Source organism: Rhinolophus ferrumequinum, chromosome 12 (genome assembly GCF_004115265.2).
Source record: "Rhinolophus ferrumequinum isolate MPI-CBG mRhiFer1 chromosome 12, mRhiFer1_v1.p, whole genome shotgun sequence".
NCBI classification, from domain to species: domain Eukaryota; kingdom Metazoa; phylum Chordata; class Mammalia; order Chiroptera; family Rhinolophidae; genus Rhinolophus; species Rhinolophus ferrumequinum.
In genome coordinates, this window is record NC_046295.1 from 46,137,787 (window position 1) to 46,281,965 (window position 144,179).

A 144,179-nucleotide genomic window follows, 5' to 3' on the forward strand; every position below is an offset into this window, starting at 1 on the left:
TTCACATTTGTCATTTGGAAGCTTCCCTGCTCCCTGGTGGTCAAGATGTCACAAGATTGTGACTTAAGAGCACGTAACTTCTCAGCCTTGAATATCTCCCTGCACATGTTGTACATGCAAAAATGTTCTAAATTCTTCTCCATTGTCATTTGGCCCTGAGTTGTTTCTGCTCTGTCACTCCAACTCACACATTCTCTTCCTTCAGCTTAGGTCCAGCCCCAGCTTGCTTCATGGGCACCTCTGGGTTGCATCTGTTGTCTTGTACAGTTACATTCTGACTCCCTTTGTCTATGGTGCTGTGTCAGGGGCTGTCTGTCTGCCACTCTGAATTTTCTAGACATCCTCTGCAAGCTTATCGTCCATATTAGCATGTGATGGTTTCAGGGCCCCCTGTCTTTCACTGCACACAGATGAAGAAGCCAGAAGAGGACACTCCAGCAAATTCAGGGACTGAATTTGTTGTTCTTGCCTTATTTCCCTGAAGAGCTTTAGAATGCCCCTCAAGAGGCTTGGGAACCTCAGCTTTGGAGTCTACCCCAGAAACATGGATGGCCGAGGAGGGAAAGTCAAATTGGGGAAGAGGCCATGTTTCAGCTTCTCTCAACATATAGAATGTTCTCGCTGAGAATCAGACTGTGATAATGTGCAGAAGAACATGTTCTTGGCTGCAATTGAAAGGTTTAAATGGTCAGTGCCTCTGATTGTTGGGACATAAGTGGACCATACACCAGGACTATCTTGAAATGAATCATCTAGAACAGGCTTCAATGAGATGGAAATTGATTTACATTGAGTCACAGTGAGAGTGCATTCTGGAGGTGGTGAAATAGAGAGCATTGGTGGTGAATCAGTGGGACGCGCTGGCTGTGATAAACCTGGTAAGGAGTTGATATCTTGGGAAAGGGTAGGGTCAAGTGAGAAGATGGTATTCGGAGATGAAGTGGCCTCTTTTTGGACAACAATGTCCGCTCTCTGAGTGTCATGTGGTGGAAGAGGGGAAAGATATGGGTATGGGGTGGGGAATGTCCCACTGGGAATTTGGATTTCAATGTATGAAAAGTTTCTGTTGGCAGAGAGTGACCCACTGGTGAAGGTAAAAGAAATCAGCTAAAGGGGACATTGGATTAGGGGAGGGAATTGGGAGTAGTGGTGGGAAAGGCATAGGCAGACGGCCAGGGATTGAGTCTCTTGAGGGGATTACTGAAAAGGCAGGAGACAGACAGAATGATGGCTCAGTCCTAGGATCTGTGGAGGCCAAAGGGGACACAGAAGGACTAGCATCTTCCAGGGCCTCCTGGAGCAGCAGCTGATTGACTTTGGCAGTTGCACTATTACACATGTCACAGGAGGGGTCTGGACATGACAGCTGATGAAAGCACATGTATCATGATGCTGGCCCAGGGAGCTACAGGAGACAGGAGGTACAAAGCTACAGCCAGGACCAGAGCAACACATAGGAGGACCTTGGAAGGTCTGGCAAAGGTAAAGCCTCACACTGCATACTGTCTTTTCACATCCCCTACTTCCTCAATCTCACAGTGTACACTTTTATCCCTCTCCCACAGACATTCACATTGGGACTGGGGATTTTCCCTCCCATGTCCATCCCAAGCTTCACTAAGGCCCTGGAAATTCATAGACTGGGCTAAAAGAAGGTTATACTTAGAGCAATAAGGGGTAACGTTTAATCACTGTTGCAGAACAGAAAGCCCCTTCCTTTGCTCTGGCACCTACTTTGCTCTGGCAAGCTCTCCACACTGGGAAAGGGCGAGAGTGATGAAGGTAGAAGCAAAGAGATCTTATAGGAGAATGAGAATGTTCCTTAAAGGTGCCCTTCGGAGACTGACTTGGGGAGCCCCAAGAGTTAGTGTACAGTGTCACATGGGCAATACTAGTAATATGCTCAGACATATGTTGCTTTATCACAAAGGGCTTTCATATATACTATTCCACGTGACACACAAAACCACCCCGTGAGCAACATTGGTCAATGGTTATCTCAAGGAGGAGGCTGAGTCCCAGGAAGTCAAAGTACATTTACAAAGTCAGTAGACAAGAATCCTGACTCTTGACATCTCACATAACCACCTATTGGGCAACACCCATTGCCCCCGTCTGTCACTGCTTCATTCCCAGCAACGGCCAAAGCAGGGAACCTGAGAGGTGTTTCAGGGTCTGACTGAGATCACACGAGCCTCTCCTCTGATGGCTCTTGTTTACTGAGAGTGGCTGAATCTAGCACCTAATGTTCTCCGACACCGTGGACCTAAGACCAAATGGAAAGGAGATGAAGGGTCACACTTGGAGAGCTCAGATGGGATAGGCAGGACCTTACTTTTCAGTGTCCCACCTTTCTTTCTCCTTTTGGCTCCACCCAGGCACTGAGAACACAAAGAAAGTAATGAGTGGTTGGTACTCATTTCTTTCACTCCTCTCCCTAGGAAAATCAAACACTTATAATACAAGATTAATGTGACTCTAATTAACAGAACAAAATGTTTGGAGATTAAAGAACACAAAACCAACACATGGGTCAAAGTATAGGCTGAAAGAAAAAAACAATTTTAAACAAAATGAAAATGAAAAAAACTTTACAAAATTTGTGAGACGTAACAAAAGCAGTACTTAAAGGGAAACTGATAACACTAAATGCGTCTATTTGGAAAGAATAAATTACTATCTGAGGGACTCTGGTTTACTTACATGATTATTGATGTCTCTCTGTTTCCAAAATACTGGGAACATGGATTCCTGTTTAGGAGCTCAGTGACAGGAGGAGGCGCCCCATCCCACCCAGGTAGGCAAGAATGGGAATACCTAGAAGGTGAGCTGGAGCTCAGCCACTGTGCAGTGAGGCTCCTCAGACCAAGGAGCTGGTCGGCAGCACCGGAAGTGCATTGCTGCATCAGGCAGACTAGCGTCCCAGGCCCACACCACAGAGCTGTGGCACAGATACCAAAGGTTCTTGAGGGTTGGGAAGGGGACGCCTCAAGGGAGATGAACCCACAACCCTTCTCCCATCCTCCAGCCCAGCAGATCTGTCCAGCCCTCCAGGGCCTTTTAGACCCCTCCAGCCTAACATCCATCTCCAACCATTCACCATTCCACATATTGATTTACATTAGTGAAGTTTTCTATTTATTCAACATGTTAACCAGCTAATACCTGAGACTCTTCTCCTGCCTGGTGATCTCCTTTTGGACCCCACACTCTTTGAAAGGCAGCTGTGTCCGGCCATTTACACCTGCAAGATCTATTCTGTCCTCAACTACACCTTCCCTTATACATGATGTGTTCTTACTTGTGACAGCTCAGAAATATACTTAGCTGCAGCCCCACTCCCATATTTCCCCGAAGAATCCTGTTCACTAAGAAGCGTTGGAGTAGCCTGTATCCATGAACAGAAAGCAGGACAGAAGGGGAGAGGGCATGGCACACCCGTTCGCCAATGTCAAACAAATTTAAAATTTTTCACAATTCTTTTTCTCTCAAGACCCTCTGAGGCTATTCAGACGCTCAGGGTTCTCAAATCTAGCCGCCCGCACTCACACAATGTCGAGCCCTGCTGCTCCCTCTTTCTTCTCTTTGCCAAACTCCTTCTCTCCCTGCAACATTTTTAATTCTTTGTTTTACAGATCAGTTGTGCTGGCCCACAACCCACAGGACCAAACTCATCTTGATTTAGGGACTGGGCTTCTCTGTAGCATAATTTTAATGAGCACAGTTGTAGTTATAAAAAACCCTATACTTTAGGGTTTTTGAGTCACACCTGTGGTTACTTCTGTCATGAAAAGTTATCATTGTTTTCCCCCATCTTCTAACTTTTCACCAAAATTCCTGTTGGCATCTCTATACCATTTGAAATAACAATGTAATTCTGTTGGTGATGTATGTGTATTTGTTTCATCTCCCCATGCCCGCTAGTCATTTAACAGTTACAAGCCCTACAGCTTCATTATTTAGATTCTGAACTGCTGAAGTGAAGTCCTGTGTCCTTTTCTCACTTTCTTTGCCTGCATCCCCGCTCTGAGTCTGATGAATCAGTCTTGGCCCCAGACACCCAATCCTTTCGCTCGGATATGAGGCAGGTTTACCAGTAATGACAGCTCCTTTCTCGGCCTGTCTTCTCCAGCCTCCACAGCTTCTCCATTGTCTCACTCAGTAGGAAGGTGCACTTCACGGCCAGGCCCTCTCCCATGTCCTTCCTTGACTTCCAGAGGTGTCTCTGTTCAGAAAATTCCCTCCACATGTCCTTGTATCTCTGGTATTGTATTTTTATAGCAAGTGTCCCTAAGGTCCTTAGGGACCTTTAAAAATATCTTAAAGTCTGAGCCAGATAAGCTCCACCAAAACTTTTTCCAGAAGAGAAGGACTTACAAATATGGCACTTTGAATATATTTTTCAAAAATGGATTTGTCATAGAAAGGAAAGGTTAAGAACTTGATCCAGATTAAAGAAGACACATGAGCGCCAAATGTAATACCAGGCTGAATCTTATAATGGAGGTTTTAAAAAAAAGCCACAAGGATGTTACTTGATAAATAGACAAAAATAGAACATGAATGGGAGCTTAGTTAAAAGTTTTATGTCAAATGTTATATTTGCTGAAGGAAATAACTACTGTATTTAAGAGAATCTTTTTTGTAAGAAATGTGCAATGGAATATTCAAGTCAAAACTGCATGATGCATAAACTCAAGTATTCAAGAATAATTGTATAGGTTGCATATGTACGTATAGGGAGAAAGGAGGGAGGGAAGGAGACAGAAACAGAGTCACAAAAAGACACAGAGGAGACAAGTGGCAAATGCATCAGGATGTTACTAGGTTAATCTGGATAAAGGGTATATGGTTTTACCACGCATGCAACTTTTCCACAAGTTGCATTACTTTCCAATAAATACAGTTTAAAAATGGATCATTCACTGTTTTCCTGAACTTTACCTGACCTTTGAGATTTCTGCCTTTGATTCTCTCAGCTCCTACCACCACCATATCCAGACTCTAGAAGTGTGCAATGCAACGTTACACAGTTGTCTCGGGTTCTGTCCCAGGCAAGAAACCTGGGATTCTGCACATTTGACGAATTCTAACATTGCCTCAGGATTTTACAAATTACTAGAGAAGATTCCCTCCCACAAAAAAAAAAAAAAATAGAAAATTAAAAAAAAAATTATACACAATATAAAAAAAACACAATAATTCTAAGAGGTTTACAGCGTGGAATCCCTAATTCCTTCTTACCTGGTGCAAACAGGTTGTGCATCTTCTGGGGTTTTGTTGTGTGAAGTGGTTTCCTAGCACTTCCTCTGCTCTGCTAGTCACTTACCACTCCTGTACTGGATTTCCATCTTCCAAAAATGTGTTGACATCTTTTGTCCTAGCCTCACCCTTTTTTATCCTAGCCTCTCCCCTTTTTGTCTTGCTCAAGCAGTTATTATTTTTAAATCCTTTACTTGTTTTGATATCTTTATTGAAATAAATTTCACATACCATACCCCTCACCCAATCAAAGTGTATAATTTTATGATTTTTAGTATAGTCACAGACATGGGCACCATCACAGTTTGTAAACATATTCATGACTTCATAAAGGGACCCTGTAACCTTTAGCTATCGTTTCTCTCCCCACTCTTCCTCTCAGCCCTAAACAACTACTGATCTACTGGCTGTTTCTCTAATTTTTTCTATTTCGGACATTTCATCTGAATGGGATCACATGTGGTCCTTGGTGACTGGATTCATTCACTTAGCATAATGTTTTCAAGGTTCATCCATGTTGTAGCATGTATCAGTATATTTTATTGCAGAACCTATTACATTATGTGGATATTCTATATTTTATTTACCCATTCAGCAGTTGATGGACACTTGGGTTTTTCTACCTTTTGACTCTGTGATAACACTGCTAAGAATATTTGTTTATAGGTTTTGTGTGGACATGTGCTTTCATTTCTCATGAGTATATACTTACAAGTAGAACTGCTGGGTCATATGGGAACTCTATGTTGACAATTTTGAGGAAGCACCAGAGTGTTTCCCAAGCGGCTGCACCATTTTTCATTCCCACCAGCAATGTGTGAGGGTTCCACTTTGCCCACATTCTCAGTGACACTTGTTATCTGACTTTTTGATTCTAGCTGTCCTTGTGTGTATGTGGAGAGCATGTGTGGCTTGATCTACTGGTTAACTCAAAACACAATGGTTCGTTTCAAATGTTTGACAGGAAAAAATTTCATGTAAATATTTGAAAAGACATATAGCGATACCCAGTTCTTATCAATATGTATAGATTTCTACTTCTATACTTTTTACATGTTAGTTTAGTTACTGTGTGATTAAGGGACAGCAGTACTGTGCATTGGGTTTGCTGTGTAAGATTATTTATTGGATGGACTTGAGGGGAAAATTCACTCAAATGACTCCTCGGGATTGAGTAAAAGGCAGAATAGCACTGATTGCCAAAGCCTGTGGAAGCACGGTGCTTTTTCATCACCAATGTTGTTTACATCTGTGGTGTATAAATGTGTTCCAAGGGTGATAAATATCAAAGAAATGTGAGGACTTTGACATGGGCACATAGCATAGGATTGAAAGGTGGATGGCAAGATGTTTCAGTGGGCTTTTTCACTTTATTGTAGTGTAAAAAAATGGGATGCATCACACATGCCAGATGATAACTGTGAAAGTTAGGGTGCATGGGCATGGGAAGATATATTCTTCTATCTGCTCTTGTGTTTAAACATTTCTGTAATAAAAAGCTTTAAAAAATAGAAGATGTCGGGTGCCTCAGGAGAGGGAGGGGCAAAAGGCTACCTGACAAGGGTGCATCAGTCCATCAATATCTGAGTTTAGCTATCTCTCAATAAGCTATCTCTCAATAAGGAGATTTCAAGAAGTGTCATTCCTTTGAGGTTGGAGAGGAAATCTCTTTCCATAAAGCAGTAAGAAAGACGGAATGGAGGAATAGGAAAGTGTTTTGATGAACAGTTCCCGTCTCGTGGCTTCTAGCTCCTCTGTGGACAGTGGTCCAGCACATCTGCTGAGCAAATGAAGACGGCCTCAGTCTGAGGAAAAGGGAAGGACATTTGAAGTCGATTTGAGTAGCATCAGAGACAGCATTGACTAAGGAAACAGTGACCTCAGCTCCATTTGTTTTGTTCACGTTAGTAAGATTGGATAATTATTTGTGGAATGAGTGAATTATTTCCAGGTGGTGCAGGGGATCAATTTGTGTAGGCTCCAGTAGACTCCATTGTAAGATTTGATCCAATAGTGATCAGTTACTTACATGGAGGAATTTCTGGAAAAGGCAGAGAGATGGGCTTTTTCCATACAAAGAGGATGAAAGTGTATTGGAAGGGTCCCATTTATAGTGGAGCTTTTGAAATGTTGGTTAACTGGTAGACCATCTAGTCTGCCTTGGTCTATCCACATGGAGATTAGAGTCCTCCAATGTCTCCCCTCCTCCTCAAGTTCCCTGCGCTGGGCCCCATCTCACCTTATTTCCCTCCCAGGACCTCCACAGAATCTTCAGTCTTTCTGTGACCCTAAGCTTCAGACGTTGTAGGGACAATGGCATAACTCTGAACAAGAAGATACAAGTCTGGTAATGAGAGGACTGTGGTGGACATCTGTTTTTGTTTTTTTTTTTTAACACTGAGCATTCACAAGACTTTCTGGAAAAATGTCAAGTGCTCTCTAGAACATTCATCATATTTTTAACTTGCAGCCTATACAAGCTGAGATGTATTCCCTCCAGACCTCTATTGTAAGGATGGGTATGTGTACAGTTTGGGTCAAAAACATCATTCCATGGAAGTCCTTGGTGAACCCCTAAATATCTGCAATCCTGGTGCATAGACTAGCTCATCTCAGATTCATGAGCTGCAGGTTTCTGGGGGAGATTTTTTAAGGCTCAACCATGGTGAATATCACAGGTGACACCTCCATCCCAATGACTGAAAGACACACATGCTACAGGCAAGATTTTGTATATTTGTATCAAGCATGGATGGAAGGAAGGCATCAAGATCACCTTCCCCAAAGACAGGGAAGCCAGGCTTGATGACATCACTGCAAATACTCTTTTGCTACTCAAACAATAGCCCCGTGCGTTTTGGTATATGGCATCAGTAGGCTGTGTGGTGCTCTGATCAGCCTCAAGCAGGGGAGCTTGAATCAGACTGAGGAAGCTGGGAGCAAGACAGGGTGTCAGTGCGGGGATGATGACACACAGACCTTTGTTCCAGCAGCAAGGTCATTCTTTCCCCTCTCCCTTTGTTCTGAATTTCCCCTTTTCCACTCACTCAAAGGCATTGTTTCGTTACTTTCAGCTTTTTTTTTTACACCAGAAGGTAGGTGGTTGCCTGGTCAACATTCCTACCACTGACAGATGAGTGATGTTTTTGCTTGGTAAAAAAATACACATACATATCGGCTGTCAGATCATCAGTCCGACAGCTGGAAGAAATACCCAAGGATTGGAACCACTTCCCCAAGGTGACTTTCCAGTAGGGAAACCTCAGTGTCAAGTTTAAAGGATGCTTCCCCCACACACTAACATGACCTAAGAGGCAGACTTATAAGCAGCATCTATGCTGTTCCTAGACTCTACCCCAACCAGCCCAGGATCCACTGCAGCAACATCCTCCCCACAAACACACTGATTGAGGGGTCACCCATCTGGGGTCCTCTAATCACTGACTTCTACATAATGATCAAGCCTCTGTTTCTTCTTCTCTGATACTTTCTGAAAATATACCTGTCTTTGACCCTTTTCAGATATAGAGGGCCCATGTTCCCCACCGCCCTAAAGGGTACAAAGCATCCATGAGGGGGAAGGTGTGGGCTGAACTACGTGGTCCTTAGGGCTAAGCTAAGAGACAGGAGACACAGCCCATCCCCCCAAACTTCATCAGGGACAAAATGGGCTTTTGGGGGCACATGATATCTATTTCTCAACTAGAGCTTCAGGGAACTGGTCACCTTTTAGAAGCCAAAGAAAGCAATTGGTAAAAGCTGAACTAACTCCTTCCTTTCCCTCAGCACAAGCCCCAAGTTACCCAAAACCCATGTTCCTAACACTGCACACAGAAAAGTGTCACTATTATTGATGAACCATTTATTAGGGAGAGTCACAAAGAAACTAGTTGGGGATGGGAAAATGTTTTCCCTGGAAATTCTAGGGAACAGTTTTGTGTCTCAATAGCAGAGACCCATCTCTGAAAGCACTGCCTTCAGCAGTGGTGAGAGCAACTTGACGACCCTGGCCAGCTTGTCGCCTGTAGCTATGGCTTGGATGGGGCACAGCCATCCTGTAGGGTCTGGATCAGGGGTGTTGCAGCTGTCTGGGCCTGTCTGTCCTTCTCTCTCATTTGTCTAATACTTGTAGAAATATTCCCCAGGGCTTGAATAGGCCACAGTCTCCCTATAGGGCCTGGATTGGAGGTGCTTCTGGTATAAGAATTGCTCCTTAAATGCGGCAACCTTCTGGCGGGGTTGTCTGTCCTTGTCTCGGATTTGTCTAAGACTTGTAGAGCTCTGGCAGCAAAGTCAGCAGCTTGTTGGCATGACTTTGTCACTTTACAGCAGGGAGCCTTGGAGTTGAAAGGATGCCCCTGGATGGGCCCTGCCTGGGCTGGTACTTGTGCCTTCTGCTGAGCTTGCCCAGACTTCACTTGGGGAGGGAAGGCACTCTTGAGGGCAGGGCATATCTGTTCCATCTGACGCCCCAGTCTCTCCTGTAGAAACTTCCCCATGCCTGTCATGACTTTTGGGCCTTCAGTCGGCCCAGTCAAGGTCCTTGTACTTTTATCTGGGCCTCTGCTCCCTGCTGATGATACGGGGCTGCCCTTTTCCTGGGAATTTTCTTGCTGTTCGCATTTTACCCCAGGATGAAGCCATTGAGAAAAGCACTTCATTTTTATTCTGAAAAGGCTTTTAGGGGGAGACAGTCCCCCCGTGACAGGGTCTGGGATGACTTGCTCCCAAGCACCTCCTCTAATGCTGCATCCTGAGGACGAACACCCTTCCTTCCAGGTTGGGACGTGGCGAACCCTGGATCCCCTCCACAAAGTGCCTCTAATTTGGAGCCTTGACGGCTCCCTCTCCTTTTTGCTTGTGGGAAATTCTTATCTTGGCCGCACCTTAAGACGTGCTCAGGGAGCCCAGGCTCCTGCCACTGCTGTATACTGACTCCTGGGGCCTCCAAATGCATGTGCAGCACCTGGGAAGCTCCCAGGTCCACACTGGAGACACCCTGAGCTGAGTCAGGGAGGTTTGTAAGTCAAGCCGTGTGAGGCAACGGACATGTCACTGCATCAGCCTTGGGCCTGGCTACGCTCCCTGTTCTCTAGTTCAGATTGTAACTCACCAGAGAGTTATTGCTCCTTAGAGTCCGGTGATTTAGGATCTTAGAGAACAGGCGTTTTTGTAGGCGGACTTTCAGGGCTCACAGTAGTTTCTCCTTTATTCTCATTCACAGGAATCCTTTGGGAGATTCCTGGCTGCTTATTGTCAGGATGTCACTAGTACTTGATTGAAGAAGATCGAGCTCCTTAGCCCTGAACAGCACCCTAGTCACGGGCGTGGAAATAGGTTCTGATTGGTTCTCCATCTCTTTGCCCTTTTGCCTTTCTGATCGATCAGTGGTTATTACACTCTGATCCTTACGCTCATGTCTGGCCGCAGCTCGCATTGCCGGCAGCTTTGGGGAGGGTGTGTTGATTAGTAGTGTCTGTTTCGGACTTGCTTTGCCTGTGATGTTTTGTGTGACAGGGAAAAGACTCCTTCTGGCCTCCCTCATTCTCTGCATGTCCTCTGTAAGGCCACGGTGGATATCAGGGTGACTGACTCAGGGCTCCCCATCCTTCCTGGCCCACATGCGAGGTGGCAGGGAAAGGAAGAGCCAGGACAGAGGCTGAGTATGTTGTTGCCACATCATCTCCAGGGAGAGATGTAGTGCTTCCTCTAAGGGGCATGAAGACCCCAGATTTGGAGCTCACCTCAGAACTCAGGTTCATTAAGGAAGTAAGGTTGGAATTCATTGAGGAATGAGATGAGCTATCTTTTGATAAAAAGATCTCTATGGATTCAAAGACCTTGGAGGGAAAGCCATACCACATCCTCACACAAAAACTTTTCATGTGGGTGTCCAGCGACTGTTGCACACAGCAGTCAAGGAAGGAGAGCTACTGGCAGGTGTTCAGGCAGCAGTCCCCACCCACTGATGGTGGCACACTTCTCCGTTTTGTTTCAGTGTGGGCATTCACAGACACAGTCGCTATCTGCTTCATAGCAGGCCGTGCACTGTACACAGGTGCAGGCAGCCGCCCGCATTCATTTCCATGAACTTGGTGCCCGAATGTTATTGCAGGACATTCTCCACTTGTCCCTGGCATAGACTCTGCCCTGACAGCATTGTATGTTCTCCCTACAGACTCATCCTAGATCTTCCTTGGAGTCATACCCTGGATCTTTAGCTGAAGAGCTCTCTGAGCCACTGGATACATGATCTTTCTGGCCATTCTCTGGGTGGACTCCCTCACCCTTCAGCTCATCTTCCTCGAGCTGAAGGATTTCTGAGCTCCTGTCAGAGAAGCTGCTGGGTTGGCTCAATCCTTTATATGCAAGGACCATGAGAGTCCGTAATTGCTCTTTGACTCAGATGTGTCTGCACAATAGCTCAGAGGCCTGAACAAGGAGAGAGACTCATGGATTCTGTGGGGCAGGCCCCAGCGGTGTTGGATGAGCCCCTTTCGCAGGTGATGGTCTAGAATTTTGCAAAGCTCCTTGCTGAGCAGGAAGTCTCCAGGAAGGATGGAGACTGAAACCTGAGCCTCGGAGGGCCGGCAATAAGCCGAGTGGGGAGCTGAAGAACAAAGGTCTCCTGAGATCTTTGGACCACAGAGGGTAAACCCCACAAACGTCCCTGTTGCTTCCTCAACACATGCCACTCCAGATGCTGCGAGTCAGATGAGGTGATAGTGTCTGCTTCACTTTGGGGTCGATGGAAATGCTCTCCAGAATTCCTAATCTGGGGTATAGGACTAGAGGATAGGGCTTGGAGTGGGGACAGAAGGTGGGCCTGAGCAGCGTTTGAGGGAAAGGCTGGACCTCAGGCAAAGATGGAGGCAGAGGATGGAAAAGTATTGCGTATTCTTGGTATTTGGAGGCATTTCATGTTCTATTGAAAATAAAGACTGAGGAGGAGTCACCCAGGACGTGGACAGCAGAGGGCAAGGACTCGCTGTGCAAAGGTGGGAAACCCCAGAAAAGATAGATATGATTGTCCAGCCAAGAATCCTCGCAGGCCTCAGGATATGAGGGCTGCCGATGCACATGCAGTCCCGTTGGTTTGCCTTTGCTGCTCCAGAAGGGAAGGGCGACGACGGAGTCATGCTTATCAACACCTGACTCTAACGTTTTTGTTGAAGAATCGAGGTGGTATTCTGGCTTACATTGTTCACACTGAGTCAGTGAAACTGGAGTCTGGTGATGGAGAGGTAGGCAGCACTGCTGCTACGTGGTGGTGAGCAAATGAACTGGTGGGGATCATTTTCTGACAAATCAGGTAAGGGGTCGATATATTCAGAAAGGGAAGGGTCCAGAAAGATGGTATTCAGGGTCAAGGGGGCCTCTGGTTGGAGAAGAGGATCCATTCTCGGAATGCCACGCGATGGGCTGCCCGGGCGTTGGGATTGGGAATGTTCTGCCGGGAATTTGGATTCCAAGGGATGAAAAGGCTCTGGTGGCAAAGAGTGACCCAGTGGTAAAGCTGAAGGAGAGGCGGGTAAGGGGGTCACTGTATTAGTGGAGAGAATTGGGGGTGACGGTGAGGAAGGCTCAGGCAGAGGGGCTGGTATTGGGTCTCCTGGAGGTAGTGCTGAGAAGGCGGGGGGCAGAGGAAACGATGATTCAGTCACAGAATCTGTAGAAGCCCAAGGGGACACAGAGGGTGTGGCATCTTCCAAGGCTTCTGGGAATAGTAGACTATTGATCTCGGCATTTGCGTGATTACACACCTCACAGAGGGGGTCTGGATATAACATTCGACGAAAGCGCATAATATCATAACGCTGGCCCAGGGGACTGAAAGAGACAGGAGGTAGAAGCTGCAGCCAGGACCAGAACAAAGGATGGAGGACCTCGTGGCCCTGTGGGGGTGGGGCCACCTGATGCCTGCTGCCCTTCCCATTGCTCCACATCCATGACTTCACAATGCACTCAGTAGCACTCACCCCAGGCCTTCATTCCCATCCCCGTTCCTATGGCTACTCCACCTGATGACTACGGAAGGCTGCACTGAATCCCTGGATTGTATAGAACACGCCAAAGAGGGATCAGGAAAGAGGGGGAAAGTCTAGTCACCTTTTCAGGATAGAAATCAGCCTCTTTTTCTCCTCTTCTTCCCTCTGGTAATATCTGCAACCTGGGAAACCAGAGGAATGATTTATATGGGATGAAAATAGAACCATAGGTTTCATACAGGAGTCCCTTTATGGGAAACCATTGTGATGTTAGACTGTGAAAGCCACAAGAATCAGTAGATGAGGTAAAGTGGTCGATGACAATATTAACAAGGTTCCCTCATGTGTCGGTTGCTTTATTTGTAAAGTACTTTCACATACGTTATCTCATTTGATGCTCAAAACCTCTCTGTGAATCAGAGACGTCAGTGGTTACCTCAGAGGGGAATCTGATCATCCAGGAAGTCAAAGCACTTCCACCAGGGCAGAGGACAGAAGTTCTGAGTCTCCCCATCGATTAGGCAGTGTCCATTGCTCAGGTCCATCACTGCTCATGCCCAGGGATGGCAGAGCGGGGGACCTGAGAAGTATACAAGGTCTGACTGCCTTCCCATGAGCCTCTTCTCTGAGGGCTCTGTTTACTGAGAGGGACTCTATCTATTATAGCAACTAATATCCTCAGAGACCATGGACCTGGGACCTCATGGAAAGGACTGAGAGCTGAGAAAGTTCTCTCAGAAAGCTCTCACCCTTGGAGAGCTCAGGTGGAACAGGCACAACTTACCTTTCCGTGTCCCACCCTTCCGTCTCCTCTTGGTTCTGTCATGATGCTGAGAAAAAGAAGAGAATCATTTCTGTCATTTCTCTCCACAGGAAACTCAGACAATCATGATACAAGAATAACATGACTCCATTTTAATTGCCAGATATTGTATTCCTCCCTTTTATCAATTTTGCATAGGTTTAAAATGTCCGATTTTCCTTCTTTGAAAAATGCAAAGAAGGATTTTGCCTACGAGGTCCACACTGGTATTCTCAGTCAGAAGTCCTTTGCTCACGGAGGGCGTAGCATCTGAGGCCAGCAGTCGCATCTCTGCTCCGTCCGATAGGACCCTGTAACCTGGGGCAGAGCTCAGGCTCCAGCCTCTGCTCAGAGGCTCTCAGAGGCTCAGCACTGCTCTCCCGATCAGCCCAACACAGAGGAAGGCTCCCTGGAGCGATGCCTGACGTGGGAATGTGACCCATGATGAAGTGCTGGGAACTCGGTTCTCCTGCAGAGATCCCAAACTCTCTAAACAATGCAATCCGGGGCCAGGAAATCACTGTTTGGGGAGTGATCCTGGAATCCTCCCCCTACACACATCCAGGTGGCCTGTGAGCCTCCAAGGAAACAGTCCCGGCTGAACCCCTAGCCCTGCCCAGCCTATTCTCCTAGAAGGATGTTCTATCCTCTCAGACTCTTTACCTCAGATGTTACTCTGAGCCAATCACGCTCATTTTAAAAGGTGGGACTAGAAATGAAAACAACAATAAGGAAAGTGTACTGGGACTGGCTCAGGGTGGCTTACCTTTGGCCTGTTTTCAGTTTCCCAGACTGTTGGTGAAGATGGTATCCCCACCAGGTAGCACTGGAACAGAAGGAGCAACCACAACACACACACACCAGTGAGGGTGGGGTTAGCATTTAGGGATGTTGAGAGGAAGCACAGACAAGATTCACCAAGGCTATACAGAAACGAGAAAACATTCCACAGTGTGAATTCCATTATCTGAATCGCCAAGCTGCCTGAGGCAACTGAGCTGTGAGAGAGCAGACCCTGACTTTATTGCCAGGCCTGCGTCACCGACGATTGATGAGTCACAAAGGGTTTTGACACAACAAGGCCCCCACCACCAGTCCAGCAGGTCCCTCCAACCCTCTTGGGCCTGTAGGTCCCTCTGCCCCACCCGTCCTCCTATTTTCCAATCCACCTTTCATCATATCTTATATTTTCCTTAATGAAATGTTCTGCTTGTGCCACCTATAACCTAGATATTACCTGGGTCCCCTTTACTGTTTGGAGAGCCTGACTACAGGCTTACCACATCCATTACCTTGAAAGGGTACTGCCTGGATTGTTTGCTTGTACCCAGACATTTACATGCAGGGCCATATATATCTTCAAATCTATCTTTCCTGTAGAATGTTGTACCTTACAGGAACCTGGATACAGAACTTAAAGTTCCTTTACACTTATTTAATGTTATAAATGTTTAACAGCAAATTTTAGTTGTTTCAGTAAGTTATAAATGAATAATAAAAGTTGAAAATGTCATCCCTCCCAAGAATACATCTCACGTACTTTACATATCTCCCTAGGTTTTGTAATAAAGGTTTCCCCAGAGCATTTCAGGCAGCCATCCAGGGATGGCATTTGGTAGAGTGAGGTCTTCTCCTTACAACCCCATGACGTCTTCCCATTTGAGGTCCATCACCACACAGAAGTCTGGTCCCAGATTGCAGACTGCACTTGTTTATATTGTCTCCAAGGAGGAGTGTTTTTCAAAAGCTTTACTAGAATAACATGCTTCTATTTGAGGAGGCTCATGAGAGATAAGTCATCAGGGTACAATTCTCCTAAGTTCTCAGTTTTCTAGGGACAGTCCTTAGTGCTCTGTCACTCCCATCCTGATCACTGTCCCAGGATGAGCCACCTGAGTGCAGCTCTTTTCAGGATACCAAAAGGCCAAAGAACAGATTCTGGAGCAAAATACTTTAAACTGCATTGAAAACAGTAGTTGTAAGATGCCCTTCATCATTCACACAGCAAACATATTGTACTCTCCTGTGTAGTATTTCTAGTAGAAATGTTAACAAAATCAGGCATTACCTCTGCCCTCAGGCAGGTCATGGTGTAGCAAGTGATACCTGCACACAACTGCAATAAAGTGATATGGAGTGTAAAAGAAGTAGGAATAAGAACACACAACACTGGTAAAGAAGCAATAGATTGTTCTGCCAGGAGGGAGAGGAGGAAGGGGTCAGGGAAAACTTCAGAGCTGGTTCCCCTGAGATGGGAGGTTGTCTTTCCCTTTCCCACTTTTTCTCCTCTTCCTCCTTTTCCTCATCTTCTTCCTTCTTTAGACTATTTTTTAGTGCAGTTTTAGGTTCACAGCAGATTTAGCAAAAAGTGCAAAGTTCCCATATTCCCCCTGAGGCCCCCATCCCCAACACACACACACACACACACACACACACAACCGTCCCCATTATCAGCATTCCCCACCAGAGTGGGACACTTGCTACAGTTGATGAACCTACATGGACACATCATCATCACTCAAAGTCCATAGATTACACTAGGGTTCGCTCTTGGTGTCGTACATTCTTTGGGTTTGAATAAAGTATGATCACAAGTATTGACCATTCTAGTGTCATACAGAGAAGTGTCACTGCCCTAAAAATCCTCCGTGCTCTGCCTATTCCATCATCCCCTCCTCCTCCAATGCCTGACAACCACTGATCTTTTAGTGTCTCCAGAATTTTGAATCATACAGCCGTCCCAGATTTGTTTTCAACTAGTAACATTCATTTAAGATTCTTCCATGTCTTTTTTTCATGGCTTAATCACTCATTTCTTTTTAATGCTGAATAATATTCTGGATGTACCACCTTTCATTTATACAATTACCTTAGACATCTTGGTTGCTTCGCAGTTTTGGCAACTGTGAATAAAGAGCCGATAAACTTTTCTTTTTTTAGACCACTTTAGTGAGACATAATTCACGTATCATACACTTCACACATCGAAAGTGTACAATTCAATGGCTTTTAGTGTATTCACAATGTTGTGCACCCATCACTACAATCAATTTTAGAACACGTTCAACACTCAGAAAGAAACTCTGTTCCCTTTAGTGAAACTCTGTTCACGCTTCAATCTTCTTATGTCCTAAGTTACCACTACTCTACTTTCTCTGTAGTTTGGTGAATTCTGAACATTTCATACAATGGAATCATACAATATGTGGTCTTTTGTATCTGGTCTCTTTGACTTTGCATGTTTTCAGGGTTCATCTCTATTCTATGCATATATCGTCACTTCATTATTTTTTATGGCAAATACTATTTCTTCATGTGCTGATACTATGTTTTGTTTATACATTGATCAGTTGAACATTTGGGTGTTTCCACTTTGTAGCTATTATGAATAAACCTGCTCTGAATATGTGTGTACATGTTTTGGTGCAGATGTAAGTTTTTATTTATTGCTCCTTCATTTTTGCAATTATAAAGTCATACTTCATCAAAACCTGTTGCTTCCTGAGATTTTGGTAGTATGACCATAGTAGCTTCTGTATGAAATGAGATCTTTGAGCTCTAAATGCAGTTTTTATTAACTATCAGGGTGCATCTATTTGCCCTCCTGCCAACATTCTCAAAATTAGCCCTTGAATCAGCAGGAATGGTGGTGATGCATAAGGCTTAACATTTAAAAATAATGAACACCTTATGTGCTCAAGGTTCTATTCTTAGAAAGTCAGAAAACGGTGTGGGTAGAGGAAGTGCAATGTAGCCAGAGGGAACAGGAGCAAACACATAGCATACATAAAAGTACATCTCTGGTCAAACTAAAGCATAGAGTATATACCAAGGATGAGAGTTACAAAAAAACTAGGCTAAAATGTAGAAGGGGACTCAATTGTGAAAGATGTTTTAGGACAGTTTAAGAAGCTTGAATGTTCTACTGAGGGCAGTGGGAAGCTAGGTTTTTCATAATCAAAAGAAAGGCACAGTCAGATCTCTGTGTTGGAAACATGACTGGCAAAAGAGAAGATAGTTGAGCGCTCATGGAGAAATATGCAAATTAATCACCATATCACACAGAATGCTCTTGCACATAATAGAAAACCAGATGAATTGTGGCTTAAGCAAAAATTTTAATTTATTGGCTTATATTTCTCTACAATACAGAAGTAGATTCAGCTTCTTACTCAGCATCCCTTGGTTCTGCTTCCTCAGTTTTGACTCATTCTGAAGCCACTTCTCTTGTGCTCCCAGATGGCTTCCTAGAAGGAAAAACAGAATTGCTGTCCCAGTGTTTATTGAGTTGAATGGGACTAGCTCAGGTCATAAGGACACCCCTGGAAGAATTACTGGGAACCAGACAGTACTATCAGCCTGGTCTCTGACAGTGCTACTCAAAACTGTGGTCCGTGGACCGATGCCTGTTTTCACATTTTTGTTACCATCTGCAACAATTTATGGATAGAAACTGAGGATGGTTAGAAATTTTATTGCCATTTAACGAAGTAATTAAATCTAATAATAAAACATTGAGGCTTGTATTTTGTATGTTTTTGTTTTGTGTGTCATTTTTCCAGTGATCATTTTTATTGTGTTTTCTACAATATCAGTCCACAGTGGATGGAGGTTTGGGAAAAGAGGCAAACTGGTCCTTCACCACAGCAAGTTTGAGAAACTGTGGTCTAATGTACGTGCCACACTGTGCAGAGTGAAGCGTGGGGTGAGTGAGCATTCCGGAAGCACACAGAGATGTGGGGAGACCTTTCCTTCTCTCCATTAGACGGGGCATTAAGAAAGTCCTGCTGTGATCCAGGCGCCTAATTGGGAGAGAGGAAGGACACTCCCAGACTTACTTTAGCTCTCCTTTCTTTCTCCTGCTTTCTTCCATGATGGCCTGCTCTCCTTAAAGAGTCCCTGTAAGAATTGACTCTGCTTAAGCTTTGGATATGGCCATTTTAACAGGCTGAACATTACATGGGCATTTGTCTACCCTCCCCATTGCAACTTTTATTACTAGATGCAAAGCATTTGAATGGCTCTCCTAAGCCATTAAGAGAAAAGCAACTTTGAGCTAGACTAGCCCAACGTACTTACTAAACTAATTTGAATTGCTCTGTCATGCTCTTGGCACTGAGGTATGGAAACTCCAGAGCCCTATAAGAGGTCTGAAGGGAAAAAAAGTTTAAGACAAATTACATGGATCTAAATTTCTCATTAAAAATACATTTTAGAAGATCATTGTAGGTTAACTTGCTAGAGAAGTTGTATGGCAAGGAAACATTAGCAGTTTGGCAAGTTTCTGCTTTCGCTTTCAGTTCTCATTTGAAATAAAATGGAATCAATAAACACACAATTAAAAATAAAATTTTTAAAAATGTAATCTAAAAGAGCATTTTGATCTTTTTTCTATTTAAAGCTCTGCAATTAAAATTTTCTTGGAGAGCAAACTGCCCACAAAGGCCTAATACAGGCACAGGGTTTGAATTCTTGCTACACTCAGAGCTGGAAGTGGCCTTGGAGAAACTTCTAGTCTGCCTTTCTCATTTTACTAATTGGAAACTGAGGCCAGGGCAGGATTACGTCTTCTGTCCTTAATCCTTTTTCGTGTGTGTTATGTATGTTTTGTTTCAGAATGTGTGGAAACATGGTGATGGCTATTTTAACATAGTTTAAGCACTCAGTATGGGACTTTTTCATTTCCAGGGCCCTGATTTACATCCCAGTACAAAGGTAAGTACTCAAAAAGCACCAAATGTTATCTATCTGGTACTGCAATTTTTGTCTAATTGAACTTTACAGGTAATTTAGATAGCAATGCTTGTTTCTTTGTGTGAAAATCTAATGTAAATATAGCATATGCCTTCTGTCATAATATAAGCTGGATAATATAAGCTTCAGTGTTCTTTGGTGATCTAAGCTTACTCTAATAAACAACTGTGGTATTCCAAGGGAGCAGGGGTAGATGCTGTGGGACATAGATGCCAAGGCTCATTGACTCCAGCAGTGGCCCCCAAATCTGCGTCATTAAAAAAAAATCCATAATTGTATATTAGGAGTTTACCTCTTTTTCATATAAACACAATGATTGTCTATACGATACAAACACACATACAGTGCAAAACTGACCTATGACAAAACTACCTTTAGTAAGTGTTAATATATTTTAGATCACTTGAATCCCCTCTGAGGGTGAGGGAATCACAGGGAAGAAATGGAGCAGAACTAATGTTTGGTGGGTACTAATATGAGCCCAAGTGTTCAGTCATTTTATTGCTTAACAATCCTGTGAGAAAAGAAAAATTTTGTCATTTTACACATAATAGTACTGAGCTGCAGAAAGATAAAATAGTTTGTCCAAGGCCACAGAGCTAAAAGGCAGCACAGTGAAAATTTGAACTAAGCTTGCTGTGGTCCCAGGCCTGTATTTTCTCTCTACAAAGTGCTGTCCTAGAAAGTACAGTCATTGGGTCTTGGTTCCTGACTCTTCTACTCCATTATCATAGTAGCAGCTCTCTTTTACCGTGTAAAAAAACCAACCCGAAACTTACTCGCTTAAAAGAGTGAAAATTTTATATGCTCACAATTCTGCATCAAGGCTGGACTTCGCTGGGTGGTTCTTCTGTTGATCTTACCAATGTCTGTCATATGTATTCATTCATCTAGCTAGTAGGTCAGCAGGAGCTTAGCTGGGATACTGGATGGCTGGGTCTCTTACCCAAGGCCTCTTCTTCTTATGTGGCTTTTCCTATGGCCTCTCCATGTAGTTCCAGCAGGGTAACAAAATTCTTATAAGACGGATCAGGGTTCCTAAGAGCATAAAAGCAGAACTTGTTAAGGCTTAGACCAAGAACTGATACAGCATCACTCTGCCACCTCCAGTTAATGAAAGTAAGTCAAGGTCCCAGCTCCTGTTCAAAGGGCAAGGGCTACAAGAGGACAAGTACTGGGAGATGGAGATCTTTGGGGTCCAGCAAGAGAACAGTGGTCACCATAATCTTCTTCAACATGTAGAAGTGGGCACCACCCACTCTACAGGTTGCTGTTTCTTCTGTTCCTAACACTTTTTTTCTCTTCTCCTGTTTGTTTCTCCACTTTCTCCTACCATTTCTTAGCTTCTCTGCATTGTAAATGGACTTCCTTAGCCAACTACAAATTGAGGATTCCTTTTCTTCACATCAGGTCAACCCTATTCTTCAGGTTGTCAGTCTTTGCAGCTGAAGTGTTTGATTGACAGAGATTCCTTTGTTTTGGTTGTTGTTGTGTTTTGCTTTTACATCTGTGTTCAAAGCCAGATGTTTAGTTTAAGAGAAAATTAGACATCACTGCATCAGTAAGCAACTTATTTGAATATACTTAAATGCTTTGCTCTTGTAAAAAAAAAAAAATCTAGAATCTGATACCCTTCTTCAGTTTTACCTGCAAGAAGGCAAGATGTCCAGTTCAATGGCCATGTTAACAAATCTAAGTTTGCTATGTTTTACATACTTTAAATTCCTTTAGCAGGACAAAAAGGGTAGAGTCTTGCAGGAGTCAGATAATACCTGGCATTATAATTCTTTTTCATGCCAGGTTGCTTCTTACAGATGGCTAAAAAGAGAAAGATTATTTCCACTGAATCATTCTGATCCCTGCTTTCTGCTGTTAAGAGAGAGTCAAGAGCAACAAGAATTAGCCAGGGACAGAAGAACCAGCTATTCAGATACCACCAGCATGAGAAGGGCAAAGGAAGTGAGGAAGGAAAAAAAACAACAACACACACTTATAAAGATCTTTGCAGAATGAGATTATGGTTTCCTTTTGAAATACTAAGGAGTTAAAATAAAAGTTAAAATAAAAGTTGGGGACTTACTCTTTAAGTGTTTCTAAATCCATTCGCTAACAATGTTTATCACTGTTTCTTTTATTCTGCTCCCTGAAGCCAGTCACTGGATCCTTGATTATTGGGTTACATCTCCACCAGACATTTATCTGCAAAAATAAAAGAGTTAAATTCAATTTGGCAATTTATACTTTTAAATTTCACAAGAAAATGAGGAAACTAAGATAAAAAGTCTATTTTATTATTTTAGACTAATTCATTGATTCTAAACTTATCTGTGCTATGTAATCACAAACATCAAAAATTGATTAAAATGTGCATAAATTCATACATAAATGAATTACACATAAATTCATCACAATCTTCATAAGGAGTTACACAAAATCCAATTAATGTTCTTTGAAAATGTTGGAGAATGACTAGATTCTTATGTTCTCAGGAAGAAAAGAGTTTATCAAAGAAAATTTTGAATTGAGTATGAAAAGGACTAGCCACACTAGATATTTAAATATGCTATCAGGCTATGATAAATATGAGACACTACTAAAAGAAGAGGTAACATACAGACATAGAAAAGACAAGAAGGTCCAGAAATTGATTTTGTTCCATGTAATAAGTTTCTAGAAAATAAAAGTGACATCACCACAGAAGAATTATTCATTAACTTGTGCAGGAATAACTAGGTAGCAATTTAAGGGAGATAAAATTAATTTAGACCCATCCCTCATGGTGTATAACAGAGTAAATCTCAGATACATTGAAAAGTTAAATGTTTTTAAAACATCTTTTTCCAAATGCCAACTCAAACAAGGTACTAGATCTGTAAATTGAAGCCAAGGATGCCTTCCTAAGTTTAAAATCCTTTTCAAAAATCATAAAGCAAAAGACCAACTGCTCAGATTACATAAAATTTAAAATTTCTACTTATGGAAAAAAAGTAGTATAAACAATTTTTTTAAAAAGAATCATGTCATAAAAATGGCAGCGTGAGGTGAGCCTCTTGAAATTCCCCCTGGAATTTACAACAAATTGAACATCTGTAACTCCACAAAGGACTCTCTGCATGGCAGACAGGCAAGACTAAGAGGTGCACTACTGAAATCATCTAAAGGTGGGCAAATTGCGTGAGCAGCAGACGAGAGAAGGGAGAAGTGCAGAGACAGGGTCGCGAGGGTGCAACACCTAGCTCAGTTCTCTGAGCTTGCAGCATCCCGGAACTACTGCAGCTGTGGGAGAGGGAAGAACTCGGACTGCTAGGGCTCTACTTATGGCCCACAGGGCTGAGGGGTCAGTATATAACATGGCTGAACCCAATGCTCACAGCAGAGATCTCGGAGCAAAGTCTGAGGGAAGAAGGCTGAAAACAGTGGTTTAGGCCCTTACTGCCAAGCAGAGAATGGAAGTCTTAGGCACTGAGCCTAGCCACCCCCTCCCTACCCTCCAGAGCTCGCCCTGCCCCCACCTGCCCAGTGCTAGAAGTGGAACAGTAGCAGTGTCAGATCAAAAGAACAGAATATTTGCAGTCCTGAGAACTGTGGTTTGTAGACACGGATTCGCAGCCAAAGTAGTTCTGACAAAGGGGAGGGAGCTGTGGAAGCAGGACTGGCTGTGGTGGTGGTCGTTGCCATTGCTCTGGGCCACCTCTCACAACACACCCCGCTCCTGTCCCCACCTATCTGGGTGGATCCCTGTAGGAGGAAACAGAGCTGCTGAAGCACAAGGGCTCTGAATCTGTGCAGGAAGAGCTTTGGAACTTCATAAGCTCACCATATCCCCCCACGAAGGTGGTGCCCTATGAGCCAGGCGAACTATTCACAGAGGAGAGGCCTGCCTTCCAGGAAATCCCCCCATTGTGTGAGAAGCTAGAATAGTGCAGAGAAAATATAACACTACAGTGTGAGAGAGAATAAAAGGCTGCAGTCAGAGAGAAAATAAAACATTCTACCAACACCTACTGGAAAACAAAAGAAAGACTTCTTTCTAGCAACCTATTTCAGAACACACTCCTGTAGATGTCTAGGAAGAGAAATAATGAATCATTAATTGCCATAAATCATAAATAACAAAGGTAACAAGACAGCTGAGAAAGAAAATGAAGTCTCCAGAAAATGAACTTAAAGACATACAAATATGTGACTTAAATGACAGAGAATTCAAAAGTGTAGTTCTTAAAAAATTCACAAGATGCAAGAAAACACAGACAGGCAGTTAAATGAACTCAGAAACACAATCAAAGAACAAAATGAACATTTTACCAAAGAGATTGAAATTTTAAAAAAGAACCAAATAGAATTTCTATAGGTTAAGAAATCAATAAAAGAAATGAAGAATGAAATAGCCTGCTTAGATAGTAGAGTTGATCAGATGGAGGAAAGAATCAGTGACATTGGAGATAGAAATCTGGAAATGACACGGATGGAAGAAGAAAGAGACTTGAGACTTAAAAGAAATAAAGAACTCTACAAGAACTTTCTGACTCCATCAGAAAGAGCAATATAAGAATAATGGGCATACCAGAAGGAGAAGAAAGAGAGAAGAGAACAGAGAATATATTCAAACAAATTGTTGATGAGAACTTCCCAAACTTGTGGACAGAACTGGATCCTTGAATCCAAGAAGCAAATAGAACACCTAATTACCTCAATCCCAACAGGCCTTCTCCAAAGCACATTGTATTGAAGCTGTCAAAAATTAAAGACAAAGAAAGAATCCTTAAGGCAGCCAGGGAAAAGAAGATGGCAACCTACAAAGAAAAGCACATTAGACCATCATCAGACTTTTTAGCAGAAACTCTACAAGCCAAGAGGAAGTGGAATCAAATATTGAAATTATTGAAAGAGAGAAATTATGAGCCAAGAATAATACATCCAGCAAAAATATCCTTTAGATATGAAGGAGGAATAAATACCTTTCCAGACAGAGAAGGTGAGGGAATTTTCTAACACACCACCTGCACTACAAGAAACTCTGAAGGACTCTATTCAACCAGCATAAATAGGGATCATTTGTGACAACCAAAACATAAAAGGGGGGAGAGTAAAGGCCTGAACCAGAATATGGGAATGGAGAAAGTAAGCATGCTAAAGAAAATGGAATACTCTAAATATGAAACTTTCTTTTACATAAACTTAATAGTAACCACTCAAAAAAAAAAAAAATCCAGAACTGAAATAATGTAATCAAAGAAGAAGCAGAGGGAAAAATCGTAGAATACTACCACACAGAAATAATAGACAACAATGAAAAGGCAAAGAAACAATGGAGACACAGTCTTACCAGAAAACCAAAGATAGAATGATAGGAAATCCTCACATATCAATAAACACCCTAAATGTAAATGGACTGAACTCACCAATAAAAAGGTACAGTGTAGCAGATTGGATCAAAAAATTAAACCCAACCATATGCTGCCTTCACGAGACACATCTCAGCTACAAGAACAAACATAGACTCAAAGTGAAAGGGTGGAAACTGACACTCCAAGCAAATGGTATCCAGAGAAAGTCAGGTGTAGCCATACTGATATCAGATGAAACAGACTTCAGGATAAAAAAGATAAGACAGATATTACAGATATTATCATCAATATTTATGCCCCCAATCAGGGAGCACCGAAATATACCAAGCAACTACTAACAGAACTAAAGAGAGAAACTGACCAAAACGCAATTATAGTAGGGGACCTAAATACATCATTGACAGCTACGGATAGATCATCCAAAGACAAAATAAATAAAGAAATAGCAGCTCTAAATGACACAGTAGATGAAATGGACGTAATTGACATTTATAGAGCACTTCATTTTATAACATGAGACTATACATTTTTTTTCTAGTGTACATGGAACAATATATGGATAGACCATATATTGGGACATAAAACTAGCCTCAGCAAATTTAAGAAGATTGAAATCATACTAAGCATATTCCCTGATCACAAGGCTTTGAATTAGATATCAAAGGCAAAAGCAAGCAGGAAAAACTACAAATATGTGAAGATTAAACAACATACATTTAAAGAACGACCGGGTCAAAGAAGAAATAAGAGGAGAGATCAAAAGATACATGGAAACAAATGACAATGAAAATACATCCTACCAAAATTTTTGGGATGCAGCGAAAGCAGTTTTTAGAAGAAAGTTTATATCATTGCAGGCCTATCTCAAGAAACAAGAAAAATCCCAGATAAATAACCTCACATTACACCTTAAACAACTAGAAAAAGAAGAACAAATGAACCCCAAAGTCAGCAGATAGAAGGAAATAACAAAAACCAGAGCAGAACTAAATGAAATAGAGAAAAGACAATAGAAAAAAATTAATGTGACAAACAGCTGGTTCTTTGAAAGATTAATAAAATTGACAAACCCTTTGCCAGACTCACTAAGATAAAAAGAGAAAAGACACTAATAAACAAAAATTAGAAATTAAAGAGAAGTTATCACGGATGCCACAGAAATATAAAGGATCATCTAAGAATACTATGAAAGTCTATATGCCACCAAATTCAATAACCTAGAAGAAATGGACAAGTTCTTAGAAACATATAGCCTTCCTAGACTGAATCACAGAGTATTGGAAAATCTAAGTAGACTGATCAGCAGCAAGGAAATTGAATCAGTCATCCTAAACCTTCCCAAAACCTAAAGTCCGGGACCAGATGGCTTCACTAGTGAATTCTACCAATCCCTCAAAGAGGATTTTATACCTGTCCTACTCAAACTCCTCCAAAAAATTGAAAAAGAGACAATACTCCCTAACTCATTTTATGAGGCCAACATTACCCTGATACCAAAACCTGGTAAGGATAACACAAAAAAGAATACTACAGACTAGTATCTCTGATGGATACAGATGCAAAAACCCTAAAAAAAATTCTAGCAAATCAAATGCAACAGTGCATTAAAAAGATTATTCATCACGACCAAGTAGGGTTCATCCCAGGGGCACAAGGATGGTTCAACATATGCAAATCCATCAATGTGATACATCATATAAAAAAATAAAGGACAAAAATCATATGATTATATCAATTGATGCAGAAAGAGCGTTTGACAAGATACAACATCCATTTCTGATTAAAACACTTAATAAAATAGGTATAGAAGGAAAATACCTCAACATAATAAAGTCCACATATGACAAACCCTCAGCTAATATCATAATTAACAGTGAAAAACCGAAACCCTTTGCTCTACATTCAGGAACACGTCATGGCTGTCCCCTATCACCTCTGTTTTTCAACATGGTGTTGGAAATGCTCACCAGAGCAATCAGGCAAGAGAAAGAAATGAAAGGCATCCAAATTGGGAATAAAGAAGTTAAACTGTCATTCTTTGCAGATGACTTAATGCTATATATAGAAAACCCTAAAGTCTCCACCAAAAAGCTATTAGAAACAATCAACAAATACAGTAAAGTTGCCGGCTACAAAATCAACGTACTAAAGTCCATTGCATTCCTATATATTAACAATGAAATCTCAGAAAAAAATAAATAAATAATTCCTTTTGCAACTGCAACAAAAAGAATAAAATACCTAGGAATAAACTTAACCAAGGATGTGAAAGACCTATATGCTGAAAAGTATAAGACATTTTTAAAAGAAATTGAAGAAGACATAAAGAAATGTAAAGACATTCCATGCTCATGGATTGGAAGAATCAACATAGTTAAAATGACCATGTTACCCAAAGCAATATACAGATTGCATGCAATCCCCATAAAAATCCCAATGGCATTTTTTAAAGAAATAGAACAAAAAATCATCAGATTTGTATGGAACCACAAAAGACCCTGAATAGCCAAAGCAATCCTAAGAAACAAGAACAATGCTGGAGGTATCACACTCCTTGACTTTAGCTTGTACTACAGGGCAACAATAATCAAAACAGCATGGTACTGGCAGAAAAACAGACACACAGACCAATGGAATAGAATTGAGAACCCAGAAATAAACCCACATAAATATGGACAGATAATTTTTGACAAAGAAGCAAAAAACATACAATGGAGAAAAGACAGCCTCTTCAATAAATGGTGCTGGCAGAATTGGAAAACCATTTGCAAAAGAATGAAAATGGACTGCTATCTGTCACCATGGACCAAAATTAATTCAAAATGGATCAAAGACCTAAACATAAGACGTGAAACAATAAACTGCATAAAAGAAAACATAGGTACTAAACTTATGGACCTTGGGCTCAAAGAGCATTTTATGAATTTGACTCCAAAGGCAAGGGAAGTAAAAGCTAAAATAAATGAATGGGACTGTATCAAATTTAAAGGCTTCTGCACAGCAAAAGAAACCATCGACAAAATAAAGAGGCAACCAACTGGATGGCAGAAGATTTTTGCAAACAGCGCCTCTGATAAGGGGCTAATGTCCAAAATACACAAGGAACTCATACAACTCAACAACAAAAAAGCAAACAACCCAACTGAAAAATGGGCAGAGGACCTGAAGAGACATTTCTCCAAAGAGGACATACAAATGGCAAATAGATATATGAAAAAATGCTCAACATCACTAATTATCAGAGAAATGCAAATAAAAACCACAATGTGATATGACCTCACCCCAGTTAGAATGGCTATCATCAACAAGTCAAATAGTAACAAGTGTTGGAGAGGCTGTGGAGAAAAAGGAAACCTCATACACTGTTGGTGGGAATGCAGATTGGTGCAGCCGCTATGGAAGGCAGTGTGGAGCTTCTTCAAACAATTAAGAATAGAATTATCGTATGACCCAGCAATCCTTCTCCTGGGTATCTACCCAAAAAATCTGAAAACATTTATCCATAAAGACATGTGTGCTCCAATGTTCATTGCAGCTTTATTTACGGTGGCCAAGACATGGAAACAACCCAAATGTCCTTCAATAGATGAATCGATAAAGAAGTAGTGGTATATATACACAATGGAATACTATTCGGCTGTAAAAAAAGATGAAGTAGTACCATTTGTGACAACATGGATGGATCTTGAGATTATAAGGCTAAGCAAAATAAGTCAGACAGAAAAAGCAGAGAATCATATGATTTTACTGATATGTGGTATATAAAACTGAAAACACAAAAGAACAAGACAAACAAATGAAGGAACAAAAACTCATAAACAATAGTTTAGGGTTACCATAGGGTGAGGGGAGGAGCTCTAGAAGAGGGTAAAAGGGGTCTAATATATGGCGATGGAAAGAGAACTGACTCTGGGTGGTGAACACACAATGTAGACATAGATAATGTATTACAGAATTGTACACCCGAAATCTATGTAACTTTACTAACAATTGTCACCCCAATAAACTTTAATTTAAAAAATAAAAAAAATGAAAAGAAATTGTGAAGGCGAGCAATAACCATCTACTACAGTAGGTACTTAGTAATAATAATAATAATAATAATAATAATAACAATAATAATAATAATTAACATGTCCAATAAGAACATAGTTCATTTCTGGAATTTAAATAGTAAATTGGTTGGCATGTTAATGGCAATGGGACACTACTAGTCTCCTACTTTGTGTCAGTGTTTACACAGGATCAACTTGTGCTGGCGTGATCCTACCACAGTTGTGCGGCTGTCCTGAAGTGGCTTCCAGAGGAGAACATGGGATTTTCCTTTATGCTTATTGATAAAAACATCCCGTATGTCTGAAGATAGATAAGACTTCTGCTAACAAATGGAGTGGATGGCCTTAAGGTCCTTCCTGCCCATTCAGGGGCAGGAGTATTACCATCATATTATCAATTAATGTGTGAAATTTTTCATCTTGTTTTCCCATGACAACTTTTTATATTCAGTCATAACATTTTAATTCAAGCTTGTTTTCTTTTATCAAATAGATTATCTAAGGAATCATGCAAACGTGTCTATAAGTTTCTATAAAAGTTTCTATAAAGTTTCTCAAAGTTCTATAAGTCCGTGCATTTAAGAAAACTGTTTAAATAAAAAATACGAATAAACTCCTTTGAAAGTTCATGCTAAAAATAAATAAATAAATAAAAATAAATAAATAAAATAAAACAAAAACAGCAGCCAACTGGGAAAATTACATTTAAAAATATGGCAAAAAAATTCTCCTTAGAAAATGCATTATTTTATTACTATAGCAAGAGACAACGTTTTCACATTTATTATTTGTTTTATGAATTTTTTGTGTCCAAGCCTTTGTCCAGGGCAACAGAATTAATCTTCCTAAAACTGCATTTCTTTATGACATTTCCTTGTCACAGGAGTAGAGCAATTCTCTGTCACTTCCCATTCTCTAATCGTGCTCATTTCAGTACACCTTTCATATACTCACCATACCATACAACATCTGGATCCAATATTCATTTAATAATTTTCTTTAACTCACTTCTGTTTTACATAAGTAAATTTACCTTTTTTTAACCAACAATTTCTGTGAAATCAGTTTTATTTAAGTGAAATTTTAAAATATAACACAAATTCATCTGCCACTGAAAATTACCTATGCTGACTGTGATGGTTAATTTTGATATGTCACCTTGGTTAGGCTATGGTGCCCAGCTATTTGGTCAAATACTAGTCAAAATTGCAGTTATAGTTTTTGTTAGATGTAATTACCAGTACACTTTGAGTAAAGTATATGACCCTTCATAATGTGTGTGGGCCCTGTCCAATCAGTTGAAGGACTTGAGAGAAATGACTGAGGTCCTTCGAAAATAAAGGAGTTCTGCCTCTTGGCTTCCTTCAGATTCAAGATTGCAACATCAGGTTGAGTCTCCAGCCTGCTGGCCTGCACTGCCGATTTTGAGCTTGCCAGTTTTCACAATGGAATGAACCAAACAAACCTTAAAATAAATCCCCCACACATCTCTCTCTCTCTCTCTCTCTCTTTCTCTCTCTCTCTCTCAACACATCCTATCCTATTGGTTGATTCTCTGGAGAACCCTGACTGGAGATCCCAGGCTTTGGGAACGCTGATTTCCTAATCACATTCAAATATCCTGGCTTGGACGCCAATGTCCACCTTTATCTGGCTCCTCTCTCCTATTCCAAGTTCATTTCATGTGACTTTCCAATCACACTCTGCTGTTCTCCATCTGGTTACCTTACACCTTTGTTTGTGCTCTGCGCTCTACTGAGAATGCCTCAGTTGCTGGGCCTCCCCTGTTCCTGACTTTGAGGCCAGGATCAATTACTTCATGAGGAACTAAGGAAAAAATGGAAGGTAGAATAAGATTATCACATTTAGAAATACGTCAAACCAGCTTTGGATAGTGAGGTTTCATCTCACGTGCCAGTTCTGACTAATTGGGGGCAGCCACTTGGGACATTTTAAGAAGGATTCTGAGACTGTCTGAAAGAACACAGTGATCTATTAGTAGAAGGGTGAGAAAGGGTCAGAGTGGTAATAAACTTCATACATATTTGCTACCTCTGGCTTGGTTATTAAGGAAACTGCCAGAATGTTTTCCTGAGTCCTTCCCAATATCTACTCAAAGAAGGTATTAGATCTGTTAACTTTTTAAAAACCTAATTTACATTCCAGTCATTTCCCAGTTTTATATATGTAGGGAAAGTCAACCAAGAGCATTCAAAGAAAGTAGAAAGAGTACAGAGAACAGGCTACATTTGCTTCCCCGAAGCCTCCTTTCTCATGTAATACCAAATGTCAGTGCAGAATTTGCCTGTTGGGATGAGTGAGTGGGGAATACAAACATCCCAGTACGTGCACTTTAGCTACCCCCTGGCTAAGCATCCCAGCACCTGACACTGGCACATCCTTATAAAGACTTCTCGGAAATCTTAGGTAAGAAAATTCCCTGGGGCAGAAAAATCACATTGGTGCTTCCTACACATCCCCGCTTTCCTACCCCTAGATGCTGGAATGAGAACAGTAGCAACCCTTTGCAGCACACCAAGATCAGATTTGTCCTGCTGATACAGATTTTCGTTAAAATCAACCCAAAATTGTCCCGATAAAAATATCACCCTGTACCTGGTTTTCAATGGTTCTTTCCCTTATTCTTTAACATCGGGTGTGGGAGAGCATGATTATTTATACAGACGAATTGGGCTACTTTCATTCATTCTGAATTTGATCACATTTTTCCAACAAGACAGTGTGATAGAAACTGAAGATACAAAGTGAAATCATATTTTGCTGTTCTTTCAAGGAGGTTCTGGCTTAATTGATAGTCAAAGAATAAGTAGAATCCTATCTTACACTAGGGTTGGCAAACTTTTTCTATAAAAGGCCAGATAGTAAATATTTACAGCTCTGTAGGCTTTGTTTTCTGTTGCAACCACTTAACTCTACTGTTGTAGCACAAAAGCAACACAAGACAGTACTTAAATGGATGGGCGTGGCTGTGTTCCAATAAAAATTTATTTCTAGAGAAAAGCTGCTAGCCAGATTTAGCCTGTAGTTTCTTGATCTTTGATTTAGATTCTATTAGACAAATTAGGACCTGAGATGAGCATCTCTCAGAGGAAGATGTAAAACAAAAGGGTGGATCACTCTTTGTTTAGTGTGGTCGCTTGAATAATCAGAACTTTATTTCATGGTGGTAATTTTTAATTTATTAAAACTTCCAACAGGATCTATGGGATCTTGTGTGAAACTGTGAGGAAATAAAGCAGTTACATTGAATAACAGAATGGCTTTATTCATTTAAAAATATTTTTAATAAAAGATTTGTCACAGTCACAATTCATTCAATGAGGAACAATTGCTGATTATGAAAATGATGTGATAGAAATCCATAGAGCAGAGTGGAGAAAGCACTAGGGGGAAATAAGAAAAATCTCATAGAATGTCTGCAGTAGAAATGTGCTCCTGTCAGGCCTACAGGTCTTAATTTTCCAAACCAACATGGAATATTCTGGAAAAAAACACCCTCATCCCAAAACCTCAACAAATGCTCTCTTTCTCATTCATATCCCCTCCAGCAACTAGAAATTTATTAAGAAGAGGGGCAAATAATGAAGTTGGAAACTGATGAAGGATCAGAAAGCACTATTATAATACTAAGTACACAGATGTTCTAATGAAATCCTGATCTGACAAAAATAACTTGTTACTGAAAAGTTGATTTGAGAAGTCCACTGAAACACATGGCTTTGAGTAGACAGTGCCACCAGCTCAGCTAGTATGACCGAGCAACTTACCTCCCAAAGTTCATTGCACTGTCCCTCATGATATCATTAAATTTCAGGGTCCTAGAGGTTATGGAGAAAAATACTCCCTGTCTTATGGTCAAACCAGAGTCCAGACAGATTCGGCTACAGTCAGTACCACAATCATTGCCATCACTCACAAAATGACTTGCATGTCTAGAGACGCCAACAGAAGCAAAACTGAGAAACTGGCCATGTGGCAAACTTCACTTCCATATCACCAGTGCCCCTGCTCTATGCCTAATACGTGCGCATATATTTCCTTTATACGTGAATATCCATCAGAACACCCCAAAGACCTCAATTGATAAATACCAATATTTCTCTTAGTCCCAATTGGGTATTTACATTTTCAAAGAGGACTCTTAAAGACCAAAGGGTTTTAAAGGCCATAGTAATGATTCTGTAACAGTAAGATTTCAAGCATCATGAGTGATAAAATACTTTATTGGACAAGAGATACAGGTTCTTCCGAAACTAACCATGACTGTTAGCTTCCCAAACACTTAAGAAATAGTCTCTGTCAATCAAAATAGTAGTGGATAACTGTCCACTCACCATGATAAAAACGTTTCTCACAATTTTAACACCAACTGTTATGTTGTTATAAGCTATCCAATAGATTTGGTTAACTAAGCTTCTCTCTTACATATGTTTACGTAAAACCTCACTCTCAAGAATCTGAAATCAAACAAGAAGCACAATCTCTTAGTCACCTATTCTATTTATTGTGTACCTGTTGGGAACACTAAGAAATATAAGACGTGGTTCCTATCCTGAAGAAGTTTGCATGGTCAAAACAAAAATAAATAGTAAAGCAAGTCATCATTTGGCCAATAGAAATCCCCACAAAAATGCAATAACTCATTCAACAAAATCACAGTTTTTCACTGGTTTCCCACTCATTTAGAACAAAGATAAAACTTCTTAACGGGGCCTATGAAAACTCATGTGCTGTAGGTGACAGACAGCCATTCCTCTGGCCATAAGTGCACTTGCTCTCTCTGTCCAGATACACTATCCATCTTCAGTCCCTGTGCTTACCATACCTCCTCCTGCACCAGGGCCTTTGAAGAGACTTTTGCCTGAGACTGGAAGGCTCCTCAGTCCCCTTGCTCCCTATATAATTCCTTTTCATGATCAGCACTCAGGTCAGGTGTGACCTAACCCCCCACTATATGCTTTCATTGCCCTCTTGTGCATATCCTCCTTGGGATTTTCCACTGTAGTGAATCTTTTATTCATTAAATAATTATTGTATTCATATATTTCTCTCTACGAAAAGCTCCATGAGGCAAGGATCATGTCTATTTTCTTTGCTCAGCACTGAATTTCTAATGCTTAGCATATAATAGGGGTTCAGCAGATATTTGTCTGAATAAATGGGTAATTGAATGAATGAATGAATGAAGATCTGGACTTATATAAAAATAAATAAAAATCAATGTATTTTTAATTGATGATAATCATTTAATATATAGCTGTTAAAAGTTTAAAGTTCACCCACAAATACTTATGAAATTCCTACTGTGTGCCTGGCACTCTGCTACACACTGGAATATAGAGATGAAGACACTCTCCCTCTCCATGCTGCCTCCTAAGGGAGACAGATGAGTAAACAAACAATACAACATAACCTACATTATACGTAAGAGAATCCAAAGTGCTGTGAGAATACAAAGGCAAGAATTAACTCTGCCCGAGGAAGCTGAAGAAGACTTCTAAGAAAGTGATGTTTGAACTCTTGACGAAGAAATAGAGTACAATGGGCAAAATGGTGAAAGAAAACATTTAATGCAGAAAATCGACTGTGAAAAACGTCAAAAGGTTTGAAGCACTTGGTATAGATATGGAAGAGCAAATAGTTCGGTACCACTGTGGCTGAAAATGTGTGGAAAGGGAATGACTCGAAATGGGATGGAAATTGTAGGCTGAGGTGCACTGATGAGGACGTGATAAATCTGCAATAAGAACAACACACCCAAGTGGGACTGAACGACAGTTAGTGGGAGGCACAGAATAAAGGTTTGGGAAAGTAATAAGAAAGAGAAATGCCTTTACGGGAATGATGGGGGATATTTGGGAATCAGGGACTCACCTTCTCTTTCAATATCATTCTTTGTAGGACAGACAGTGTTCCCCACACGTACCTCACGACATCAGTCACATGGCTGTTAAAATATATGTTGCAGGGACACACCCAACCCTCCTGCATTAGAATCCCCAAAGAAGAAGGCTGGAAATATGAATGTTTTACCAACTCCCTAGGCAACCCTCATTATCAGGGCAGCTTGAGAAACATTTTTAAAGGGAACTCTCTCCCACTCCCCGTTCAGGTAAGGCTCACCATCCTTTTCCCCAGCACTCTCTGAATCCCAGCTCTGCCAGTTATGGGGAAATTAATCTGTCTGCATTTCAGTTTTCTCATCAGTAAGGTGCTGATGATAATAACTTCATAGGTGGGTCATGATGATTAAATGAGATACTGCGTTTACAGTCGTCCCCCGTTATCTGTGGTTTTGATTTCCTCAGTCTCAGTTAATTACAGTCTGAAAATATTAAATGAAAAACTCCAGAAATAAACAATCCGTAAGTTTTAAATTGCACGCTGTTCTGAGTAGCGTGATGAAATCTTGTGCTGTCCTGCTCTGTCCTGCCCATGATGTGAATCACCCAGTGTGTGCCTCCTGTGTATGTTCCCTGCCTGTGAGTCACTTAATGGTCATCTCAGTTATAAGATCGATCGACTGTCACAGTATCTCAGTGCTTGTGTTCAAGTAACTCTTCTTTTACTAAATAATGGCCCCAAAGCACTAGCGTCGTGATGCTGGCAATTTGGACTTGCCGAAGAGAAGCCGTGAAGCGTGTGTATTCATAGAGAAAAAAACAGTATATATAAGGTTCGGTACTATGAGCAGTTCAGACATCTACTGGGGGTCTTGGAACAGTACCCCTGCAGACCCGGGGGGTACTACTTGTACAGTGCTCAGTATCATCCTGCTTCATAGTAAACACGCAGTAGATGTTAAAATTACTCTTCATACCTGGTAAACCTACTAACAAAAATTTTAATTGTAAAACTGTAATTTTGTAGCGTATTACTGTATATAAAGGAAAGTCCCTCCCCTTATAGGTCAGTATACTGGGACAAGATGCGCAGGTGGAAGGCAATGAGACTGGTGCGTCTGAACGTTTGCAGGCCTGGGCTGATGTGTGAGCTTGGGTCTCAGCTTTTCACAAAAAGTTTTCACATGTGGAATAATAAATTAATTAAATTGAAAATAGAAAAAAGCATATACAATAATTGTATACAGAAAGGAAATACTTCTGTACAGCTGTACAAATGTGCTTGCATTTTAAGCTAAGTGTTAGTACAAGAGTTGAAAAGTTAAACAACTTTACAAAGTAAAAACATTATAGTAAGCTAAGGTTAATTTATTATTGAGGAAAGAAAAACATTTTTTACAAATTACTGTCGCCTAAGTGTACAGCATTTATCAAGACTGCAGCAGTGTACAGTGATGGCCAAGACCTTCACGTTCACTCCCCACTCACTCACTGACTCACCCAGAGCAACTTCCGGTCCTGCAAGCTCCAATCATGGTAAGTGTCCTAGATAGGTATACGGTTTTTTATTTTTTATATCACGTTTTTACTGTACCTTTTCTATGGTTAGATATGCTTAGATACACAAATACTTACCATTGTGTTACAATTGCCTACAATATTCAGCACTGTAACATGCGGTACAGGCTTCTAGCCCAGGGGCACTAGACTATCCCGTACAGCTTAGCTGCGGAGTGGACTATATATACTATCTAGGTTTGTGTAAGTGCACTCTACGATGTTCACACAATGACGCGATTGCCTGCAAAACATTTCTCAGAACTCTCCCCATCGTTAAGCAGCCCATGGCTGTATACTAAACTAAAGCTGTGCTCTTGCTGCTTTTTGGATGCCTCAATGAGTTGACAACTAACTCTTCCGTCTCCTTGCTAGGTGTTGGGGAGCCACCCACTAGCATGCAGCTTTGTTCTCTTGCTACTTCTAATCTGCACACACGTTGTCAGATCGGGAAACTGAATTTCACACAAACTCTGGGCTCCATTCTAACACGAAGAAAAGGGCAGCCTCTCCTACATAGTAAATTGCACCAGCTTGGGAAGTTTGGCAGCTCCCTGGGACTTACATACTGTGGGCTGTGTCTTACAGATAGATGTAGTAGATGTGATATGTTATCTTTTTCATTTTCTAGATGTCTATCTCTCTTTTACACTTTTTAAAAATTGTCTGAATATAATTTATTAATCAATCATAGAGTGAACCACTTTTCTGTGTATCTGCTGATGTCTGTGATGCAATGGGTATGATAATATGTATTAATTACTAATTTACTTATTTTCTAAATGATCATTCCCGATTTCTTTAGACTGTGCTAATTTTAAGATGTTTCATTATTTATTTTATTAATGACAATTGTTTTATATTAGTGTATTGTATTTATGTTTTATACAATATAGGATATACTATATATTTTATAAAACATTCACTTATTTGTATACTATATAAAATTATATATAATATAGATAACATTTCTACCATATATAAAATATATAACTAAAGATAATATGTATATATTTATACAAATTCACATAAATATCAATATAGAAAACAAATACATATAAATGTTTGCCTAGGTAGATATCTAGATGAATAGGAAAGTAGGTTTTATATAATATAGGATATACTATATATTTTATAAAACATTCCCTTATTTATATACTATATGAAGTCATTTATATACTATATGTCATTTGGTGACAAATTAACCTCCAAATTTCAATAGCTTAAATTCCAAAGATTTATTTGTTGTTCACACTCGATGTCTCTAACATGATTGGTGACGGATCCTGTTCTACATAATTGCTTGGGGTTCCAAGTTGAGCCATCATGTGATGCTGCCATCTCAACATGTGGCTTTCAGGGTGTCCAGTGAAAGAGAAGACAGTAGGGAGAACTCACACTTTCTCTTAATTGCCTCTGACCAGACACGGCATATGGAATTTCTATTGAGACCATTGCTCAAATCTAGTCACATGGCCTTCTCTTAACTGCAGAAGGGACTGGGAAACACAGGGAAGCCCCTGGACTATTTGGTGAGCATTACTACATCTGCCGCAGTAGTAACTAACAGAGCTGGGTGAGCAGTAGAGTACTTTACACTCCTACCATTGGCATAGCAAGGGTGCATATGTTTCCTATGGCATTGTAGTAAGTAGCTCAGCTTAAGCTTTCTTCCTGTAGTTATCCCAGGAGAGAAGCCCACAGACAAGGTGACACCAGAAGCAGGGAGGCCATGTATTACTGCTGGGGTGGGAGCTTAAAGGAGTAAAAATGGAATTATGCAATGGGGAGGACCTCCTAGAACTAACAGATGTGCCTCCTGAAAGAGCCAGCGTTTCAACACCTAACACATGGAAGGTATTGAGGCCAGGCAGTGTTATCCAGAAACACAGGGACAAATGCCAGAAAAGAATTGCCATCACACACCCAGCTAACTAATAGGCCCTTGTACTTGCTCCCTTATTCTTTCTCTTGGCACCTGATATGAGTCGAGTTAGGCTTTGAAAATGGAGGAGAATAGATGAGTCCAGCATACAAAACATTTTCCTGCCAATCCTAGCTCCAAAATGGGGGTATGAGAGGAGCAAAAGAGAAAATACGTGTTGTGTGCATGTGCACACGCTTTGGTGTCCTAGAGCTAAACTTCACTGGCAATGGGGAAAGAAACACTTTGAATCAGATAGGAGATTGGAGTTTTAAACTGGACTACACAGGATTCATGTCGTGGTCACCTGAAAAGACGGGTGCCCCCCCACACTCAAAATTTAGTTGTGATATTGAGTGATGACACCGAACACACACATACACACACCAAAAAGGAATGAAAAGATTTATTACTTACATAATTGAGGTCTTTGGAGAGAACAGAGAATGTCCTTTAAGCAGGTTCAAAACTGTTTGGGAGAGCCAAAATAGGAGATTGGCCTCAGTTTTTCTTGTGATTTGAGAGTGAGGCTGCGTACATGTGTGCAGGTAGGGGCTTGTGTGATTTGAATCTCCCTTCCCAGTGCCAAAGGAGGAAACACCAGGCTGTCTTATCAGCTAACCTAGATGTGGGGCACAAAGGGACCAGTGAAGGTAAGACTTAAAAGTTGTCAGCATCAAACATCAAAAATAAAATAGAGGCAGAATCCTCACTGCGACTCACTCACTGAAAGTGATGGGATGTTGTGGGATCTCCCTGAAGCATTCATTGCTTGAGGTTCGAGGAAAGGTAACATTTTGCAGTGGAAAGGTGAGAGAGCTCTTGTTAAGTTCCCTCTATGGCAGAATGGCCTCTGAAACAGGTCGAGACACAAAGGGCTGGCTCTCAGTTCTCCTTGCAAATTTAATCCATAGGTCAGTCCATGCCCTTGTTACTCTTGTTACTTAAGTGAGTCCACAAAGTTGAAGAGATTTTAAAAGGGGCTTTGGTTTTATTAAAGGCCTATTCAGTGGTACACCACTCTATTAGCGTCTATTTGACCACACAAAGACAGGAAAGTCCAGTCCATAGGACTTGGGTATAAGGCCTCAGACAAGGCCTCGACGGACCGACTCCAAGACGAGGCCCTCCCTCTAATGCATCAGATGTGATGCCGTACTGGGGCTTTCAGAGAGTTGGCATATTAGGCCAGAGGTGGAGAGGTGACAGGCATCCGGGTGTCTGCAAGTGCACTAGGAACCGATGACACACATCTCGGTACGCATTAGCGTCTTTCTCAAATAATTATTTCATTTAACATTTAACTAGCCATGTAAAATAGTTCAAAGGCTCACAGTGGAGTTACTTTAAAATGGAAATCTAGGTTAGGAGAGAGGAGACACTTTGGACTGGAAACAAACATGAACGTTATGAAATAAAATACGTCTTCTCTTTTCCATAGTGTTTAAAGGTTACTCCTCATAACCTTCATTTAAGGCCTCCAGGTTTTTGGATTAAACTGAAGTTGCATAAAAGTACTGTGTTAAAGCAGGGATTATATCCCCCCCTTCCCTTTTCATGTTATGTGTATTGCTATAAATCCTGACTTCATTTAGGACTATTTCCCCAAATCTGCTAATAATTGGAATTACCTGGAACCTGTGTTAAAAATATGGCTTCCTAAGCCTCACCCTAGATTCACTATACACTTCCTAATACATCAGAATATTCAGCAAGGAATTTTATGGATATGTATTTTTGACAAGTGACCCCCCTTCAGATGATTCTGACAGCAGCCAATATCTGATGCCCCTTCAACATGTAGCATGATATTGACTCTATATCGGACTAATAAATTCTACTATTAGCTGAAGAAAACCTGGGGCAGTGTGGCAGAAAAACAGCAGTTTTGAGAACATACGAATTGCCTTTCCTCTTTGGTCTAATAGCGTCCTGTCTACACCACCATTAAGGCACAGTTCACACACGATTGCCTCTTCAGAAAAATGACTTTTCCCTAAGACTGAGCTTCTTGAACAAGTGTTTTCTAAGTCAGAGCTTTGGCAATTAGGACAAGGATTATTTGTTGAGTTACTGTAAGAATTTATGAATGAATTTATGCATGAATACACAAACACGTGAATGTGACAATTACATTCATTAAAGGAGTTCAAAATAACTATGAAACAGGCAGATAACAGAAAGTCAGTACATAGTTATATTTCAAAGAGAGCTTATTTGACCATTATTCACAAAGAGTTACTTACACACCCAACACCATAAAAATCTGAGCTCTAAGCTTATGTATAATGAAAGGGCAGTAAAACTCTCTCAAGGTCTTTGGTAAAAAGCAGCTGCTAAAAATTCTTAACAGGGAGAACATCTTAAGAAAGAAGAGGTAAAATGTGCCCAGATATATAACCTAAAATCATGTATGTGTCATGCAAGAAGAAAGCTTTATAAGTAGGAACTTGTTAAACATTTTTACTACATACTTTTTACTCATTTATTACCTTAAGTTCTGGCCTGGCATTGCCACGTTTCTCTTTGTTGAAGAATTTTATGCATGCTTGTCTATCTATTTGTATAAACATCTATGTTTATGCAGATTTTTTTTATTCTATCTAGTATCTAACATACTGCACTGCACACATTGGTACTTAATAAAGATTATTTGAGCGTGAAGATTTAATTACTGGAAAATGGCAGTTGAATATTTAATAGAAGATGACATCTTTGCATTTAAATGTGCACTCGTTTTTAAAATGTTAACCAGAAATAGTTGGGGGGAAACCTTAAAGAATGAGCTATCATGTTTCCGGGTTATGTCGGCAATAATTCTCTACTATATTAGTTCTTTCAAAGGTGAATGGTTTTTTATTATGATATAATCTTAACTTGCCATCTGTTATGAAAGTGTATGAAGCTTAAACGTAGGATTTTCAGCTTCACAAACTCTCTGGCAATTATGAACTCTAACTGACTTCATAATTAAGTCTAGACAAGGTTAACAATCACCTGCCTTTCTGTTAATGTTATCGTTCATCTGTGAACCTTGCAAATTCTTATAAGTCACTGTGATATTTTCTTTGAAAAACAAACATTCTTATAACCTTTCAAGTAGTGAAAAATCCTATGACAAATCAGGAAGACCCTTGGGGCTTAAGAGGCACCTTCAAAATTCTCTAATCCAACTCTCTGTCTACTTTCAGGAACAGAATCTCACATTGAAGAACAAAAAGTAAGAACTTTTTCAACATCAACTCTGCCTGGGGTAGAGCTGATGTTAGAACTCGTCTATTTCTAATCCAGAATTCTTGGCAGTGTCCCATACAAGTTCAAGGAGAAGACATTTTTATAAACAAAGATGAAATTTACCATGGTAAAGTATTCAGGAGCTGTGCTTTTATGAGACAATATTCTTGAGATTTTGCTGCTCGATGACTCTTACACAGTCAGATAATTGACAGAAACTTGCTGCTGGGGGCAGCGTCTGCTCTTGCTATACATGACCTGCTGAGTGTTTTTCTCAGTAGACTATGCACTTTGGTTACTGGATATGCAGTCAGCATCTTATGAACTCTATGTTCATACATAGTTCTTAAAAACTATTGCTTACTTTTCACATAGTTCTCAGTAATGACCAGAAATTTAATAATAATCACAGGTGTTTGCCTCTGATATGAACAACATTCCCTAAGGTTATAGGCCTACTACCATTAAGAAGGAAACCTTTCTTAGTTTAGCCCAACTCAGCACAGAGCCACTCCCCCACAACCCCCCTCTCTCTCTCTCTCTCTCTCAGTAGAGGCTCAACAAGTAAGAGGTGGATGAAGAATTCTAACATAGGAATGTTTGACCTCAGACTCTGTACTCTTCGCCATCATTCTGCTCTGCATCCATATGACTACTCCTCCATCCTCAATGGGCCAGCCTGAGCTAATGGCGTGCACCTCCTGCAGCCTGGTGCATGCAATTCAAGGTCCTTGCTCAAATGCACACATCGTAGGCTCTCTGATCCTGTCCCTGTCATTTACCGTGGGAGACACAGAAATCCGCTTGTCATGAATATTCAACATTCTGTGGACCTTTAAGATTATTTTCCCCTTGAATGAAAGCCTTCTGGAATCATTTTCATAGTCACCAGCAACTCTGTTCCTCTATAGTATGTCCTTTCATGCTGAAAAGCACCCTCTACCACTTAGACCTGCCCTTCCCCAAATGCAGCCCAATTAAGCGAGAACGTGTCTAACCAATCACAGGTCATAAATGAGTAAATTTTTACTCAGGTATATTCAACATAATAAAAATTATTCTCAGAGGAGGGTAATCAATTTAAAATAAACAATTTCGGGACATATACCACTGACTCTCCTACTGAGCTGTTCTTTCCAACACAGTCAAATATGTCCTTTCAAAGAGCAGGGCTTCCGATTTCAATGAGAGCATGTGAGGTCAATAATAATAAAAAGAAAGCCACCCAGTTGTGCAGCCTTTCATTCTTTCATTAGGTCATCATGTCCTCCTTTCAGCCTTTTAGAAGAAGAAAAATATTATTCTTCATGGCAACATCTAAAAAACTTACATTGGGACCATTTAGAAAGGAATTCTAGAATGAAAGTAGTATATACATATATATATATATGTAGTGGCAAGATAATTCTGAAGAGGTCTTTCACTGAAAAGATTTAAGGGTAGAAAGATTTTTAGGCCTAAGGTTTGCAAGAGACAAATTGTCATTTATCACTCCTTCCTGCCTAGCCCCTTCTCCTTTCCCTCCTTTCTTTCTATTCTTATTCATTCCTCTTATTCATTGTTTTCTCATTCATTCCTTCCTTTTGCAGATTTTTATTGTGTAACTTCTATATTCTAGTATCTAATGAGATGAGGGGTACACCCCTGCCATCACATGGGACTACAAGTGGATTAAATATGGCATTACAGGATAGAAAGGGAGAGAAGGGGTGGGGGGTGAGGGCTTCAGAGCAAAGATTCTCCACCACAGCTGCTATTAGAATCACCTGGGAACTTAAAAAAAAAAAAAGAAAAGGAAAGAGGAAAACCAATGCTAAGGATGCACCCCAGAACAACTGAATCAGAATTTCTGAAGAATGGTGGCTCAATGTTTCTTTCAGATTCAGAACCACTACTTTTGTTCAGTATTTCTAACTCACCTGTGTTTCCTGCAGGTAGCCTAATATAGCCCCTGGCAGCAAGGGGCAGATCAAGAGAAACTAGCAACACAAATGTCAGTTGGCTTTCCTAAAATAAACATGGCAAAATAGCTTTTGTTCTCCTGCCAGCTTACATTTTAGTAATTACAAATCAATCTACTGACCTTTGGAATCGCAATTTATAGAATCCTGGGGCTGGCTAACTTCTGCTATTGTGGCTATTGTCTAGATGAGGAAGCAAGGCTCACCTGACATCTCTTAACCTGGGCAGCCCACTTGCTTTCCAGAACCCCAACCTTTGCTTCATGAACTTCAAGTTGTAAGGAGTGAGTCTCATAAGGAAAACATGTATTGGAACCTTAACGGAAGAGCAACTTTCCCTTCTATGGGTAACAGTACTTCAGGTTTTCAGATGTTCAAAAAGTACTTGCACAACAAAGAGTATCCAGCCCATTTTATGGAGGAAGAAATTGAAGCAGAGTTTAAATAACTCACAAAACTCCCACTGTTCTGGTCTAAGGCTTCCTAAAACTCAGATCTCCAGGTTTCATGTCCCTGTTTCTGTTCCATGATTTCTAGTTAGGGAACAAACTACGTTTTTAATAAACAAGTATCAATCATGAAAATAGAGAAGACGGTCTCCCCATTAAGAAGAAAAACCATATTTATTTATTCATTTGCACATATATATTGGAGTAGGGAGACTACTAATGATAGTTCCTTGAACGAAAGACAGAGTGTAATCGAAGAGGGCAAAAGGCATGATTTTGGACTCAAGGAAGAAGAATAATTGCTTGGCATGCAAAAAGAGAGAAAGAGAAGGAGAGAGGGAGAAGGAGAGGAAGGGGGGAGGGAGGGAGAAAGGGGGAGAGGGAGGGAGAGGGAGAGGGAGAGAAAGAGAGAGAGAGAAGACAGAAGAAGAAGGAAGAAGAAAGAAAGAAAGAAAGAAGAAAGAAAGAAAGAAGAAAGAGGAGGAAGGAAGGAAGGAAGAAGGAAGGGAAGGAAGGAAGGAAGGAAGGAAGGAAAGAGGAAAGAAGGAAAGGAAGGAAAGAAAGGAAAGAAAGGAAAGAAAGGAAAGAAAGGAAGAAAGGAGAAGAAAGGAAGAAGAGAAAGAAGAGAAAAGAAGAGAAAAGGAGAAAAGAAGAGAAAAGAAAGAAAAGAAGGGAGGGAGGGAGGGAGAGAGAGAGAAAGAAAGGGAAAGAAAAAGGGGGATGGCAATAGTAGGTAGCTTTGTAGACTGTCAACAACCCCAAGGTGCTTTTGTGGATCTACATTGGTTGTGAAAATGACCATGGGTCTCAAATCATAACGTGGGAAGTGCCAGCACAGTAGAGCCATGTTTGCAAATGAAACACAAGTAGAGGCAAGTAGATGCCATTCCTTACAGACACATGAGATGTTAACTGAGAAGGCATGTGCTTCATTCAGTAATAGAAATCATTGGGTATAGTTGAGCTAGCACCAAGACTATGAAATGTCCTTCCTATTTTGGGATGTGAATGTTATGGGAATCAGATGTGAGAGAGGAAGGGCAGGGAGGAGATGTGACAGAGTGGCTGGTGTGCAGAACCATCTCTTGCCTTTTATAAATTTATAGTACTTGTCTTTGTTTTGTTTTGTTTTTAACTTTTTAGTACTTCTTTTTATTTTAATAAATTTTATTGGGGAATACTGGGGGCAACCTTGTTCTTAAAAGCTCTAATCAACTGAGCCATCTGGCCACCGCTCAGGAAGCTCAGCTGCAGCTCTTTGTCTTCAATCTAGTTGTGGAGGGCACAGCTCACTGGCCCATGTGGGTATCGAACCAGCAACCCTGTAGTTCAGAGCTCACACTCTAACCAACTGAGCCATCCGGCCGCCCGACAGTGCTAGTTTTTGAGAAGTTAGTTTTGTTCTTGATTGCGCAGATAATTACAGGAGAAGAGACAGGTAAGCACTGGAGAAAGATGCCACTAATGCGATTTTTATGTCCCAACTGGAGGGCACTCTATTTAAAGGTCTTGGCTCTTTCCAGCCTGAATTGGGTTACTTCTATGGTACGTAAGATAAAATAATCCAGAAGAATTTGGTGTTGAACTATGTCGGTCTATGTAACGTCTTACCGAGGCTATAAAACAAGACTATATTTCAACTGGCACAAATGGAGTTTTACATCATCAGAATGGGTATTCCTACTTTTAATCAACTGGGACTAGACCCCTACTGAGCCAGAAATATAGCCTAGAATAAATTTTTAGTCTTGAGAAAGAAAGATACCTCTCTCCTCCCCAGACTGCCATGGATGGTCTTGGACTTCAAAGCCTAGGTACTCAAAATATTCCTGGTGAAATGGGTGAAATGATCTCCACAGGGTGGGAGAAATATATAGGCTAGAAAGGAAGTGACCCTTTGGATGAACCAGAATATTTCCTTGCCATCATCCTGCTATTTAATTAAATCACTTAAAATCTTACACTTGGGTCTTAAGGACACTGGGGAGAACTAAGGAAAGCACTTGCTTCATGCATGGGACAGAGAAGTCAAATGGAGGTGTGCCATCCTCCTTCTAAATACAGTGTGGTAGTAGCAGAAACAGACGCTCTTAAAGGATGCCTATACCCAATGGAGTGCTGGTCCTATCACAATGGGACAGTGTGAGAGCAGAAATAGAGGCTATGAGCCAAAGGATATGAGGGCTATGATTTTAAATATCAAGGAAGCAGCAATGGGAACTCTCAGAAAGAATTGGTAAGTGTCCTGCAGAGACTCTGGTCCTGCTCCCTGCACAAGAACGCAGGATATGGCAAGGTCAAAACCAACAGAGCCATCGATAGGGCAGTCATACCACTATATTCTCGCTGGCGGCTGGGTTGGAGACACAGGAAGCAGGATCCACACAATCCGCAATCCGCCAACCGCTTCTCTGCCAACCAACCAACCCTCTTGCCAGCGTAGCCACGGCAGTTATATCAGTGGCTAACGGCTAACCGGTAACAGCTGATGGCCAACTAGTCACAGCTGATGGCCATCTACTACCCGAGCCAGCACCTTTCCATGTGAGGTCGAGAGCCTGGAAACTGCTCCCTGGGACTCTGTCCCCACAGTACGCAATATGCAAATGGAGCTCTGAGTAATTATAAATTGGACTATAAATGGAAATATAACTTCAGTTACAGCCAACCAGTGAAGTTTGTACCCTGACTGGCAAATATTCTTATGAGATGATCCAGGAACCAAGCAAGTATTCTAAATATACTGCCAAACATTGTCATATGTTTTTCTTACAAGCCAGGCCTGATAATGAAAATTGCTAACAAACCTGTATTACATGTTTTTTATGTGCCACATACAGTGCTAACACTTTAAAATTCTTAGGATAACATTTTGAGATTCATATCACAAGCCTCTCTTTGTCAATGAGGAACCTGCAGCTTTAAAAGGTTAAATAAATTGCCCAAGATCAACAGCTAGTAAGTGGTGGAGCCGGGACTCAAACAGAGATCACTTGTTCTAAAGCCTGAGCTCTTGACCACCATGCTATGCTGTCCGTTAAGAACCAAAGATAAAGGTATGGGGATGGTGAGGACGGAAGGAGAAAGAAGGATGGAAATAATATAATACAATTCCACAATTTTAGAACATATCTTCAGTATAATCACTTTTTAAGGAAAATAAATAAAATATTTAAAGTACAATTGTAAGATAGCCCCTGCTTTCAGAAATATTACAGTGAGAAAACGAGTATCATAGAATATGGGAAATATGGTATATTAAGTGCTTCCCATACTGATGCTTCAAGATGTAAAGGACTTGCTCAGAGTTAAATAACTGGTCAGTAATAGCACCAGAATTTAAACCCATAACTGCTTAAGTATTAAATCAGTATTTAGGGGGTACAAAGCCTTCATTCCTATTTTTTCTTCTAAGACAGGATCCCATGACTCTACACTTGAAAGAATGTTCTCAGATGTCGTTTCCATAATTGCTACTCCTGAAAGCAAAGCAACTCTCGTAGGTAAGAGTTCTACAATCACATTCAGACTTTTTGGATGCATTAGAGAAAATGATAATGGCTTCTGCAATTTACCTAGAAACCACCACTTTCAGGAGCTTTCCTTTAGAGCCAAGTCACTTATGTGATTTTCAGCCAGTTTACTTTGGAACCTAACACTGAGGTTGTTCGAGGCATCATACGAAGAGTTATTACTATTTCGTACCTAGAAAAGATATAAATAAATTTCACTGTGCTAGCTTCTTTCTATGTATGATAGTCTTCGTGCAAACACATTTGGAAACTATAATAAATGTTTTTGGAAAAATTAATTTAAACTGATATTTATTATCTTTATGGTTAAGAGTTAAATGTAACTTCCTAAAAGTTTCCTGCATGTCATGAAGGCATAGCTTAACTACAGGGAGTATTCGCTCCATTGAGTTACAGAATTCTGGAAAATTTAAATGCCATAGAAGAGAGTTATATAGAAAGTCCAAATGATTGTTGCAAACTGACTATAGCATCATAATATACACAGACAAATGTGTGTGTCTACATGTATGTGGATGTAAACACATATGTACGTGGAGGGATCATTTGAACTCCAAAAGAGATAATAGATACAAAAATATCCCTAGATAAATACATTCACACATTATCACAGGCATAAACACATGTACTCCTATGTATACATATGCACCCATCACAAAGACTAATTCTGAAAAATTGACTGTAAATTATATTTTTATTTAAATTGAATTTAACTTGAGCCATTATTAATTGAACTACTTTTTTCCTTCAAAAAATGTTTTTCTTGCTCTCTTTTGTTCCATTTAAAAAATTGTTTAAATTTAGTTTTTCTTTTAAATTGAGGCATAATTAACAAACCACTTTTTTTAAAGTTAAGCATTCTTAGGCAATTTATATGACTTAGAAAATACCTAGAAGTGTATGTTAAGTCTTCCCAAAGCATCTATATTTTAAATGTGTACATGTATTACATTTGTTTCATCCATGTCAATGACTCCACAAATATTTACTTAGCACCTACTGTGCACCTAGCACTCTGCCAGGTACTGGAGAAGCTGTGTGTGTGTGTGTGTGTGTGTGTGTGTGTGTGTACAGAATTATACACACAGAATTAAGGTATGAATTTATAACTAGAAACTTATTGAAATAATAAAAATTCTTTGGTCTCCCAGTAGTCTGTTGGTCCTTGGGAAACAATTAACTACATATGGAACTGAGCTCTCCTGGGCACTATGAGTAACACAGTCTATCCTTAATCTCAGTCTTTTAGTCTAGACCAGACATTTACACTTGATTCCCAAATGTCAGTTCAAGCCCATAGCCAGATAGTCCAATACGTATCAATTTTCAAGTCCACTCTGCAACTTCAAAGTCAAGAATAGATTGAGAATATTATTCCAAGCAGAAAAAACAAAAACAAATGCATGTTCAGATCTTTAAACCTTTTTCTACTATACGTAGGCTGCAGAAAAAAACTAAGGATAGATGAGTTCAAGATACCTGATGAGCATTTCAATGTAGTTTAGCAATCACTTCTCTGTGAGTCCAGGACTGTATACTTTTGAAAATCCTTCAACAGTTAAGTAATACCAAGAAATTGGCCCCCTCAAGCAATAAATTACTTTGAAATTCACCACAACACAACAACAAACTGGCTGTCAAGTTTGGCAACCATTTAAAAAGAGGTGGGCCTCCTCTCTGAACTCTGAATGGAAACATTATTTTTCCTCCACTAGAAGCCATCATCACTCTTTCACCATAAGGAAGGTCACACCATCTTTCACAAAAGATTTGCCTGCTTGTAATTACTGCCTGCAGCGTACAGACAAACGCAATCTTTTAAAATGCTAACTGTGTTATACTTATACCCAAGGGATCCTGGGTAGAAATGTAAGGCGGCCTCACCAGTTTGTCTTAGTGAGACCTTCCAGTGCTGATTGAAAACAGCTGAACTAAATCAACAGTTACCTTGAGCCAGGGGCCTTTGGAGAGCAATTAGAGTCAAGGCTTGGGTTTTGAACCCAATATGCTCTGTCAGTCTCAATGATTTGTGTTTGTTGTACTCAGTCTCATTTCCTGCATGAAATATGAGGCTGTATAAAGAGGGAAAATTCCCAAGATTAAAAAATATTTGACCTCAGTGCATTTGTGAGCATAGCAGTACACATGTCTAAATGACCATTTGGGTTTGTAGTACAAAGTTCTATTGATGTTGGCAGCCCGAGCTTCCCAGTCTCAAAGCCACATGAATGGTTTCGAGTTTCAGCCAAAAAATGTTTTCCACATGCTTTAGTGTGGGCCAATTTACACAGTAGATTTTGTGGAGACTGTGGCCAAGTGCTTCATAAAGGGCTGCCTTCTCTGGGATCAGGGAAACCACAACAGACACATTGCTAATGCAATCTAATTATCTGCTTGAATATTTTTCCAGATGTATCCAATGTCTAAAAATAATGCAATAAAAAAGGTATTATTTGGCTCCCTCGACTGAAACAGTGGCATAAAGAACCTGTTTGTCTAGAGGGAAAGTTACGACCTTGTACTTCTACGACTGCATTTAAATCAAACAAAACAGTACCTGCAGTGGGGGCCATGCTTTCTTTTTAAATGAGTCTTCCAAACCTGAGTCCTTCATCTAAGAGATCATCCCTTCACATAAAGGGGCGACCCTCTCAGTTATAAGTTAATTCCTCTCATTCGTGGTTTCCTAATTTGATTCAGGTTGGTTAGTGTAATTCATGACAAAGAGAGCCCATGTTTTTTCTACTAAGCTCATTGTATGCCTCACACAACCAACGGGACAGCCGACCGTTTCCTTCCTGTCAGGGGAAAAAAAATCTTTTGACTAGTAAGTTGAGATTTTTACTCTGTCCCCATAGAAAAACTGGCTGTCCTAAAGGCCTTAATGTTTCCTTTTTGTTTTCCTCTGGCAGAATTTATTTTTGTATAGCAAGGCCCATGCTTCAGCCAGCTGAGTTTCCTTTGTGTCATTTGGATCTCAGCTAGTCCAGCAGATACATGATGTTATGCCAGGTTATTGTTCAAGCTGTTGGCAATGATGCTTAATCCTAACACATCCAACTGCCTAGGAGAACACAAGCGCATTCAGTAGGAATTCGTTAACTAAATTGAGAGGTCAGTTTTATCAACCTGTGTCTCTACCAACACTTTTAACAAAGACTTTAGAATGAACTACAAAATTCCAAATAAATCACCAAAGCTACGCAAAGTGGGCACTCGCGCTCATACACACATACACACACACACACACACACACACACACACACACACACATTTTCCAAGAACTTGAAAATCTTATGAAAAATTTTTATTTTTGTCTTTTTTTTTTCAATTTTCCTTCCTAGCAGCAAGGGTGGAGGTGGGGGTGGGGTGGGGATTGCATTCCACTTTACACCTTTCAGGAAGTAAATCAGAGGCAAGATATTACCTTCCCAGTTTTAACTGGTCTCCGTCACAACCACACAACCACTGTGCCAGCTCCTCTAATTCCCATACTGCACCACTGGCGTGAGCAGAGACACCCAACATGGAGAAACCTTTAAATAGTGATGTGCTGAAGTTGTGGCTGAAACAAAGAAAAAGAAAGCGGACTGCCAAGAACTTCTGTGAGTTAATGATGAGCAAGTGAGTCCCCCCAGGCTGATTCATTCCGTTCTCCTTAATTGAGCTATTCTCCTTGCAATGAGAGCTCTTACTGATTGATTTGACTCTATTGTTTCTTGTGAAATCTTGAAACCCTATCCTCATTCACTCCACTATTGTTTTTTTTTTTTCCATAGGCTGGGATACGGTGTCTAAATCTGTTCATCATTCCCTAAAAGATGTCCCTAGAGAATGATGTCACATGGGTTTTCCAATTAGAAAAATTAAGCAGTTTCATTTCTTTGGCAATCCGTTTCCATTATATGACCCCCCCGCCCCCCCCCCCACACACAATAGCAATGCACATTATCCTGTTTCCATGTATCAGCAGCGGCAGACAAGACATGCAGTAAGATGCTAGTCACTTTGGCAAATAGAGAATATTTAATTTAAAAGAGGATTGTGTTTCAACAAATGTCTATTTATAATTTACTTATTTGGAATTCAGTTTATGATTTCTTGTTGAAGAAACGTTATAAAGGGGAAATAGTCTCTCACAAAGACTTTTTAACCCATAACGAAACCCGTAATTTATGTAAACTCTTGTATTAAGATACAAAGTCATGGTGTTCTTAGATGAAAACCCTTCTCTCATTTCTATAAGAGCCTGGGGGCATGAGACCAAAGAGTTAAGGAATTAAGAAGGAAAATAAAGTTTCTTTTTGCATTACTGGTAAGGTTATCCAAGCAAAATTTTCGAAGAGACAAAGCGAGTTTGGCACTCTATTCCAGAAACTTTCATCTGTAATATTTCTTTCACTTTCTCACAATCATCTGTCAGGTCCTATTAGTTTCATGATTCTCTTGACTTTTTTTTTTATTGTGAAGCCCTCCTTTCCTGTTGTCTCAAGTGTAGAAGCAATTATGTACTACCCTTCACTCACCTTAATCAAAATACCTTGGTATCATCAGAAGGAATGCCTACTGATCAAAATAATTTGCACTGAGGTATGAATAACTTCACAAACATCTCAGACTATTTGCATTTTAAGGAAGCATGCAAATTAATCCTAAATAATCTTTAATTTGTTCACTTATCACTTTAGGTAATGTGATAAAATTGAAAAAAATAAAAAACTTGAGGAAAACAAAATTTGGTGTCTGGATCTCACCCATTGGCAGGCCTGCCCAGCTTGCAGCTCTGCTCTGGAAGTGTTCTGACTGATCACATATGTTTCTCTCCCTAAAGCTCTGCACTTTGGAGAAGGGAGCCTTTAGGGAAGCAGTTTCCCTTCACTAACTCCCTTCACTAACGTCCTTTGTCTGACAGTAATATTAAGACAAGGGTGATTATAAGCCCAAGACTGACTGCAGCAGAAAAGAAGATGGAGCTCTGAGATCTAAATTTCAGTGTTAGAAAATGCTATCTATATCCTTCGTAATTGTTTCGGGCAAACAGAGCCATGGTACTTTCTTTGTTTTTTTTTTTTTTTTTAATTTTTCACAGAGCAAACTAAGAAATGAGACACTTAAAACTCAGTTGCTAGGAACTAGATTTTTCATGGGTCCTAAAATTGGCTATTTTGGTTTGGAAAGTTTTAGTTTTGGTTTTTCATGGTTTTGAAGATCACAGTTTGACACAGAACAGTGTTTCTCAATGTGTAGCCCATAAATTGTTTGTGTCCACTGGTGGTTTTTCAGCAAATAGTTTAGAAATTTCGGAGGAAAAAGAGATTAAGAAAATCTTTGTTCACAAATATTTAACAAATTTAAAAAGTAGATTGAATACAATTCTCACAGGGGTTTGCTTAATAGTCATTAGCACCCTAAAGTAGCCCACTTATTGCAAGGACACTGACGATCAGGCTCAGCTTCCAGTCACCTAATTGGATGCAATGCATCGAAGTTAACTTATTTTTTGATTATTAGCGTGTTACTGCTTCCATTCGTTACATTTGCCTTTTTTTTAAAAAAGAAAATGTTACTATTAGTGTTTATTAGATTTTTAATTTTATTAAAAAGCAATCACATACAAGAGTAGTATATGCAAACATAAAGATACTTATAAAACTGGTGACAGAAATATAACATCACAGCAGTCATCTTTAGTGACTATAGAATGTGATTATGTATGAGAAAAGCAGCTAGAAGCAGCCAGGTATAAAAAGTAAAAATAGGAAATCCAAATATAAACAATGGAAAATTGTATATAAGAAGACTTATATACTGATTATTTTGACCCTGGTATGTAGTGAGTCACTTTTTATAAAACTTGGTTAAATCATGGCACGGAGGTATCAAAGCTTTGCGTGTAAGTACTATGCATCTCTCTGGTTTAAAAAAATGATTTTTTTCCTATAGAAATATTTTTCAGTTTTAAATTGCTGGATTTTATTGCTAAAGAAATTGGGGATATCACAACTACAGAGGCATAATTCAGAAGTTACACTTCTTGTAGCAAAAACAGGTAGAGGTACAAGTCATACTTTTCCAAGGTAGCTGGTAAAACTAGCTGCAAAGTTAAGAACAAATAATGAGCTCAACATGAAAGTTTAATATGTATTGGCAAAATGGTCCCATCATACAACAATTGTATATCATGGAACATTAATGGCATACAGTGTGTGAGGTCTAAGAGCTATTTTGCTTTTCAGTTGGCAAAACCACTGATGTATGAATCAGGCCTTGGCTAATATGTGATACGTGCATGGAGGAGAAGTGCTTCATGATTTTTTATTTTTCTGTTAACCATTCAAAATCCATGGTAGAAGAAATTATTAGCCTGTCACCGGTGTTTTTCAGAAGCAAGATGTACTTTGGGAAAAGCGTACTGGTAGTACTGTTATTAACAAGGCATCAGGCATGTGCCCGGCAAGGAAAAGGATTGCTACATCAGAAGACTGTGACAGACAGCCAATCTGCTCTCTTTGCTGTTAACATAGAATGGTTGGCGATCAACAACATGGCTCCCAATCTTGGTTCTGTGTTGAAAGAAATACAGATATTTGTGAATATAATCAGATGGTGGTATATGTCTTTCTAGCATAGTCTGGGAAATGACTTCTTTTCCGCACTGAAGTGTGTTGGCTTCCAACAGGAAGTTTCTGTAACGTTTAAAATGATGAAATGTAACACACATAGAGAAAGGGGCATAGCACCTAAATGTAGATATAATAAGTCATTAAAAAGTAACACCCATTACCACCAAAGTAAAGAAGTAGAATCTTGCCTACAATGAAGAAGCACTCCGCTGCCCCTCGGTAGCCCTCCTCAATCCCATTACCTTTATTCATTTTAGATTAAAAAATACTATATTGATATGTATGATAAGTTCTTCCTTAACATTCTCTGTACTTTTATTGCTTTTGTATATAGCCCTAAATAAAATGGCCAATATTGACTAGTTTTAAACTTTGTAAAATTCATACTTTTTTCATTTCTTTCAAGAAATAATGTTTGTAAGATTCAATTATGTTGTACATAGCTCAAGTTTAATTATAGTACAAGATTCCACAATTCAATTAGAGCTATGTACAACTTTAATTGTGGTACAAACTTCCATTATACTAACCACAATTTATTTAGACATCCTTACTTTCAGATGGATGTTAAGCGTTGTTTTCCACTATTGTAAAAATTACTGCCGTGAGCTTTATTTAACATATATTCTGACATACATGTGAATGTATTTCTCTCGGTATATACCCAGTAATGTAATTGTTTGCTATTCTTTGGTCATAAGATATTGTTTTGTCACAGGTATGTGTGGGTAAGGACAATACTTTTCTAAAGCTGTTGAATGAGTTTTCACTCATGTCAGCTCTCTATGAGAGTTTCTTGCTCCATATCTACCCCAACATTTGGTATTGTCAGGCTTTTAAATTTGACCACGCTCCTAGATGTGTAGAAGGACACTAGTTTTAATTTGCATTTCAGTGTTGGAATTATGTAGATGAATCCTTGAGAGTTTAAATGAAATAAAATATCTTCATAAAATTGATAACAGTAAAGATCTTTTCCATTATTTGAAATGGTTCATTCAAGTAATGTGACTCTATATTCTCTAATAGCTTGAAACTATTATTTCAAAGCTGAGATGTCATCACTTTTAATGTTAATTACTAAAACTAATTTTTGCCACAAAACTGATCTATGTCACACAGGAAATATCTGCAATTTTGATACTTTTCAACACTTGATGTTTTGCTTCCTTTGTTAGAGAAATAAGTAATGCTTAAGTGACTTCATTTGAAATTATACTCAAATAACAAACAGAATATAAACAAATACTTTTCAGATGTTAATTAACTAAAGGATAGTGTAATAATTTATTTACTGTATCTTCTAACTTGAAACTTTGACGCCTCCACCTTTTCTTTACATTCTGCTTACTGACCTCATTGGTGAAAGACAGCTGAATGTATTTTCACACAATTCTCCCCATAATTTTGTGTTCAATGTGCAATAGAAATATCTCCAATTCTCTGATAGAGTCTCCTAGCAAATGGTAACATTTCAATGATGTATAATGTTGCAAAAGGATAATGTATTGTGCTTGACATAAATATTAAAATAAAACACACTGGAATCAGAAGCTATAATTAGAACTAATAGAGTAATTTTTATCTGTGTGGAGGATGCCAAACAAAACCATCTCAATGTTTGACAAGTGATATATTAATGATAATTATACTTTATACCATGCTTTATTTTGTTGTTTAAATTATTATGATAATACTTTAGAAAAATCAATGATCACAGTTACTCCAAAACACCATTAAGTGGTTTATTAATGATCAAAATTTGATAAACACTAGCATGGTCAGAAGTGAGAATGACTAAGAACTGATGACAAGCGTTCTAAGACTGACTTGGCGCTGCAGCTTACTGACAATCTGGGAGAAATGTTAATACTTCCGAGTTTCCATTTCTTCATTTGGAAAATAATTCTCATTACAGCTTCCCTGATTTTCTCTTATTGTTTAGTCTAAATGAATTAATATGAAAAAGTATTTTAAAGACCATTCAGTTATGATGGAATAGCTGGTATCAGACTAACTGTTCCATAAGAAGAACTTTGAAACTTGGAGACAATGAACAACAACAACAAAAGCAAAACCAAAATTGTTTTTGAGGGCACTGGAGAACAACTAAAACAGCCAAGATATGAAGGGTTAAGACTCATTCTAGAGAGAAGGGAACCACAGATGTACATTTGTGGGCAATTTCCCCTTAAGGCATTTTGTGACCACTATTCAGTAGTACAGAGCAAGATGCTGAGAAAATAAGTAGAAACCAACTGTAGGCATACCTGGAGATAATGTGGGTTCAGTTTCAGACTACCACAATAAAGCGAATATTACAATAAAATGAGTCACACAAACCTTTTGAGTTTTCCAGGGCATATAAAAGTTATGTTTGGACTATGTTATAGTCTATTAAGTGTGCAATAACATTATGTCTCAAAAACAATGCACATACCTTAATTAAAAATACTTTATTGCTAACAAGTGCTAACCATCATCTGAGCCTTCAGCAAGTTGTAATCTTTTTTGCCGGTGAAGGGTCTTTCCTCGATGTTGATGAAAACACAGTATCTTCATAGCACAATAAAATGAAGCACAATAAAAAAGAGGTATGCCTGTACTAAGCTAAGCAGAGATTATCACAGCTTCAGGATTTTCTAAAGAGGAAGGGCCCTAATCAATACCGTAGGACTGTAGCAGAGAACCAAGAAAGCCTACTCCCTAGGAGTAACAACAAGCCAGAAACATACAAGTCTTTACCGAATGAAGCTGATATACTTATATTCTATATGCCTGAGAGATGAAACCTAAATCTTCTCTGGAGGAGGTAACATCATCTATTCATACACATCATTTAGCATTTGTTTAAAAATTGCCACCCATGCCAAGAAAATAACCAAATCCATGAAAACCAAGAGAATATAGAAAAAAAAAATCCATCAATGATTCAATCGTTGGAACTAACATACATGAACTTTAAGATAATTGTGACTAATATATTAAAAAATAATGGGATGAGGAAGGAAGATAATTTCACAGCAAATGAAAAAACTATAAAAATAATGAAATAGAAATCTTTCCAAATAATGCATTTAACAGCAGATTAGACAAATATAAAAAGGATTAATAAACTAGAAGATAGGTTAGTAGAAAATATCTAGATTGAAGCAAAGGGAGGAAGAGAAGATGCTTTAAAAACCAAAGGAGATAAACAGTACACAGTGAAAGGACCAAACTTATGTGTAATTGGAGTCAGAAAGAGAAGTGAGACAGAATGGGAGAGAAGCTTTTTTAAAAGACCATGATCTAGAATTATCCAAAAAATTGCTGAAAGGCCCACTGATTCAAGAATATATATAAATCAAAAGCAGGGCAAAATCAAAGAACATCATACCTAGACACATCATACTAATTCTGCAGAAAGCCAAAGACAAAGAGCAAATCTTAAAAGTATCTGTAGAATAAAAAGACACATGACCTTCAAAAGAACATTAAAGTTATTGTTGAATTTTCAGTTGTATGATTTATTTCTTAAACATCTGTACGAATTCACCAAAGGATCTATCAATGTATGATATATTCTTTGTGACAAAGCTTTAAATTTATATTCAATTTATTACAGATACAAGAAAAATTAGATTTTGTTTTTCTTCTTTTGTTTTGATAGTTAATTCTTAAAAAGGAATTTGTCCATTTCTTCTAAATTTTAAAATTATTAGCATGATATTTAAAATCATATTTTTATTGTTTTTTAAAGTGTACTTTGAAGAAATATCCTCTTTTATTTACATGCCATTGATAATTTGTGACTTTTTTGTATGTTTTTCTATCATTCTTTCTTGGGCTTGATCAATTTTTATTAATATTTTTAAAGACTAAACTTGGGGTTTTCTTTATTTTTCTTTACTGTATTTTGTTTTCTATTTCATTAATTATATCTCTGAAATATTTTATTTCTTCTACCTCTTTGACTTTAAATTGCTGTTTATTTTATAGCTTGTTAGGTGCTTGCCTAAGATCTTTGATTTTCAGGCTTTTTTTCTTTTCTAACATTCATTTTTACATATAATTTCTCTCAATAATTGCTTTAACTCATTTTATGAAGTCATCATAACCTTAACACCAGAGGACATTATAAAATTTTCTGTCATAATAGCCAACTTCTCTCATTAAAATAGATGCAAATTTTTTCAAACAAAATATTAGTAAATTCTACCAAGGAATACAAAAAGGAGTAATATATTATGTCCAAATAAGCTTTATTCCAGTACAAAATTGGTTTAACCTGCAGAAAAATAAATCAATATTATTCACCACACTAAAAGTAAAAAGAAAAATGTCCACTATGACCATCAGAACACATTAAGAAGAAGGAAAAATAGAAAGCAAAAACAAAACCATTTGTTAAGCTTTAACAACCTTTCAAAATAAAAATGTTTGGTATTCTTAATCTGACTAAGAATATGTACCAAAAACAAATTTATATATATAATCACATAGCATGTCCTGCTTTTACCCCTTCTATTCTGTATTATACTAGAGGTTTACCAAATGTAACAAGAAAAAGTAACAAAAAGATATCAGAAGCAGAAATGTATAAATAAAATTATCAGTATTTATAGATAACATGATTGTGCTCAAAGAACATTTCCAAAAGAATCTATATATAAAATTCTAAAATTAATAAATAAGTTTTGTAAGGTAATTGGCTATAAGACCAATATACAAAAATCAATTATATTCCTACACATTAAAACTAAAAAAAGAATTTTTGAATGAAATGTTAAAATCTCCTCCTTTACTCTAACAGCAAAACATAAATTATTTAAGAAAAAATATATGAAAAAAGCTGTAGAAGATCTCTAAAAATAAACATCCTAAAAAGTATTGCTATGAGAAATTAAGGAAGCCTTAAAAAAATGAAGGTAATATCATGTTCATAGATTGGAAGACTCAGATTGAAGAATGTTTATTGTATAGACTCAATGAATTACAATTAATATGCAAACAACCACAATGGAAGGATTGATAGAAACTGATATAATGATTTTCATACAATGTTTGCAGAATAAGAAAAAAACGCGAGTACTTATATTCCCAAATATCAAGTCTTATTACAAAGTTAAAGTAATTAAAACAGTGTGGGACAGGTGTCAGAAGAGACAAACAAATAGAACATAGCAGAGGAACCAGAGAGAAAAACCATCCGTTTATAGTCATCTAATTCATCATTCCAATGCAGTGAGGAAAGACTGCTCTTTTTGGTCAACAGTATTGGATCAATTGAGTATCCATAGAGATTTTTTAAAAAGAACCATTACCTCATACTATACACTATACATAAAACCACTTTCCAGTAGGCCAAAAACTTAAATGTGAAACATAAAATAATAAAGATTCAAAAAATAATATAAGAAAATATCTTCATGATCTTAGTATATACAAAAAAAGATTTTTTTAAAGGACACAGAATCACTAACCATAGTAGACAAGGTTGATAAATTTTTCATTAAATGTAAGAACTTCTGTTCATTAACAGATATGATTAAGAAAGTGAAAGTATAAGTCACAGAATAGAATATATTCATAATAATAGAACCAACAATAAGGAAATTAACAAGGAAAAAAACCAGAAAACTGAAAAAACACAAGAGACTTAAACCAACATTTCACAAAATAGTAATAAGCAATTGAAAGGGTGATCAACATCATTAGTCACCAGAATAATGCAAATTAAAACTCCAGGGCATTATCATTACATGCCTGCTAGAATGACTAAAATTTAAGGGAGAAAAAGAAGGTGAAACCAAGTGCAGATGAGAATACAGGCAATAGAAACTCCCATTCACTGCTAATGGGAGTATAAACTTCTCAAATCACTTTGGAAGTCTATTTGACAGTGTGACACGTGACCATATGACCCAGCAATTCTATTCCTCAGTGCAAACAAAAAATAGCATACATATATGCACCAAATTACATGTGCGAGAATCCTCATAACAATATTATCCAACATAATAAAAAAATTAATAATTTAAATGTTCAGTGACAATAAAATGAATAAATTGTATTGTATTTGTACAATGGAATACTAGCAGTAATGAAAAATAAATTGCTGCAACACGCAACATGGATGAATATCACAGGTATGATACTCAATGATAGAGCACAGGCAAAAGAGTATGTATTGTTGGATTCTATTTACATAAAGTTCTAAAACAGGCAAAATTAATCTATGGTGATAGAAGTCAAAACAGTGGTCACATCTGGTGAGAAAGTAATGATTGGGGAGGCGCAGGAGAGAGGCTTCTGGATGTTGGTAAATTTGATCTGGGTAATTGTTAACAAGTTTGTACAGAAGTAAAATTTATTGAGCTGTACAGGTGAAATTTGTGTACTTTATAATATGTGTGCTATACCTAAAGTAAAGAAACCACCAAATAAATGAACTCTTTAAACCTGGTTATAGGAACATTACAATTATATGTCCTATGCTAAGTTTTTTCATGAGGTTCCTAAAATAATAAAACAAGACTCTGTAACCTAGATCAAAGATTATTGTTGGGCCAAGAAGGAGCACTCAATGTGTTGCTAAAGGAGAGAACAGTGGAATGTCTGAGTGGAGCTACTGACAGAGGGAGGATTTTCACACTGTATTGTGTGATACTTAATGGCAGGACAGTAAATTACTCATCTCGGCATGCCCATGTGTGTAGCACAGTGCCTGGAACTTAGTATTAATAATAATTTATAATTTAAGCTTGCTCTGTGCCAGACTCTGTGCTAGGTTTCTTATATGTTTGATCTCAATGAATTCTCACAAAAACCTAGGAAGTAGCTATGATTTTTGTCCTCATTTTAAAGTACATACAACTGAAGTTCACGAAAACTACTTAACATGCCAAGTCACACAGTTTGTGAGTGGTGGAGATTAGGTGCAAGTTCAACAACTTGTGACTCTTGAAACCATGCTCATAGCTACTGACTGTAACATACTGCTAAGAAAGCAGTTGGGTATATGAATGATAAGCCTTCACTCTAGCTTCATTATAGAATTGAAAACAATTTGTGTATTTATTAAGTTTAAACTCTGGAATTCCTCCTCATTAGACTCTGAGATCCTTGAGGTAGGGATAATATTTTATCATCTACTGATCCCTGTTGTCTAGCACAGTGCCTGGCTCATAATAGATGATAAATTTAATAGAGCTTTGTTCCATGAGGTAGCTTTTATTGCCAGGGTTCTAAGGTTACCGTAGAATCCATTCATTCCTGCACACTTGTTTGAAGGTGAAATGGAAATTACCTCTCATAGCAAGCTTCACAAGGTAATAAAAATATCCATCAAAGAGCTTTCATACAAATTGTAGGAATTCAGTGGTCTTTGCTAGATCAGAAATTAACAGCTGGTCCAGAAAAAAAAAAAAAAGTTAGAAGTGTCCTAGTGGTTGTTTAAGAACATAGTTGAAAACACTTTTACACAGAGTCAGAGGAATAAAAGCAAACTTTAGGATTCTGAATAAACTTCCTTCGTTCTGTTAGATTTTCCACTTTCTCATTGGAGTGATGGTTTCTTTTTTTTTTTCCCCAGGGAAATGTTTATTTATTTATTTATTTATTTATTTAAATTTATTGGGGTGACAATTGTTAGTAAAATTACATAGATTTCAGGTGTACAATTCTGTATTACATCATCTATAAATCCCATTGTGTGTTCACCACCCAGAGTCAGTTCTCCTTCCATCACCATATATTTGACCCCCTTACCCTCATCTCCCACCCCCATACCCCTTACCCTCTGGTAACCACTAAACTATTGTCTGTGTCTATGAGTTTTTGTTTCTCATTTGTTTGTCTTATTCTTTTGTTGTTTTTAATTTATATACCACATATCAGTGAAATAGAGTGATGGTTTCTTAATGCATTGTGTTTATGTTTCCTGGACACATTTTTTTGTGATCTGAAGATAAGCTGTCAACACAATCCCAGAGAATCTTTTGGAAAGAGGAAGAATGCTCAGGGATACTACCTCTGCCTAGAGTCCTGCAGGAGACAGATGCCCTAAAATTTTCCCTTTTCCACCAACTGTATGTCCTTGGAGAGGAACCAAATTTCCTTGCCTTTGGAATGCGTAAGATATACAGAGATGCCTGGATGAGGAATTTAGCATATCATCCCAGGAATACCTTGGTCTTTGGTTTGGCAAAACATCATCAATGGAGGTGGTAACAGCTGTGCTACAATTTATGGGAATGGCATGGAGTCTGGCAGCTGCTTTTATTTTTTCCCCTTCTGGAAACTTGTTCCCTTTGAGTCACCTTTTGATTGTGATGGATTTATTTTCTGGTGTATATTCATTTCAAAGATATTGGGCCATCTTTTTTCAAGATTCGGGGAAACAAGGATTCATGGTTCTAATGAAAAAGGGTATTTAACAGCTGTCAGAACTTATGTTCCCGCACATTTTTATGAGACATATTTGGCATTCTAACAAGTTATGTAATATCCATGATGATACACAGAAATCTCTAAATTGTCAGTGCTCAATGGCCAGTCTATTCATAAGTAAAATTTAAATGTACTAGAACATTCAGATTACTCCCTGCCCTAAGGGTATGATTATTTTAAATGATAAGTCACTCCTTTAATATGAGGCTATTGCAAAAAAGGGAAAATATAACTTGACGGGACAATAGTTTGTTTTCTAATATTAACAAAGATGAAGCATGATTTCAGGTGACATTCAAGACCTTTCTCATCTCAGACGGTCAACAGGACTTCAAGATAGGACATGTCCTATCCATTTGTAGCTCTGAGATTATTGTAGCCTAGTCATTTTTTTTTTAAATTATAGTTTCTTCTAAGTACTACTGAATTTTTTTGTTTGTTTTCTGAAACTCTATATATCAAATTCAATCTCTGCTTACGTCATATCTACTAACATCCTATTTTTTACCTCAGCAGATCTATTCATTAATAACAACTTACAAGAATAACAAATTCATGGAATTTCTCTCTCTTTTTCATGACAAATGTAGGTTTAATGTGAGAAAGAAGCTAGTAAAACATAGCTAACAACTTTCCCCTGCCACACACCGCATTGTGAGTTTGGTCAAGTTTGCTTTTGGCACCCTTTCATTCACCCTTTGAGTCCCTCAGTAACAGTTTAGATTTTTTGTTTGCAAGCAATAGAAAAGACCCCAACTTAAATTTTAAAAAAGAACTGATTAGGATATAAACATAAGGGATAACATAAGGAAGTGATAATAAGAAAACTCCATTAGAAGGATATGAAGAACTGGCAAAGCTTGAGGGAAGCTGATGAGCCAGCAAGAAAAGCACAGGTACCAGGGAAGCTCAAATGGTCTATATATTAGGAACCAATGAAGAGTGTTTAGGGAACGGCTGATTGCTGAGGCTGAGGCAGTTCCAACTCTTCATCAGTGGTTTGCGATTCTGGGGAAGAGATCTGATTGGTCTAGATTGGGTCGCCTGCCCCCCATTGACTAGGGGAAGGCAGGACATCTTGACTGACATACTGAATCAGGCAGCTATTGCAATGTAGCACACCACTCCAAAACTCCATGGCTGGAAATCACACTCCTTTATTTCCTCAGGCATTTGCCGACAGGCTGGGGATCAGCTGATCTAAGCTGGGCCCAGATGTTTGGCTCTGCTTAAACATGTGGGTCAGGTGGCAAAGGAATACTCCATCTATGTTCCTTCTAGAGCCCATGGGAGGGGCAGCAGCTACATTGGAGAGGCTCTTCCCACATCAAGGTGTGGGAGTGCAAGCCCCACCATGAGCAGAGTTGAAGTCTCTGCTTACGTCACATCTACTAACATCTTATTGGCCAAAGCAAGTCACGTGGCCAAGCTCAAAATCAAATGGTTAGAAAGTACACTCCACTTTTCGTAGGAGTGGTAGCAGCATCAACTGACAACAGGAATAAATAGAGGGAGGGGTAAAGAAAGGGAGCTAATAATCAAATTGGGGTAATTATGCAAGAATCAGAGATAATTACCTTTAAAGAAATCAGTGTTTTTACCCACCACCACCACCACCCACCCACCCCACCCCCCCCCCCAAAAAAAGAAAAGAAAATATTCTTGGTAGGAAAAGGAAATAAACCCAACAAATGCCTAATTTCTGGAAGGACTTGTTCGCACCTGGCTCTTAGGAACTGCAGCTTCACGTGGTCTTCGCATTGCTCCTTTGTACATCAGTAGGACTCCAAGGACCAACAAAGGAATCTTTACAGCAGGACTGTGACCAGTCACTTAAGATACAAGTGGAAGTGGTTAGATCACAGCTAAATAATGTGCCTGCCGACTTTTAGGAACAACTTTGCAAGTGGCTTTGATTTCAATATATCAAGACAGAAAAATCGTATAGGAGAAGAAATTGTTGCTCTGTTGCTGAACTGTTCTAGAACCTGTGGCCATCCAAGCAGCTGATAAACTAGTCCAAAGCGACAAGTACAGCTCTTCTGGCTCTCTCTGATGCCCAGCTCAGCACTACCGCTTTCTGAAGCATCTTCTGGTAGAGAGCGGTGGGTGTTATTATTCTATGCTTCACCTTGCCAGGGAAGTGCTGATAGAATATGAACATGAGATTAGTGAATCAAAGGGTCCCCTAATGCCAGTACTCAAATCTAGGCTGGGCGGCTACATTAAAGCATATATTCAGGTTCTCGGGCTCTACTCCTGAGGGTTCTAATTACGTATGCCTGTGTCAAAGAAGCCCTAACATCTATTTTTCTTCTGACACTCCAACACTTTCCAAGTGATTCCAAGGTTTATCCAGGTTTACAATCTATTTAGTCTAGTGCTTTAAAAACGAAAAAGCTGATCCCCAGAGTGGTGACAGTATGACTTTCCTTCCAGTGTCCCACAGCCGGTTTGTCTTATGTCAGAACTTGGACTATTACCTGATCTACTCCCCTGCTTCCTAGTCCAGTGCTCATTTCTCTATACCCTGCCATCTCCCTCACGTGCACACCCAGAAGATATCATGCTGATCTGAATTTCTGGAGAGTGAACACCATCCCCTCTGCTTTCCCAAGCACATTAATTCCTTTCACCCTGAAGCACATATAGATTGACATATGTTTGCATATTTATGTAGACTTAATTGCTCGTGGGCTGACCTATTCAATTAGTCTTTGGTTGATAGAAAAGTGAGCTAAAACCATTTTTAAATAAACCTCTGAATCCTTTGCCCCATAGGCACAAAGTATAAGCCAAGGGTCACCGCGATGAGGGAGACAGCAGCAGGTCCATGGAAAAAACCTCCAGAGCAAAATCATTACCCCTCGGTGGAATGTGAATCGAAAGCCAAGAACTATTAATAAATAGAAAAAAAGATAAAAGTAGAGGAAAGAAGGACAGAGGGGAGTAAGCATGAGGTGAGAATGCAGAGGGCTTGAATTAGGCTCTGGGAAGCCTGTCTCTCAGCAGGTCAGCACACAGAGGTTGGCATGCAAGATAAGATAGGGGTGAGAGACCGTCACCCAAAAGGAAGAAAGATGGTCTTGGGAAGGGAAGATATGCTTAAAATTAAACACAGGGGAGGAAAAGGGTGTTTACAGTTTTCTGAGATGAGAGTCAAGGCTGAAGTCATAGTTTGGCAGCCAAACCAAAGAAATTTGGCTTCCCTCTGAAAGATTTATATCTTCTAGTGTTGAGAAATATGTCTGCCTGCCAATATTTCATAAAGCAACAGAGAAAGAAATACTACCTACTTTAGTGTTTGGCTTGGGACTTTTCACCTTTGTTTGGCAAGATATTTTTCATTTTGAAAAACAGAGAACAATTCATGTCAGCTTTCTATGAAGATCTGAAAGCACTTTGCCTAAATTATCCAGCGGTTCATAATGTTTTACTTACCTATAATACAAATATTTTAAATGGTGAGTTAAACTTGTTCATGTACATTAACAGAATCTGTAAAACTCATAACCTTTCCATTCCAAAATCCTTTGAGGTAACATCACCTTAACAGAGACAGAAATGAAATGTAATCAAACCCTTTGGGAATTTGGTATAGTAGTTGGGAATAACAAAACTCAGGGCTGGTTACCAGAAGGTAAGGGGGGAGGCGGGAGTAGAGGTGGGTAAAGGGAGTCAAATATATGGTGATGGAAAGAGAACTGACTCTGGGTGGTGAGCACACAATGCGATATATAGATGATGTATTATAGAAGTATACACTTGAAAGCTATATAATTTTACTAGCAAATGTCACCCCGATAAATTAAAACAACAACAAAAAAACTCAGGGCCAGCTCTGCCATTGCTATTTGTGTGACCTTGAGAAGTTATTTCACCACACTGTGCCATAGATGCCTTATCTGGGAGGTGGAGATAATAAAAGAATCTCATCATAGGGCTATTGAGAGGATTAACTGATTTAAACCCTTAGAACAATGCTTGGCACTCAAGCAGGATTCATTTTTATTATTACATATTCTGAAATTTCGGAGATATCCCAATTTCCAATATTCTCTCTTACTGCAATCCTGTAGCATAGGAAAATCCTAAAAATGCCAACTTTCTACACTCCTGGAAAATCTTTCCCACTGGAAGTGGCAGAATATTCCTTTATCAGGTTATGCATCGTTATTTTTGAGGTTCAGAAAACATGGTTGTGTTGAGAAAGGAGAGGGGTATTGAAACAATGGTGACAGGAAAATATCCTCCCGTCTTCTCTAGCTCCATCCAAATCATGTTTTTTATTCACAGGGACATGTTCCCCTGGCATATTCATCTGCATGCTTCAGTCACAATTTCCTCCACAGCCTGTCTGCCAGATATCTTTTCTTCTTCTCCTGCCATTCTCTTCTTTCCCTTTCCTGCTCTCTCTTTCTCTTTGCTTGCTTCTTTTTCCCCTGTTTCCTTCTCTCCTTTCCTCACTTCCAAAAATCCTTGGCTCCCTGCTCTCCTCCAGGCACTATGCTATTTTCTTCCCAAGTCCCCCAAGTTAGTGAACATTCAGGTATGATGCAGACAGATGTTAATTGCTCTGCCTTGTTTTCTCTTTAAATCTCCCATCATGCCCACCATGTCCTTGACATCCAACTCTTCTGCTTTGTTCTGTTTCTAGTTCTGTCCCAACAGTCTCCACTATTACACAGGCCACACACAGAAGTAATGTAGTTGACAGAAGGAACTTGAACAAAAGGTAAGCATCCAAGGTTCTCCTCCTGGTTCTTTTACTTGCCATCTGAATGACTTTGGGCAAGACACTTAACCCAGCTGAGCTTCAGTCTCTCGCTGTGAACTCCGTGCTCTGAGTACTCGCAGAGGTGCTACCAGACTCCTGAGAGGCAGTATGTCAAGCCGTACGTTTAAGTGCATGCGCTGATATTTACTTAATGTCACCATTGCCCCATCCTTCCTGGTAGACAGATACCGTACTCGCTTCCAACTTACAGAAGTGGTGTTTTCCACTTTCAACCCTGTTATTATTCCTATTAGTAATCATGGCCCCCCCAACCCTCTTTCCCCTGCCTCAACTTTTCTCTCTCCCCCCACATACTTTTTACATCAGTAATTTAAAATCACTCAAAGAAAAGAATAAATGAATGAACTAATCAGAAACCGTCTCAGAGACATAGAGGAAAAACTGAGGGTTGCTAGATGGGAGGGGCGTGGGGATAAGGGGGAAGGTGAGGGGATTAGAAAGCACAGTCGGTAACCACAAGATGGCCATGGGGATACGAAAGTCAATTGGGGGAACGTAATCAATAATGTTGTAAAGATTTTGTAGGGTATCCGATGATGGATGCTTGTCTTATTAGGGAGACCCCCTCAGGGAGGATGTAGATGCCTGACCACTGCGCTGTACACCTGAAGCTGAAGCTGAACAATAATGAATGTCAACTATAATTTTATATATATACACATATATATATATATATATATATATATATATATATATATACACATACATATATAGCATTAGGAATAGACAGTGGAAATGTAATGCCTGTATGCAATGTCAGAGGGGTAGTAGATGGGGGGAGGGGAATTATCACTTTGTGAGGGGTATAAATGATAAATGTCTAACTACCGCATAGTTTTGTACACCTGAAACTAATTTAAAAAAAAAAAATCACTCAGAGTTTGCCACGCATGACAAGCTGCTTCTCATTCCATGACCCCTCAGGTGCTGTTCTTGCTGTTTTCTATCTGTCTGGTAACCACTCATTACACCTCAAAACCCAGCTCAGATCTCTTTTTTGTGTGAGATCCTCTTTATGAGTAACATGTATCTATTGCTGTAGATGTCATTTCAGTTCAACATTGTTTATGTTCATATCTGTTACTCCTACTGAACTGTGAGTTTCTTGGAGGAGGCCTTACTATCCTCGAGTCCTTGCCCGTAGACTGGCACATTATATGTCTGAGAAACATTTGTTGAATTGAAATATAAGTTCAAGTTATCCTTTTCTGATACTGTGAATATAGACTTACACTGGTTTTGGAATTCTAAAACTTGCATTCAAACTCCGGCTGGCCATGGATATTGTCTGTTTGACCATGGCCAAGTCATTTAACCTCTAAGAGAGACAATTTTCTGCTGTGCAAAGGAGGGACAATGACAACGCTTATTTATTGAATGCTTACTATTTGTTGAAACTATGTATTTTCTCATTAATCTTTTCTCATTTAATTCTTAAAATTACTCTGTGTTGTATCTATTATTATTCCCATTTTACAAATAGGAAAGCTGAGGCTGGACAGCTAAAATAACTTCATAAATAAACTTCTTGCTTCCACTCTCACTGTTCTTCAGTCCACTTTGTTAGAGTCACAAGGGTGATCTTTTAAAATAAATAATGTCATGACCTTTGCAGAAAACCTTCCAGTGTCTATTAAAAAAAAAAGATCTCAATGTCCTCTTTATGTCCTGTAAGCCTCACAAACGCATATGATCTTGCATGAGTTACGTCTTTGATTTTATCATACACTACTTTCCACCTGTGTCATGTCATTCAGGGCCAGTGGCTGAATAGCTTTCCCTGGAGCGGGTAAGCTATTTCTCACCATGGAGGTTTTGCACGTGCTATTTTTTCTAATGGTCGTACCCTCCCAGCAGATATTTACATAGTGACTCCTTTTCATTCAAGTCTTAGCTTAAATGTCACTTTCCCTATACTGTATTTTAATCCCAGTAACTATTTTGTGACTACCAATTTTTACTTCTTAATGCTTTCCCCCTTTTCATCCAGCCCCCCAACCCTCCTTCCATCTGGCAACCATCAGTTTATTCTCTGTGTCTATGAATCTACTTCTGTTTTGTTTGTTCATTTATTTTGTTCTTTAGATTCCACATATACTAAGTCAGATCATATGCTGTACACCCAAAATTAACATAAAATAATATTGGATGTCCTCTGTAATGGAAAAAAAACAGTGCAAAAAAAAAATGTCACTTTGAGTAGTTTTCCTAAAACCCAATCCTATTTAGCTCCAGCTCCATTAATCTCCATTTCATTACCCTGTTTTATTTTCCTTAAAGCACTTATCAAAATCTAAAATCAACATTTACTTTATTGTCTGTCTCCAATATTCTCAGTGCCTAGCATAAGAGATTCAACACATATTTGTTAAAAGAATGAACTATCCAAAGTCAATGTAACCAAGAAGGATTGAACTGGGATTTGAACCCAGACTGCCTGCTTCTAAAGCCTATATGTTTAACCACTGTATTCTTTCCTTACCTCAGCCATATTTGGAAGAAACAGTAGGCTAATATGGGGGACATATAATATGGGGGGTTATGTCAGTCTGAAGTAGCAGAGTTATGGTATGCTGTCCTTCATTGTCATCTGCTGGATGTCACATACATGCAGACTATCCACACTCCAGAGGCCATAAAATATCACCAATGTTAGGGGGAAAAGTCAATTGGCTACCAGGAGTCCTTTGGCTGATATTCCTTTAAGAATTGTTAGTAACATCTGTGAGAAAAGTTCTCCTCTTTTACTTTCACTCTTGGCGAGACCCTCACTAATCCTATCCTCTTCTTTTATATTCTGACCTTACCTTGCATGTTGCTATTAAGGGAAAATTTACTGAAAATCTTCCATTTATTCTTCACTAACCAATCTAACACATTCTACTTTCATGGAGACTTTAGGCCTCTGTTTAATACCCAACTATGATATACCCCTCCAGAAGGCTTAGAGTAACAAAAATCTAAATTACAGATAGAATGAACAATGGGGAGTCCTAATTTTAAGTCCTCTTCTTCCATTGTAACAAGAAAGAAAACTGAAACATATTTGTTAGTTCATCTGAAATCAACAAGCTAACCACACAGCTAGTTAATGGCAAAGCCAGAATGAAAACCTGGTCCCCAAACAAGTGTTTTTTTTCCTAAAACCTGTTGGGTTTGTGTGTTTGTTCATTTACTTACTGAGATAGATAGATTGTTGTGGGGTTTTGTTTGTTTGTTTATTTTTTTTATGGAATATCATCATATAAGTTTCCAGTGTGATTATGGTTTAATGATGAAAAAATATTTTTACATCTAACCAAAAGTAAATGTTTATCCTATGGTACACAAATAAAGTAGCAACCCACATATTTTTATCTTTGCATTTGTGAAAGTACCCAAATTTCAAAGACAAATAACTTGCTGAACTATCAGTGGCATAAATTAATGTCTGTTCACTATTTTCCTTTGACCTCTTAAGCTATAATCAGCATCATTTTAGGATTTACTGAGACCAAAAATCTCTAAAACCACCTAATATTTACATACTTGATCATTCTGTTTTCTAAGGAAAATAAGGATTATGCTTTTAAAACCTACTAATTGCAAACGCTAAATTTCATTTATTTTAAGTTGTAAGTATTTTTGGAAATATGCTATAGCTTCTTCATGCTTTGAACCATTAGGGTCTGCTGTGTTGGTGTTTTGCAAGGATGAAACACTGAAATGAAAATACTATAGTGAAAGCACAGTATTACTCTTTACAAATACAATTGTTTCAGCAATTAGATCATAAAAATGAAAAAGATTTGTAAAGTTTTCCATATCAGAATGTCTAAATCATTTTTCCTCATTCAAAGAAAACACGTTCTGTTCATACAGCAAATTTAATGTGTGGTAGGGACTGAAAAGGAAGAAGAAAAAACTCCCTGGTCTTCTAAATCTCCTTCCAAGATGTCCCTCCCTGGTATGGGTGTGCCATATTAGCTACACACCCACCATACTTTCCACAAGGACTGAAGACAAGAAAGTTTTGAACTTCTCCAAGTTTTTTTCTTATATTGAAAAAAACTTGTTTTGCACTTTTTTCCCATCATTTTTAGTCAATAAAAATGCTTCTTCCTCTTTTTAGGAAGTAGATTATTATATTTGAGTCATAGATCATGCTATTACTAATACCTACAGCCATTTAGAGCATACTCACATCCTAGAAAATTTCTAAGTTTACAATGTCTACTTGAATTTTTCCAGAGAACATTTGTCATTTCCTTCAAGAACAGGCCTGTGGGTAATCATTTAATCAAAACTACTGCAGCAATTGCTATTTGTACAGAAAATTATAAAGATACAGAAGGAACAAAGCCAGGATTGCCAAATCTAATCCCAAGTCTAAATGGGCACTGCTTCTTTGTTAAGCGTTTGCTAAGAATGAATATCACATCCTTAAATTTGGAGGAAATTGAAGAAAGAGAATCACTCTTTGGTCAGGACCATGTTTTCTAATTTTCATTTCCTCTATTTCATTTACACAAAAATATATAATGAAAATTAATAGAAGTCACATACAGGGAACATCTAATTATGATTCATTCATTTAAAGAAATGTATTCTAGCTTTGGGGCCTCCGATATATCCTTTTTTTTTTTTTTTTGAGTCAAGAGGAAATATTAATATTGAAAAACATTAAATAGAATATATTTATACCTCATTATGATTTCACATATAACAACAATCAAGTGAAAAAAATATGTTGAGATGATAGTTTCTGAGATATCCAGTCTTAATATGTGAATAAGAATTTATTGGAAGGCAAGTTAGTGTGGAAATAAGTCCTCTTCTAGAAAGTTTTGTTTGGGATTGAAACTCCACAAATTATGTTTATATGAACATAATTCTGTCTTACTTTCATTGTCTCTAATGGACGTAAGGTTTAGTATTTTGCTAACTAGAGATGACCTCTTAGGGAAGACTTGGATATGTATACTGGAGCAAGTAAACACTGTTCCTTAAAGGGTAATATAGTGAGGTCATACTCTGAAAAGAGATTGTAACAAAGACAGTTTTAGTCTACTGTTTATTTTCTTTTCTGATGGCATTTCTTAAAAAATGAACTCAACTTTTTAAGTTAGAATGTGATTTTCTCAAATATTGATGTAAAAGGCAGGTCCAAAGTGGTACCCACAAAAGAGGAATTCAGCCATAAATTCAGCCATTTATGGTTAATTAAATGATGGATGATACATGAATGAAACTGGATCTTGTAACAGCAAAATATATTCTCTATTTGGAAATAAAGCATGTAAGTTTCCATTGCTATCTCACATTGGCAAACGAGACAGGAAGCTTTAAATCTGTGGCTTCTCTTTATGAGTGGTGAAAGACTACATGAGTAAATAGATTTTGGAGGGGCTAACCCACCCTGAGAGAGCCAAGTGTGTTGACAGAATCTCACTAACTCACTGCCACGGGACCAGCAATAAGCAAGACTTCCCGTGAAGCATGTTTAAACACCACAAGAAAGGATTCGTTTCTGACAGAAAATCATCCTAAAAAGTTTCTTGTCTAAGTTTAAATATAGTTCTTCAGGCTTTAAGGCAATGCTGCTAAAATATGGTCCCTGTGAATTTCCTTCCAGCAATAAGGAAGCTGTCTGTATCCACCATACTGAAGACGGGAGCACTTTTATTTGATCTGTGTAGTTAAAAGCTGGAGAAATAGACTCAAACTTATCTTGATCTTGGACAGCAGGAGAACCAAGCTGATTAGAGGGCAGGGACCTGCAGTTCAGCTAAGTTGAAGACCTATTTGTCAGGAATATAATTTATTTAGACCAGAAATTATATCTGGGGAGAACAGCTAAATCAGGGAGGAACAGGCAAGAACTGTGGAGCCAGACAAGTTAGAGGTGAAATACTTGAAAATAGCAAACAGAGAAAGGAAAATGGACCATTGCTCAACGGTTGAGAATCAAACAGAGCAGGATTCAAACCTTAGCTTTGCCTCTTTCTGCCTGTGAATCTTTGGACAACAGTGGTTATATTATTTGCTTAAAATATTAGCGGTCCCTCTCCACTGGGTCCTCTCTTCAGAGTCCTCCCTACAGGAGGAGTCTCCGCTAAACCCACTGATATTGGGGCTGGCCATGTGACTTGCTTAAACAATAGAATATGTGCAGAAGTAATGACAATCATGTCCAAATAGAAGATTGAAGATCTATTACATGTTATTTTTTTCATTGTTCTTTTCTCTCTGCCATGAGGAAGGCATGTTACAGATGGGGTCTGCTCCTTCATCCTGGATTTCAGAATAAAGATGACCTGTGGGAGAGCCAGACCCAAATCACATACCTGCAGCTGACATTTCTCATCAGTCTGTGCTGTTAACCACTGCACTGTGGGGTAGTTTGTTCCCACAGCACAACCTGGCAAAAACTAACTAATACAGCAAGTTACCTAAATCACTCTGCCTTAGGTTTCTTATCTTTTAAATCAGAATAAGGTTATCATAAAGAGAAAATGGGATGATATTTGGATATTTGGTATTTTCTTAGCAGTGTCTAGCAAGTAGTGGTCATTGTCATTATTCCAGGGGCCCAGGCTGGGAATCTGTGGGAAAAGGGTCATGCATCCAGAAGAAGGGCTCAGCAGGAATTGATGAAGACCACAAGGCCAAGGGTCTACACAACTAGATGTTGGGATTAGGCTGGAGGCATGAGTAACAGACTCTGAGGGATGGAGTATAGGGAGGCAGGAGCAGCGAGTATGACACTTGGTCGTGAGCCAATTGCCCTCTGAGAGACATTTTGTAAAGGCTTCTAATGAAGACCAAAGTCAACTGAGACTACAGGCGGATCCAGGCTATCCGGTGGGGACAACTATGTGGATGGCATAGTAGACAGTTACTGACAGGAGGTTTACATGAGGCAAATCTTTCCAAAACAAACTTTTTTTCCCAAGTGGGCTTTTCCATTTTTAGTGTTATTTAAAAACATTTATGATTATGTCTGAAATTCCACAATGACAAAATCCCTTCCTTGTCGACTGAGTTTTTATAAATACTACATCATTTATGTCTCTAAAATTATTTAAAAAATAGAAAATGGGCTAAAAGCTCTAAACAAATTTTAAATCTGTTAACACAAACTTGAATATTTACAATGATAGATATGGTTGATTTTGATGGCAGTGATGAAAAAGAATCATGTTGCTGCTGATGCTGTATGTTTCCTCCCATACAGGGATTGTTGAAAGGGGAAAAAACTGATCAGCTACTTTCCCTTGATACAGGACCACGGATACAAGTCAACGAGACTCACTTGGATCTAATGGGTGTTATTGGGGAGGGCACACCTTACTACTAGAATGGCTTTGCGGAGCCAGAGGGCAAAAGCTAGGAGTCCAAACCAATCATCCATTGAAAGTATTTTAGTGGTTTTCAATATTGACCTCACATTAGAATCATCTGGGGCAATTAATACTTATACTCAGACACTGTCCCCAATAAATTAAAAAAACAAAAACAAAACAAAAAACCTTTGGAGGTGTGGACTAGTGATCACAAATACAAAATAAATAAAACTCGGTGATTCTAGTATGCATCCACAGCTGAGAAGCATTGAGTTAGAGATGGAAAAATCCAAGAGTGAGGAGGACTCTAGGGAAGGGGGAAGTTGAGAAGCCAAATGAATAGAGGAATAGAGAGGGAGAAGAATACTGACCAGTGCTTCTCAAACTTCAACATGCATAAGCATCACCTGGGGTGTCTTGTTAAAATGATTCAGTAGGACTGAGGTGGGGAGTGTCTAACAAGCTCCCAGGTGATGCTGCCAGGCTCTGGACCACACTTGAAATGGCAAGGAACTAGGGTAGACAAGCAGGAGTGGTTCCAAGAGAATCCTAGGCTACTGAAGCCTGAGTGACTCCTTTGAGGTTGTGTGGGCAATCCAGGGTTGGATAAAACAATGATGGCAGGTACCAATAGAAAGAATATAGGGATTTCTCATAAATAAAAGGATCGTTGCCATGGCTCGAATTTATTCTAAGAGTTTCATTAGAAGAAAAAGAACTAGAATTTGGGTTACCTTGTAAGAGATGATGTGCATGGAACTAGAAGCTAAACATAGATAGGAACCTTGCATAACGTGTTTCCCTGAAAATAAGGCCTAACGAGAAAATAAGCCCTAGCATGATTTTTCAGGATGACATCCCCTGTACATAAGACCTAATGCGTCTTTTGGAGCAAACCTTAATATAAGACCTGGTCTTATTTTCGGGGAAACACGGCAGTAGTACAAGGTTGGTGCTTTATAAAGACCATTCACTCAGAGTTAAAGTCTAGGCCGCATAGTAGTGTTGATAGACAACATAACAGGAAACAATTCAGAAAGCAAAATTAAGTGGTCTTAAATGGCATTTTAAAAACACTGATGTTACTGAGATTATTTTAGTTGGCACCCAGACATAATAATAAAATATATTGCATCACATAGCAATAACATTATTTCCTTCTTAACTTTCAATACTTCAGATAAGCTTCAGGGGGTAAAAAGTATTAGTTTGATGTTGTATGTCTTTGGAAGTTCTCTAGTACCTGTTAATTACTCATTTTAACAAAAAGAAAGTAGTTCCCAAGCTCAAAATTCCAGCAGGCAAAACTCATCTTTGGTTTATTTTTATTACAAATATATGTGTGGTTGCTTTCTACTTTCAGTAAGTGATAGATATTTTTTTCACTTCTAGTAGTGATACATAGTTTTCTTTCAATATAAATTTAAGTAAATTAAGTCAGTTTCCTTAAAATATTAGTGATACTACAATAGTTTACAGATATGACAAAAATCATGAAGGTAGCATTTGAATAGCTGAAGTTTGGAAAATCTGGCATGGAACAAACAAGAAACTACTTTGAAACTTGTGGTGCTTACCAACTTAGGTTCAAACAAATATTTGCATTGATTTATTTAATAAAAACCACACATAGAATTGGCTTATAAAGACAAACCAAATTTAACCAGCAAATATTTGCTGAAACAAAAGGGCAATTTTTAAAATTCAAAAATTCTGATGTAGGAAGCAATTGATCATAGTGAGGAAGAGTCAACTATAGGTCCTGGCTCTGCTTCCTGTGACCTCATGGAATAATGCTAATCCCTCTTCCAAAGGCTCTCTCACTGATTCAAGAGAAGCTATTAGGATCCTTTTGAGCCATCTTTCACAGACAGAACATTTGTACTCCCTTAACCTGCACATGTGACATAATATTGAGCCTTACCACCAGGGTGTTGGAACTCTCCAATGTGTCTTTGGGCTTCCCTCATCATTTCTATATAACCAGTACTGTCTTGTTATTAATTTATTACCCAGACGTCCCCTCTTCTACTACACATATGCACCCTCTGACACCCCAGCTCAGTATCTTTCCAATCAAGAACACATGCATCCTGTTCCTTTTTATCAAAACTTACCTATATCATTTCACATTCTTTTGACCTCCAAGATATTAGTATCGACACATCTGTAAATATTGGCATTGTGACAATCTTCAATTTCTTACCTAATGGAATGAGTAATCTGAGAATTTTAAAGAAAACCAGTAAGGGAGGACCTACCAGCAATGATACTTGTTAGTATCTGCATCTTGACATGGACCTCTATATGTTCACCTGTCCTTGGCTAATTACTATTTCCATGAGCATGTCTGTGTATTTCTGTTGGAGCACAGGCAAGCAAAAGGGAGGCAAAGATGTGTGCTAAGGAAAGAGAGTTAGGTACCATGATTACTTTTGATTAAAGAGAAGATTTCAAATAGGACTATCTCAGGATGTTACTAAGACAGGAAGCCAACAAATATACTTTTATCCTAAAAGCCTATAAACAGGCATTAGCATTAAAATAACTTCCTAACTTGATCTAGTGATTGTCATCAACATTTCTTCTAGGGATCAAACTAATAGAATGTGGGTTAAATAGCATTGACCTTTAATGCTATTTAATCCCATTGATTCCCCTCATTCTCACTTTTGAGTTTACATTTTTAAGTAATATTTAAAGGTGCATATGCTTAACAGCACTTAATCGTTTTTTAATATCAGGGGACAACTGTCTACTAAAATGGTGTCAAAAACAAAGAATGAAAGGAAAAGGGTGTTTGGTGTTTTAAAAGTGAGGGACAATGTATGGCAGAGGGATGCAGGGGTGGCAGGAGGAGCCTAAACCACGAAAGACAAATTAGGCTGGGAGTGAAGAGTCCAGACTAAACAGAGAGTTGTAGGGACCCTGTGCATTGCAACTGACTGGCCAGCCTAAGCACAGTCTTTAGGAGCCGGAGTCGATTAATGTTCAGATGTCTTGTACACGGGGTCCCAATCACAAGACTCGTATCCATGCTGAGCTATACATAAGGGAGCTCAGGTCTTAGCTTTGTGTTCCACATTTCAGCACACTTTCACCCCAGACCTCCAAGCATCTTGGAAAAATTACTTCATTCATCTCTTCAGCATTCCATTTGGGGAGTTAAATTACAAATATTATGAGACCTGTTCTATAGTTGAGAAAGCTGAGTTGCAGGAAGGTTAAGTGGCTTGTTCAAGGTCAGAAATTGGTAATAGAGATCAAGTGCAAACTGGAGAGGACCCAGCAATAGTTCCCAGGATACCTTGGCAGTGTCACTCCAAAATCCTTTCAGTGATTTCTCTGTGTTATTCCCCAGGGCAGCAAATTCACAAGTGCTAATAGAAAGCTTCTATAAAGCAATTGTACAGGCAGGGTTCTTTCTCTAGGGGACAGATACTATGCTGTTACTTTAGACCCTTCTCCTACATTTTCAAAGGGGCAGAATTAATGACTGAATTAGTCTAACACTGGATACACTTCACATTTAAAGTCAGAGACACCACCTTGCAATACAGATGGTCACAGTTCAGAAATGCTTCTTAGAGAAGTTTTTGCAATGCAAGAAAACTCTTGGGCTTTCTGAAGCCAGAGCCTAGATATAGTTTCTTTTCCTTCAAAGTGGAAACTTGAGAGGGAACGTTTAGAATACCTTCACAATCAGTCCTTTCTATGGACAAGTTTTGGCTTGAGAAACTTCAAAACGTTGTCCTCATTCTGTGGTTATCTTCATCTCCAAGTAAATCTCGAGAGCTTTATATGAAGGGAGTTGAGGCATTTTTTGTGGTTTCTCATACTTTAGCTTTCTTACTAACTGGCAGTCCAATGGATTCACAAAAAGGGGAGGAAATGGAAAGGAAAATTGGAAATGTGCAGTTACTCATAAATGAGGCCCACACCTCTAGCGGTGGCCACAATTGCCTCACCGGAAGTTGCAAGTTTAAGACTTTTCAAATCTGTCTCACGGGGTGAAAAGAAGATTTGAAATTAGTCCAGATTTCTAATCCAAATGTTTGTAATGTAGGTGAACCTATATTCCAAGATTGTAAACTTTTGATGTGAGCCAAATTTTAGATGTATCTTTAGAGCCACAATAAGTTTTCTGGATAATACATAGCAAATTATAATCTTTCCAATGATAGGAAATATTTTATTTGCTGAACCACTCAAGAATGTATATCCTCTTTGAGTGCATTGCTACCTTGAATGTTTATAATATTGTATATATAACAATAGAATCAACAATAATTACTATTTATTAAGCAGCATACTACCTAAATGTATAAGAATATATGTGCATATATATCTATATTTGTAAAGTATATAGGTATATGTGTATATGCATACATATACACATATGAAATCTTGCTTAATATTCTAACAACCCTTCAATGTAATTACTATTATTCTTATTTTACTTATGAGAAAAATGAGACTCTAAGAGACTCATGGTCTCACAGCTATATATTGCCGACAGAATTATCTGATATCTACGCATGAAGTTAAATTGAAAACAAACAAAAAAGAAAGATGAAAGTTGTAATCTATATACCCCTTGTATATAAACTAATCTGGAGAGAGAAAAGTATTAGGAAAGAAAAATTACTATCTAAATTCACTGTCAGAATAATCTATATGGTGGACCAGAGCTGTTGGGCCCAATTTTCTGATGAAGTCTATGAGGCTCACAAGATTGTATACTGTTGTTTTTGAATTGTTTAATATCAACCAGGTGTTTGATAGCAGAGTGAGGCCTGTAGGAATTTGTTCAATATGTGCCTTTCTTAGTTGTTTAAATACACTAAGAGAAAATCATACCATTCTAGCCATAGTTCCTAAAATCAAGGTAGAATTATCTTAGGTTATGTCATTTGTACTCCAATGATAAGATGACATAAAACTATCTATGTTGATGTATAGTAGTGATGGGTCTGAAGGTGCAAAAATATCCATGGAAAACCAAACAACAGAATCATAGTTGATGGGTCAGAAGTGTCAAAACCTGTAAATGGTAACATCTAAACTTTGCACAGCATTCAGGAAACATTTTCTGCATCTCCTCAATCCATAGGGCTTTGGAAACTTGGGGGTTGAATGATTTCTTGAATCAACATGTGACTACTATATTCCTCCAGGTTCCATTATCATTTCGGAGTCATCTCACGCTGGAACTCTCCATTTCCTTGACAGGCCAGTTTTTCTCCTCTGTATCCTCTCACTTGCAGATGGGCTGGTAGAGGTAGAGCCACTGACTGTCTCTCTATATATTAAGTAGGGGGATAGGTAGGCAGATAGGTAGGTAAAGTAAGTAGGTGGTTAGATGATAGGTAGGTAGGTAGATAGATAGATAGATAGATAGATAGATAGATAGATAGATAAACACTTCTGGATCTGATATTGAGTTGCTGTAACATTGTTTTTTCTCCTCCAATAGACTGAACAGCTGATGCATTTTCTCACTCTATGAACTGGTCCTCTCACAGAAAGCCGTCCATAGCAAGAGGGTTTCGGAAATCCCAATTTACCTCTATTGGAATTACCTGCATTTCACCCGGCTTCTCCACTCAAATGTATTTTTAGGCCAACAGCCCAGCAGTGTTATTTTTTTTTAATTTTATATGCCCACACAGCTGAAACATTTAAAGTGCAAACGTGGGACTGAATACTTTTCAATTAGATGTTGGCACATACAAACACTCACAGACACTAACGGGCACAGCCCAAGTACCATTCACTAAACTTAATGGATATGCTTTAATAGCATGGCCAATGGTAGAGCACTTTTGGAGCCTCAAGAAATGGAGAAGCAGTGGAAATTATAGTCCACAGCATGACAAGAAGTGTTTTAGAAAGGTTTTGCACACTTAGCTTATTTCAGAAATGACGAATACCAATTGGATTAATTTGCCAAATCTTGGCGGGACATTGATACCAACTGCCTTTTGTCACTATTTACTTACCTTTCTGTTTCCTTAGATATGGAGGATCAGAAAAAGATCGCTTCTTATAGGAGTCAATGAGTATTTGTACTAAAGCCTTTTTACTTGAGAAAGAACAGGGCGATGAGTCCTTTCCTCTTTTCTTCCTGAACCCTGTGAATTTTCAAACTTCAAGGACTTTGTTTTATTTTTCCACATATAAAATTTCTCATTAAATATTCTATGTCTATGCTTGGATTGAAATTTCTTCATTTGGGGCTTATTACTACAAATTAATTTTTTTATCTATTGGTATTATTATTCGCAAATCACTAGGAATCATTTTTATAGTCTACATCTATGGGTGTTATTGTTCCCTATCCATGTTATAATTTCAAGTAAATCGAGCAATGAAAATTTTATAGTGCATCCCTAATTGTGCACCAGACTGGAACTGTTCATACAAATTCCAAGCAATTATAAGGCTTTCTGGGAAACATTGGCAGCAAACACTGGATTAAATGTTTATAACAGCAAGCCAGATGGGAAACAGAGATAAGGAAAATCTCATGGAAACTTATTTTTTTCCCAAACCACAACAGTATTTTAAATTAACCTGGCCAAGGGGAAACATTTTCACATTGTTGACCAATAAAAAGTTTTTGGTTAAGTAATAGCTGATAAATTGTGGGAATAATTTTACAAAACATATGTTTTTGTGTCAACTGTTACTGATGTTACAGATACCATATAGACAGTTGATGAATGAGACTCCAAGGATGTATTAAAGAATGCAAATTTAAAAAGTGAATGCTTTAAAATTAAAAATGTGGTCAATATTACATTGAAGGTGAAAAAATTACATGGAAATACTAAGCTGTACTTGAGAATGTTTGACATGGAGACTGTGGTGCACATATAGTTAACTTACACTAAAAATACTTTTACTGGCTGAGAACTCAGAGTTCTTTACCATTTTTATAGGTAAAAATCGCTTAATGGAATTGGGCAATAGGTGACTCCCACCCGCTTGAGTTCATGCTTGCTTCCTCTAATGTGGTTAAAATGATCTCGAAGTTACAGAGTAGATTGATAGGGAAGTTAATAACCCTGAAGTTTCAAGTCCCCTCATTTGCACGGGCACCTTTCCTGGAAAGTTTCCTACCGTGTTTCCCCGAAAATAAGACCTAGCTGGACAATCAGTTCTAATGCATCTTTTGGAGCAAGACCAGGTCTTATATATTTTACTATAAGACCGGGTATAATATAATATAATATAATATAATATAATATAATATAATACAATACAATACAATATAATACAATATAATACCAGGTCTTTATAATATAATATAATAAATATAATATAATATAATATAATATATTATATAATACTGGGTCTTATATTAATTTTTGCTCCAAAAGACGCATTAGAGCTGATTGTCTGGCTAGGTCTTATTGTCCAGAAAATACAGTAACAATGTGTTCACATGCTCATATATTTTTAAAAGTTTGTAAAGAAAGATATTTAACTGTAATTGGTTAAGACTACTTTCTTGTTCCATTCTGATTTTCCATCAATTGCACGTCCCCCTGTTGGTTGGGTTTGGAGAGGCCATGAGCATTTTTGGATTATGGATAAGCGAAAATCAAATTTGGGAGACACTTCTTGGGTTTAGTCAATATATTTATGTGAGATACAGTCAACTCCATGTATAGTTAAGTTAGTGCTTCTGTCCAAGCTTAGCAATTTCTTCTGGGAATTGTCTACTGCTGACTATTCCTGCTTACTTATCATAGAAACATGAATGTACCAGCTAGAAGGATTATTAATATGTCTTATCTCACCATGCTTCACATGGCTAGTGGTGGAGAAATAATGTGGCAAGAAGCTAGTCCATAAAAATTTTTCCAATCAACAAATATGTAAATGATATTTAGCCGTGAAATACAAATGTAATGACGTTAAGAACTCTAAGTTATATTTTCCAGGAATTGGAAAAAGTACACAAACATAAACAAACTGCAAAAATATATTCAAAAAGTTGGTCAGGCTCAAAAACAACCTTTTAACTGCTAATTGGAAAGATGTTTTAGTGTATTTAAATGAAAAAGATGAGAAATTACCACCTTCTGATTTGGACATACATATATGAAGAGTATTTTCTCTTGCCACATTTAATTTTATTTATCATAGGAGTTAAAAATGTTAATATAAAATTAATGGAACATAAAAAATAAGAGACAAAAGTAAATAATGTAATCAGTAGAAATTATTCTTATCTTAAAAAGGGAATTTGAAAAATATTTTCATACCATACCAAAAGCAGGAATTTGTTAAGTTTAAGAGACACATTTTGAGTAAAACAAAATGTCAAGCCCTGAAATTTTGGAAGAAAAACGAATCATATGGATGCATTTGGGAAAACACTTAAATTTCTTGCTATACTAATTAACTTTTGCTGGGAAACACTCTTCCTAAAACTGCATTTGACCCTATAGACCAAATTTGGCCCATGGCTCATTTTTGTATTTCTTACAGCTAAGAATGGTTTTATATTTTTAAAGAAATATTTTTTTAAAGAAGAGAAATGTGACAAAGACCACAAGTGGCCTACACAGCCTAAAATATTTACTATCTGGTCCTTTACAGAAAAAGTTTGCCAACCTCTGACTTAAAACAACAATTTATATGCTCACTATACACCATGTTGGCGATTTGGGCTGAGTTCAGCTGGGCAGTTCTTCTGCTGGTCTTGGCTCATCTCATTCATGTGTTTGCAGTTAGCTAGTGGGTGACCTGGTATGTCCTCCCTTACAGGTTTGCAGTTGGCTGGCAGTCAACCGGGATGACTGGGCTACAGCATCTCATTATTTAGCAGAGAAGTGGGAACTTATTCTCATGATGATAGTTGCAGTGCTTCCAACAACAGTAAGCAGAGACAAGCTCCAAATCCAAGTGTGTTTCAATTACCCATTTGCAACATGTTTGGTAAAGTTCCATTAAAGTAAGTGACATGGCTAAGTCTAGAGTTATTGTGGGAGGATATCACTAAAAGACAGGGATGAAGAAAAGGGAAAAAATTGTGGCCATTTTTATAATCCTCCACACTTGTCCATTTGACATGAAATAATAACATTAACAAAGATAACCTAAAACGAGTAATATTCTATCACTATGAAGAGACTGATGGCAAACTCTTAAATAAGTGATGTCAATTCAATGAGTGTTTAAGATTAGTTACTACACAAGAGAATTTTGAAATCTTTCAAAATATTTCAAAATCTTTCGAAATTTTTCTCCTCATATATGAAAGAAATTTGATAGATACAATCCTGAAATTCTATGTGGAATTATCAATAACAAGTTGTAATTTGAATGAATCTTTACTAAACTATTAATTAAAAAAACGAAAAACACTAGATTACATCCTAATAGAGCTCAACTATCTTTATATTTTTTTATATTGAAAAGATGTTACAAAATCATTATCATGAGTTGGTAATGAAAGCATATACAGCCAAAAAAATGTAGGAGAGAAGTATTATAGAAAAGTGGCCTGTATTTCATTTAAAAAGTATAGTTTTCTGGATTTTGTGAGATGGGTGGTATTTTTAAAATTTACAGTTTGTTGTGATTTCTTTTCTTATTCTAAAACATGTTTTCTTTCATACCTAATTTTAGATATATACTTTTTAAATTATGCTTTTCCTTCTACAGGGCTTCCAAAATGTCCTGTTTCAGGTCCCATAATACCTGGATTCACCTAAGGAAGGACTAGTATACATTCTTGCTCCAGAGACCTAGGCCTGGGCAGAACAACAGCTGGCACAGAGAAAGGGAGAAGGAAGGAAATGTCAGTTTCTCACGTGAAGGTGGTAGTGAGGGTAAGGAGGTGGTATTTGGAATCCTAAATCTTCTTGTCAGCTCCAAGTTGGATTTTGAAACTTTTAGTAAGCCTTCCTGTTCACAGTCAAATCACATTCAATGTATCAACTCTAGGATGATCAAAACCTCATAGTTTTTAAGCACTGCTAAACTGATAGATTGAATACCTGCTCACCTTTGTTGCCCTCATTCCTACTTCCCTGACAATTTTCCCACTCCTTGGAGAAGGTGTCCAGATGAGATCAGAAGGGGGTCTGATTTGACAAATGGAAGAAAAAGCCTCTGAGAGATCAAGTAATTTGTCCATGAACACACAGTACACCAGGGAAGCTAGAATTGCAAACAGTGTGTATCTATTGATAAGGACCATTATTTTTTCATCATCTTCCTCACCCTTTTTCCCTCCAATGCACAGAGTCTGTCTTTCTTAATTGATGAGAAATATATCTCATATGGAAACTGAAACTTTATCATATGCTAATCATCATCCATCAAATGCCTTCTATATGCAAAGTCCTACTTGTATGTTATGTGCCAGAAATCTTTGAGAAATAAGGAAAATTAAAAATACATATATGTTATTAGGTATCACGTGCTAAGTACCTAAGTGATATATAATATTTCATATGTGAAGATCAGATAAATAACTTTGAAGGGAATACATGGCATATATAAAGTGAATATGTATTAGTGGTGTCAACTCAGAAAGGAAGAAGGAATAATAAGCGATGATTGGCTTTATTCAGGGATGTGGCTTTATTTAATATATTATGTGATACCTGTCACAAAGCATAAAGTTGGAGATCCCAAAAAGATTTAGAAATTATCTAGCCGAGATCACTACCATTTACAAGATCTACTTGATTTTCTCCACCTCCACCAACCTGTCTTCCTCAGGATCACCCAGCCAATCACAGAGACAAAGTTTTTAATTGTGTTTCCTCAGCACTCCTTTGGCTAAACTACCAGCATCAACCATAGTATTATTATTTGAAACCAATAGCTATTCTCTAAAGCCAACCCTACATTAATTCAGACCCTTAAAGTTACTTCTGGTGTTTACTATGCTGTGTCCTCGTATTTTACAAATTTTATTCCAAGGTTGAAATCTCTAATCCTTATCCTTCATCTCTACTTGTTGTTTATTGTTTTCTCTTTGTATTGTTGAGGCAGCCTAGAGACAGAATTGCACGCAGAGAATAGCTCTTTAAATAAGGAATTGGCTTTTCCCCATTCCAAGAATAGTTTGAGGGCTCTACCAAGGAAGCTAGATGATAAGTCCTTTCATATTTAAATATAGCCCTTGACAAAAGCAAGTGAATTCCCTGTACCCTATTCTTTTATAAGTGTCTAGAATATGTTAGGAACTTAATATTTATTTGATGGTAAGAATCATGGTATCTCCCACCAGTGATTTCACACTGCCCTTTAGCTCCTTAGCTATCAGTATCCTTTTATGCCAAATGACTAGATTTTGATCTTAGGTGGATAATAATGAAGTTAAGGTGAGGTATTTCCAAATGACTCAAAGGATAGTTCTCAATGCACCTAGAAAAAGAGTAATGCTAATAGGATAAACATGTATAGCATGTTTATGTAATGTAACTTTTTGTCTTTTCAAAATTATCTCAAAAAACCATTTTAAGAATTCAATAAAAGTAAGTAGAATATTATTACCATTTGTCAGTTGAAGAGATTAAGGTACAGAGACAACAAACGATGAACTCAAGGTTCCACACCACAGTAAGGGCACAACTGGGATCATGCCCAAGATGCGCATCTGGGTCCAATGCCTTTTTACGCTCCCTGGACCATTCATCGTTCCCAAACTATGTATCAACATCCCAAATGCTCTCTCCCACATTTACTCTAAATAATTTTTAAAAAACCATAATATCCCTGGTTTCCAGTATTGTTCACAAACCTTGGTTTTTTTTTTGTTGTTGTTGTTCAATGAGTGGCCTAGTGCCTCTTTACAATAACTAATAATGACAATAAAATCCACTTTTACACAAAAATATTTTGTGAGTAAATAATACATAGCTGTGAAAAATCTTTAAGTCAACCTAAACATTTCTGTAAGACTTGAGGGACAAAATGGAAAAGAGTTGCTCTACAATACCTGTAACCATTTTCTTTGATCATGAAATCCACTCGGATCAAAGAGCAGATGCATGTGGATTGAAGACATAGCCCATAATTGTAATGATTAAAAATGTATCCAAAAAGTAAAACATAACTGTTAATCTACTATATTTATTAGCTTCTTGGTTAACATGTCCAGAGGCTAATGCTGCCACAGCGGTTACTCAAAACTAGCACACTATAATTTATTTTACTTTACATTTCTAGATAAAACAGCAAAATCATACTTACTTGAAACATTACATCACTTTAACCTCCAGTTACCTCTCACAACTAGTTTTCCCAGAGTTGTTATGTCATCTGATATGAGTCCAGGGCCTCTGAAAAGAAACCCCATAGCAAGGGGACAGAAGCTGTGAGGAAAGCTGGGGTGACTGTGTAAGCAGGTCTTAATGACTGTTTTTTGGCCTAATTTACAAAGTCTTCTTCCTACACTTTAAAATTCAGGTATTTCAGATACAACCAAATTAAAATAATGCCACCACCAAATCATGGATACAAGTCCAAATGCTATGCAATTGCTTCATCACCCTAGGAGATGTTCTGATTAAAATGAGTCACATTGACCTTGGATGACACGGCCTAAGGGGCAATTATTTCCCAAGGGACTTAATTAAATGCAATTAGACCAGTGAGAGTACATTTAACGAGGCCCCTTGTGATACCTATGTTTCTAATTTATTTTTCCAGCAATTTTCACTAATGATTTGATGCACTCAACATCCATCAATGGATAATGATTGGACACTCACTACTGTAAGGTGATGGTGGGGCACCTGGATCCCATGATTCTAGAATTAGAGAGAAAAGAGACACATGACAAGTTAAACAGTCACACAAGAATGTATGTGTTTATGGGCCAAATGAGTAGTGGGAGAAAGGGCAAAATAGAGTCAGAGGAAGAGTTGCTCACTGTGGGTTTGCAGCGGACATAGATGGCCTTAGTGACAATGTGGAGGGCTTGGAGGATGTGGACTAGGATAGAATGACACCTCTGAATCATGAAATTCTAAGTTGGAAAAAATTTTAGGACTCATCTTATCTCATAACCTCATTTTACAGTGAGTATTCTGTAGCTCTTAATGGGTTATCTGGCTTACTCAAAACCAACCTACGAGTGGCATGAAGGTATTTTAGGGAGGAAGGAGAGCAATATGAGCACGCTGAGTCGTACAGATGCATGCAGTGTATTTGGGGGATGGCATTGTTGACCAGTTGAGTAAGGTAAACAGTACAGGTAAATATTGATTGAAAAGATAGGCATGGGCCTATTTATAAAATGCCATGTTTGGGATTTGAAATTTTTTTTGTCAACAAAAAAGGAATGCAGACATGTACTTGATCTGTGAAGTCTTACAATTAAAGAGGCATTTTCTAGTAGATTAATTTGGTAATTGTGTCCCAGATATATGGAAAATAGCAGGAACTGACATAGGCATGGACTAGGCCAATATTAATTAAAACAAGAGCCTCAGATGGGAACAGTGATCTCTAGAAATAATATGAGAAGCCAAAAATATTGTGCAAGTAACTTTGGGTAAGGGAGGATACGACTCCTAGGTTTAAAGAAGGATGTAGGAGACAGCAGGCAGTGGAAGCTGTCAGAGATAGGAACCATTGTTGAAAGCAGGAAAAGTCAAGGAGATATGGAGAGGAAAAGGAGTGGTCCTGGACCAGAAAATTCTTGGAAGGCCCAGGAGCTCACAGTCAGTCATGAGCTAGCATCCAGATAAACAGTCTGAACCTGAGGTGATCTTGGGCACTTCAGGTCTGAGTAAAGCCACGGCTTGGAACTAGCATCCTGCTGGGGGCCAGGAGGGCTCAGAGACTAAAGGGAAAGGTACACCCGGCCCAGACCAATGGTCAACGGCAGGAAATTTAGAATGAACTCTAAGATCATAACCCAGACCTGCAGCCGAGACAGCAGCAAACAGGAGAGTCTGTTGAATAAGGGAAGCTAGATTCAGGCAAGTGATCAGAGAGGTGTGGATGCACAGCATTAAGGAAGCATTGACACTGCTAACTGGAGCGTCCCAAAGGCACATGAGATGTTTCCTTAGGGCATCTGCAAATCTGGAGGAGCACTAATAAGAGGAAAAAAAGAAGAAGAAACAAGTGGAAATTAAGTTTTAAAAAACATATAGAAGTAATCATCACAGGAAGAAAACAGAAAACTGTAGCATTCCTTACATAATAATATATGTATATATATTTTTAGCTAATTATTTTTAACTAATATTTTTATTTTTAATTGCTTGGGAACAGAGAATATGTTTAGAAATAGAACATGAAGTTGTCAATGAGGCTAATTCTCCTTATCTTGTTCTGCTGAATATTAAAGAAACCTTTGCTCTAACCAGGAAGTTGCCAAGATGTTTCATCCTGTTACCCAGGATTGCAGGCAGAAGTAGGATCACGAATACTCTTGCTTACAGAGAATAGAATGGAGAGGGGATTTAGTTCTGATTTAGTTCCTGGAAAAGAAGGAAAGAAGGAAAGAAGGAAGGAAGGAAGGAAGGAAGGAAGGAAGGAAGGAAGGAAGGAAGGAAGGAAGGAAAAAAAAAAAAACGGAAGTGGGCACCCTTAGCAGATAGAGCTGATTTCCAGGAGGAATGATGAGTTTGCATTTTATAGTGTTAATGTGGAACTGACAGCAGAACAATAAAGGAAAATTTTCTACAAACAACTGAAGAAGGATAAGAGCTTAAAATATAGATTTTGGAGTCATACAGGAATTGATGAATGAAGGTGATTAAGAGAGGCATTGTTGCTTTTCAGCAGCAGTCACATCAACAGTTATTTATGTGAAATTGTTTCTATTACCGCCATTTTGAAGGTGCTGACTCATTTCACACAAATAAGAGCATGATTGGCTGTAGTAGATTTTGACCTCAGCTGAGTTTGAGCATAATTAGATGGACAGCTCTGGAGGTTTGTGAATTTCAAACACATCTGCAGGTGTGACATGGATTAAAAAGGAGGTTTGCTGCAAAGAGGTGGCAGGCCAGAGCCCAATGCTGGGCTGGTGGTCAGCAACCACCGGAATATGCTTAGTAAAGCAGGGTTTGTCCACCAGTCGCTTGAGTTAAGACAGGCTTATTGTCAGCCTTTGAAAAACTCAGGAGAGATATGACGGAACAGTGTCTCTCTTGAGGTTTCAGTTATTTTCTGGTTGCTCCCATAGCACCCTTATCCTGGCCTTTCATATGGCATCCTGGAACTTCTACCCCTTCCCTAGCCTCAACTGCAGAGCCAAAACCAAAATAAAAAACAAGATCAAACAAAACAAAGAGCTCTGTGGGGAAAACTGCTTTTGAATAAAGGTTTTCCCTATTTATATACATTGGTTTGTAAAACATTTGAATTTAGAAGACAGTGGCCAAACTCTTCAGGTATTCATTGTTTCCCTGAGCCAGCTTTAGTGCCACGAACCATGGGTGAACAATAGGGTGAGTATGACACTGTAAATGCAGAGACAGGTCTGGGTTCATTGGCTTGGTTAAAGCAAAGATGAGCGTGTTCCATGCCAGCCCTGTTGAAACGCACCCAATTTTGAAATGACAATTTAATATAAGCAGCCAAACATGGACTTAGTCCAAGCTCAAATGTCCTACTAAAACTGTGTGATGGCTCATAAAGATAGCTCTGTCTCGAGGAATTTTATGGACTAAAGCAGTGTGTTGAAGTGATAAATAGCACCCTCAATACCTCCGTTAAGAGCTATGTCTAGATTGCTTTGGACCACCACCCAGCAAAGAGAAATGGCCAGCAGAGAGGAATTAAGTATGAAATCTGTATTCTTCTCTTTCTGATTCTGCACGAGTCCATTTTTTAACTCCTCAAAATGGAAAGAAAAAGTTCTAATTACCAAATGAAGGAATATTATGGCGCTCAATTGTTTTGAGAAGGCATTTATTTTCTACTGGGTCATTAATGTCCCCTTAGTGGCAATTCATGATCCCTGACATGTTCCTTTCAGAATTTACTGCCATGCACACATGCAACCTAAACATCTTTAAATTTAAATTCAAATAACAATAATTATATGACACTGGTTTCCTTTCCTCCCTACTTTCTAGGGAGCTCAGAGCAAAATTCGGTACTGAATTCATTTTCCCAAGCATTAGATACAATGATCTTCTGCCTTCTTTATCTCTGTTTGCCCTCTTTTTAAAAATCTCTAATATAAGTATAGTTTGACAACTTTTTAACTTCTTAGTATTGGGGGGAGGATTTATATGGGGGTATAAAAGTAAAGATAATCAGGAAATGTGATCTGCTCTTCATTATCCATGTTTTGTACCTTCATCACAATTTGAGCTATTTCTCCGAATGCAGCAGGGTTTCATTGAGTAGGTAACATTAATGCTCAAAATATTCTCTTGCTACTGAGCTTACTATGGGATCTTGTTCCTATTTATTATACTCCAAATGAGAAAGGGTTGGATTTAAGATGGAAGGATAGAGGTGAGGTGAAGGAGGAACAAGGGAAGAATCTATCATGAACAAGTGAACGCAAATGAAAGTGTGTTCGAGTAATTTTTATCAAATACTTTGAAATTCTTTTTCTGTCTGGAATTTTACACACCTCCTCATCGCTAGCATTAATGAGTGAGAGGCTATTATAATGACAGTGCTTTCTGGGGTCATCATGCAGGGAGTCACACGGGGTCTCTGGGCCCGCTCCCCATATAAGAATGCAGGACATGGTGAGGCCAAAAGGGAACACCCACGGAGCCATAGATAAGGGAGTCATACCACTATATTCTCGCTGGTGGCTGGGTTGGAGACACAGGAAGCAGGAGCCACACTATCTGCAACCTGCCATCCACTTCTCTCTGCCAACCAACCTCACTTGCTAGCTGCAACCCGCCGTGCTAACTGCAATCCGCACTTGCTAGCTCAGCCACCATCTTCTTGCTAGCCCCCATTTTTCTGCTAGCGTAGCCACAGCAGTTATTTTAGTGGCCAATGGCTCACTGGTTACAGCTGACGGCCAACTAGCCACAGTTGATGGCCATCCAATCACAATTGATGGCCATTTACTACCTGAGCCAGCACCTTTCCACGTGAGGCCGAGAGCCTGGAAACTGCACTCCTGGCTCTGTCCCCACAGGGGTCACATAAAGAGTGAGTACATATAAAATTTTGATCATATGGAAGACCCACTGAGGCTAATACCTAAATTACCCTGTAGGTAATTAAATATATTCTGACCCTATATTTGGTCTTAGATACTGATATGCTTTACTCTTATCCAAATCCTTTCAGTCTTTACAATTTGGGTACCAATATAATGTGTTTTCAGGTATCTCAAGATATCAACCATGAGATTTGTAACTGCTAATGAAATCATAGTGTACCCAACAAAACAAACTTCTGGGCTGGGCTTTAACTGGTGATTTGGGATAGAAATTTCTCAGAGAAATTACAAATGCATTTATTCAACGAGAGAAAAAAAAATCACAAATGTGGTGATTCCTCTGGATGCCTGAGAACTAAAATTTTATTCATATTCTCAATGACGTGTGTGGGGACAGATCCAGGAGTTTCCAGGCTCTCGGCCTCACGTGGAAAGGTGCTGGCTCAGGTAGTAAATGGACATCAACTGTGATTGGATGGCTGTCAGCTGTAACCAGTGAGCCATTGGCCACTAATATAACTGCTGTGGCTACGCTAGCAGCAAAAAGGGGGGCTAGCAAGAGGATGGTGGCTGAGCTAGCAAGCGGCGGAATATGGCAGAGTGTGGATTGCGGATTGTGTGATTTCTGCTTCCTGTGTCTCCAACCCAGCTGCCAGAGAGAGTATAGTGGTATGATTCCCCTGTGTATGGCTCCGTGGGTGTTCCTTTTTGGCCTCACCATGTCCTGCGTTCTTATGTGGGGAGCGGGACCAGAGACCCCGCATTACTCCCTGCATGACACATGGCGCAGTGAGCAGGGTCCGCCGTATGACAACGTGGAAGACCCCATATTCTGCTGAAATGTAAAAGTAGAAATTGTAGATGTGTTGGGATTGTTTAGTGAGATCTCCTACACGGAATTAAGAAGGTAATGATGAAGAAACTCGTTTTATATTTTGAAATACATCTACACTGAGGGATAAACAAGGCATCCACATCATTAACATAATAATAATTTTTATTTGTTATGACTGATAGGAGACATCCAATGAGAAAGGACTGATAGGGTATTAATACTCATATCAATAGTTGCATTTGTTCTTCATTTAGAGTTTTTTAATCATTGCATTGCTGAAACCTGTAATTGCTCCTTAGGTCTAATACCAACTAAGTTTGTATGGGGTTATAGGATCTCTTCATTCTGATAGAATTAACCTTTCAAATTCATCAAATAAGGAGGTCCAGTTTCCATTAATTGGCCATTTTATTGACTAAACTGATTGACTTGAGCATTCACTTAGAAAAGTGTAGCCGTGTTATTCACAATCTCCCTAGATTTAAAAGGTCTTATTGAAATCTAATGCTTAAAAATAAAAATGCTCATCTCTAAGGAGCACAGGAAACTACAGAAAGCCAATTCATTTTTCCTTTTGTTTTTTATTATTCAACAAATACTTTTTGAATACTTTCTGAGGTTACAACTAGGAACTTACAACTATAAACCAGTCAGAACTATTACCTCTTTTGTCCCTCAAGCTATGGCTAGCAACTGGTGAGTGACTACCATGTAACCTGTCCTCAGTGCAAGGTGAGGAGGTGCCATATGGGAGGACATGTGCAAGATGCCCAACCCATACTGGAGCATGGGTGGAGGCAGAGAATAGACCAGGCTTCCCAGGGGAAATGACCAAAGCAGCTGGAAGGGGATGGGGAGAGATTGAGGCAACAAATACGTGACCTATTTTCCACTGCAGCGGGAAAGGGAGAGAGGGAGAGAGGGAGAGAGGGGGGCAGGGGAGAGGGAGGAGGGAAGGAGGGGGGAGGGGGAACGGGGGGAGGGGGGAGGAAGGGCGGGGGGTAGGGAGAGAGGGAGAGAGGGAGAGAGAAAAGACAATAGAAGGAAGGAAGGAAAGAAGGAAGGAAGGAAGGAAGGAAGGAAGGAAGGAAGGAAGGAAGGAAGGAAAGAAGGAAGGAAGAATGGAAGGAAGGAAGAAAAGAGAGAAGGAAGGAAGGAAGGAGAAAGGAGTGTAGAAAATTTATGACTTCCATGGCAAAAATCTGAGAGAATTCATCCAATGGTTTCTGTGTGTGTGTGTGTGTGTGTGTGTGTGTGTGTGTAACAAAAAAGGGGTCTAATCACAACCTAAGAGTGAGAAAAAAAAAGTCAGGTGGGAAAATACCAGCAGAGAAGGTTGTGTGAGGGAGATAGAAGGTTTGAGGAAAGTAAAGCAAATTTTAAATAGTTGCTGGAAAGAACCAGAGAGAATACCTTAGGAAAATATAATAGGATTGCCAAGAGCATTGAGGGGGCAGTTAAGTCTAGAGATGTATTAGTTTCAGTTGTAGAAAACAATGTAATAGTTAGACATTTACACCCCTCACAAAATGACAACCCCCCACCCCAATCTACTACCCCTCTGACATCATCGATAGCTGTTCCAGTTCCACTGACTCTATTCCCTATGCTGTAGTCCACATCCTGTGACTATATATATATATTAAATTATAGTTGACATTCATTAGTATTTAGCTTCAGCTTCAGGTGTGGTCACTGCAGTGGTCAGGCACCTACACCATCCATGAAGTGGTCTCCCTAACAAGACAAGTGTTCATCGGATACCCTACAAAATCTTTACAACATTCTTCATTATATGCCCCAAACGGTCTTTCGTGTCCCCGTGGCCATCTTGTGGTTGCCAGTCGTGCTTTCTAATCCCCTCACCTTCTCCCTCATCCCCACCCCCCTCCCATCTAGCAAGAGAGGCATCATTTCCAATTGTTCTGTGATGTCAAACCATAGCACTCCATTGCCCAGGTGTAGATGCAAAGGAAATGGAGAGATGGATGATGGAGGGTGAGGGTTTTGTTAGGCTGGAGTGTTAAATTAATCGCAGGCAAAGGGTGAGTTCTGAGACATAAACCATGCAGTCTCACATGAATAGGAAAAGCAGTGAAGTCTGGGTGAGGCTGGTAGAGGGGTTCAAGGTATTAGGAGTTTCAGCAGGGTCAAAGATCAAATCTAAATAGTGACTCACTAAGAGGGCTAAAAGGCAAGAATTTGTGGGGGGCAGCGTGTGAATTTACATTTGGTAAGGGAGCCATTCTTGATGATGAGACACAGTGCAGCGTGTGCCTAAGGGAACAGATGGCTGAAGGGAAGTAGAGGGAAAAGTCTGTGGAGGAGGGGTCCTGGGTGTCAGGAGAAACAACCATGCAGGGGTTGGAGTTGCACGGGAGGGAGTTAGGATGTGAGGCATGATGCAAGGCCATGAACCACCCACGTGCTAGGCTCACTAATGAACTGACAACAGGATACGTACTAGTAGGCCTCTCATAGAAGCAGGATTTTAAAAAGATGCTGGAGAAACTATAGCATGGGAACTCAATCAACACCAACGCTACTTCCTGCCCCAAGCTGGAAAAATAAGCAGCTTCTCCTAGAGAAGTTATCAGTGACTCACTGTCCTCAGGAGAGAGAGAGCCTCCAGAAGAAAGGTGAAGAGTTGAGGATTTAGACATGAAGAGATGCCATGACTTGCCCGGGGTCACCAAACAAGGCACTAGCAGGGTGTTGCCCATATCCCTTGGTACTTCAGACTCTGGTACTTGACAGGGGCTTCCTACTACAAGTACCTGCAACTCTCTGCCAAGTGCTCCCTGTGATGCAGGAAGGTGCTCTCATCACTCTTACAAAGGACAAACAGAAGGGGTGGGGGAGACTTATGCTCCCAGGATTAACCCTTAACAAATGATAGAAGGAAATGGTGGATACATGTGCCACGTTCCTTTATACCCAGACAGGACAACTATAAGGTCTGTTCTATACAGGTTCGCAAAGTCCCCAGAGGGACCGAGCTACAGTTGTCCACATCTGCTCATTAGTGCAGCCTGTGTTGGTTTCCTTCACTTGCCTTATCTCATGTCCCCGCTCTCTTAACTTCCTGGGATTGTGGTTGCCAGCTAAAACGCAGCATGCCCAACTACATTTGAATTTCGTATAAACAATAACTGATATTGTTTAGTGTAAATATGTCCCAAATATGTCATGGGACATAACTTATCCTAAAGCTTTTTTGTTGTTGTTGTTTTTGGTTATTGGAAATTAAAATGTAGCTGGGCTTCTGCATTTTTACAGTAACCCCCCCTTACCCATTTTGCTTTCCATGGTTTCAGTTACCCATGGTCAACTCTGGTCCAAAAATCCTAAATGGAAAATTTCAGAAATAATTCCTAAGTTTTAAATTGAGCACCATTCTTGGTAGCATGATGAAATCCTGCCCAAGCCATGAATCGTCCCTCTGTCCACTGTATCCACACTTCCCACCCATTAGTCATGTAGTAACCATCGTGGTTATCAGATGGACCCCTTGGCATTGCAGCGCTTGTGTTCAAGTCACCCATATTTTCCTTAATAATGGCCTTCAATGCAAGAGTAGTGAACTGGCAATAAGGATATGCCAAAGAACAGCCATGAAGTGCTTCCTTTAAGTGAAACGGTGAAAGTTCTCTATAAGGAGAGAAAAAATATTTTATGCTGAGGTTGCTAAGATCTATAGTAAGAACAAACGTTCTATCTGTGAAATTGTGAAGAATAAAAAAGAAATGTGTGCTAGTTTTGCTGTCACACTTCAAACTGCAAAGCTTATGGCCATGGTGCATGATAAATGCTTAGTGAAAATGGAAAAGGCATTAAATTTGTGGGTGGAAGATATGAACACAAAACGTGTTCCAATGATGGTAATGTGTTTCCCCAGAAAGCATGGAGCCTATACAAAGACTTCAGCAAGGGATCCCCCGAAAAAAGTGATACTAAGCCATTTACTGGAAGTAAGGGATGGTTATACAGATTCAGGAATAGATTTAGACTGAAAAGTATAAAAATTATTTGAGAGCAAGAGAGAGAGAGAAACCACATTCACATTCCTTTTATTACAGTATATTGTTATAATTGTTCGATTTTATTTTTAGTTATTATTATCTTTTACTGTGTCTAATTTATAAATTAAACTTTATCACATATAGGAAAAAATATACGCAGTATATATAGGCATCCACCGAAGGTCTTGGAATGCATTCCCCAAGCAAATGCACTACTGTATTTGCTAAATCTGGCAAAGCTTTCTGGGATTGCTTTCCAAATAATTTACTTGTATTCATACCCTTGCCTCAGGGTCTGCTTCTGATGGAGCCCAAATTAAGAGCCAATAACAATCCTGGAGGGATAAACTTCCAAGAAGAAAAGAACACACTTCAGAAGCAACATCCTACTGAAACATTCAAATCAGATTGAAACGATAAAGGGCTGTTGCTCTAATGCCAGCTATAAACTAAAGTTACCAGGAACAGGTCACAAACGAGCCTCAGCACATTTAGCCTGATTTGTAGAAGTCACCACCTCATCAGGAAAGCACCTGTTATGCAGTCACCTTTATTCAACTCGATGCCAAGTATCATTAGTACAGCAGTGCTGTGATGATGCTCTATTCATTCCGTCACCAAATGTCCTAAATGTTGATCACTAGAGAACAGCCTCTGTTCCAATAAAACAATATCACTGAACAGGAAAAGGGGTGGCCTTGCCTTCCTGGTGATCTCCTTGACCTACCACTTCTAACAATAAGTCCATCAACATTGGGGATCTCAGAAGCATTATTATTAATGAACTTTCAAACTGAGGCTGTTTGTTAATAATTAAAACCCAAGTATTTGCTTGTTGTTGTTCCTCCTGCGAGATCCCTCTGCAAATTCTGGACAGTAACTAATTCATCCATCCACCCCATTAACACTGCCAACATGTTCCAAGTTGATATTTGCTAAGCCCCGATTTCTTATTTTCAGAAAAGCCTCCAAGCCTTGATGGGATGTGGTTTCATTTCTTAACTCTATAAAAACAAGCCTTTCAGAGATTTGCATCTCCGCAACATGTCTCGTGATGTCTTTGTCTTGAATTTCAATAGCAGAAGTTCAGTTTGTTTTTTACTTTTGTTCATGTGCAGTGAATACAAATCATTGGAGCTAATGGGAGGTTGCGTTCAATTCAGTTAGAAAATTTGTTCAAGTATTGAACAAAACTGCTGGTTTGTGAATATGTGGTAACTTCTCTGAATATTGAAAATGATGTCCTATCAATGCTATCTAATTTGGGCATTCACACTATTATTATTTTAATGTGCTACTGGGTTCTTTCATCTCAGCAATAGACAGCGCCAATCTGTGGCAGTATCAGCAAACCTGAGGGCTGCCAACAGCACTTGAGTCGCTAGGGAATGCAGTGTAGTTCACTTTAAAGAAAATGATTCTTACTTTTCCATGCATTTGCAGACTTCCTTTTGATTTCCACATTGAGCATATTGACTTCAAAGTGTCCTTTCAGCATCACTCAGTGAACCAGAGACCCATTGCGTCCTGATTCCTTGACTTTGCTCCATCCTCGGCACTTGTTTGAAACCTGTGGGGTGCTGGCTAGAAGAAGTTCAATAGGAGGCAGAGAGAGACAAGGGTCTGGTCTCAAACCTCCTTTCTGAAATGATTATAAAACTAAGCAGAGACTGGGGGGCTGGTATCGTCTTGCCAATGAGTCATCTTCTGAAAAAGAGTCCTCGGATCCATCATGGCAGGAGAATCGCTACAAAGGAAAGTGTTTTATATAGGGTGCTCACATCTCTCTCCACTGCCTGTGTAAACAGCACCGTTTTGAAATCTGAAGATATTAGACCTACGCCAGATTGGAAGAAATAAGCTCTTGATTTACACATTATTAAGTTACTTGAATACAGATGAGAGATGAAGGAGGATAAAGGTAGCTATCAGCATTTGTTTGCATCACACACTCCTGATTGTAGTTCAGGATTTCCCCTGTGGAGTGGAAGAATGGTAGAAACCCTGCCCAGAGGAGCTCTACAAGCTCTGAAAGGATGCATAGAATTGCACTGACCTCCCTCCTATCTGCTTCTTTCTGAGGTCAACATTGTTCTGATAATAAGGACCAGATGGATTTCCTGTTAATGTACAACTCAAGCCAATATGTAACTTCAGGAAGCCACTCTGAAGAACCATAGTCCTGCTGTCCCCTTTCTTTGGTCCACGTGTTTGATCCTATAATATATTTAACCGTGACACAGTAACACGAATTGATCACTTGAGGGGACAACGGTGACAAGGCATCCCAGGCTTGGTATCTCACCAATTGCAGAAAGCTCACCACCCAATCAGCTGTCTACGTTTTAGCTTTGTATTAATGTTACTTAACTATTAAACACATTTACATCATTTAATGTCTAGACTATACTTAGATGACATGAGATCAGTGGTTGAAATGTGAAAAAATTCAGACAAAGTGGGAATTTGCCATTCTGTGAGATAAACTACTTGGTTATTTCATGGAATTCAACTGTCCTTTTTAAAAATTACTTTTTCTTTATCACTTGAACCTCGCTAGGCATACCAGCGTTTGCCAAGACGAAAGCTTTTGCACGATGCTAATACCTTCAGACCACACATTAGTATCTTTCATTCTGTCTCACCTTCACAGGGTTTGGGAAAGACCTAAGTTGAAAAATAAGAATTCATAGACATCTGTCCCAAAGCTCTCCAGACCTCCCGTGCCACAGGGTATAGAGTACTCCTCAGAGTGCGCTGGGAGCTTGTTGTTGCTGCACAGCTTCTTCCAGAGACCCTGGTCAAGGGCCACATCGTTTTAATCTGGGGAATGACTCTTTTGAGCGAGGCCCAGATAGAGTTAGTGATTTACAAAAGCTTTTATCAGTCTCCTGATGGCTTTTACAGAGTGGAGCACTACATGACCCGTGTGATTTGTTTTCATTTACAAAGGTGCAGAGGCTTTGAATTTAAAAATGGAACGTTTTCTTCTTGTGCCAAATATAAACAATTTAACATCCATTTCCCATCCAGCTATTTTACTAGTTCAAAAGAGTTTATATGAATCTTATCTGTATTATATTTCCTGCTGATTGGCAGTGCCTCCTACTTCAGCTGGGAAGCCAAAAATGTGCTGGCTCAAATTTGAACAGGAAAGAAATAACAAAGAAAACTGGGAAATAAATGTAATGAGTGGTTACAGGGTGCTGAAAACTATACTTATCATTTCTTATTCTCGCAGAGTTGGTGCTGCCATATTGATTTATGCCTGGGAAGTCTTTTATAGAAACATACAACAAAAGCTTCAGATTATTTTGTCAACAAGAAAACACAGTTTACCTTATCTTCAAAGTCCTCATCTATTCCTGATTTGAGCATTTGAGCGGTTCCATATTCCTTGCTTGCTGAGATCTCTCTGAGCCCTGAAAGAGATTTGCATTGGATATAGTAATTCACCATAAAAGATAAAAGACCCCAGAATGTCACAGAGCTGGTGGAATAATTCTGTGGGGACCATGAGGAATCCAGAGAATGAAAAAGTATTGTGACTCTTTCAGGCCAACTTCGAGTCAGTTTACTGAGCCCTTGAGAGTCATTTTTTTTTTCCCCTTCCCAAAATGTAAAAGACATTTATTTGGCCTATTGTTTGAAGATCTTAAGTCTCCTTCTCACATTCAAGGTCTGGACTATTGAAAAGGAGAGGAGGGAAAGAACAAAAACAGCCGTCTAGACATTTCCAAGTGGAGTATCATGTTTATAAACCATTTTCCTTGCCTAGTCCTAATAACACATTATGAACTGATATAAAAATGCTAAATCATAAACTTGGGCCCTACTATAAGGAGGACATGTAAGTGTTATGGTTTTCTTTAAAAAAATTAAACATTAAATTTTTCTTCAAGTTCGTATTAATTTCTATTAAAGACCCTCCTCTAATGGCCCTTTCCAGAAATGTTCTCATTCACTCTTGACTTCCTACCCTCACATCCCCTTACGCTCCCCAACCTACACTCCATCCTGTTTCCACTCCACTCTCAAGCCTCAGTTTACTTGGATTTACCAAGAATGTGGGGAGTGCATTATTTTTCAACAAATACCCTTATTTCCTGTTAATTGACATCTTGATTATCACCACCATCTAAGAGTTGGATGCTCATATTAAAGACAACATAAGGCAACTTTAATACTGATTAAAGAGGGACAGGTGTAGATGTGCTTTCTGAGGCTCCCTAGGCAAGATGGGTACGGTAGAAAGACCATTACAGAAATCCCAGGTTCCAATCTTTGATGAAAGCACGTAATCTCTCTGGGCCTCTATTTTACTCATCAATATAATGAGGGCATACAGCCTAAAAACCTGGAAAAGTCCCTGATTCTTGAAAGGTTTTTTTTTTTTTAAGCTTTGTGTTTCCAGGAAGCTGATTACATGTCTAAAAATTACTTCCTGGCATTAGATGACCTTGCTATGAGGACCATGAGGTGTTTTACTAGAATATACATATACTGATTTTCGTATTACTATCTTAAATTTGTTGAGTGCCATTAGTTCACCAAGTGTTCATCCACAGGCAACTTCTCGCCCATCAGCCAACTCACCAGTGCCCTGGGTAACAGCATGAGCTGCCATCTGTGGTACAGTGACATTCTGAAGAACAAATGGGATGGTGCACATGATGACAAAATAACTGGCAAACTAACCAGAAACTCACCAACCAGAAACTTTAATAGATATTTGACAGAAGTTTCTTAACCTCCTGTTTTTTTTTCTTTATCCTGTAATACACGCTTTCTCTTATATGTCCATACAAAGAGAAACACTAATATCCTGTCCCTGTACTTCCATGTGGTTTCCATTTGAAAGATCATCAATTATTTGGATAGTGATAACAAGATATTTCATTAAAAAGTAATCTAAATATTGAGCAACTCCATAAATGGAGTGCTCTCATTAAGTTCATATGCAGTGTATGTGGTCAAAATTGAAGAAGGCATACTGTTTCCCTAGCCTTAAAAATCTAGTCTCATATAGAACACATTGAGATAAGATTATATTTTAGGAAGGTACAAGTTTATTTAAATGATGTACTTAAATATGCATATTTTTCTTTTTACCAAGACACTAGTCCTAAAGCAGTAGTGCACAAATTACATGTTCAAAGAATATCTGTGAGAGCAATGAATGAATGAGTCATCATTATATTAATATATTTTGCACTGGTAACTGACTAATGGGTGATGGTTATTGTGGAGCCTACTTTACCAAAGATGGAGAAATAATATCAATAGGTCTCATATGATATCTTTCTTTACCTGTTTGTTTTCTTCCCCAAGGGCAAACTATTAGGCATCTTAGGGACATACGCTATTTAGGCATCTTTGAGATTTGGAACTATTCAGAGCTTCGTCCTAAAGTGCAGCCTATTAGATAGATAATCTGATGCCTCATTCACATCTGATGGAGACAACTATTAGGTTCATTTATGCCAGACTTTGGTTGAATTGATACCGTAGAGCTAATGACTGAGTTTTCCTTGATAGAAATGAGAGAATAGGGACCATACGCTCTCCAGGTTCCCTCCTGATTTTACTATCCTATGGTTCTCTGAAAGCAGCAACTGTGCTCACAGAATGGGTTTTGTTCACAGCGATGTTCAGTGGATAAAGATGATAATATTTATCAGGTGTTTATTTTTGAGTCGTGTGATTACTGGTGATTTTTAACTTATAATTTAAACTTCACCACAACACTTTTACAATGAACATACATGATTTTATAATTATATGAAAAAATACAAAGTCCTTTCCATTTTGAGAAGAAAAAAAACCTCACCATAGGAAGAAAAATAAAAGGTAACAAGAACAACAAAATATTAGTGTCCTTATCCAGGTCTAGCCCTGTTTTTTAGACTTTAGCCCACAGATTTGTGGATGCCCATCCATGAGATTCTGATTTAGTAACTCTGGATGGTGCCTGAGAATTTGCATTTTAACAAACTGTAGGATCACATTTTGAGGAACCTGGGTCTAATAGTGAAACATCATATAGATATCAATCCTACAAAAATTATGCCTTATCTGTGACTATCATGGTTGTGAGGGAAAATTTCTGCATTGACTCTATTTAACCTAGCCAGCATCTAGGGCAAAAGAATTGTCAAAAGGCAGAGCTCCACAGAAAAGTGTGGTTTCACTCCAGATGGGTCTTGAATGAACCTGGAATGATCAGCTCATCATTCTATAATTTAATCCACTTGAGCCCGGTCCTCCTTAGACTGAGAAAACACAGACTGATATCTAATGTCAGGGGTAAATCGAGGGGCAGTGACTTGGAACAGGGTCTTTATTTGGGGTTTTGATACTAGACCATGCTCTTAGTAACAAAACTGTGGGTTCATCCCATGGCAGTGGATTAGCTGGCAGTGAACTGAACTGACTATTTCATCACCAGGTTTCTTCTGAAGTGTCAATAAAGAGAAACTCACATGGAGAGACAAAGAAATAGCTCCTGAGAGCTCTCAGTATTAAGTTATTAAGGGTTATATCCTATGTAAAGTATGTGCATTATAATTAATAGAATAACAACTGAAAATGAATATCTAGTTAACTATGATTTTGTTGATTTGACCACAGTGCTGAGGCCTAAATGGCAGAAGAAAAGAAAAATGGATCTCTCAACCACAGAATGCTTTCAATTTACAAGTCCACACTCCAGAGGCAGCGGTTAACACTAATATTTATTGAATGTTTACTCTGTTCTGTTTGTGTCCTCACCAAAGTTTGTATGTTGAAGCTCTAACCCCCAATGTGGTTTGGAGAAGGAACTTCAGGAGGAGAAGTAATTAGGGTTCGATTAAGTCATGAGGGTGAAGCCCTCGTGATGGGATTAGTGTTCTTTATAAGAAGAGAAAGAGAGCTTAATGTCTTTCTCCGCCATGAGCAGCCTGGAGGAAAGGCTATGTGGGGGCATAGGGAGAAGTCAGCCATCCGTAAGTCAGGAAAGGAGCTGTCACTGGGACCCAAACTGGACAGTACCTTGATCTGGGACTCCCCAGCCTCCAGAATGTTTTAGAAACAAAGTTCTGCTGTGAAAGCCACCAAGTCTTTGGGTTTTTGTAATGGCAGCCCAAGTAGGCTAAGACAGTGCCTTAATTACATTACCTATTTCAGTTATGTCCATATGATCACTTTAAACAATAGAACTCAAAGCACCAAAATCTTTGCATGTTTTCAGAGTCAGGGTCACTTTGGCAAAAGCCTTCTTTTATGTTTTGCTATAGGCTGACAGCTAAAGAATCATTTTACATATTTCAGGTGTGTGTGTGTGTGTGTGTGTGTGTGTGTGTGTGTGTGTGTGTGTGTATGCACACATCTCTGCATGCTTACATAGGATAAATAAGGTTGTGTTTGCAAGTACATGTTCCTGAGGTAGGGTGGATATATGGACCCAATGTATTTAGTGGCTAGTTTTCTCCCTTTTTCCTTTTAAGTAATTTTCTGTGTCCATATTTTTCCAGAAGGTGAAAAAGGCAAGATGAAGGAAGAAAGGAAAAGAAAATAACCAAGAATGAAAAGAGAGAAGTAAAAGAAGAGACAGTAAAGTGAGAGAGTAAATACGGGAGCAGGATTTAGAAACAAAGAAATGGAAGGGTGACTTTGAGAGTCCCTACTTCCCCTGCCCTACCCTCTGCTCTTCCTCCAAACGCCCAGCCTGCTGCCAGACCCATCCCCGGTCCTCTTCTACCCATTCCCTAACCCTGTGCATGCTGAAGCTTTCACTCATTCTCCCAGTTCCACCCCCAGCACTCCAGCTAGAATCAGAAATTTTACAAAAAATTTCTGTTCCCACCATTAGTATTGTACCAACAGGCTAATTAAAGAAAACACAAACAAGGAATTTTGAACATTTTCCAATTCTTTACAACTGTGGATGATGAAGGCCTCACAGCCCTTCATGAGGCGGCCACCGCTTACTCCTCCTTCCCAGCTCTGGAGCCATACTGAAATAGATGCAGAATGGATACCAGCAGCCCCCCTGCCAACTGAATTTGAGATCACCCATTGCATGTCACCCCATTATGCATTCCAATCTTTGCAAGGTTTGATTTTGGGGATGCACATTGCTGAAGAAAAAGAGGCCTTTAGGGTACAGTATATTTCAAAACACAATTAAACTCTTCAAGTGGAAATGTAAAAGGCGTTTGTATTCTATGAAAGCCTTTGGCCTTATCATCGACTGCAGAGTGCTCCATAACAAGGCCATTAGTAACCACCCTCACACAATGGGCAACAGGCATCAGCTGCACAAAACAAACAGGGGCCCGGACACCACAATAACTTCCTGTACCTCCTGTTTGCTTGTTGAGCCCTCGAACATTGGGAGTTACTGACATACATACAAGCGTAACAGCTTGAGTCAATATTTGCCAGCCTAAGCCAGTGACTTTATTTAGCAAGATGACTGAACCCCTTTGAATAAATACATCTCCTTGCAGGAGGAGAACAACCCCAGGCAGGCATGAGGGGAAGGGCTAAGGGCAGAACTAGCTGGGCTGGGACTGGGGCTCTGAGACTTCAGAGGGTCCATTTCCTGCACTTCTCTGCATCCTGGGTGTCATACGGAGTCTCTGGTCCTGCTCCCTGCACAAGAACGCAGGATATGGTGAGGCCAAAAGGGAACACCCACGGAGCCATGGATCGGGGTTTCATACCACTATATTCTCACTGGCGGCCGGGTTGGAGACACGGGAAGCAGGATCCACATGATGCGCAATCCACCGTCTGCTTCTCTCTCAACCAACCAACCCGCCCGCATAGCCACGGCAGTTATATCAGTGGCCAATGGCTAACCAGTAACAGCTGATGGCCAACTAGTCACAGCTGATGGCCACCTACTACCCGAGCCAGCACCTTTCCACGTGAGGCCGAGAGTTGGAAACTGCTCTCTGGGACTCTGTCCCCACACTGGAATAAGGGGTCCAGTCTCAGTGGCGTGGGGTTCAGTCCAGAAGCAAGGTGGGAAAACTCCACTTCTAGGCTGCCCTCTCTTCTAGACTGGTATTTTCATCATGACCACCGGCAGGGCTTAGTACAACATTGGTTGCTGGATCCAGAGTTGCTGGTTCAATAAGTCTGGGTTGGGACCTAAAAATGTGCATTTCTAACAGGTTCCCAAGTGATATTGACACTGCTGGTTCTGGGAACACACTTTGAGAATCACTGGTCTAGACCAGCTCTGTGCAACAGAAATGTAATGCAAGCCACACGAGTGATTTGAAATTTCCCAGCAGCTTGTGAAAAAGACAGAAAGAAACAGATGAAATTAAGCTTAATCATATATCCACAATGCAATTAAAAATGTAATCAATGTAAAAATTACCAATGAGATACTTTACATTTTTTTAAATCTTCAAATGCCAGTGCGTATTTTAAATTCACAGCCCATCTCATTTTGGACTAGCCACATTTCAAGAGCTCAATAGCCACATGCCATTAGTGGTTGTTGTATGGTACAGCATAGTACTACGTCACCCTCCGGGGTACAGGACCTAGGGATTCCCAGACCTACAACCAGAAACCCATCCCCCAGGGCCTGAGTGTCCCCACAAGTGTGTATCTTGGTGTTGGAAGAGAGTGCACATCCTCAGGTTCAAGGGTGGCCCTGATGGTGGATGGGAGTTGAGGGGGTGAAGGGTATTGGAATAAAATTGGACATAAGAGCTAGAGTGTCTGTACATAGGAACATGAGGCCCCTTGAGGTGTGGGACAGAACTGGGGTAGGGAGAAAAATGGGGCAAGTTGGATTGCATGTCAGAGAGGAAGAGGGGAGGGAGAGAGAGAGAGCGATAGAGAGAGAAAGGTGTGAGATGACTGATTCTGCTCCGGCTCCCTTCAGTTACAGAACAATTCATTCCCCATGACACACCCTTAATGTCAGAAAGCTGTAGTTGCTGCTGCATCACCAGTCTTCAGGACACTTAGCTTTTTGGATTTAGAGCGAAGCCAGGGCACTGCTCATGAAAGGAGATATCTCACATGATTTCCTGCTGCAGGCTTCTCCTTCCAAGCTTTTCTCCTTTCTTGTACAAGTGGCTTGGGGGTCTCACTTGAAGGAGCAATCCTAAAGAGAATGATTCATTTCACACTGGCTGCAATGGGGAGAGGACTCTGCGAGGAGGGCATTGTACATGGAAACCAACAGCAGCATTGGAAAGCATCCCCTTTTGCCCATATAAGTGCCGCCCCCAGGGTCAGGAGTCAGAATTAACCTGGATCCTTTTTTACTATTATTATTTTTAATAAAGCTGCTGTATGAGAGACCCTAAAGTGAGCTCCCACTTTGAAACTGTACCAATGTGAAGGGAAAGAACAAATGGTTTCATTTAAGAATTATCTTTTGTTCCAGTGGGTACCGCTCCCCACTCCCACCTCACTCACTCGCCAAGTCTCCAGAGAGTCAGAGACAGAAGAGTGAAATTAAACCTTTTATGAGCATAAACTGATACCAACGTAAAAGAGAATGAGCTCATTGCCCTGATTTTATAGGTTGTTTAATTTGTGATACACAATAATAAAAGTTAGCTTTTGTAGGTACAGCTGTACTGAATGCTTACCATAGGCCAGGCTCCATACTTGGTGCTTTATTCACCTCATTTAATTATTTCAACAATCCTCTAAGATGAAGAAATGGAGACCCGGGATGGGTAAATGTCTCAAGAAAGATTTAAGTGGTTGAGAGCCTTCCTAAAGTCTTTTTGACTCCCCAAACTGCACTGTTTGCTGGATCAGAAAGATTGAATTGACAGATGTTCTTTAATTGCCAGTATAGGTGTTGAAAGGCTCACGTACCTTATTCCAGCAAACTTCTGTCATTCCTTCTGTTACAATGTACAAAAACAGGGCAGTAAGAAACTGTTTTTGTGATAACCCTGGAATCAGTCCTTGAATACTCTTTCTTTAACCTCACAGCCAATTCATCAGCAAATCCTGTTAGCTCTCCATTTAAAATAGAGGTGATAAGAACGCTGTATCACCTCCCTTGGTCCTCCACTTCCACTCTCGTCCTCATACAGACTGCTCTACACAGCAGCCAGAGGGAAACTTACGTAAGTTAGGTCATGAGAGGTCATGACAGGTCTATGTTTAAGGTCATCCAACAGCTTCCCATCTCATTCAGAGTAAAAGCCAAATTTCTTGCAGGGGCCTGTAAGGCCCTACATGTTCTCTGCTGATACACACACACACACACATACACAGTCCTCTGATTTCATTTTCTTCCACTTCCTCCTTGCTCACACCTCTCTAGCTACATTGTCTCATCTCAGTTCTTCAAGCTCACCAAGCACCTTCTTGCCTGGGCCTTTGTGCTGGCTATTCTCTCTGCTTGGAGCACTTTTTCCTCAGTCAATAAATGGCCTCCTCCCTCACTTCCATCTGGTGACTACCCAAATGTCTTCTTATCAGAGAGAATCCTGCTATGACCACCTTATAAAAACATAGCAACCTCTCATTCCTTATCATCTTCTCTGAGCTGCCTGTCTCTCCAGCACGTTCCACTGTCCACCATATTAATAGTTATTTACTTGTTTCCTGTCTCTGTCTTTTCTACTTCCCACTCTCCTCATCAAAACATTAGCTTCGTAGAAAGTTGTTTGATTCACTACAAAAATAGTTTCTGGAATAGTTTCTGAGAGGCAGAAGGTACTCTGTAAATATTTGCTGAATGAATAAATGATAACCATTTGGCTGCCACCAGATATGGGAAAGGGGGCAATAAAATGATTGTTAGGACACCCATTGCGTGTCCAGATATTAGCAGCCTCTCCATTGGGAGCCAGTCCTGACAGAAGTCCTTAAATGCAAACCCAGAGGAGTTTCAGCACCCCTTCTGAACTGGAAGTTAACACTTATTATGCCCGATACTGCTTTTAAGCCTTTGTCCCTGGCATCCAGACATTTCACTAAAGTAAGAGCACTGCAGTTAACAACCTACATTGTTCCCATGATCCTTTGCATTGCTCAGACCTCAGAGAACAAGTTGGCATCAGTGTGGGACCTTGGACATGGGTGGTCATTCAGCAGTGTGGCTCTTTCCCTTGCCTATGCTGCCCCATCTATCTGAATCTTTTGGGAGCAAAGATATAAAGTAGGACAATTAGCAATTTCTAGACTTAATCAATTCTTTGTGCCAGATGGTTCATCCAATGTGACTTTCCATACCTTGAGCTGGGAGCGCTCATGGACTGGGCATTGAGGCATAAAGCAGAGTTGGATAAAGCTGGTCCACTACTCAGAGGATAACAAACAGGGTTCAATGCCTAATTCAGCTCCCTCTGCTCTTCTAGCCAATGTGAACCTAGCAGCTCTGAGGATGACAACGTCGGGGAGGCCTCAACCCTTCAGAATGCAGCACTGACCAATTCAAACTGATACGTGTTGGCTGGAGAACTAGAGCAAGTATTTACCCGCACAGACTCAGGTGATGTGGTAATTCCGTCTCCCCCTTTAACCTTCTTTGGCTTTATGGATCTTTTCATACTTAACTGGGCTATCATTATTGGTTCAATCAACCAGAAACTTCTAAATTTCCACATCATCTTGTTTGGTGCTGCCACAGTCCATTGCAGGTGTGTGTACCTCCCAGGGCTGAAACAACAATGTGTATCAGAAAACCTGGGGAGGAAGTCTTCAAATCCCCCAGCAACGTTTTAGTGTGTCTTTGGCTGCCACAGGAACATAGTTCACCAAGGTAATGTATTCTGGGAGTCTGCAGGAACACTCAGCTGACAAGAGCCCTGTTGAGACGATGTTCATTCCCCTGGGAGCCTTTCTGTTTACATGTACCTTTACTCATCTTTCAGCTGAATCAGAAAGCTGAATAGAAACTGAAGTGTTTCAGAACACAGAATGGATTCTGATGCTTAAAAGGACTTTCATGCAGAGAAACCCAGAGCTAACAATCTTCACATGTTGGCTAGTTCTATAACCATAGAATTGGGGAGTTGTCTGGAACTGTAGAGATTGCTTCCTGTGCAGTCCAATATGGTAATCATTAACCACATGTGGCTATTTATTATACATTAACACTTAAAATAATTTAAATCAAGTAAATATTAAAATTCAAAGAAAAAGTTTCTTAGTCACACTACGTAGTCACAGCCACATCGCCTGTGACTGCCATATTGGACAGCACACATGATAGAATGCTTCCATCGTAGCAGAAAGTTCTACTGGACAGCAGTGGCTAGACTACTCCTCTCATTTCATAGAAAAGAAAACTAAGGCTTATAGAAGTCAAGGCCACGTGTCTTGCCCTCTTGTCTTATAGATAGTATCTTGGCTCAATGAGAAAAGATCCAGTTTGTCTTACTCTGTCCTTTCATACAACCAGGCCATCTCCTATCTCTGGTGATAATATAAAATGTTATCCTAATAACATTGAGCGCAATTACAGATGACGGAAAGCAAGCTGGTGACACAACTAGCCATGAAGTACCCCAGCATGTGTGATTCCAAAATAAAATGAAAATAGAGTCAGGAAATTGTCTCCTTCACAAAACTCGTCCAGGCTAATGTAAAGAGAAGAGACAGTTTTCCCTAACAGCATTATGCTTGTGCCTTGCAGCACACAGGGCTCCCTCAGCTTCTATGGGACTGCATTACTTATATAACTATATATACCTAATGAATGCTTTTTATCTTTCTTTTTGGGCGGGGGGGGTTTGTATAATGAACATCATGGGGGATTGTAAGTGCCTAAGTAACTCCAAGAAAACTTCCCTTTTACTGTTTATACAGGGTATATTTAGGAACATTTTGGCCATAGCAACCAATTAGCAATAATGGCTACTATTAGCTTATATGTGACAGGAACTAGTTTCAACTAAGGTGGCAGGGTTGAGCAAACTATGGTTCTATGGTTAACGACTCTCCACACAAAGAAAGCTAGAAAATTCCTATGAAGCTTGGAACATGTCTAAATATAAGAATTTCTTCCTAGTCATTTGACTAAATTTCCCTAGGCACTGTCAGAATCTCACATTTAGTCCAAAGGACATCAAGCTAACACGACTTTTTTTAGGATAGATGTAGACCTGAGGAAATTTCTAGAGCTCCTGAGGGTCAGGTAAAGCATCTTTATTCCTCTGTATCCCTATCGCTCAACACTGTGCTTGGAATATAGTACATGTTCATCTACTTCCTTCTATAGAAAGGAAGGAATGAAGGAAAGGAGGGAAGAAGAAAAAGAATGATATCTTTAAAATTTCATCTGGCCTCTCAAGTGAAGGAGGAACATATTTCATGGAGAAATTTAATTGTCCTAATTAGATTCCCTTTCATTACATGGCTAAAGACAATAATACCTCTGAGGTGAACACCTCTTAGTTTTGCCTACTTAGCACCTCCCATATGAAGAGCAGCTATCTCTTCCTCCAGCCACTACTTCCCTTTAGGTCATTTGCTGTCATTTGCTTCAGCTGGAATTAGCCTATTCTTGGCTCCAGAGACAGACACTAGACCTGGACCTGGCCAAAAAGATTAGTTGAAGTATGATCAAACTCATTAGACTAACCTTCAGAGATGTCAAGAAGAAACTCTCTGCTGGTGTTTCTAAATTAAAGGAAAATAATCCTGGAACTGTTACTAGCCACCTTTGGCACCTCATTGGCCAACTCAGAGGGAAAAGCAGAGGCAAAAAAATGGAGGAAGACAGATGCCTAATGTCGTAGTTTGGACATCTAGATCCAGTCTTGGACTTGTCAGTTACCCGAACCACTAAATTATTCTTTCTGCACCTTCCCCACCTGGAGACTGTTTTAGTTTGGTTTCTATTACTTTGAAAAGAAAGGACAATGATTATCTGAACACCAATCCCCAAAAATCATTTTTGACAGATTATCACCATGAACTTTACAGCTATTAACTGAGAGTTGTGACTTCCCCAAACTAGAGAATACTCTGGAACTTAGAACTTTTCTTAGCTTTCCAGGCACCTCTGGACCTCCTAACAGGGACCCATTTCCAGGTAGGTGTCCTGGGATCTCCACACTGCCTCCTCTGCTTTATTCCACTCTCGAGGTCACAAGTCACCCATTCATGATGCTCTGTGCTAGTCTTCTATACTTCCCTTTCCCAGGCTTTAATTTTCCAATCCCATCTCCTGAGTAGGCTCAGCCCAGGAACGAACAATGAGAAACAAAGACTTACATGCCACAGTGTATTTTCTATTTAATAACTGATCTATCATGGCATTTATCTGCATAAAAGGTTGGGTAACTCAGGAGCGGGTTGGCAATTGTGGTCTCCAGGGAGTTATGTTTCCTGCTCTAGCACATGAAGATAGACAGCTTGGTAGATACCAGCTCTCATGTGTTGAGAAATCTTCAAATATACTCAAGTGTGTTTTCTATGGAAAAATGAAAAGCAGCCTCATCAGAAAAATGAAAAGCAGCCTCACCAGAAAATGGTGGCTCAGAGGAACACACCATATGTTGATCTCGTAGCAAAGAACAGCATCTGCATGGTTAACAGGCTGCTAGTATAGGTCCAATGGCTTGTTTTAGTTCCCACTGCAAAGGCTCAAAGTAACACAGAGACACAAAGATACTGACTGGTGAAGCTAGAAATTTGCCCAATTTCAAAGCCCCAGTTCTTTCCATTACGCTTTGTTTTTCTTCACATATTTTATAACCATGCACTTTGGAGGACAAAGTATGGAGAAACTGACATTTTGGTTAAACAGATATTGTGTAGTTTATATGCCAGATTCAATTTTCAAAAATGAAATAAGAGACTTAGAGATAATAACGTAAACAAAAGCTGGCCTCACATTTATGGCTTCATATTCTTCTTCTTCTATCATTAATCTATAAAAGTGTCATGTATTACCTATCTGGTACTGTCAGCTCATTTTGTGAGTTGCCTTTTTATGTTTTCATTCAAAATCTAATTTGTATGTACACTAGCTTCTGAAAGTTCAGAGACCCAGTCAGGGTAGCTAAAGACTATAGTGGATCATGCCTACCACCTAGGATTAAAAAACACAACTCTATATCCTGGAGTCATTTGTATATCTTCCTTAGACATATGGGAGAAGTAAAGATACAGATTGAGAAAGTTTTAGAGCCCAAATTCTGACTCTCAGGGAATTAAAAATCTTAAAGGACTAGGGTGTGGTTATATTCCTAATATCCTGCCCCTCTTTATTTTGCAACACCCAGTGCACTTACATTTTGTTTTTGGGTTTTTTTTGTGTTTTGTTTTTTTTTTTACTTTTATCGAACATCCTTACAGACTGTAAGTCTCTTGAAGGCAGGGGCTGTGAAGGTCTTCTGCAGCACGGTGTCCCAGGGCTTAGCTAGCACACAGTGCCTAGCCGATGGTAGGCTCTTAAAATTTGTTGCAATGAATTGATGCTTAAGACTCAGAGCACCTTGTGTTTCATTGGGAAGGGTAGGCTTGTTCTCCTTCTCACTGGTTGAAGGTTAGACAGAAAGAGCTGAGAAAAAAGATGACACATAACTCTGAGCTAGATTTCACTTTGAAGACTGGGTTCCTTGCTCAGTGAGTAAAAATCATCGGCTTCATAACTTGAAGAGAAAAAAATCAGAAAGAAGTGGTTTGCCCTCAGGACTAGTTCTCTAGAGATGTATGTCAAGTGAGAAAGAAGAAAAGCTTGGAGATCCTGGTAGTTCCTTCTACTCCTGGGTCACTCCTACCTGCAGGGTGAGGCAGGGATAATACAGCAGATGATGGATGGCAGTCCAAGGAATAGTTACTTTTCAGCAGTAGTGCCAGAAAAGGGAGCGCCCTCTGCAGGCTCCGGAACAGAAGTCCAGTATTTTTGCCTTGCCTAGAGCTAGATTATTCAGGGGTGGAAAGATCTAGGGGTGACCATGTCTAGGAGTAACTTCAGCTCAAGAACTTCAGCAGTTCCTGGAAGAAAGACATACCTGGATAAAAAAGGCAGCTGTTATGGAAATAACTGGGTCCTACATTTGCCTCACTCCAAAGACTTCAGGAGAGGTTGCTTGAGGGTCTGTACAGGCATCTTTACCTTCTGGTTCATGAGGTACAGGAAGCTGCAGACAGTAGCTTCACTCTTTGGGAGCAAGTCCACGGTCTGGAAACGTCTATAGCCCTGTGTTCCTCCACTTAATAAAGGATTCTGTTCCCTGATCCAACCGGGAGATTACTTATCCTGCTGTCAGGATATTTGCTGCACTTGACTTGGGTCAAGTACGTTTTACAAGTAAGTTGCTTGTCAGAATATCTAACTGGATAACAAGCTTCCAAGAAATGGTCATACGGTATGACTACTGTTGGACGCACTTGCTAATGAATTGTGGAAGTATGGCAGAATTAGTTCTTACTTGATTTCACTGATAAATGCAATCTGTGAGGAGACATTAGTCCCACCTATTTATAATGGTTGGAAGCCACTGATACCAAAATAATTTAAAATTTTTGAATGGGCAAACTGGCTTAATCAAGTCTGCCATACTCCCAGCCCCATTTTTTTTTAAACCTTACCTACCAGTTCTCCAGTTTACTAGTTCTTTGATTATGATAAGTCACTCCATTTGTAAACTCATTCATGTATATCCATTTAGCTTTTCTTCTTTCACCAAATGTTTATTGAGAACCTACTATGTGCTAGTAACTGCATTAGGTGTTATAAAAGGGCTGGTAATAGTTTCACCCAGTAATTCTGTATATTGAGATAATTTAGGAAAGTTCCTAGCTCAGAAGGGTAGTTAACAAATTACTACTATACATGAATTTAGGAAAAAAACAAAACATAGTAGATGGTAAGGGAGACAAAAGCCTATTTCAAGGTTTGGTCCAGCTAGGTGCTTAAATCTTGTGTATTACTACTAAAAGCTTTAGAGGGATATTTTTTCTCAACTCTAGAAAGGAGATATTAGTCTGAGTAATTGCCCAAAGGCCAGGTAAAAATGAAGTTTAATAGCACCCACCTTTGCACCTGTGTTTCCCTACTTTTGCTTTGGAATCCAGTCTGTGATATGAGGCATATTCAGAGCCTTCTTGTAAGGAAAGCCACCATGTGGGGAGCATGCTGAGAGGTGCTGTAACTTCAGGGGAACGGGGGGCTTCCTTGGCAGGCTCCCTGAACAGTCCTGAGTGATCATGTTCACACCGTACTCTGTGGAAAATCTGCTCCAGAGGTTCCATTTCTGGTTCTCCCAGTATCTCCAGTTGGTAACTCAATTTACACCACACAGGTCTCCCAACAGTGCTGCTGGGGTACCTAAGGAAATTGTTTCTGTACTCTCTCTACTCTGACAACTTAGAGTGAAACTGGAATACAAATTTTCAAAATACCAAGAAGTGGGTGGGTATCCTCCGGGCCACAGTGAAAAGTCAACAAATTCTTATTGGCTGCTTGGCTTGACGAATCAGTGGGGGTTAAACGTCCTGCTGAGAATGGGGAATCTGATGTGTTTCATAAGGCCGAATAATCCTTAGGTGAGGCAAAGTGGAGGTTTTTCTCCTAGGAACCTGCTGACTAATGTGAGGTAGGAAGAGCCTTGAGCAAATGCAGCTGGTGTGCAAGTAAGGAGCCATTTATTAACCAGCAGCCTGGGGGCCCTGGTATGGGGATAAATTTAGGGCAACTATGCATTTCACTTACTCTTCTTCCCCAAGAATCAGGCCTTGCAGCATTGTCAAAAATAGGAAGAGATATTAGAGAATTCTGTGTCGTAATCAGTTTCCACATAATCCTACGCTGTGCAAAAGTAGAAACAATATTCTTTAAACCAAAAGCTTTGTATTATATTTTTGACCTCATAACGAATTTTTAGAAATACAGCCCTCACTCTGCTTTTTGTCTCACCCAGCCTGGTTTGGTGCTCCTGTGAAAGTAGATAGTTTTAGATCTTTGCCTTCTCTTCAATGGAACTTGACCCCCTAACAAGATAAAGGGGGATGCTTACAGGACCCATGACTTTCCTTATCATTTCTTTTTGTCTTTGAAGAACCGCTTGAAAGAAAGACACCTTATTAAATGCAAAGTGAAGAAAACTTTCTTGATCAAATTGTCCAGCTTTCTTTTTTTCCTTTTTTCTTTTTCTTTTTGGAAGTCTACATATATAAAATTCTGCTAAAGATATTTGGAAGAAATTTTCAAGGAGAGTGAATTATGGAAACATTTGATTTTATAACTCACTTTAGAAAGGTTAAGAAGAATTTGGTTCCATCCAGACAGTATGTGGTAGGGATGGAATAAAGTCATCTTCATTCATTTAGAGAAATACAATCAAAGAGAGTCAAACAATAGTAGGAGGAAAGGTCAAAATTCACCGATTTTTAAAAGTCATTAATATGTTTAAAGGCAGTCTCCAGCTTTACTGCGAGTGGTATGAGGGACTACACTTATGAAGCAATTAGTAGCAAGTTAAATACAAAGAATGCTGATAAGAATGTAATGCCAGACAGCTACAGTGGTTCATGTTTGCTTTAACAAAAAAAAAAAAAAAAGTATTAGCAATCCAAACAAAGAACTGTCATTCCAACACATTAATTTTTCTTAAAATGGTGGAAGTCAGTTTCAAAAGTCTAAAAATTTGAAATTTAACTTTGGAAGTAAAAATTCACCTGGCTTAGATGTAATGGGCAAGATCAGTTCCAAAAGTGACTTCTTAAAATAGAACTGTACACTATTCAAGTGATACGGAATTAATAATTAGAATAGACAAAGAACTACAAACACAAACGACCCAATTCAAAAATGGGCAAAATACTTGAAGAAACATTTTTCCGCAGAAGATATACAAATGACCGGTAAGCACATGAAAACACATTCAAGCTCATTGGCCATTAGGGAAATGCAAATCAAAGGTACAATGAGATAACACTTCACACCCTTTAGGATGGCTGGTATGAAAAAACGAAAATAACCAGCGTTGACAAGGTTGGGAAAAACTCACCCTTGTGCATTTGCTAGTGGGAATGTAAAATGATGCAGTCACTCTGAAAAACAGTGTGGCAAGTCCTTCAAAAATTTAACATAGAATTACCATATGATCCAGCAATTCAATTTCTAGGTATAAACCTAGAGGAATTATAAGGAAGAACTCAAATAGCCACCTATACCTTTGCTCATAGCAATTTTATTCACAACAGCAAAAATGTGGAAATAATCTAAATGTCTGTATCCATTAACAGATGAATAAATAAATGGATAAACAAAACATCACACACACAAACACACACAAACACACAAGAATATTACTCAGTCATAAAAAGGCAGAAAATTCTGAAGCATGCTACAACATGAACCTTCAAAATAATCTGGTAAGTTAAGTAAGCCCAACACAAAGGACAAATGTTGTATGATTCCATGTATATGAGGCATCTAGAATTGGAAAATTCATAGAGCCAGAAGGTAGACTAGACATTGCCAGGGCCTGGGAGGAGGGAGAAATGGGAGTTATTATTCAATGAGTATAAAGTTTCTGTTTGGAACAAAGAAAATGTTCTGGAAACGTATAGTGGCATTAGTTGCACAGCATTGTGGATGTACTTAATGCCACTTAATTGTATACTTAAAAATGGTTAAAATGGTAAATTTTATGTCACGTATATTTAGCACAATTTTACAAAGATTGTTTTACATTCTCTCTCAGATGCATAGTATACATTTTCTGACACCAACTGAGCCTGGACTATGGGTCCTTCCTTTGTATTCTGACATCTCCCTGTACTTGTCTAGTCATGAAATGTGTGACAGACACTATATTTTAATTACTTGCTGCTTTCTCTTTATTAGATTATAAGCTGTGAGGGCAGAGACCATGTCTGACTTGCTCTTGGCATGTCTGATACCTGGCACTGTGCTTGACATCTAGTACCTGCTCAATAAATACTGGTTGTAGCAAACTGAAGGTCATTATTTTTAGTAGGATTCTAATCACCTCCTCAAACCTCAATTTACTTTATGAAGAAAACAGACTGCCCTCGATCCCATAGCACACTTTAAAATGTTAAATACAAATTTTCAAGGAAAGAAACTCAAATTGTTGGGTTTTTTTTTTTACTCTCTGCTGCTTTTATAATTTAATATAAAAATACTCTAATTTAAAAAAGAAAAAGAAAAAAAATAGCCACATGGAAGCCAGTGCTGCCTTTTGCTACAGACTCAATCTATTCTGCATTTTTTGTGATCTTCAGGACCAACTGAAACATTTTTTGCCTTTCTGATTCAAGCCTACCGCCTAGTGATGAAAAGGGGGCAATTGCAGGTATAAAGGGCAGACTTTCTAACTTACAAACAGTTGCCCAAAAGGTCTGTGTTTTGACATTCCTCATTCTTTTACAAGAACATTTTGACAAAGGCATAGGTACTGCCTAAACACATATGATTTATGATAAAATTGTAATGAAAATAAACATGTGGCTAATTTTCAAAGATGTCCCCTTGATGAACCTTGTCACCCCATAATAACTTTGGTTAGTCCATTCCCATACTCTTCTAGTCTTGCTATCTAAGCAAGAGAATATGACAAAAGTGACTCTGCATGACTCTGATTTAGGTCATGAGATGTCGTGCAGCTTGTGGGGACAGAGTCCCAGAGAGCAGTTTCCAGGCTCTCGGCCTCATGTGGAAAGGTGCTGGCTCGGGTAGTGGATGGCCGTCAGCTGTGGCTAATTGACCATCAGCTGTAACCAGTTAGCCAATTAGCCACTGATATAACTGCCATGGCTGCGCTGGTTGGAGAGAGTCCAGTCGAGTCAAGTGAGTTGAGTTGGTGGGTTGGCAGGCAGAGAAGCGGACAGCAGGTTGCAAGTCGTGCGACTCCAGCCTCCAGTGAGACTATAGAGGTATGACTCCCCTACCCATGGCTCCGTGGGTGTTCCTTTTTGGCCTAGCTACATCCTGCATTCTTATGTGGTGAGCGGGAGCTGAGACCCTGCAGGCTGCCCCGCACGACAAATGGCGCAGCAAGCAGGGTCCCACGCACGACACAGCTCCATCTTGGTGGTTGGACTGCTTGCTTCAGGGGAAGCCAGCCACCATGTAAGAAATGTGACTAACCTAAGACCTCCATGCTCTGACAAAGCCCAAGGTGGAAAGCCCAACACAGAAAGGCCACACGAGTAAAGAGTGGTAGGAAAAGACCACTTGCAGCTGTGCTAGGCATCCTTGCCTGGATGCCAGATACGTGCTAATGAGAGAATTCCCTCAGACATTCCATTCTAGTCCCTTGCCATGCCATGTGGAAAAGAACAGAGGCCCAAGACATAGGGCCTCATGAATATGATACACCCAGGTGAGGTCCAAGCACCATGGCACAGAGATAAGCCATTTCCATATACCCTGTCCAAATTCCTGACTGATAGAATTGGGAACATAAGAAAATGGTTGTGTTTTATGCCACTAAAATTTGGAGAGGTTTATTACATAATCAGAGCAACACTTTTAAGTGTTTATTTGAAAATCGTCTCATTGTTTCATGCTCACAAATGCAAGGAGATGTGTGTTCATGAAGCACCTAAAAAGATTTTGACTTGCAGTTCTGCCCCATAGGAAAGTCACCTGACCTTTTTGTATCCTCCATGTTACCATCTGTAAAATGGAATAATAATTTTACAGGGTGATTGTAAATATAAAATAAAATACTGCATGTGAAAACACTTAGAAAACACTGAATTGTTGTACATAATTTCTGGTGGCGGTGGTGACAATGGGGTTCTCTTATGCCAGCGATGATGGCAGTGATTGTGATTAAAGGTTAACCAGATGGCAGTCATTGCTTTCGGTAAACATGTGAGCAAACCATACATCTGCAAGGACATTTTTGAGTCTCAGAATTGAAAAGTGCTTTGAGAGGTGTGAAAGCATAAGACAATCCTCGTCTTTAAAAAACAAAAACAAAACAAAACAAAAAACTGACAATATCATTTGAAAAAGACTAGTCAGCTGCATGAAACATTAATATTTGTTCACAGAAGTATAAAATAAATTAGGTCCAATAGTGTGGACCAATTTGTGGTGGGAGTTCAGAGTTGAGAAAAATCCATATGGCTTTATAGAAAGTGTAGATTTTTCCCTGGAAACAGGGGATGGATATTGCCACTGTTTCCCTTGTTTTAGGGAAGAGAGGAGCTTTCAGAACAAATGTTGGGGGCGTGAATAAGGGAGACATTAAGGTGAGACTATTGCAGCAGATAGCTTCAAAGTTTATCCAACTGAAAGCCCTTGGAGTGTTCCTAGGGTCACTGCGTGTTCCAGGGTCAACTGCCTGCTCTGCACAGCACTCCCGTGGAGCCCTCTTTGATCTGGTTCCAAAGACTCAATTGGTTTTGTGCCTGAAACAAAACAGCAGACGCCAGTCATCTTTCCCTACTCAGGTGGGCAGCATTAACCACTGCCTTTCTGGTTGAGGTCGGCATTCCAGAAATTCATTTCCTGATCACTGGGGAAATGAGAAAATGGAGAAGTCAGAAAATGTTTCACTCCCAGAAACCGTATTACAAATAGTGGTTAAATTCTCGGGCTTTCTTCATGGAAAGTGTATCAAATCAAGTCAGTAGTGCTTCTCATTGGTGACTTAGGAGAAATAATTCACAGATTCTACTTGGAATGTTCATTTCATTTCTCTTCTCAGGGCAGGAGGACTGGTGATGGCAACAGGACACTCCAGATTTCCCCAAACATCCTGGCTTCCCCATCACCCTGGCTCTGATTTTTCTCTTTAATGACACATGAAAATCTTAGGAGCCTCTAGCCCAAGACTGTCTCAGGAGCCCTTCGTCAGGCAAGAGCAGCTCCCAGGTTACTGCTGTCCTTTGTCACTTGCTTCCAGGGAATTGTCCTGCTGACCTCTCTTTTGTCTCCACTAGTTACGATTTCAAATCCTAACCTCCCCTCTCAGACCATAAACAGGGCCTGCCTCTCCCTTGCCTCAGTTCTCTGTATCATCTTCTATGGCTTTCTAAGAGCTTCTATTCCTACCACAAGGGAAAGCAGGAGGGGGAATGGAAAGCAGGGAGACACAACAGTCTCAGTAATCCACTTATAAGAAGCATCTTTTCTAACCATGGATTTATAAATGGAAACAGGCCTTGTACATTCTCTAGGTTTTAACTCTACCTGTGCCAGGCACAGCCAGAAAGATACACACCTTCATCTTTTTTTCCTAGAAAGAATCCTGGCTCCATTTATGCCAAAATGCTCTGCCTCTGCACTGCCTCTGACTCACTCCTCTTTGCATTTTCTGTCCTCTAAGTGACACTGAGAAGGACTCTGCCTCAGAGCGACCTCCAAGGAAGAGTTGGCAATAATCATAATTAGAGCTGCCGTTGTCTTACTGAGTATCTACTATGCTAGGAACCATAATAGGCTCAAAATTATTATAACAGGTAAAATTAATGAGCTCATGTGCCACACACTGGGCAAAGCACATAATAGTCCAGAAACATCACAATGTAGGTATCCTTAGTTCTACTCTGCACACGAGGCAACCACTGAGAGTCAGAGCGTAAAGTGGCTTGTCCAAAATATCATGGCACCCCTTCTTTCCCATTCCACGGCCTCCAGGTGTGGTGGGGGCTCTTTGCTCCCCCTTTCAAGCCTGCCACTCGTCACATGGAAGTCATCTAAGAGAAGGCCTGGCATCACAGCTCTGTCCCTATGGTAACAGCTAGTTCTTCCTTCTTTTCATCCTGCCCCAAACTCAACCCCACCAATGCCCCGTCTCCCTGCCAAACACAAACACAAAGATACTTGTGGGGTGGTTTCACAGGTCACAGGTGGATCTCAGTAACTGGGGTTAAGGGGAGAAAGAGAAAAGGGGAAACCCTGGTGCAAATGGGTTAAAAAGAGATGAGTGTGTTATAGTGCTCTGGCTTCACTGCAAGAGTCATCATGAGGATCAAATGAGATAGAAAGTGCAGAAAGCTTTTTAAATTTCCAAGTGACATAGATGTATGATAATACTGTATATGCCATATTCCTTCAACTTTAAAATGTTTTCTTTTATATATTTTAAGATTTCTAGAAACAAAATTCATCTTATAATACATAAATGCATTAATTTTGCGAGATATTTCTTCCCCCACTACCAAAAGGGGCTGTTAGTTCGAAGGTGGACATTATGATGGATGGTTCTTAGAATCCAGGATATTTCATATAGGTTAGTTTGACACTCCCAAGTCAGGGGTAGAGATGATACTGGGATTGTTCCTTGCTCAAGAAACAGTATATTCTGAAATGCGTGGTCCTACCTGAGCCATATGGTATGAGGATATCTCTAGCTATTGGATATCATGCCAATCAGGAGAAAAGAAGCTGAAGGAGGGGACAAGCCCTAAATGGCATGATAAGGCAAGGTAGGGCAGGAAGAGGCCCACCTCAGCCCCTAACACTTACCAGGCCAAGGTCAAAAGTACAAATGGAAGCCTTTATGGTCCTCTTCCATCTCTTTTCACTCCAGCTCAGTCCTGTAAATGAAGTCTTCACATATGTGTGTGTAGCCATACAGGTCTGCACATATAAACTATATCCATTTGACCCCAATAGCCAACCATTTAGCTCCCCCTGTAGACTAAGTGTCCCCCCCGCCGTGAGTAGATCTGGAGAAGAGGCTCACATAGGTGCTGGAAGCATGCTCAGGGCCCTTTGGGCATGGAATTCCAGAATCCTAGTACTAGGAGCATGGTTTAGGTTCAGGGGAGTCACGGGCCACATTAACTCCACTCAGTACTGACATGTGAAAATATGCAGAGCATTGCCAAGCAGGAAAGCTCCTCCAAGCCTAGTGTCCAGAGTTTTTATTGGGGTTCAATCACACTTATGGTTGACTTCCCACATGCTTGAGCTTAGTCTCAAATTCTTCCAGAGGCTGAGCTCATACCTTTCGACTCCAACCCTTTGAAGTTAGAGCAGATACCATGTGGCCAAAATCCTTCTTCATAAACACATTTTTAGACTGTCCAGCGTGGTTCAACACGCATAGATAAACAGTGACACTTTCCGAAAGGTCACCTCTCAGGGTACCAGGCCAAAGCCAAACATTTCTCTGGATAAGATTAATTCTTTATTACACAGCCTCACACTTCTAGCTCCTGGGACTCCCAGTTAAATTTGAAATTTTAGATAAACAATGATAATATGTTAGTATACATATGTTTCCAATACTATATGGGACATATTTATACTAAAAAATTTTCACTGTGTATGGAAATTAGAACTTAACTGGGTATCTTATATTTCGATCGGCTAAATCTAGCAACGCCAGTGGGCAGGGACCAGCCTGGAGGGTCAAATTGGTGCCTTTAAGGAATGGGCCTCCAAGTAAGGGCCCATTTATCTGGGTCTAAGGGGCAGATGAGGCAGTATATCCACATCTTTCCATGCAAACCTAAAACAGGGTTGAGGATAGACAGGAGTCAGTCCCAGGGCCTCTAGCCAGAAATGACACTTAGGAACAGGAAGAGTTAAAAACATAGCTGTGGCCCAAACTAGCCCAAACCTTGACAAGGAGAAAAGGACCAGAGGACCAAGAGTGGGGTTGATCACTCAAGGCACGGCAGGCTGCCAAAGCCTGTTACCATGAATCAGTTTGGGATATCCCAGGCTCACCCCGGCTAACAAGTCTCTGCTTGCATCTGACTCGGTGGATGGAGACATATGTGGTTACCATTCCAGTTTTACTACTGATTAGCTGCTGTCCTTCGGAAGATTACTTTATTCCTTTGAAACTGTCGTTTCCTCTTCTATAAATTGAGAATACATGTTTCACAAATTTTTGGAGAGAAACTGAGCTAATTTATATGAAGTACCTTGTATGTGGTAGTTGCTTAAGAAAATTTACTTTCCTTCATTCCTTCCTTCCTTCCTTTTTTTTTTTTTTTGAATGAATAATTTATTTTATTATGAAGGTATCTAATTTTAAGACACCAGCAATAGAAACTAAACTTACTGGTGAAATCAACAGTTTTGCTAAGGCAGTCAAATAGTAGTTGGTTATATTCCCCATTTCTGCTCTAAGTTCTCTCATTTGCAGCCTCTATGGGCTTAAAAGAGAACACTCACAAGTACAGAGAAAATCATATCCATATGAAAAAAAGTTACCAACATCCCACACATAATTGTTTCTTAGAAACCACTCCCCCAAACACCAGCCATTTAATATTACTTGTGCTGTGGCCTTTGTTCCCAAGCAAGAGATGAATTCTAAAAGTTCACATGTTCTTCATCAAGAGTAATCTTCAGCCACAAAGGGAAAGATCTCCAAAGCATTTGAGTTAATACATTCCTTTCACTAATGTAACCAAAATATTCCAATGTTTTCCCTTAATACTCTCAATTTACAACTAGCAGACAGATGCTTCTTCTCAAAGGCCTTCATAAATCTTTCCATATGAGATGAAAATGAAGGACTTATTCTTGCCCATCTTTTAATTCTACTCCACGTTCAATGAGTAATTCTTACAGCTGGCATTTCAAATGTATTAGTAGAATTTATCACTCAAAGTCTTATGCAAGGACTAAATTACACTAATGAATTGACTATGAATTTGAAGCCTAACATGAGGCCAAATATTTTCTGGCTTCATTTATATATCTCAGCAAATGTCTTAATTTGCTCCCTACTTATCCATTACTGCTAAATTGTCTTGCTATTATTGTAGTAAATGGCTGCAAACCCTGGTTTGCCCTAAGGCTCAGGCTGAATGAAGTGGATGGATCAAGGACATTTACCATTGGCAGGAAAGGTAAAAAACTGCTATCCGCTCATTTTTGCTGAGCTAGAGGAGACGGGAGGGGAATCGTAGTGCAACCCACATTTTTCAGTACCTCTCACAGTCACAGACTATTCTTAACAGCTGGCATTTCCAATGTATTAATGGAATTTATCACTGAGAGGCTTATGAAAAGCTTAAATTACACTAATGAACTGACTTTGCATTTGAAGTTGAACATGAGGCCAAATATGTTCTGGCTTAGGTTTTTTGTTTTGTTTTGTTTTGTTATTGTATCTCAGCAAACTACTTAATTTTCTTCCTACATACCCATTATCGCTAAATTGTCTTGCTATTATAGCAATGCCTGCTAACAGTGTTATAGTTAAGAGTCTATGAGTGTTTTTATTATAAGTGCCTATTTTCTGAGGTTCAAACTACCAGTACATAGGGAACTAAGGAAATCTCAGAGGTCTCTCAAACTTTGCTGGAATTATACCAGCCTCAGAGTTTTCCTTTAGTGCACATTAAAAATCAGGGCTTTTGAGGGAGAGGGACTAGATATTTTCTGAAACAGCTAACTTTTTGCCCAGTTGTAGTAGTGTGCTAGTTTTAAGTTTATACAGCAACTTTGTGGATGTTTATTTTAGCATCTTCTTTCCCATTTCCATTGCTCTTTTATATTTTACTGAAGGCTCTTTTACATCATATGTGACTGAAGATTTTGTTCCCTGATAATCAGTCACTGAACAAGATTTAATTACTAAAAAGGGTAGGAGTTTGTTGTTGTTGTTGTTGCTTAAGTTTCCATCTGTGAAAACACAAATGAGCAAGTACAATTTGTAACATATAAACTATTCTGTACTTCTGTGGGAAACTCGACTGTTCTTGATGGAAATATAAAGGGGCTGAGTCAAATGATCAATCACAATCCTTTAAACCAGCGGTGTCCAAACTGCGGCCTGCGGGCCAACTGCGGCTCTCAATCCATTGCTAATTGGCCTGCAGCAAAATCCAAAAATATATTTAGATTACTTAAATAAACCAGGTGAGGCAATACGTACTTCACCTCGAGTGAGGGGCCCGGCTGTTTGTGTATTCTACCGCATATGGCCCTTGGTGAAAACCGTTATAAAAAGTTTGGACACCCCTGCCTTAAACTGTATACAATCTGTAGTGAAAAGATTAAAATCCTTGGAATTCAGATTTAACTCTGGGAGGGAAAGAAAACCATAAAAAGAGAATCTTTTGAGAATATCTGTTCAAACTTCCAGAAGTTCCCAGACTCTGTGAATCTCTATTTCTGTATTGTCACCTTTTATGCCATAGTAGGCCTGGCAGATTCTTCAATGCTGCTAAGGTGTCTCATCCATAATTTCATTTTCCTTCGGACTTATGGGTTAGCTTTTCCTGTTTCCTTTCTCTGCAAAGCAAGCTCAGGCATAAATCTCCCAGATATAGTCTAAAACCCAAGTCTTCCTCAGCTGTCACAGAAAAACTTCCTCCAAGCAAAAGGCTAAGAGGTGGTGGTTGCATCATCACAGATTTTCCTCCTTGGGAGAGTCCAAAGTTTGGATCCACCTTCTTACCCTTGTCACTTGTATCTTAGTGGGGCATTTTGAAAGTATTTCCTAATCCTTTTCAGTCAAACAAATTATTTTTGGACTTTTTACCACATTCAGTAGCACACTTCCAGGCTCCTCTGCCTCCTGCTAATTGCCCCTAATTCAACCATCTGACCCTTCACCCCACCCCGTCCCCCCTCGTACCCCCCACGAAAACTCACATACAAGCAATCTTCCTTTCTTGTAATTCATCCTCTATGTTTAAAATTTTTAAGGCGAAATTAGAAAACCAATTATCCTATAACATACAGAGGCTCTGTTCACGTAATACCACAGGTCAAGTGGTACTGGATAGGAAACAAGGTCTTCTCCATGTTGCCTGGATCATTCTTTAGCAGCATGTGATGCTCTCAGCTTCCTTTGATTTCTCTCTGAACATATTCCAAGAGGCTAAAAACTGTTCTAGTTAGGATTCACCAACAAGAAGATACCTATGAATCTGCCCAACCAATTGGTTTTCCTTTTGATTACTTTGACTCTCAGAATAACCTCACAAATCCAATTACTTCAGGGTCCCAGCACAGGGCATGTTGCAACTTTGGTACTCTTAGACATCAGGTGCTGCTTCAGCTTCACCTTTGGTTGACAGCCCTTCTCAGCATTCACAGTAGGCTTCATCTTGCATTTGAGGACAACAGAAGGTCCTATCCATGCATGCACTCTACTTTAGACTCACATCTTTGGTTTTGCCTTCTTTTTTCACATACAAGGGAAAATAACTTTTCTTCTATTAGGTTAAAATAAACAGATGGCATAGTGTGCCAATCTCAGATACAAAATGATACCACATTTACATGTATCAAAAATGAAAAGCAGAGTGCAATCATGTTTGTAGAGTCCTCTGACACAGGGAGAAAGTTCCCAGACTCATGATTTCTCATAGGTGCTGGCTAAGTAGAAGTATTCAGAGTAAAACTAGGATAAGAAAGCCCCAGCTGCCCACTTTTTAAAAAATTTGAAGTACATTTAGAAATTGTAATTCCTTTCAAAAGTATCTATACTCTGCTATATTTCCAGGGTGGAAGACCAACTGTTTTCTTTGGGCCTGTTTAATCCTCATAATTCGGTTCCTTACCTTTTTGGGAAACAGAATCATGCCATCTCTGACTCTGAGCTGTATGGCAATCAGAGAAAACTCTGAAAGTACATGAAGCAGAGAAAAGCCAGAGGGTCAGAGATGATAAGCTATAACCAGTGAAGTCTTTTAAGACTAACTGGATTTTCTTTTCAAGGCAAGTTTACTCTGCATTTTGAAGATACACTGTGAATTGTCCATCCTCTTAGCCACTTATACATTTGGAAATAATATTTTTACCTTGACAGTGAAGTATGAAATAGCATACCCTAATTATAGTGGCAAGCTATGCCAAGGGAAACAAGGTACTGAGTCACACTAATGCAAAAGTCATTATGCCATGGCAGACCGATGTAAAACATACATTTGATGTGTAGATGAGTCCAAAGGGAAGCTAATGTTTAAACTTCATTCTTTTTAGTTGTGCTTCTTTTTTCAGTGGGTTTGAGTTCATTCCCTGGGAAATTATGGCCAGATAGCATATGCATTGATGGTGGAATAGTCTGGGCCACATGCCAGCAAAAGTGAACCCTTCTTCTTTCAGGTCTTCTTCAAGCAAATGCATGACCAGAGAGCACACCGCATACACACATGTGGTTGCCAGTATGATTGAGCAACTGAGAGGTGTTGCATGATGGATAATTGGCTAACAGTTTAGGATGTTACAATCACATGAATTAGGAGACACAGGAGGCATTTTTTCAGGGCTAACTTTATCCTGATTTCCCATGCAAGACCCTAAAAATCCCAGCCCCATGCCTTTGCTCCCACTCTTTCTTCTTTTTAGATTTCTCCTTCCTCTTTCTCCCTTGCACCAATCTTGCAGAACCCAGACCAAATGCCTCTTCTTAATCTCCCGTCCTCTCTCAAGACTGAAGTATTTGCTGCCTCCACTGAACATTGAGAGCAAGTACACCTATAAAGAGACATTGGAAAAGAGTCAAGTATGATGATTATGAGCAGAGGCTTTTAAGACATAAAAACTCTGGACTTACGTCTTATTTCTACCTCTGACTATTACAGCTATGTGACACCTGGAAAATCCCTTAATCTCTCTAAACCCTGGTTTTCTCCTCTATAAAATGTGGAAAATAATATCAATCTTATTTGATCTGGTCAAATGAGATAACACATACAAAGCATTTAGCCAAGTGTCTGGTCTATACAGCATATACAGTAAATGCTGACTGTTGATATTATATTAAAGCACCTACCACTTTTTTCCTAAATTCTGTCTGTAGCTCTATATCCACCTAAGCCACCTCCCCCAAATAGACTCAATTCACCTAGACTGGAAATCAGGTGTTCTGCACCTTTGTCTTTCCCAGAGGTCCTAGGACAGTGTTTTACACTAATTACATTGGTAAATAGATGAATGCTGGAGATTTTGAGCAAACAATTTATGTTTGGCCCTTGAAAGCCATGATTAGCCTTATGAGGCATATGGGAAGTAAACATCATGTTTCAAAATGCCAGTCAGGGAACTAAAGAATCCCAATGGTCAAGTGATGGGATTGAACACCCTCCAGAGAACAATGACATGTATTTCATGACAAAGCTGTGAAAGTCAATCTGGTTGACGCAGTGAAACAACTTTTTAAATGTCCACATTTTGTAATGGCTGGTTGTTGATGGATTTAGCCATGATCAGAATGAGTTGTCAGTCAACTCGTGGGTACCCACAGACTCGACTCTATTTTGAGCCTCTGCACTAATTGCTATAGCTAACTATCTGGCCAAAGGATTCTCATTATTCCAAATTCTGAGAATGAACAAAAAGTGCATGTGATTTATCAAAAATAGAATAAGTACATACATACCAGAGTTATTTTACTTAAAGATCAAATTAGGTGATGGCCATTTCGTAGTTTTTATGATGTAGGATGGTGTTAAAATTCTGCCTTACCAGATCTCCAGGCCTCAGAGAGTTTCCATTTCAGTAGAATGTAGGAACTTAATTTTTCTCAGTATTTAACATTCATAGGACTTGTAAGAAATATACCATAGTACCATGACGCTTAATTTCCTCATGGCTTATGTAAATATGTCTATCTAGAGCTGAGTATGTGTGGTTTTTTTTTTCATTCTCTCTCTAAGAGAATGGTTTTTGAAAAATCATCTTTAATTTAGAGAAGCATTGTACATAAAAGAAGTGTATACATTGCCATCTGCTAAAAACTGTCAGAAGGCTCCCGCGGCGAAGCTCGCAGGCATCCTGTGGTTTTCAACTCATTACTTGAGGGATTCCGCCAGGTTTCTCCTAAACACTGTCAAGGCTTTGCTGAACATTTGGCAGCATTGAGATTACTTTAAGCAGCTCATTTTGGTTACAGCCTGAAAAGACTTTCTGTTTTTATGAGGTAGTTGTCTTTCTAAGGGGTGGCGTGGGGTGGGGGAAAAGGGGCCGCCACTCCAGCAAGGGGAACAAGCCCTTGTCACAGACACACTTGAGGAGTTTTGGGATGTGAGAGATCCTGTTATAAAGGACATTGCCCAAAAGCAAGGCAGCTTTGGGGATTCACCTTGGTAAGGGACTCTACTCAAGAGAAAGGTGAACAGAGTAGAAGTCAAAACTACGAGTTTCATTTCCTGAGTTTTACCATCAACACCTGCTGCAATGGGAAGATTATATACTGAGTCACCACCTGAACCTGTGTGCATGTACATCCATGCATATGTCACGCACAGCTAGAATAACTTTCCTTAAACATTACTTTACATACACACAAAAAAACATTTTTTTTTCCAAACTCTTTGGTGATATACATTTTCAAATCAAACCCTTTAAATCATTTATTGAACTTTTTCTCAATTTACTCCCACACCCCCCACCTCTATCCCCCCCACCCACACACACACCTACACACTCACTCCAGCTCTTCCCATCATCTCATTATTCCCAAACATTGTAACTTTGTTCGGCATCCAACTAATCCATCTGTACACAAGCATTTCACCATGCATCTCGTGCCTATCTATTTCATAACCCAATTGTTTTCACAATTTTAAACCTGCAAATCCACTCAGAAAATGGAATTGTAATAGTTGGAAACTGATAAGGCAAAACTGGCAGAAGCAGAGCTGTTCTATTTAAACAAGAATTGGGGGGGTGAGGGGCACTCGCATCTCTGCCTCCTGAAGTCTCCCTTGTCTTCGTTGCCATTTTGCAGGGATACCTGAGTCACCTCTGCAAAGGTTTAGGTTCTAGCTAACATATTTGAAAACCACTGATCCAATGTCATTTTTTAGTAGCCTTTTCAAATGCCAACCACATTCACTTCCTCTGTTAAAGTCCTACTCATCCACAGCCATGGATTCAGATTTCCCCTGGACTCTGCATTTGCTCAGCATTTATTGCCTTGCTTTGTAGAACAGCACAGTGTGTGGAGAATGGGTGACTTCACATCAAGCTCGCCAAAAACAATATGGCTTCACTTTATTCCTCCCCGTCCATCTCTAATCCCTGTACCAGGCTTAGTGGCTGGTAAAAGAGTAGTGCTCCATTGAATAATGGAGAAGTTCCTCTCTCTCGGGTTTCAATTTATACATTTTCATGGATATGAGCAATGCTATCACCATGAGATGGTAATGCCAGTTGTGTTTGAATAATTGAGTCATGACCACTGTTTTGATCCTGAAGAAGTGTCCTGTTACACATGAATGTAAAAGTATTCTGAATGGCACTTTTCAGTTACCTTGGAGTTGACATCTGGAGTTCAGAGACAAAGAAGAGTGCCAAAACCCCCACATTTTAAACAGAGACACCAATAAGCGAGACCATTCACCTGCCAGGGCTTACTTAGAGTCAGCTTAAAAATACTGGGGGCTAAACAGCCCCATCTTTTACCTCAGCTTCTACTGTGTTTCCCCAAAAATAAGACCTAGCCAGACAATCAGCTCTAATGCGTCTTTTGGAGCAAAAATTAATTAATTATATAAGACCGGGTCTTATAGTAAAATAAGACCCGATATTATTATATTATATTATATTATATTATATTATATTATATTATATTATATTATATCTATTATTATATGACCCGGTCTTATAGTAAAATAAGACGGGGTCTTATATTAATTTTTACTCCAAAAGACGCATTAGAGCTGATTTTCTGGCTAGGTCTTATTTTCAGGGAAACATGGTATTCTCCTACATGCAATATAAGTGGAAGGCTCGGGGAAAGGACAGAGAAATTTCTGAGAATCTGAGTGGTGGCAAAAGCTTTGTTGCCATATAATGATTTTGTGTTAACAAGGATTTTTCTTTTTCTTTCTTCTCTTTTTCTTTTCTTTCTTTCTTTCTTTCTTTCTTTCTTTCTTTCTTTCTTTTTTTTTTTTTTTGTACTTCCTCAAAGCCAAATCAGGGGCCCTCCAAGAGAAGGACTTGTAAAAAATGGATATGCCTGCAACAATCACACCCCACATATCATTTTCCTTTTGGACATGACTTAGGTAATTGACTTGCTGCTCTGCTCTTTTTTTCTATGAACTAGAGAAAAATGAATTGAGAGGTGGCAGGATGAAGAGAAGGAGACATGGGGGAGCAGATTGACTTCTTACTATTGGGCTTGGCAAGAAGGCCTGGGTTCCCTCTAGTTTATTGGGCACAGAGCAAGATATCTGGACTGGGTCCATCTTGCTTGGCAAGAAGTCTGCCAGGCGACAGAAAACCTATTGGGTATTCCCTAAGCATCTATGGGGTGTATTGCAAACAACAGGAGCTTGCTGGTAGGTGGAAGGTACAGGAAAACATAGAGATGGAGGTGGAGTTGGACCCCCACTCCAGCAGGCAACTACAGTGGAGAAGCCCAAAGGGCCCTGTAAAAACTCACACATGTACCTTAAGTATGTGGGTGAGCACACACTGAGGCCTCCCACAGCCAGTCAGTGTTGGCCAGAGAAGCAACAACAACCCACAGAGAAAGGACCAGAGCCATAGATGGTTAAGTGAAGAGATGGTTACTCATTTTTCTCCTCATGTCTTTCCTATACTTTATCATCATAGGAATCGAATTTCGATAAGGAAGGGCAGGTTCAAATTCAAATTAGGGTATGCTGAGTGCTAGAGGTAGCACTAAGGTTCACGGAGGAAATAAGATGAAAATAAAATATAAAAACAGAATTGTAAGCCAGACTTAGATGAAAAGGCCTGGAAAGTCACCAATATTCCCAAAGTGTCAGTAAATGGTGTTCAGTGGCATTTGGACAGAACATAGTTGAACAGTGGTTGGAAAAAATTAAGTACTTTAAGTTATTATCCTGGGTCAAAGCTGCTGAATAAAAATCTACTTATATTCATGTATAATGAAAAGAAGGAAGCCAAACTATAAAAATCTTTATATACAAATTTTAAGAGAACTCCAAAGAAACAAAAATCTATATTTAGAATTTCTATCGACTGTCTTGATAATTTATATGTACACGTTGGTCACCTGTATAAAGTCACTCTGGACTCAAGTACAAATGACCTTCTTGAAACTTAACTTGTGTTTAAATAGAAGTTTCTTACTTCAGTACGCCAAGTAAATTCTTATTAACGTTATTTTGGAACTAATTTCTTTATAAAAATACAAGTTTAATTATATTTTTTTACAATTTTATGAGTTACATTTTATGAATTATAAATTACAAGTCCAACAGCTCAGATGGGATAAAGCAAAAAGTTCAAGTCCCATCCTGCCTTTCTATATGTAACCATTGATAAGTTTCTTGTTTATCTTTCCAAAAATTCCCCATGCCTTTATGATCACGTAAGCATATAGATGTGTGTCTTCTTTTTAGCAAAAAGTGAAATTTATCAGACACAGTCTTTTACAATTTGCTTTTCTTCATTGAAAATGTGTCTTAGACATATCTTTATGTCATATACACTGATCTACCTTATTCCCTTTAAGCACTACATAATATTTCACTTTATTTTTGCCTCAGATTTTAACCATTTCTCCATTAATGGCCTTCTAGCTTAATTACAGGGTTTTTTTATGTGCTATCATATAATAAATCAACGGTTATCCTGATACACATTTGCCTACTTCTAAAAGGCAAGTGTCATTTAATTGTAAACTTACAAGTAAATGTTACAATAATACTGTTCAGAATGCAGAATCTGAAATGTTACATGATATTAAAATATTAAATGAGTAACCAGTGAATCATGCTCAATATAGTTAATAGTATTAAGTGATTTTAAAACATCACATTCTAACCCTTAAAGTCGGCAGTTTATATATGCCGACTAAAAAGCAACTAGGTAAAAGCAACTAGGCTTATTTAACTAGTACACCGCATAGCACCGTGCTCCAGAACAGAATGTACTGAGTGTATATACATACCGTCTAAACCAGAGATATGGTGAGAATTAATAGGGTAATATATACAATCTCCTTGTAGTGGGTGATTGCAGAAGCTAACATAAACAGTGTGACTATTTCCTTTCTGGTTCACTCAGGCTCCATAGATGACAAAGCAAAGGCACTGTTACAAGGTTTATCTTTCATCTGTTTGTCATTCTTCTAAGTAATCTCAACCTTTTCCAGTTTATCTGAGGTCAAACCATGGTAAAGGGCAGAGAATACTACTACTGAAGTGTGTCTGAACTGTCTTTAATATGAGACCATATTTTTTTCCCCCCTAGATAAATGTTTCTGTCAGCATGAAAGTCTTCCTCTGGTTTTAAGCCATGTTGCCACTGCTCCTGCCCACTCAATATGGCTGCCTACACCCACCTTATACCTGGACTAGCCCCTGCCAGAAGCCCCAGCCCTCCCTGCGTCTGAAAATGGAGTTTATCCCAGGGCTGTTTATGTTCAGTAGTACAAGGTAAGAAACCTCATAACAGAAGCCTCTCTTCTGAAAGGTGTGTGTGTGTGTGTGTGTGTGAGTGTACATGTATGTATAAAAAGACATTTCAGTTTTCAATAAACTGTTTACTGTTCAAACATTAAATAAATGTAAAACTGTTTTAATCAGCTGAACAAATATTTAATGTACACTCCAGCATAAGAGCTATGTTTAAAAATATCCTCTATACTGTTAAGACACAGGGAATTTATGGAAACCAGTGACCTGAAAGGTAAAACAAACATTCAGGGGGAAAAAATGAAGTATATAATTTTAAATTTAAACTTATCTCTCCCCTCCCAATAGTATTATACGTGTGTGTGTGTGTGTGTGTGTGTGTGTGTGTGTGTGTGTGTATGTGTGTGTTAAATCCTGGAAAGTGCTAGATTATAAATATATTTTCTAGAACAGCTAGCAGTTGGGTGACTACCAAATTAATTTTCAGTAAATTGTTATGAGAAGGTAAAACATGGCAAAGTTCATGGTCTGTCCAGCACTGTGTTTCTTGGTAGAGTAAATGTTTGTTTACTCTTTAGGTTCCAAACACTGGAGGTCATTCCTGACAGCAGTAGCTGGGTTTCTGTCCACAGCTGTTAGAAGGGATTGTCTAAAACTCTGACAGGAAATGCTAAGTTCTTGGAAAACATTTAATTCTCAGTAGATTCTGTGTAAATATCATAGAAAGCTGGCAGAAGGTGTATATTTTTAGAAAAATAACCTCTTCCAAAGATATATGGGAAACATCTTTAATAAAAGGGTGCTGTCCTCTTTACACTAATTGCATTTTTTGTTGTATTTGCCAAGAAGAATAAAAAGTAAGGGTCTTAAAGTGGCCACACTTTTCAACTCTTACCGTCCTGTCCTGCTATTTAGCTTGGTGAGCAGACCGCTAATGGAAGTCATCTTCTCTGCCTGAATTGATTCGGAACAAAGAACTGTAAGGGCATGTGTAATACTTGGCTGTTTGTGGCCATTACTGCTCTTAGCGTTTGGTGATTGTTTACATACAGCAGTACGTGGATGCCCTGTTACTATGTGGCCATGCTCATCTGCCATTTTGATCAACTAGTACACCCACCCCGCGTCATCCAGTGTCTTTAATAGCAGCTTTCTACCCAATTGATCAGATTATTGATCTAGTCAATTCGATTTAGCATTCAGAGATTTAAAATGCCAGATTTATTGACTTTCAAATACATGCCTTTCTTAATGCACTTACAGCCTTTGAGTTTCTTTCTGGTTTACAATAGGTATTCGTTAAATGCAAAACTTGAAGTTTTCAAGTAATTTTGTTTACACCATTTCTTTTGGGACATGGCGCTATCCACATGTTTACTAAGAAGGTTTCCTGCCATTGGTTCAAAAAGAAATGCTTCATTTTTAGTTGGAATCCAAGTCATTTCTGGCTCCCTTTAGCTCAGTGACAATTTATCCCTCTGTCCATAATCACTGATAAAGTCAGCCTGTTACTGAGAAGACTAGGAAAATAGCACTTCAGAGCATTAAGTTCAGCTGTTCATAACCATAATGAAGAGGAACTGGAAGCCGAGAATTAAAAAGAGAAGAAAGGAAAGGAAGCTACTTAGCAATCAGAAGAAACACAGTGTTTATGAGATCATTAGAAACCCATTTGAAGTGCTTTTTCCTAACTAGCTTTAGCAAAAAGGAAGTTGTCAACTTAAGTCAAAGAATATACCCTATATCCACATGGCTATGAAGCAATTAATACACCTTAATACCATAATGAAATGGTTGGAAATTATAAAAGGCCTCTTCCAGATTTGGGGCTGCTTTTCCATGAGGGGGCTTTGATGTCTGTACTGCCAGGCAAAGCTGGCTCTTGTGTCAACAGCAAGATGGTGTGCTTGGCAAGGGATCCACAGGCATAATGCAAATATACCTGCCTGCCTTCTCAATGCCCTTGGAAATAACTACTGTATTTGAGCTGAAAAAAAGTAGGAAATTATGATGCTTGCTTCCTTAGCTCAGGTAGAGCTTTGGCTATAGTAATCTCTGAAGCACCATGAAGAATGGATGCTATTTCCCACTGTGTTTTTAGACATAAACACAGAGATAGCAATGAAAGGGTCTCCATACTGATGTGGCTTAATTCAGGCTCTTTTCCTCTCACTCTTAGCTTGCAAATTCTGATTTGAGGGTATGGTATTAACATACCGTCATACTGAGGTGACTTAATTCAGGCTTATTTTCTTTCTGCAGCCCAGCTTTCCATACCCAATGTATGGGTACAGCATTAACATACCATCCAAATAATGAAGACGTGGACAGAATAAGAAACTTATGGATAGATGTCCATGTGCTTTTCAGACCTTGGACTTTTACATACAAGCTTAGAGAATGGAATTAGGTTCTATGCAATATTTATATTAGCAATTTCCTGGCTCTAAAATTTATTACAAAACAATAGCTTCTTCAGGTTTTCCCTCTGGCCCCAGCTGTTTTATTTAGTGTTATCATTTCCCTTCCTCTCCATACAGCAAGCCATAGGTGGAAGACAGCCTATTCATATATTAACAGCTATTATCATTATCAATGTTATTTCCCTTGGTTTCTTATTTTTTCATGAGGCTTGTACTTCAGGTGATGTTGAGCACAAAAGGGGTAGGAGGTATAAACAGAAGGAGCTGCTATGCATTAGATACACCCATCACCCAGCAAATGGCCTTTCCTTGCAGGCAGGTAGCTAGGCTTATCCTGGAAGACAAGTGACCCATTTGTGTTTCCCAGGAGACTAAGGCCATTGTGTTCACTGTGGAAGCATGGAGGGTGGGAAATCTTAACTTTGTACACTCAGAAGGCTAAGCAATTGCTCTGGAGTGGAGATTGAGGAAGAACAGGCTTAGCTGCCATAGCCACTTCTGACTTTATGATTCAACATGTTACAGATAAAGATATTCTTCCTGACATTCCAGGAATTCCCACAACGAGCCTGAGAAGCTGTGGAAATAACTGCACTTTCCCAGGACTGTCCCCAAAAGGCCCACTGACTCAGGAGGCCTCTTTTGGTGTCCCTTTCCAGGTCCTGGAGCTTCATACACGCACCCTCCACTGCCTGGGGTCAAGTTTATTCTGTAGAAACCCTACTGTCCAAACATAGTGGGCTTCTGGTCAGGAACAAGCATGGCCACACTCTGGTAGAGGCAAACAAATCGCCCCACAGAGCCCTTTTCTTTTGAAGGGCAGTGCAAATCCAAGGGTCAGCGGTCAGGAGGAATATCACCAAACAAACGGAAGCTGTGTTTGCTCCACCATGAAACATGAGCAACACAAGTCTCCGGGAGGATTTACTGTAGCATGTCCAAAATAAACGGACATGAGTGAGTGGGTGGGGGTGGGGTGCTCTTCCTACTTCAAAGTCGCGTCCCAGCTGCTCCTGGAGCAAGAGCCTCCTTCAGGATTTCTCCCCCGCAAGAAGCACTTAGGAGCTTGCCATTTCTGGATTAACTGTCTTTATCTATTTGAGACTGGAAGAGATGATAGCACTTCTGTTTGTTTTCTGCTGATGTTTAACAGATGCACTGGCCTATTACAGCCGCGCGGGCCTAGCCCAAGATGAGGCAGTCCGAGGAATGCAGTTGCTGACGGGAAGGGCATGGCTTTGCTCGTTATTTTGCATATGTGTTCCATATTTTCATTTGATTTCACGCCCCCGTCACCCCAACGTGTCAAACTACACCGACCGACACCTGCCTCTTTTCAGAAACCGAGAGGTCCTCTTAACAGACAAGGACACAGCCTCCAGAAATTCACTATGATTTCAAGATCGGTTGTTACTTCTAGAGTAGATAAGATCATGTTTGCAAGTATTTATTTTCTCAAACCGTGATTTAGCTGTGAAAGGCGGTGACAAAAATAAGAAGTTGGGGGAAGGAAAAGATGGGACAAAAGCAGATATTGGGTTGACCTTTAATTACTTATTTTCGAATTTCGAACTTCATTTGAATGAGTTTGAGTTCTCTGGGCTCTGAGGGCTGGGCCTCACAAGGGACAAACCTGCCCCTGACAGCAGATAATCCTAACATCTGTTTCACAGATCTGCTGTCAGAATACGATGCGATGGAAACTGAATCGAGGGTATTTCAGAACTTTTACATTTTTTTTCTTGTGTAAAATAAGGCTTTTGCAAGCGTTAGAGGACTAACTTTTTGGAAGAGAAGAGTGCTTAAAGTATAAAAATTTAAATTAGTGATACGGTGAAAATCCTGACATTGAAAAGCCTCTATGAAGTTATCCTAGATCACATTATTTCAGAATCATTTCCCTTGGAGAGAAACAACTCCAACAAACTGTGGCAGACATTTCCCATCAGGTGGAGGGCAACTGGCGCCTGGCATATCAATACCCACATGGAAAGTCACTTGACAGAGCTAGACTTGAATCTATCCGCCTGAAGTTTCCAGGAACAGATGTCAAAACAGGACATGCTTCTGGAGACTCAGAGACTCGGTCTGGTCTAGTCTTTGGAGCCCTTTAAGCCACCGACCTCCAATTGCACTGAGTAAGATAGTCTATCTTAAAAGCATCAAGGGTTACCATTTTCTGCAAGTTATTTCCTTGAACTCCACTTCTTGCCAGATGTATTTTCATCCATGTAGAGACGACATTGTATGATTACCAGGTACCCAGGTTTTACTATAAAGATCTGTTCACAGTTTGGGAATCACATTAGGTAGAAGCGATATGTGTCCTAAATGGCAAAGCCAGCTTCTATAGAACTAAAAAAACACTTTTACTGATTATAAAAAGTTTCACTTAACATAACACCGTGCATCTATGTTTGTTTGTTTTGTACACTTTTCAGTAACTATGAGTTTAATAGCCTAGCTGTTTCCCACCAACAAATATTGTAATTGTGGATACATAATGGAAATCAGTCATTTTACAAAATGAAATGTGATAATTTGAACACGTACATACAGTTGTTCTTCTCTATGTAATAGATCCTATGCTGAAATGGTTAACTTTAAAAAATTTTTTTCTTTTCCATCATTAAGGAATATTAACATGTTTCTAAATTTCTCAAACTTCAAACTTGCCAGTTACTTTCTGTAATTAAAATTCTTCCCAAAACCAATATCAAGATTAAGACACAATCATATTAAACAATTAATGTTAATTTGGCTTACTCATAAAAGCCTATGATCTGGAAAGATGGTCATGATAACAGTCTCTCCTCTGTATACACCTGATGTATTATATTTGGTTCTGAGAACCAAATTGTCATAGAGACATGAGTAAACATGAATCTATACAGAGGATAATGACAAGACAACCATAGAATTTCACATAAACGTCAGTTGAAAGAACTGTATATGTTATGTTTAGCCTAAATTAACAGGAAAAACATTTAGCTGCTTCTTACAATTTAAAGTCCATTATGTGGAAGATGAATTTGACTTACCCTGAATGCTTCCAAGTGATACACCCAGGACTAGGTAATAAAAGTTGCAAAGTGATCAAATTTGGCTCAATGTAGGGAAGAATTTTCTAATGTTCAAATAGTCACCATCAAGCTTGGGGCAAACAACAATCTAATAAGGACTTGATGAGTGAAATTCAAATGTCACATAATTTGTTGGAAGATACATAGAAAAGTCCATTGCAGTGTTCAGATTCTGTGATCCTATGATATCTCATATAACCTAGATTCTGCTTTTTTATTTTTATTCATCTGAATTTTTCCCAGTCTAACAGATGAAGACTGGGAAAATATCAGATAAGTCATTCTTTGAAATTGTGTACTTCAAATCATGTATGTAATAACCCATTATGCATATATAAACAGAAACATGTTGATAACTGGACTAATCACTTTTAATATTTGTAGTGTAAATAAAGGCAAAAAATCCCCTTGCTATTAATTGACAGCCTCTGAAAATAACCCATAGATTTGGAATGGAAGCAGAGCCCTTCAAAAGATCAGAAGGCAATGTCCTACAGCGAGAAAATTGATACCATGAAATAGCAATTCTCTTTGAAGCTCAGAGAAGAGGTCCATTGAGGAAAGTTAAACACACAAAAGTCAAGATTTGCCAACTATAGAGGAAAAAAAAGTCAGCATCTGAAACCATTTCAAGCAGAAGTGTGATTTCTAGCAGTGGTAAATTGTCAAGAGTAGGCTGAAGACAACTAGCGAAACCATGCTTTCTTTCCGAAATCTCTTGTCTTAAACACCTCTAATAGCAACTGGGTTAGTAGGACAAGAGGACCCCAGAGGCCAAAGGGCATTTGTCTAAGTGTCTGTGGAGTTCACTGAACCTGTTATCCTTGGAACCTACCCAAGGGCATGGACAGAATTTGCTGGCTTTGATTTCATGGAGATAGTAAAACATTAACAGTAACTGAAAGTAAACTTTACAAAAACCCTTTAATAAAGAAGCCTATTAATAAGCATGTGAGATTTCATTTACTAAATTTATCTGAACAAACATGCCTGACACAATCCCCTCTCCCACCATCCCCAAAACCCAAGTCTTTTGATTTGCTTATTCACATAATGTCTAATTAATTATTTTAAAGTGAAAAATTAGGATGCATTTATGTTGAGCAATCACAATCTTTATTTAGCTCCTAAACATTTTTATCAGTCAAAAAGGCAACCCCTTACCCGTTAAAGCAGTCACTCCTTATCTCTCAATCGATTTACCTATTCTGGATATTTCACATAAATGGAATAATACAACATGTGACTTTTGTGTCTGGTTTCTTTCACATAACCAAGTTTTACAAAGAAAAACACATAGTTTGTATTTTTTTACTATGTATAACTTTGTGGTTCAAAGTGCCTTATTTTGGATGTCAATAACTACTCTGTACAGCTGTCTACTCTCCTTACATCGCATGTGATTTGATCCTCACAACAATCTTATCAAGTAGGCAGGAACAACATTATTAGTACCATTTTACAGGTGAGAATATTGTGACAAGGAGAGCTGGTCCAGCATCCCACAGTAAACTCATCTGGTGCTTTTCAGTCTTCTTGTTCCACTGCTTTTTCTAAGGCGCTGCACAGGTTCCTGTCAGGGCTCTTACAAACACAGAACGCTGACTAGCATCTCTATTTTTAAATCTCAAAAGGATATTTTAAAAAAATAGACAAAAAAATATATTTGGGATACATTATTACTATTTGCACTTAATAGGGGGCTGTTTTTGACATGTGACAGTCATATATGACCGGAAGTAAACTGTGCACACAAGATCGTATTCGGTCCCAAGTTCACATCTCCATTTGGAGTCCATTGGAAGCCAAGTCAGCCATGAAATCTTTGGGCCTTGCATGGTATGTAGGGCCTGGCTTTTTTGTCTGTACAGTAAGAAATTTGTACATAAATGACCCCTAAGTTCTCTTCCAGATCAAAATTCTGTAATGCTTAGCTAAGTTCTAGCTCAAACTCAACCCTGAGCTTATCACCTCCATCTACACAAGGTCACCACAACTGTTTGAAGTATGAATCAATCAAAAGTTTTATCCATGACTTTTGGATAATGCCAACATCCATTCCTGCTTGCAGAAAATTTTTTGAAGAAATTGAGAATGTTCTTTATCAAACTAACTATCCCACCAAAGTTTTACTGACTAAGTGATTTTGGTATAAATAAGTAATGTGTAATGAGGTCTTAGCAATTTGGTGGCCAGATTCTTGCCTTTCCAGTGTACCACCCTATTTCAGACATTTCTCTACATTTAAGCTGCTCATTCCATGGTAGAACTGTCCACATTTATCACTTGTGAATTTTGCATAATCAAATTAGGACTGCCAAACAGAATTTTTAGCATGCTTGTAGACACTTTTTTTTTTCAACCTGGTACTCAAACCCAATCACTTATTTGTCATCAACCAAAAATTAATATTGGATTCTTATTATACCCTCTCCATAGATTTTCTTTCCTTAGGTTTTCTTTTTAACAGTGGTGTCAGCAATTCCTCCAGGATTGGGGAATAATCAAATTTAGCAGGGCTAGACTGCCATCTAGAGACCAGAATTTGAGTTCCAACCTCCTGGTCCTCAGTGAGCTTGCTCTTTAACAAAAAATAGCAATCTGCCAAATAAAGAAGTTCCAGCTTGTTTTTGCAAGGTGAAGGGCACCCAATGAATCTAAATAGGAGAGAGTCCAGAGCAAGGGACTTGGGGGTAGCATGTTTCTTTAAGTCCTCCAGTTACTGAAGGTTAGGTGACCACAGGAGACATTAATGACAACGAACTGACAGAATCCTACCCCCCCCACCCCGCACAGGAATGTGTCTTCTTTAACTTGCTGTTATAAACAGAGTCCCATGTGCTAGAAGTGGAAACTGCACTGCAGGCCAGTTCAGATTTCCAACCTATAAAATCAGCCAGAAAGGAAAGAGTCTTTCTACAGGGCAGTGAAAGCTGCAAATGTCTTTCATTTTATGTGAGAATCCAGTCTTGATAGTTGTCCCCACATTTATGGAATTTAGATCTGAAGATCCTATTATTTCTAGTGTTTCCATGGAAAGTGCACAATTTGGAAATCCCTCCCCCCGCTTTTTTCCCCCAAAGCTGTCCTTCAGGGTCGTGTGCTAAGGCCATCTGTTCCATCAGACAGTCCCTTTGATGGATGTGAAGAGGCTGGCTGTAGAGGTAGAGCCGAGACTGAAGTGGCTGAGAATTAATTAACTGCATATCCATTTGGTAACTGTGCCCAGAAGTTCAGCTACAGGAATGTCTTATAAATCACAAATAACTACTATTATAGTTAACCTCAAAATCACAGGCCACAAAAGTTCCTTCCTTTGCTGATGCTAATTAAATGTTCAAGTCTGTCCAACAGAATGTTACGCAGGAGTCTTTTAGTTCATGATGGGAGTGGTCAAAAAATGTGTATTATCTTGAAAACTTTCTATGTATAGGATGAAGTATACCATATGCATCCCAAATTCCAGTGATGTCACTTTTTGGCTAGACCTCACATGTTTTAGGAACTTTTAAAGCCCCAAATTACTTTCGTTGCAGGTATTAAACAGGGTCTGGAAAACAGATACTTCAGTAAGGGATGGTAGGAAAAGCTTGAGTTTTAAGGTCCAAGCAACTGAGCTTTGGATCTCTGCTCTCACTCATCAGAAACCCTAGGAAACATCTAGAACAACTGGAGAAAATGATGTGAAGAGCTATTGGGAGGATTAAACAGAATAACTTATCTGAAAGTACCCCACGTATAGTAGATGCTTAACAAATGCTCATAGTTTTTCTTTAGTCTTACATCTAAATAAAATAAGTTTTCCTTATCTTAATAGAGTTGGAAACAGGATGGTAACTATAATACCGAGTACGGTAATTTTACTTTTTCCCTAGAATGCCAAATCTTCCAAACCAATACTTCTTAAGCTTGAATGTGCATATGAATCACATGAGGATCTTGTTAAAATGCAGATTCTGGTTCAGAGGTCTAGAGTGGGGCCTGAGATTCTGCATTTCTAACAAAGTCCCAGGGGCTGCTGCTGGTCTGGGGACATTTTAGGTAGCAAGTCTCTAAACCAGGGATTGGGAAACTACTTACTGCCCATTGGTGGACTTCTTGTGTTTATAAATAAAGTTTTATTGGAACACAGCCACACCCATTGATTTCCATAACATCTAAGGCTGCTTTCCCACTGCAATGGCAGAATTTACTAACTGGCCCCTACAATTTACTGACCCCTGCTCTAAACCATTCTCTTACTTTTTCCAGATACGCAAACTAAGTTAATCACTGGCAGAGCATATGGAGGGCCCGCAGAATAAGAGGGAGAGGTATCTATATTAGCTTCCTATTGCTGTTGTTACAAATTGCCACAAAACTACAGGCTTAAAACAACACATAACACATATTGTCTTATAGTTCTGTAGGTTAGAAGTTTGACAAGCAGCCTCACTGGGCTAAAATCAAGACTTCAGCAAGGTTGCATTCCTTTCTGCATGTTCTATGGGAAAATCCATTTCTTTGCCTTTCCCAGCTCTTGGAGGCTGCCTGCATTCCTTGGCTCAGGCCCTTTCCTCCATC